Source organism: Lutjanus erythropterus, chromosome 16, assembly GCF_056507025.1.
Source record: "Lutjanus erythropterus isolate fLutEry1 chromosome 16, fLutEry1.hap2, whole genome shotgun sequence".
Lineage (NCBI taxonomy): Eukaryota > Metazoa > Chordata > Actinopteri > Lutjaniformes > Lutjanidae > Lutjanus > Lutjanus erythropterus.
The window spans coordinates 9,802,705-9,946,883 of record NC_139332.1 but is presented as its reverse complement, the minus strand read 5'-3'; the positions used below and the strand labels follow the sequence as shown (position 1 = coordinate 9,946,883).

Here is a 144,179-nt window from a genome sequence, read left to right as displayed (position 1 = left end):
CAGGATAACATTGTTACCAATTACATTTCATTTATATTAAACTAAAATAAAACCCTAAATTAATAAATTCCTGACCCCATACTATGAGGTTGTCAAGGAGCAGTATTTTGCATTTAGGTAGCGCAAATAATTCTAATTAAGTTAAATCAGGAGAGACTTCATTCAAAATACATTTATTTGATGTGCACAATTGAGAGAAAAAAAAGTTAAGCCATGATTAGTCAAGGAAACCCCCGATGGAATCTTGACACTGGTTTTGGTGGGATGGCTGAAGATCTGGATGTGATGAGGACTGGACTTCTGATGAGCTCAACCTGGACTCTGGATTAGAAGAACTGGAGGAGAATGAGGTGGAGGAAAATCATAACAATTCTGTGCAGAAATGAGAGCTGAAAGCGGCAGAGAGGAGAACAGATTTAAAGTTTTGATGCAACAATATGATTGGCTGATGGCGACTGTGGCTAAATCAAAAACATTGTTGATTTGAAAGCAATCGGATTATTAAATACATCTGACTTAAAGCAGTTGTGTTTATCTTACCTGTTAATTTGATTTGAAAACATATTTCATTTGTGTTAGTAGTTAGTTTAATGGTCTAATACCACAATTCAGAACTCAGTCTTTTTACATTTTCAGCAACTAGTTTCTTATCCGTGTAATTTCTTTTTCTCCTTTACAACATATTGTACAATTTATTTTCAGAATCAGAAAGATCTTTATTGTCATTATACTCAGGTACAATGAAATTATGAATGGCTTTGCTCCATGAATCAGAAAAATATTCACATATAAAAAATATAAAACATTAATAGAAAAGGTACAGAGCCGAGCCGCTGTGTCTGCATGCGCCACCGCCATCTTGCTGCATTTCATTTTGTGCTTTGTATTTGTGTCCAACTCATGAACAGACCTCATCATCACCCACAACAGGTGGACTGTCACGGCCAAAACTCAGATCATGCGCCGCAGACTCTGCTGGCTCAGGGACACGGCAACATCAAACAGGGCTCACAGCCCATTTGATATGTCAAACCATGGCCTCTCCCGCCTCTCTTTGCTGAATAGTGTCTAGAAAGCACAAATACTATCAATAATCTCTGAAACCAATAGAGGATTTAGGACTTGGTTTTAGGCTCTGGTAATTAGAAATGCATTTAGGCCTTCAAAGGCCGACTGCAGAGGGAGATCAGAGGCTTTTCTTAGCCGTTAAAGCTCTGTAAAGAAATGTCAGGAGTGCTGAGATATTTTCCCTCTCTTCACCTGCTTTCTGCCTTCAGGGCATTTATAAAAATACAGCCGTAACTCATCCCACATTCAGTTTTTAATGATTGTAAATGATATACCTCTCTTCATAGTGCTGCTTCAAAGCCGCTATTCTTTTAAGGTAAAATAGAAGGGTAAAGGAGAGAAGAGAAATCCTGCCTTTGAGCTTCTTTTCAGGGTTCCCTTTGATCGAGGTCTATGTATGTGTGGCTGTGTGCGTGCATACACATATACTGTATGTGTGTGCGTGTGCGCATGTGTTCATGTAAACAGTAAACAAAAACACCATGTTCCCAAGAGCCAAAGATGTGTGATCAAGTACAGCCCTCTGAGGTATGTGAGAGCGCGTGTGTGTTTGTGTGCACGTCTTTGGAAATGAGAGGTTTTGGCTCTTCCCAGCTAATGACAAGACGCCCCAGACGCAACTTTGAATGCAAAACGAGAAAAAAGAAAAAGTGCCGCCACAGTCACCCAACTTTCCTTGCATCATTACCCCTTGCTTTGAATGTTTCATGCACGCAATGAATGCAGAGAAATGCAATTTATCACCTCTCCGCTCCACATATCGCTAAAAATTATTCACGGGAATTCGTAATTATGTCGGGGAGACATTTTCCTGTTCATTCCCCAAGAACAATATTCATGTTCTGACTCAGCTTTCTGCAGCCGTCTACAGTAAAGAAGAACGGCTGACATTTGGCTCACCCTTTGCAAATTAAAGGGATAGTTCTGATTATTTGAAGTGGGGTTGTATAATGTACTTATCCATAGTCACCATACTGACTACAGTAGATTGCGGTCGATAAGGCCCCTGTTTGAAGAAGCAGAGAGAAATGCCAGCACAGAAGCTAAGCAATGTACTGTTGTAAACAGGATCAGCAGCAAAACATAGTTTAGCCACTTAAAACTGTAATATGTAACATTTCCACAGGAGACATGTTACATATTTTGTTGAGTTGTGTACTTATCATCCTAAATCCTTTCAACAAATTTCAAATGAAGAGAGATCTGTAATTTATTCAAGGTAACAGTGTATTTCCTGCCAGCTGCTGCTAGCTTGTTGCTATAACTTCCGGGAAAACACAGAATACACCAGATGCATCAGAGAGTGAGGATGGAAGTCAGTACATATGACCAAATGTAACATTATATTACCTCATCCATAAACATGATTTCTGCCTGAGTCATGTCAGATACAGTGTTTTTTTAAAGTGAGGATAACAACTTCCATGATCCCACGCTACTTCATAATATCATCAAATCATCATCACATATGGATTTTAAACATTCACAATCTTGTTGCCCTATTGATTAAATAAATGATTTGGCTAAATAAAGCCTTGAAGTTCTAAAATTGAGCTTTACTGTTTGGTCCCTAATATTAGTTCACAACTCAACAAAATATGTGTAATGTTTTTATAAATTTTTACATATTATAGCTTTAAATTCATTGATTTATTTTAGGTAGGTCTTTGTTTTTAGGTGTCTAAAATACATTTTGCCGCTGACCCTCTTCACAGCAGCACATTGCTTAGCTTTCAACACCAGTAATCCTGCTTCTTCTCCAAAGAGGGGGTATACTAACAGCATCTAATGTAGATAATACACTGACTATGGATAAGTACCTCATAAAACCCCACTTCAAATAGTCTGAATTATCTCTTTAATATTTTTGTATTGTTCGTGGTCCACATCAGCCATAATGTTCTGTTTATCTTTGCACAGCTGCTTGGTGGGGCTGAAGCTGTGTGTTAACTGTATAATATGTACATGCTGTTTTGCATTCAGCCCATCGACCAACCAACCCCACGGATGAAAATCATGTCACACCTGCTAATTTAAAACACAATGTTATTTTCTCACCTCACTGCTCTGCTTACCAGCCATGCATTAACAAAATCATCATGCGCCATATGATTTTTTTGCGTTGAGTATGGCTTACATGGACAACAAAGAAGCCATCAATCAAGCCCTCAGGGAGTTTTTTGGTCTTTTCACGTATCAGGAAGCCCGCCTCTTTCCTGTTGTTTTGGGTAAACTGATTGTTTGGCAGGCTCGCCCCCCTCCTCATGTTGAGGTTATGAGGTCCTTCTTGAGTGTCAAGTCAGATTTGTCTGCTTTGGCCTTTAGTAAAAGCACGCACACACATACACACACACAACGCAAACAACGTGCTACACGCCTGAACAAAAACACTCGCACACAAGCCGTGGGTGAGGCCTCTCGACTCAGACAACACCTGGATCCAGACAGCTGGCCTGATGAGGTCTGATGTGGCCTCGGGCGTCTGAAACTCTGCATTCTCAATGGACTCGTGTTTCCTACAGTACTGAGGTCAGGCAGACCAGCCAACCTCAGCAGTCAAGGCCGTACCTTAGATGAATTTTAAAGAATGATTTTTTTTTTTGTTGCTTTGCTCTGGTGATGTTCTGTGGAGCTGTGAGCTTTAAATCCCCTCACCTGCTTCCTTCAGTCAGGGATGACAGTTCAGTAAAGCCTACAGTACTGGAGGGATCTCAAACCACAACTACTTTCCTCACTTTTGGTGACAGAGTGGAACAACTACAGATGTAGAACAAATACAAAAGTTTTACTTGGTCTATATAAGAAGTGATTCAACCTATGATACATCACCACACAAATGAGTCAAATCAGTTTAAACGAACATGGCCCTGAATGCCCCCTTCAGTTCTGCTCATTACATACAGTACGCAGCCTACACTTCAAATAACATTTTAAGTGCTGCAGTTGGCTTATTCATATTGTTTTAGGCACTTGCCTCTATTTTTACCTTGTTTAACAACCACATCATAATTTCAGTGTTGCCAACATGGCAACTTTTCAGACCGTTGCACCTTTTTTTCTAAAGGCGAAATTTAGTGACTTATTCAGACCATTGGGGAAAAGGTAACAAATATATTCAAAGATATTATATTGTAATTCATTACCATGCATCCTGCTTAGAATAATGTTGCCCATGGCTCTTAACAGCAGCGGAGGCTCTCTCTTTCCTGCAGTGCTGGGTGCAGACAGTCACTGGATCTTCTCACTCCCTTTGTGGATTTTTTTTAGAAACTTTTTGTTAAAATATATGATGTCCATGTAGCAAGTGCGTGATGATTTGGCTTAAGATTTCGCTCCCTTTTATATGGCTCAAGGTGATCTCTACACCGCTGCGACTAACACAACCACTCGTTACAGCAGATTGCTTTCAGCGTTTTCATCTGCCAGCCTTCAGATTTATCAGCCATTGTTCAAAAGATTTCAGTCAATGATGGAAAATATTTGGTTAAAGCGACTTCTGTTCAGCGCATACAATACAGTGCCTACGTGGTAAATTGCATTTAAATGGTTTCGTCTCTTCAACTGAAGCTTCTATGGTTTCAGCCTTCACATTTATGTGATATTTTAAATGCTTTCAGCTCTTACACATCAATTGACACTTCGAGTGGTCAGCTCTTATTCATCCTCTGTCTCTTCTATGTATGTGCTCTTAAGCCCAGATTACATTTTCAAAATTTAGAACCAAATGGACTGTACTGACCAGCCTTACATATCAGTAAACCTGTGTATGAAAACCTGTTGTACAAAGACAACTGTGTCTGCTGTCTGTGTGCATTTTGGACTATATTCTTTCCTTTGTACCAAACACTGGAATTCCTTTTTTTGACTTTACTTCAGCTTACTTTAGTGCTTACACCTAAATGGACACTTCTATTAGCACTCAAGCTAAAGCTGAAACTTCAACTCTATTCAATGCTTTTATTGCTCTCGACAGAGGTGGGACACTTGTGTTACATGTCAGACACAGACTTGCTTGTGAATTTCAGGTAAAGACCTGAAACTCACACGTTAAGACTTGAGACTTGCTTGTGACTCGAAGGTTAAGACTTGAGACTTGCTTGTGACTTGAAGGTTAAGATTTGAGACTTGCTTGTGACTTAAAAGTTAGGACTTGAGACTCATTTGAGACTTTAAGGTTAAGACTTGAGACTTGCTCAACACTCGAAGGTTAAGACTTGAGACTTGCTTGTGACTTGAAGGTTAAGCCCTGAGACTTGCTCTCGACTCAAAGGTTAAGACTTGCTTGAGACTCGAGGGTTAAGACTTGAGACTTGCTTGATACTTTAGGTTAGACTTGAGACTTGTTTGTGACTTGAAGGTTAAGACTCAAGTCTTGCTTGTGACTTGAAGGTTAAGACTTGAGACTTACTTGTGACTTGTACATGTGTGACTCACTCCCACCTCTGGCTTTCAGATTTTAAACCTAAATGCAACTAAAAGTGCTTTGACTGTGTTGACTTTGACTGACATCTTAACTCCTTCCAGTGTTTCAACCTCTGCTGGCTCTTCAGCTACTGAAAGTGCTTTTTCATATGCAAAGAATTACTATTGTAATCTGTGTTTACAGCTGAACTAACCTGTTCCCTACCAGATGAAATGCATAAAATAACACAGCTACAAATAGTTGAATTGTCTTAATCTGACCATGGCCTCCATATAGTTTTCCTGACCACTTTATGCTCTGTCTTCACTCTTATTTAAACTGCAAGATCTAGTTTGTCCTCACTTATAAGCTAAGATATGGCAGCTGCCCACACTTGGCCATACCCAATTGACCCTCATGCATATATACCTGCCAGAAACACAGCACACTCAATCAAGCGATTCAGTGATTCAGTCACCTTTAACACTTCTTCCTTCTGCCATCAGGCCCAACGCTGCAAGTTAAAGCCGAGTGAATTCCATTAAGATATTCCACCCCCACCAATTTCTCCTTGTGGTTTTGATTATGATATGAGCTGAGGAGTTAATAAGCGTATTAATTACCTGTGTAGGAGACAAACCAGCTCCCAGAGCGAGCCCACAAATCCCCCCCCCCACCAACTACCGCCTCTCTTCCTCCCACACACCAACCGAGGACCGTCACCATTGCGTTTAAATGAGCCATCATCGTCCGACTGTCTCCAAGGTCAGCCAAGGCTCTGCTGTTGGCACAGTACCTGCTAGGGGAAGTCTCTAAAGTCACGCAGTAATGAGAATAATTAGAATAATACAAGGTCAAGCAGGACGACAGGGTAATGGACAGAGGTACACAGAAAGAGAGAGGGAAAGGAGACCGAATAAAGAAGGAGACGAGGAGAGGGCTGTAATCTTTTCCAGAGAGTGAATGTGATCACAGCTCGATACTTAAGTTTCTAATTATCTTTCCTTGTCAGAGAGTGAGGTTTCTTGGACAGTGCACAAGACTTCACACACACATGTATGAATACACTTGTGTTACTTCACTGACATCATGTTTTCCTCAGGACCCTAAGCTAAAGGCTCATTTATGCCCACTTTATGTCCAAAAATAGATACGTCCATTTGAAACAATCAGTTGCTCAGAGTCAAAAGTTACCCAAAAGAGGAAGTAGTTTCAAAAGTTTCTGACAACAGCCAACATGACAGCACTGGTTGTAATCATGGGCAGTGTAGTAGATGGAAGTGGTCTGAGTGGCCATTGACTACATTGTGACATGTGGATGCAGAATTCTGTTCATTAACTAATCAGGGACATTCTGTCCAACAGTGAACCAAAGTTGGTGGACCAACATGGGATCTTGCTGTGGAAAAACACAGTCAACTGGTGAGAGATTAATAATTTTTTGATCGTCTTTAATTGTGCCATGAAGATAATTTCACAAGACAAGAAAATCACTGTTTGTCTTAAAACTGTTTAAATATTAAAGTATAGGGACAAGTAATTCAAAGACTACACACCCAGAAGTCATGTAAGTGATGTCATGACTTTTTTCCTCTTATGTTAGCCACTGAAGCTACGATGCCTGTGTGTTTTTTTGTACAAGAATATAGTCACGCAAGCAACATGCCTTGCCTGCTCTTTTGCTTACCAGCTGATAAAAGGATGAGTTGCTGGATAAAACACTTCAGGTAAGATAACATTGCAACAGACACCAGTATCTGTGTTGATGACATATATTGTGGGAAACAAGAGATGTAGTTCACTAAGTGGTTTCACACAAAACTAAACTTACCTATGACAAACTTATGACAAATTGCAACATTCTTGACTTCTAAACAACAATTTAATTCATACAGGAAGGGGAGGGACTTCACCTCTCTATATGTTTGTATTTTTAATTTGTTTTTCTAGTGTCCTGTGGTATTTTCTTGCTTCAATTATTGGCTACACTTCTCCCAAGACTACCTGAGGTACTGCTCTGTTTCATCTGTATCCATAAGCTTTCAGAAAATGTGCAGAAATGCTTACAAAAGGAACATTGACTATGGACAGAAAGCTCTGTTCGTGTGTATGTACATCTAACGATTACAACCTAAAACTAATTCTGACCCTAACCAGCGTTTTGGTCCCCACAAAACAATTTGGACCTCACATGTATGGTGACCTCCCAGCTTTTGGATCCCACAAATATAGTTACACAAGCCCACACACACACATTGACAGACGGCACCCGCAGCATGACAGATCTTCAACCTGCCCGGACATCTCTGGAAAAAAAAAAAACTGTCAAACATCATACTCTAGATTCACCTGATGTGACGATTCGTCCGACACTCTCACCCACACACTCTCTGAGCAGCAACACTGTGATATCTTCTCTACATTTCAACATAGATCTGGCACTCTGGGCATGCCGGGGCATAGGTGCCTCCTCACAGCGAGCTCCGGTGGAAGAAGCCAAAAGCACCGTCAGAAAAGAAGAGCATCAGCTCAGTGTGTACAGCGCATACAGCCAGAGTTCAGTACGGGTCAGCACACAGGAGTAGCCCACAGCCCAAATAACAAGCAGAACAAACAGCAGGATTTCATTTCTCAGCTGCAGACTTTCTCCTCAGAATGCTTACAGGGATTGCTATACACCAGTGCTGTCATAATAGAAGTACTTTGACATTCATAGGCTGCCACAGTCAAGGTTTTTATGTTTAACCCTTTGTTAATAATATAAAACTTTATCCAATCCATACTGTGTAGATGCACTTCAAAGCTTTTGGGCGGCACTCAAATAATTAGTCCTTATGTCTGTTCACAGAGAATTAGTTGACATCCACCTTTGTTGAAAGTAGAAGTCAAAGTCTGTTTGCTGGTTTTGAGGAATACCACTGCACAGTTAGGTCTGAATGTCTACAAGTTTGAAAATTAAATGAAGGTCTCGGAGTGTGGAGTGAGAAAGAAGTGAGCTTACCAGATATCTGTAGTCGCTGCTCATCTCTGCTTGAGGGTAGGGGCTTGAGGCTACATTCACCACTTCTCCAGCGGTTCTCAAAGGTTTGATGACTGAATGCCAGTTTAGGCAGGGCCCCACAGGAAAATCCATGAACTTGTTTTAGAATTTATGATTGGACTTCTTGGAGTTCTTGAACACTGATTCCCCTGTTTGCAGATGCAGATTGCAGCTTTACCTGTCCATTGAGTCATTTGCTAGGTAGTTATCTGGTGCTCTGTAGCAAAGCTCTAGCTGATTAGCTAGTCTACACCACATATATATACACATACATATACATATATATATAGATATATATGGGGTAAAGAGAGGGTTTATTTTGTTTTGTAGCTTTGGTATTTAATTATTTAGTAATTTTTTGGTTTCTTCACTTATAGCATGCTTCCAGTGCAGCCTGCTGACTGGTGTGCCACCCCCCACCCCCCTGCACCGAGATATTCTACTTTTTACCCTTTGGTAATTGATGTTGTCATAAAATAGCCTGTTATGGCATTTTGACCCACCCTGATTGTTGGCTTCATTATTGAAGTTCACCTGTATGCATTTGTAGAGCTTAGCTGGGTGTCACACTACCACATGGCATATCTAAGTACAGGAAACGGAAAAGGAAAAGGATAAAGTTGATCGAGATTCCAAAAGGGAAAGACAGCCAGAGCCCAGGCCAGAGCTTCACAATGGCTCATCAGAAACAGTCTATGGCTTTGGCAAGGAAAAGTAATGTGTTTAGTTAAAAAAGACAATATCTCTAGTTCTGCTGCAGTTTTGATCATTTTTTAAAGAAATCCTAAATGCTAAAATGTTAGAGGAGTGCAACGCTAAATCGAAAGAGAGCTCATTTATTCATTCTGGTCTGGTCTGGCCCAGCTTGAACTTTTTGAGTGGCAGCAGCTAATGCACAGATCCAGACAGCCAGCCTGGTCTCTGGATCTCAGTGCTTCACTTAACTCCTCTGCCTCTTCCTATAATATATATATCAGTTCTCCATCAATATTAGTTATGTCCACTATACTCTTCTCTAAAGGTTATGTCATGAAGAGCTCAAATGCTGATTTTATAAACCTTATATAAACCTCACGGTGGATACTGGCAGTGTGCCTTGCCCTTGATATGGTAATGGTGATCATCAGCATGACCAACTTTAGATTTCCATTGCCCCTCATCTTTTTTTAATACTGTAGCTGCATTCACACTCAGATGAGATGGGAGTGAATAAGAAGCTGTTGAGTTTTCTTTATCTGAACACAATCTGTATCGATAACGTGACACTTTGGCCCTGCAACACATTCTGTTTACATTACTGTTGTAGTCCAGGATTACAGAGAGTGTTAACGGCCTCGTGATTCTCCTTCCCTACCCCTCCATGTACACTTGTAGACAGATGGACACACAAGGGATCAAACCAGCATCTCACCTTTCACTTTAAAAAAAAAATAGATACAGTATCACACCTCCCCTATCAGGTACAGATTCTGCCATGAGACATCTTAACCAAGAATTTAATCTGATTTTTGACACCGATCACGTCAGTTATCTACAACATCTTTGTACAGGCTGTACAGACCTTTAACACAAACTCAGTAACCAATAAATCAAAGTCTAGAAGTCAAAATGCCCCATATTAGCAATTTTATATACAAAATTACACATAATTATCCAATTTTTGTAAGTAGGCAGTAGGACCCAGAATGAGGAAAAGTCATATCATTTGAAATAATAAAGAGGTGAAATTTTTTTTCGGAAACTCAAAAGCTCAAATTGGTCAACTTAACTGACGAATTAATGGGAATTTAGATTTTTTTTTTAAACTGGCCCGGCTCTGTAAAAATGTGACAAAATCCTCCTGCCTGAACCTCTAAAGCTCACTAAACTAAAGACATTATATCAAATTTCTTTAATCTTTACAAAATACAGAAGTCAGGAAGTAACTACACCCAGTCAAGAAGCCTATCACGCAACCCGTCATAACATCACAGGCTTGCAAGCAAATGAGACGGTGTCCAGCAGCCCATTATTCTGAAACCCCAGCAGTCTAAAAAATGACCCACTGGACTGAAAGCCCATGTTGTCTGACAGCTCGTTGTCCCAAAAACACATGCTCACTGCTCTGAAGGCCCATTTGTTGGTGGCGTTAACTGAGCTACAGATGTTTTTGTATGGGTTGGAAATGTCTAAAACATTGACATATAAAGATAGACGCCGCAGCTTCACTTCCTCCAACTGAAGCCAAAATATCCCAGATACGAGCGCTGCCATCTTGTGCTGCTGAAGTCACTTGGGGCCAGAGTCTGCGCAATAGAGACCAGGGTTGGAGCTGCACTTCCAAGCTCCATCTGACTCGCTCAGCTGTCAATCATAATGTGTAACCTCCTTTTTATGGCATCACATAACCAATTTTGGTAAATTTTATTTGATGTGCACTTTGATGTTTAAATTTGTCTGAAGTCCTACCTACTATCATTGAGGAGGCAGGGTTTATGACCTATACTGCATCCTGCCATCAGGGGGCGATCGTGGTGCTTTGGCTTCACTTTTGAAGTGCTGTCATGTTAAAAAATGTAACTTGGCTAGACTGTATGACTACTCTATAAATATACTCACATATAAGGAAAAAGGACAGAAAGATATGGAGCAAATAAATACAGACAGCAAAAATATACAGCCAAATATGAAAATATATGAAAAGTAAATCTTTATTTTTTTATGTTAGGCCTATTTATCAGTTTGAACACACCTTTACGGTGGAGGGTTGGGTGTATAAAGTGGCACTTCTACTTACAATCAACACGACCATGGTCTTTCCCCTAACTTTGACCAAGTATGTTTAGATGCCTGGAATTAACCAAACCTTAATCATTGTAAAAAAAACAACATATGATTTTTTACCACAACGCTCCTATGGGTAGTTTTTGAAGGACACAACAAACTGTTTTTACTGTTCAGTGTTGGAGGACTTGTTGGACTCAAAACCTGACAAAAGCAATCTGCCTAATCTGTAGATATCTCAACATTTAGACACTTTGTATTACGACGGCATCCACAGACACTGGCTTACCAGACGGCACCGCCTCATGTGATTTCATGTTCCAGCCGCCCCGCTGTTTCATAAGGGTTTAGGCTTACTGGCAGAGGACACACAAGATGAAGCACCTGAGTGTGCTGAGCTTCAGAGAGTGCTGCTCTGCCCCGCGATAGATAAGACTCCGTCTCTGCCAGCCTCCTTCACCACACGCTCATCCCTCAGTGAAAAAGATTGAAAGGGAAGATTTCCTGGAAAATTTCAAAGCAGCAAACAGGATCAACAGCTTAGACGGCTTTTTCACTTCTCAGCAACTTCCTCGTGCCTAATGTTTATGCTTTTTTTAGATGGATGTTGCTGTGTGTGTGTGTGTGTGTGTGTGTGTGTGTGTGTGTGGCGGGAAGGGTGGTCTTATGAGGGAATTTATTCTCCTGTGTATTGGAGTGTAAAAGATGCCAGAATGCTGTCTTTCACTTCACTGATGATGTGCAGCAGCCACATGAAGCAGGAAAGTAAACCACACACACACACACACACACACACACACACACACACACACACACACACACACACACACAGTCATGTTTCCATCACTTCAGAGAACATTACACTGACTTACACTCATTTTCTAGAGACAAGCCCTAACCCTGCCCATGATGACTACTCACCCAACTCTATCCCTTGTCTTCACCTGCACAACATGCCATAAGTTGTACACACTGGAGACGAAGAATATGATTTCTCTGCAAATCAAAAAACACAAAAACATAATGATAGAGGACGGGGAAGAACAGTTCTGCATTTTAACTCCACGGCCAACACAACATGCAAAGCATGGGCCTGGAAACCAACAGAGAATGGATGCAGAACAACAGAAAAAAACACACAAAAAAAAAAAAATTCAAAAATTTTGAAATATTTTACTTACACGGTCAGGGCTCCTGTGATTCTCCTTCAAAGGGTGTTTTTTAAAAATGGCGAGCTGGGCCTTCACCTGTGACACAACAAAAATCCCCACTTATAGAATTCCAGTTCGCTTTTTTAAATTGTATTGAGAGTACTTCTTGTTCCTGTGCAAATTTTAGCATGTCCAGTTTTGTTTTCAACCCCAACTTTTCACATTTGCACAGAGATAATTAATAGTCTCATTTTTTCTTTTTCTTCTTCTTTTAAAAGCCACTACTCACCTGCAGGTGATGGCTCGTTTTAACCAAATCTAGTTAATCAAAAATATTCTGGGTTTTATGACCAGCCTTCCTTTGTAAATATTCTTCTTTGGTTACTTTGCAGTGTTTTATTTTATTCATAATTAAGCACTTAATGAGACGTGTTTACTAATCCATGTATGTTGTGATGATTTTTAACTGTTCTGAACAAAAATATATTAGTATATTTATATCACAGAGATATTCATTATTTATTCCAAAAACTTTATTTATCTTTCTACATTCTCTCTTTACTTTTTATTTATCCAGGTTGCCATTTTAAATCCACTCAGTTTTATTAACGGCTCGACCTGTGAGTGAACCACGGGGAGCTCAACATTTTAATTAATGACTGTTCCTTCCCCTTTGCCAGCTGAGCTTTAGGTATCAGTCTCTATATTATATTATATTTTTTAATACCTACCAGGTCCTCTTTCACCCATGCCCCTGTAGCACCTATTAAAAGTGCTACGTCCCTACCAAACCTAACAACAGTCTTCACCCCAAAATTTATGATTTACATTATGGGGACTTCCATTTGGTCCCCATAAGGAAGGTAAGTCCCCACAACATGAATAATACACACACACACTGTAACTCTTGCACTTTTACCACCACACACTTTGTGACATCCGTATAAATATACCCACTCAGTACAATATTACTTTAAAAAAGGCCATTATATTACACTCCCACCTATGTCACTTTTATGGCCGCTGCTCAGTTGCTTGAATGCAAATGAGACCTGAGAATGTGCGGGGACGCGGCAGATGCACAAAAACCAACAACCTGGAGGTAAAAGCTCGTGGCTGCCGCCGCCAAAGCCAGTGTGCATGAGCTGATTCTTTTCCCTGCCTCTAATTCCTCAGTCGCATCATTGTTTGCTCGCTGAAGTTGAAATAAAACAACAGTTCAGCAGTTCTGTGCCGTTGTAAAGGACTGAATTGGCTTCCTGGATGTTCTGTGTTTGCGCCGAATGTTTTTCTGCAAGCAGCAAATTCCACGCCGCCGCCAGAGGCCGTTGACAGATCGATTGGAAAAAGAAGAGGAGGCAGGAAGAGGATTGGGATACACAGAGCTGCATTGTGGCTGTTGACAGAGGGCTGCAGCAGTCAGGGTCAGACAGCTAAAACATGTCCTCAGCTGAATCCAAGTCCAAATAAACTGGAGGACAAAACCGAAGCCAGGGCGGGAATGGGAAACTGCTTTGCTTATAGGGCCAAGGAACACAGACACCCAACTGACATCAAAACCTCGTGCACTGTTTGATGTTTTTCTCAGCAGTTTTCGGGCAAATTTGCACTTTCTTTGCTTTGACTAGTTTTGTGTGACATCAGTATTTTCAACAGTTTGAAGGACTTAATATTCCAACAGTTACTTTAAAGTGTGTAAAGTGGCAGAAGTACACTGCAATCCTCTGAGCAGCTTTGAAATCCTCACTGTGCCCATCAAAAATTAATTTCGACAAATATTGACTCACCAGGACTCTGTTGAAGCTCTGTCCATTCATTGTGTGATTAAGATTAGCTGGAACAGTGTATATAAAGGAATATTTAAACATTTTGGCTCAGTCACTTTCTTGCCGAGAGTTAGATAAGAAGACTGTCACCACTGTCACATCGGTATGCTAAACATGAAGCTATAGCCAGCGGTCAGTTTTTGACAGTAAACTCCCGTTATACAAGCTAAATATCACTCTCCAAGCAACTCCACAAGCAAAATCAGTAATCGTACACAGGAGTTGCTTTGACTTTGGTGTTTTAAAGGGACAGTTCAGCTTCACGAGGCTTCATCGTGTCCATGTGGCCATTACAGGTGCTGATCTACTGCGTGTGTGTGGATCGCGTCCTCTAAGCGGACACCGGAAAGCAGTATAAACAAAATTAACAGGTGTCTGTGGTGTCCACAATTGTCTGTACGCATCTTTTTGGGACTATAATGGAGTGGTTAGGGCATCTAGCGGTGATCCAGCGAAATGTTTTTAACTGATGGGTATTTACCTGGTTTTATCTTGCCTTACATTACAGTTCTTTCATTTTATTTATTGATTTTTATATATATTTTTTCTCTCTGCCTTTTTTTTAATGTTTCAATTTTCTTTTCTCTCTCTCTCCCTCTCTCTCTCATGTTCAGCACTTTGTGTTGCATTTTACGCATGAATCATGCAATATAAATAAAGTTATTATTATTATTATCTTACAGACAGCAAACACCCTCCTCTTCCAAGCATGTTGCATTTTTAACAGTTTCATGTAGGAACTACCTAAGTAGAATCCACTGGAACTACTTAAGTAGAAAATAGTTCCTGCATGAAACTGCTCACAACACGGTGTGTGGATTATCTTGTGTAACCAGGTCATGATTTCTTGAAAGAGACATTACTGTTGAGTTTTTCAGATGTATCTTTTCAGCTCTTTGAGCACCGCAGGCTGAGTGCCATCTAGCCCCATTATAGTGGGGAGGAGGCAGACATATTTACAGAAGAAGTTTGCAACACATCTAGATGGATAAATAGCACAACAGGTAAGACAAAAAATATGGATTTTTGATTTTGGGGTGACCTGTCCATTCAACAAGTAACCAATGCTGGGCTTTTTCTGGCGAGTACATGAAATAAAAGAAACAAAGGTTTCACCGGGCAGATCCCGCTGTGGATGTGTGTTACTGTGTGAAAACGAAGCGGGGAATTGTTTGCAAAGAGCACACATGCTCAGCAAACGCCTTCCCCAGATGAAACGAAGAAGGTTAAAAATATATGTGTAGCTGTCATTTGTGTCTTATTTGAACATTTGACGGCTGATGCATTTGGTATTTCAGTAACCAAAAGTTGGATTTCTTTCAACATGAAAGGCTTTTTTCCCTTTTTTTTTTGAAGCTTGCAACCCTACAGGGGGGAATGATGTTGGAAAGAGCAAAGTAAAGAGAAAAAGTTACAGGGGCCAGAGAGAAAGAGAGGAGGGGGAGGGGGAGGAGGAGGAGAGGGGGGAATGAAAATGAAAACACGCATATGGCGCAGAGGAGAAGCCTCCAAAGAGTTTTGCTCATTTTATTTGAACCTGCTCGTGTTGGTATGAGGAGTTGTTAGGTGCTGCTGAGAGATGCTCTGAATTATGGGAAGAATGAGTCGGGAAGGAAGGGGAAAAGAAAAAAAAGCACGGTGAGATTGCGACAAGTCCTTTGTGGAAATTCTTATCTGACTGGAAGAAGGGGGGACCGCGGCCCTGACAGATTCAGGGCACAGCATGTCATTGTGTGTGTGAGCGTGTGTGCGTGTAGGTGTGTGTGAGTGTGTGTGTGAAAGTGTGTGTTTTTCCCCGTTGTTTGTCCTGTGAAATAGGACATGGTAAAAAGGTTCCTACTCATCTATGCTTGTGTCATCCTCTCAAGGGCAAACAAGCTATCTGGCTAGTACCAGGCTTTATTTAAAACACACACACACACACACACACACACACACACACACACACACACACACACACACACACAAAGCACTCTCAGAAATGAAAGTGCTAATAAGAACCATATAGGGTTCTTCTGCTTGCCCCATAGAAGAACCCTTTTTGGTTACTGGCCAAACCTTTTTTAGAGGTTCCACTTGGAACTCTTTTCAGAGGTTTCTACCTAGAACTATCTGTGACAGGTTCCACCCAGAACTCTCTGTCAGAGGTTCTACAGAGAATCCTCCTATAAGTGTAATGGTTCCATCCAGAATGTTTCCACCCTCTAAAGTTGCTAAGAAGAACCCACCTGGGGTATTTTACCAAGAGCCAGCCCTTTATATTCCAAGAGTTTTTAACTAGACCACACCCAGGGGGTTCTATCAAGAACCCTTTTATATTCCAACAGTTTTGTGTAGAACCCATCCAGGAGGTTCTACTGAGAATCATTTTGTTTTCCAAGAGTTTTTTTTTTAATCTAGAACCCACTTCCAACATAAGCTCTTTTATATTTCAGGGTTTCATGTAGAACCCACCCAAGGGGTTCTACCCAGAACCCTTTCATTTTCCAAAGTTTTCATGTCAAGCCCACTCAGGGGTTTTTTCAAGAAAAAAATTATATTCCAAGGATTTCTGTAGAACATACTCAGAGGGATCTAAATATATAATTTTTGAGGGTTCCCCTTACAACCCTCTTGTTCTCAGAGGGTTCTACAAAGAACCATATTATGTTCTATAGATGAGGCAAATATGATTGAAACCTGTAGACTGTATATTGTGGTCATCCCCCATTTTAACAATCTATGTTACAGTTACTGTTGTTTTAATAGAGAAAACAACTTTTTACACTCTTTCATCCAAAAAGAGTTCTTTGGGTGACTGCAACCCTTCAGGAAGAACCGTTTTTTCGAAGCCTTACTTTTAAGAGTGTGTATGCACACATGCTGTAAAATCAGAGCGCAGAGTTTTCTCTCACATTCACACAAATCCTCCAGTCTGCTGCCAGTCTGAAGGTAACCTTTCCCTTCCTCCCTTTATCTTCTTCTGTGTAACACCTTCTCCCCACTTCGTTTCTCACCTCCTTTCTCTCGCCGCACAAAAGGACACCTCACTAAAAGGTGAGCCTGCAATAAGATGGAATTTAATCAGACAACGGGGGACATTTAATAGATGTCCAACGGGAAGGGAAAAAAACACCTTTTCTCTGCTTTTGAAAACTGTTCAACTGACAGCCAACTCGACAGAAAATGCCCGTAATCAAAACATAACTGTAACTGTCCGCGCCACAAAGTAATAACCACTGACAAATTGAATCGCATACTTTTCATGCCACTTGTGTCATCAAGTGTTTTGTGAGGCAACTAAAATAGCGGGGAAATCGTTTACCAAGGCAGCGGATGGTCTGTGCAGTCAGCAAAAAAGGTGACGGGTCATGAATTCTGTTTTCCACAGGGAAAAAGAGGATGAAAAACACTTCTGAGGGAATGAATGATAGAAGAGCCACGTTGGTCTCAAAGCCTGACGCGGCCATAACACACCGCTGCATGCTGGGGTGCGAATGTGTGTGTGTGTGTGTGTGTGTGTGTGTGTGCAACCACAATGCTAAAGCACAGTAATTAAGCCCTCTCTGCTAGTCTTTCACTGTCCTGCCTGGTCTCCCAGGGAACCGGACTGAGAAAAGTCATGTGAATCATTAAATAAGGACTAAATAGATTCAAAAGTCAAATTTTAAAGGAATACTGAAGACTTCCTTCTGAGATTTAAATGACTGACACCACTCTCATGCACATCTCTGCAAATCTGGAGCCAGGAGGTGATTAGCGTACCTTAGTTAACTAGCTCAAGCCTGAAAGCTTAAGGAAACAGCGAGCTTAATGGCTCTCTCCAAAATTTAAAAGTACGTCTGCCAGCACTTCTGTCCAAAAATTCAAGCTCAGTAATTAAGACACTGTGGGCCCTATTTAGATGATCTATAGCCCATGGTCCAAAGTGCATGGAGCAAGGGGATTTAGGGCGTGCCCAACTTCACTTTGTTATTTAAACGGTGCTAAATCTGGGTGCAAAGTAAGGTGCAATAATCCCACAAACTCCCCAGCAGGTGGCTGGGGCAGGGCCTTTCTGCGAGGAGTTTGGAGTTCTCCACGCGGGTTCTCTACGGGTACTCTGGCTTCCTCCCACAGTCCAAAGACAGGCAGGTTAATTAGGTTAAACTGGTGACTCTAAATTGCCCAGAGGTGCCCATGGTTGTCTGTCTCTGTGTGTCAGCCCTGCAATGAACTGGCGACATGTCCACGGTGGACCACGCCTCTCGCGCATTGTCAGCTGGGATAGACTCCAGCCCCCCGCGACCCTTTAAGGATAAGCAGTTAAAGACAATGAATGAATGAATGAATTTAATAAACCCACTTGCATCCTGTGCTGCCAAGACGTTCCTACAAGTGAGTGATTTATTCTGCTGTATAGAGTCATGTATATCTGCTCTATTTAGTTTATGTATATATTTGCTCTTGGCTTTTCTTTTTTTTTTCTCATCTCTATCTACTTAACTCTGTCACCTGCCAAAGACATATTCCTAGTACACCTGTAATGGTAGTTAAAGTGATTCTAATTCTAATTCTGATAGGTGTCTTGGGTGTAACATGAATGAGATCGATCAAAATGTCGTCTTCCGTTACCTTTAAGTGTCAGGAGCATCTGCATGTGGCGCATTGCCATTTAAATGATGGATTCAGCAGGTTGCGTAATTTAAAAGAGGATTTGATGATTAGAGAGGTTGTTTTCAGTTTTGTTTCCATGTACGCTGTAATGGCACTACAGAAAATATCAGTAATATTTAAACAGTTAAACTAAAATCTGTAGTTACAAACTCTGCTGCTTTACTCCAAACAATTTCACTGTATGAACTTTGACTGTGTGATCTTTTGGAGGTGTAGAAGAACACAGAACATTAATGATCAGATCCTGACCGATCACGTCGGGTCAGCTGCAATCATCTGCTATTAATCAGAATTTTTATTTTTATAACTGCAGCTCCCTAGAAGCAGAGTGTGTTGTGAACCTGTTTGTGTAGGTGCATCTCACCGTCGGAATTAAGTGTCCTTAAAACAGCAGGAAAATGCTGCATCATTGATTTTAGACCGGGTTTTTGTTGGTCAGTCGTGTTCTGCTGCCTCAATATAGTAATACTCCAACAATGCGCCTGACTACACCTCATTTTAAGACCAGTACAATCATGGGCATAAGTACACAACGTGGGCGCTGGGGGAGAAAATCACAACAGTATCTATGAGAAAATAACAATGACAGCTGCTCTGTGCTGTGCCCCGCTTTGCACCAGGAGGAAAATAGAGCCCTGCATCTTATTTGTTTAATCTATACACTAACAAAAATCTATCAACCCTAGCAACCATTCAGTGATGACAAGACATGACCCAGCTTTAAACTTCAGCTAAAAGCCCAGAGGATCATTTTTACTTTTTAGCTTTTACTTTTTGTTTATTTACAGAGACACACCATGTTGATTACTGGGCTGTGATTTCCAGTTGTATTCTACAGCGATCCTATGGAGTCCAGTTACACGCGTTAAGCGTTCTTTCTTATAATGTAGACATTATTATCACAGTCCAGACATGGCTTCCATAGTTTCTGGAATTTATTAACCAAGCCTTGAGTTGTACACCTGAGCTTTTTTAAACTTCAGTTGACCCTTTACTTCCTCAACCCAGCGAATATGCAGAGGGGAGAGATAGATTTCCATTTAAACAGAATGAGGCATTTTGCTCAAAGCAACAAGAAAGCAACAGTGTGGGCCTGGACCTGAGAGAGATTCTGAACTCTACCAAAAACTGCCAGGCTTGAGTTCAGGTCTATGGCCTTATTACACATGTATGGAAGTGATAACGTATTACAGGCATGAATGAAACCTTTCTGGCCTAGTGATGATCCAAATCAGATCAAAATGATATCTTAACACAACTATAATTTGACTAAAAAGTAGTTTGCACTGCACAAATTAAGCAAACAAATGCACATTCTGATGCAGTTTGTCTGTAGGATAGGAAGTTTGCTTCAGGCTGTTCGATGGACCAGATGGTTGGGGTTTTACTGCAACACGACTCTTCTCGGAGTGCCAGACAACAAGCCAAACATGGAGAGCTGTGCTAATTTGACTTGCAAATACGTCAGTGTGATTGCTGACACTCATCATATTGTCTTGTCCTGTAAACCAGTTTGACGAGGCGAAAAACAAATCTGAGGAGTTCTGCAAAAAACCTTTTCGCTCCGGTTTTCTCTGTTAAAGACACTTGCGAACGTAACGAAGCACGCAGGTCCGTATTTTCTCTGGGGATTTTTTTTAAAATGAAAAATTAGGAGCAGCAGGTCAGCACTGATTTTTCATCAGCTGGACACAGTATCAGCAGCTCTGTCTGATGCCACCGCTCAACAATCAGCAGTGGACAGTGTCTCCCTCGTGTGGTTTAATGAGGGAATAACAGATAAAGAAGAAATGCTTCACCCCTAAATTTAATATTCCACAGGGATACAACGAGTAAAAGGGCATGATTAATCCTTCAAGCATGCACACATATGAACACACACCCATTTCTGCAAACACAGCCAAACACACACACATTCCGGTACGCTCATTTACTAAATGGATTAAAAACATTTGGAGTGTCTCCAGATTTCAGCCTCAAGGCCAAAGTTTCAGCACATAACAGCTTTCTGAGGGATATGGGGCAAATGTGATCGCGTTGCCATCGCATTACATCAGTCAACGTGTCCACGGGCAATAAAGCGCTAATGTTTTTTTTTTTTTTTTTCTAAATGCCAATTTCCTGAGACAAGTTAATTTCACCTCTCCGCATTCTGCCAAGTGCTCCGCTCCACGCTCACAGCTCAACTGAAAATCAATTAACAAGTTGGACAACATAAATATGAGAGTGTGTAATGATTTTCTGAGCACATTTGAGGAAATATTTGTTCTGCATTTAAGCTTATGCTACATGCAGTGTGTATACTGCAGTACTACAAGTTAGGAAAATGTGGTATGGCTGTTTTGAATATGTGTCATCACTCAGATATAATGCTCTCAACTGTCACATTACAATTAATCCCATTACTCTATAGATTAGCGACATTATCACAGCTATCGTGAACATTAGTAGGCTTCCTCCATTGGAATCCTTCAGATCATCAAGTGAAAATAGACAACTTTTTTTGCTTTGACTTATTGTTATGAAGCAAATGTTGATTGCAGAGTGTAATGGCTCTGCAATAATGACACCAACCACGTTTAGATTGGTCCCTAAAAGCCTCACTTTCACCATGCAGTTGTGTCTGCCGCCGGGCATGACGATTTCCAGGAAAATGAAGGCATCTCCATTATAGACTAAATGATTGAACAAACTCAAGCTTTTTCTACTAATGTTTTCTTCTAATGTCACTCTCCCCTCCACCCCGACGCCAACTCCTGCTGTTGTAACTTGTTTGTGCAGAAAACTCAAAGTGTTATTGCTAAAATTCACATTTTTACAACAGCCTCAATCTACTCCTCAGTATTACACATAACTTTACTTAAAGGGACACAAAAAGGATAAGTTTTCACAAGGTAATGAGGGACTACTTTGTTACTACTCAGTATTATGTTTCAGAGTAAGTATTCATGAGATAATGATGAATTATTGAGTGACTCCTACATAATAACTACATTATGATGCATGACTTTACTTAAAGGGACACAAAAACAGTAGGTAATCATAAGGTATTATTGTAAAGTTTTACCTTCAGTGTAAAGTTGTGTCAGACTCTAAGCAAATGATTTAGCATCCTTCACCACGTGAATCTCTGTTCTCAGCTTTGAAATTTGACTCAGTATTCAAACAAAGTCCTGACTGAGCTATGTAAAAGTCGTTCAGTTTTATTTTGGGCACTGCACACTTAAATGTGTTTTTGAGCCTTTACCTAAATGGTGTGACTGTAATGCAATGAAACGTATTAATGCTGGAGTTAATATTGATATAAAAACAGAATTTCATGGGTTCAAAGTTAGTCCTGAGGTTTGAAAGACCAGTTCTAAGATTTTGTTTCAAATTGGTTTGAAACAATTCTGTTTTTTTAAGATTCTGTCATCTTTAATCTGTCCCATTCACAGATAATTTTTGGGTTTGATTAATCACAGTGGGCTGGATTTATAACCAAGTAATCAATATTCATTGAAAAAGAACATCCTACAACATGTATTTATCAGTATTAGTGTATATATTTGCTGGTGAATAACAATAAATAAGCTTTATCCACCAGATATCTTGGACAAGTTTTCAACTGCAAAATAAGCTGCTCAGTAAATATTCCTATTCACTCTTCTTTATTTAAGGGAACTTTATCAAAAATGCTGATGCTATTGAATTTAGGCAGGTACCTTAGATGATCTTCCTTTCCCTTCAAAGTCTGGTCTGAATCCAGCCTCGTCCTGGCTGATGGTCAGGTGGTCGTGCTCTGCACGGATGGCAGGAGATTTATTAGCAGAGGTGAGGCGAATCGGTGGAGCTGAAAGAGCAGCAGGTCTGTTTCTCTACTGGTTGCACTTTTTACAACTTTGTTTGATGTTGAATTCAATAAAAATGGACCGTATCTAACACAATGCCGTGTTCTGTGAGATGCTTTACCCTCAGTGTTGTGAGGTTCACATGAAGCTTCTTAAATAATGAATCTATTGCTATTTGTTTTGGCTAAAATGCTTCCAAACAGCCTCTCTACCAGAGCCGGGGGCACCTGGATAACTCTGTAAAACATCAGTCCATGTTCCAGATTTGAGCAGCTCCTGCATATCAAACACCATCAATCACAGATCAGGGATTCAAGACGATCTCACTGTGAAGACTGGAAACACTACAGAATGGATCGAAATGAAGGCTTGTTTGTCCAAACACACACAACACTTATCTGTGAACACACATGTTGGGAGAAATCCATCAACACCTACAGGAACCTACAGGAGAAATCACATCAAATTTGATAAGTAGTGTACATCACATGCAACACACTTAATCACTACATATAATCTATTTTAGGAGTATTAGGGCCAGGCATAAGAAAGAGGAGATTTTTTTAACATTGTATCTTGACAATTAAGTTGAAATGTCACAAGTAAAGTTGAAATGCCAAGAAGAGTCGAAATGTTGAGAATAAAGTCGAAATGTCAAAAATGAGGCTGAAATGTGGATGATGAAGTCAGAAGGCTGAGAATAAAGTCAAAATGTTGAGACTGAAGTCAAAATGTCCAGAATAAAGTTGAAACATCAACAATAAATATAAATATAATTAAGCTGAAACGTAAAGAATAAAGTCTGTATGTTGAAAATAAAGTCAAAATGTTGAGGTGAAAGTTCAGATGATGGAATAACGTCAAAATGTTGAGAATAAGGTTGAAATGTTGAGAGAAAAGTCGAAATGTCAAAAATAAAGTCAAGGTTAAGGTTGAGCTGTTGGGCATAAGATCAAAATGTCAAGAATAAAGTTGTATTGTGGAGAGTAAAGTTCAAATGTAGAGAATAAAGTCAAAATGTATAATTTAAAGAAGCCTTCCCCGTCTCTTTCTTCCCCTGAACGCGGCCCTATCCCTATCAAAATCAGATTTTCTATTTTAGGCCTGAACACGCACAGAATCATATTTCTCTCATTTTAAACTGAACAAAAGAAATCAGTGAAATCAGTGTAAAATCCACTCCACGGCCTGATACAGAATTTAAATAGCCTGAGGGAGATGGAGCTTAAAGTTTGAGCGGGTCAGACACAGTTTATGAAGTTACTTTTCAATATGAGGGACTGCGGCTCTGAGCAAACAGCCAAATCAACAGAGCAGGACTAAAAGCCACTGAATGTCTGACAAAGACAGTTTCAGCGTCGACCATTGGAACAACTTGTTAGTTCAACCTTGAAGAGTTGAAGAGAACTTGAAGCTGTTAATGAAAATAATAAGTGTGGCTGCAAAACCACAAACAGGAAAAAACTCAAGGGTTGGATATTTTTTTGAAATGTGCTTTTCATTCAAACAACATTTTTTCTGTACTTGCTTATTTTGTCTCGACCTTCTAATTCTACCTGTCAAACGGTCTCTTCCTTCACTCGGTCTGGATCGCTGCCCCGAGTACACACTCACAGGAATGTGTGTACACATATTTGACCCGGTCCTGATTGAAACGAGCTGAGGGGCCACAGTGACTGAAGAGATTTTAAGGCTGCATCATTTTTAATTCTTGCCTTTACAACCACATTTCTATGAGTGGCAGTGCTGCCATCTTGTGTTCAGAAATGACCTACAACAGCTTAGTAAAAGTGAAGAAATTTAGAGGCAATTTGTCTAAATTTCTTTGATGCTCAAGTGGTAGTCATGTGGGAATTTGTCACAGTTCAACTTTGATCTCGTAATTTTATTATTACAGAGAAAAACTGAAGGGGAACAAAGGCCTGAATTGAATTAAAGACAGGCTTCCTGTGTTTTCTGTTAGCTGATACAGTGATCTATGTCCTATAACACAACCCAAACCAGATGTCCCATATTTTATTACCCAGTAATTAAGTCAGTGTAAGAGGACAAGATGTTTTGTTTGCATATAACAGTAGCTGCTAAGACCTCAGCATACCTTGTAGCTGTTGTTCAGCTACCTCGGTTATCAGACATCATCTTGAGCGACCCTGAGCTTTTTATCCACGAGATATGATCACACAGCGTTAGCACTCTTCTTCAGATCAGCGCTGAATACATTAGAAAAGCTTTCACCACCACAACATGTTAACAAGCCATTTGTCTAGAATTAAACGCAGTGGTGTTAATGTGTAAATGTTGCTGATAATTTATTGATTGAATATTTCAGCTCTTTTTGGCGTGTGCTGACAGGGTGAGACACTAACACAGAGGTGTCAAACGTACGGCCTGCAGGCCAGAACCGGACAATCAAAGAGTCCAGTCTGGTCCACTGGATATTTTGGCACAGTGTAAAAAAAAATGCAGAGCAGTAATTAATTCAAGAACAGAATAAAACTGAAAAAGCAATGAAAACTTATTGTGGTCACATTTAAAGATATTTAACACTGTGTAAAATATTGTAAATCAACAGCTTCAAATATAAAAACAGCCACAATGCATGCTGGGAAGCCTGCTAATATGCTGATCATGATCCTAAGTTCTGAAAGTAAATACTGGAAATTTTAAGTTTCATTAAATTAAATAAGTTAACTTGTATATGTACATTACATAAATGAGAAAACATTATTGGAATACGTTAAACTCTGACTTTTTACCATGTTGTTGTTGGTTTTACAGCTCTGCCAGAACATTTGATTTGTAAATGTTTTGCGAGGTGAGGGACAACTCAACCTTCTTCCTCATCAGCTTCCACTTTAGTTAGTGATGACAGCTTCAATGCACAGGAGCGTAGATGTCTGGGAAATTAAAAGAATTTCTAGATCTCCTCAAGTTGTGTGAATAATAAAGAAGTAAAATACTGCACTGTTCAGTTTCAAAATACCTAAATGTTTTGTGTGTTTGTAGATTCACTGATCTGTACACTGAAACTGAGAAATTGTTGAAATTGCACTTCATTTGTCTTAAGACACCTCATTCAGGCCGTCCAGCTTTTTTAGTAAATGGAAAGTTTGGTCGTTTCATCCAGTGGAACCTCGATCAACTTCATCCTTTCCTGTACTTTCCTGTGTGAGCCAGGCACATAGCATGTCTAACTAAAGAAAACAGGAAATGAGAAAGCTGATCGAGGTTATGCTTGGTACTGAGCTTGCTCACCTGTTACTGGAGCAAATAGCAAAACTTGGGAAAGGTCAATTGTGGAGGCTTTCAGAATGTGTTTGTTCTCATCAGTAAAAAAGGGAAAAGAACTGGAGCGGTAATTTATGGTTCATTCTGTCGTGGTTTTTCTGCTCTGGCCCACTTCAGATCAAATTTAGTATGTGACTCATAAATCAAAATGAGTTTGACACCTCTGACCTCTGTCAACTTGTTTCAGGAATTTGTATAAACACCAGCTGAATATCCCCATTTTGTCACATCTTAAATCACTAAATAAATCAAGACATTTCACAGCCATTGTTTACAATTTTATTATTGTTATTGTTTTCTCGTCATCAGATAAAAGCAGATAGAGAGGAGCATAATAATCAGAAACGGCGTGCAGCTTTGGGGTTCCTGTCCAAAGCTGGACGAGAGAACTGTCTGAGGTTGAGTATACGTTAACAATACAGGGCAAACCCCACCGTCATAAATGCTACATAACACTGTCCATATCATAAACAGTCACAATAACGGCTGCTGTCAGCTTCGTGACAGTCAGCCTGTAACACATTCATGACACACAGTTATTCTGAGGTAAGCTAGAGTTGGCTAGTGTTGTACTGAGCAAATAAACATCTATGTACTGTATATCTATAGTGTCGTGACTGTGTCGTATATCCTGTTCCTGGGAGCACAGTTCACTCTGTCGCTCATCTCTACCTTGGCATAGCTTTGGCATTAGGAGGTAACATGGTAGCGGCCTTTAGGGGGCCATTTGAGAACAAGCGTCTTTGTCCATTTCATGAACATTTAGGGAGTGATAACTCCCGAGGCCTGGGGCCAGTAAATACAGGGGACTAAGTAATGCAGAGTTAAGTCAGCTATTCGTATTTCAAGTTTGACAAATAACAGTTTCTATGTCGTGCTAATGTGCACTCAACAAAAATATCAACGCAACACCACTGTTTTTGTTCACATTTTTCACGAGTTGAAAAAAAAAAAAAGATATAAGACTTATTCTATGCAAACAAAAGGACTATTTCTTACATTTTGTTTAAAACATTTGTCAAAATCTGTCTTAATGAGCAATTCTCCTTTGCGAAGATAATCCATCCACCTCACAGGTGCTGTGTCTGAGGATTGAGAGATGATTATGGCACAGGTGTTCCTTGGACTGGTCACAATAAAAAGTCACTTTAAAATGTGCAGTTTTCTCTTGAAGGACATTTGTTAGGCACTGACCTATGGCTATTTCAGCACTACAAATCCCTTTTTTCCCCCGAAGGGCAAAGTCTACTACTACTACTCTTCCTCTGATTGGCTGGTCCTCGTTGCCTTCGTTGGTTGGGGTGATTATGACCCTTCAAATACGGCTATTTCACATAAGACTACCGATACCAATATTTTCCGCGGAAGGACAAAGCCATGACCCTCCCAACCCTATTAGCTAGTACTTGTTGCCTTCGTTGGTTGAGTTGGGTAGGATCAGGCATGATGAGTGACTGGCTTACATTTTTATTCTTACCCTCCCCAATCAGAGGCAGTGCAGGGAGGATCATGGCTTTGCCCTACTGAGGAAAAAAACTGTATCTGAAGTCCTATGTGAAATAGTAATAGTTCAGTGCCTAATATTGTCTTTTTTCATGAAAAAAACTGCACATTTTTGGATTTTAAGATTTATTTAGAGTAGAAATTGAGATATCAAATCTGGATATTGTACAGACCAATTCAGATTATACTGACCAAGCAGTCCAAGCAGTCCACCATGAGGCAAAACTGAAAGGTTCCTGTTCATAAACAAAGAACCAAACCAATTTGAAATGTGCCAAATTTTTCCAGAAGCAAAATATTTTTGTTTCTAAATTAATTGTGATCAGTGAATTTTCATAAATGCCCGATGTATCAAATGTGATACAAACAAAATACATATAAATGATACAGAATAGCCTTTGTATTTTGTAATAAGGTCCAATAAACACTGATTACAAAAAATGTGAATTTTGCCACATTTCTGAACAGAAATAAACTCTTTATCTACATTGACAAAGTCTTTTTTTCCTTTTACTTCAACTCATGAAAAATAGGAGCAAAAACAAAAGTGTTGCATTCATATTTTTGTCAATGAAATTTGAAGGAAAGCACCCATAGACGTGTATATTCTCTGTCTTATGTACATGTCTAATGCAGGTACAGTCTGTAACTCTTTCCATTAGAGTGAGATCCACTTTGAAGTGCAGCTTTACAGTCATACAAACTTACATGAGCTTAAGCTTTAGCTTATTATTCCAATAGGAGAGAAGGTGCTTGTAGCATGTAGAACGACGCAGTACGAGCTTTGATCACATTGGTTTTAGCGTTCTTTCAAACGTTTAAAAAAAAACAACAACACAAAAATCAAACTCCGAGTAGACTTATGTGACTAGTCTAGCTTCACTGGCTGAGTTGAGGATTGAGACTGACTTTGAAATGAGGATTAGACTACAAAAATGACCAAACAGCAGCATTCAGTATAACAAAGAAGACAGATGACAAATAGATGCTATGATATATCATCCTAGGCTTGTTCTGCTAATATAAAAAGGTATAAATAACACATCCTGGTTTGGTTACGATGAAGAAAATCAAGATGAAGGAAACAGATGTTAAGACAACTCTTCACTGTCTTTATCCATCATTTTTTTGGGATTTACCTGAGATTCCAGTTGTCCCTCAGGGCTTTACAGATTTGATAGCAACAGCACTCGTTGATTGATCGACTGATTGAATCAATCGACTGATTGAGGTTATTAGAGTCTTGCGAACCAGATGGAGTCGAGAGACTTTCAAGCAAGCGTGAGGGCTTTCGTATCACCATAGACTAGATCCTTGATGCCGTACGTAATCCCCACACACCCAAACACACCTGACCTGCAGGCTCCTGTCACCACAGTCCATCAGACGACCGCTCTTTGAAAAGGCTAAAAGAAGGCGTGTAGCGAAGGACAAAGAAAAGGCGTAGCTTAAAATGGGCGAGGTATCCTTTACATGATTCTCCCTCTAAGGAATTTAGGCTTTTTAATACCATCTTGGAATGCACTATATATTGATATATATATACTGTATATTGCCGTTAATATAAGCAGGATTACTGTTGATAAATACAGTGGCCTCCTTACCATCAGAGGCACCTCAGCGAGCTTCAGCACCCTTATCCCTTTGAGTTTTGGGTGCCACAGGCCCCAAAGGCCCCTACATGGGTGGAGGAGGAGACAACTTATTCTTTTCCTATTTCATTAAAATTCAAAACGCAATGATTCCAAACTTCCACCGGCTTTGGTCACTCTTCATCCACAGTCTCCCTTTTTGAATCCTCCTCTTTCTGATCCAGGACCTGAGGGGTGGGGCTCGGCAGGGCTGCGACCTCCGTGGCGGCTAATGGGGAGGGGTCTTGTTGGTCGACAATCCTGAGGGAAGAGGTCTCTTCCTGTGGGAAAGTACGGATATATGAGCAAAACATTTAGTATTGTTGTTTGTGTTAAAATGTCAAAAAATTGTGAAAAATGTCAATCAGTGTTTCAAAAAGCCTCAGATGACGTCCTGAAATGTCTTGTAGTCCTCACAACCCAAAGATATTCAGTTTACTGTCACACAGGAGTAAAGAAAGCAAAAATATTCACATTTAAGAAGCTGAAATCAGATAATTTTGTCTTTTGTTGTGAAAAAATTACCTAAACTGATTATCAAAATAGTTGGCCATTAATTTAATAATTGATTAATCGGCGCAGCTCTAATTTCAACCTGCTGTATTTCTCATTAGTGTGGTTATTGTGGCTTTAGGGGTCGTGCAAACCTGCCAGTAACTGGCTCAGTTTTAAAGATTCAAGGACTCATGCAAAATGACATATATCAGTAATAGTGTAATAGCTATTATAGGTAACTGCATAGGGATCTACAACCATGGTGATCTAATCACCCTGCATATTCATCTGTCTGCATGTGTGAGGCTGACTTTAACTGCTGTCACAGTAGCTCTGTTTCCATCCAGATGAATCATAAAATTTAATGTGTGACTTTGGCAACCCATAAAAACACCAAAGTGTAAAAATAGGTCCGGTTTAAAAATACCAGTTACCCTTTACGGCTAGTGAGGCTGCTGACCTCACAGTGTGTTAGTGTCCTTCTTGCCCGTGTTTTTGCTGCTGCCCCAGAAACTCCCTGCTAGTTCTTCAGTGTAGCAAACTGGCTCTTATGATCACCTGCCTCTGACCTGGTTAACACACAACGGGACATGATGCCAGTGGCATCGCTGGTAGACGATTTTTCAGCTGTCAACAGAGACACACTTAAGACTACTTAGTGTTACGGCCGCTGATAGACTTTTCTCGTGCTGCAGACATTTCTGCCAATTGAACACAGGTAAGTGATTACATTTACAACTGTATTATGGCTGCATTCTATTTCTGTGTACCAGTGCTAAAGCTCAGGCATTGTTCCTAGGAATTGGCACACGTAAATAGAACAGAGCCATCATTTGTTGTTTTTAACACAATGACAAGTCAAACCTCTGCTGTGAGAACTGATGCATGAAACATCAGTCCAACACTATTTTATGGCAATTTGTTTATTTCCCTTTAAACTGCAAAGACCTGGCTAAATTAAATAAAAGAATTTGTTTTCTAAGATTTCACATTCATCTGAACGTGTGTGATTGTACTAAAATCACTTCATTGGCAGTTTTCAATCACAGTTATCAAAGCCAACAAGTTCTACTATATGTTGTTTGTTTTTTTGTCTGTTCACGCAGCTGTTCAAGTGGAACTCAGGTGACTTACTTGCTCTGAGAATCGATGATTCACCTGATCAGCAAACTCCTGCATCTCTCCCTCCTCACCATTTGAGTGGCAGCTTGGACTTGGCACCTCGATTCCATGGCTTTCCAAAATGGCAGCTTCTGGTGGTGTCAGACAGGGAAGCAGAGGTAAGAAGTGGACACGCAAGAAATATAAATGTACACATGAAAAGAAGTTTTTTCTTCACTCATGAAAAAATGCTGTTTTGCAGATACATGGACAGCAACAATATGCAGGTCATCAGGTCCTCACCGATATTCGCTCGTCTCTTCATCTCCTTCCGACGGTTGGCAAACCAGTTGTACACCTTCAATGCCGTCACACGCTCAAACTCAGACAGCTTACAGCCTGAGAGATGAAATACACAACATGTCTTATTTAGAGTGCCACAGAATAATGTGTCTGAACACACTCACAGTGGAGATCTGATCCTCAACTATACTGTCATCAAGTTAAATCAAATAAAAGTTACTTTAATTTTACAGCCATGACTTGTACATAACAACCCCGTGGTGCAGTTTTAAAAACAACTCACAAAAAGATGGTATAGATACTTCAGTTGTTGCATTTCAAGTAAAGAAAAATTGTCAAGCAACTTGTGAAACCACAAACCACAAACCACAAACAAACTCATACTAGTGAATTTTGTTCTTTGATTTGTCCATATGAATACAATTCACAACAATAAAAAAAGTTTGTTTTAATTTTTGCAGTTTGTTGAGATATAAAATAGTTATATAATAGTTTGCTTATAAAGTATTTTCAAACAAAGGGAACATATCATATCACTCCAGTCTTAGTCCACCAGAATTGATTTTAAAGTGCTTCTGCTTGTTTACAACGCACTCACGAGCCTAGGATCACCCTACATGAAAGATTCTCTCTTGTTTTATGTTCTCTCACAAACTCTCCACTGCCAGATTTCTAGATATCCAAAACCCAAACAAAAATAAAATTTGTGATGCAGCTTTTTTCAGCTATGCACCCAAATTAAGGGACAACCTATCCAAACATATCAGGGAGGCAGGCTCTGTTGTGACAGCACTTTAAAGACACACCTTTATAACTTCGCCTTCCTACAGTAGTAGAAAGGCGAAGTTAAAAAGAACAATTTAGTCTACGTCCCACAGATTGCTTTTAATTGCCCTTTTATGCCGTTTCCAGTTGGCAGTTGATGCATTTCAGTCAATCTTGTATGCAGTTTTTAAATGGCAGTTTATTGCCCTAAATGACCTTTAATACCTTTGATTTTTGACTGTTCCTTCAAATGTGTTTCATCTTAATGTTATTGCCTGATATTTAATGTGTGTATATACTCTATTTCTAATCTTTATTCCTTGTTTTTAATATGCAAATCACTTTGAGCTGCATGTTTTGTATGGAAGGTGCTATATAAATAAAGTTTATTATTAATTACACTAAATATACAATTAAATTGATACAATGATTTCTATGTTGTGAAACAAGGAAAAGTAGGAAGTCTTTATATTCACAAAGGTGGAAACAACAAATGCTTGGTGTTTTTTAAAGCCTGGCTGATATATTGGTTGGTTAAGGTTATGATTATTAGTATTAGCTAATATTGGCTTATCATATTGTTCTATATCAGTATCTACATATATACAGCGTTGTCCAATATGAACATTTAAAAAAAATGTAAGATGTATCATTTTTATATCATAATTTTTCATTTTATACAATAAAGTTTATTTTTAGAATAAAGAAAATATTTTTGTATCCATTGTATTTCTGTCACAAGTGTTTTATATGCAAAATATCTGCCAATACATAGATATTATATTTGTTTTTGTACTCCCTCAATATCAGTATTGTCCCCAAAAATCCAGTACTGTCAGGCTCTTACAGCTGCAGTTGGTAACTTTTATAAAAATAACTTTTGTCATATTTGCTGAAACTGTCACTATATTCTGGCAGTTATACATGAGACAAATATGCAGAAAAGAATCAAGTTCTGGCTCCTCCTAGTGTCCGCCTGAGCAAATACAACCAATCAGAGCCAGCTTCCAACCCAAAACGTCAGTAACGAGAACGAGACTCAACAATCAGGACATTTTCAGAAAATATGACAAAAAAAGTTACCAACTGTAGCTTTAATCTGTGATTAAAATGATCAATTATTAACATAGCCACATATTAATTACATTTCAACTGACTTATCAATCAATCAAATAATCTTTTTTGAACAGTAGGACATTAGTGAGAGGAACAGGCCTCGATAGAAAAGCCTCTCACCTGGTTTCTGAATGACAGAGTTGCAGGCGTTGGCGATCTCCTCCCTCTTGGCTTCATCGGGGTACTGGTTCTCCATGAAGAAACTGGAAGAGACAAACAACCGCAGTATTGGAAACAGTTAAATCACACTGCATCACAGACTACGTGTTTATTAGAGATGGCACCAGTCTGAGTGGTGCTAGTTACGCCCTCATTTTACACCTCATCAACTTTTGAGTCTCTGTATTGAACCGGAGGAGAGTAAGGACAATATTTATACAGTGGAGCAGCATCAGGAGAGCTCCTCACTGTACAGGAACAGATTCATGGATGCATAAAGTGGATTAATTTCTGCAATTCAAGCTTAAATATATTCCTAGGCCTATAAATAAGAAGATTCTGCGGTAAAAAGTGAAATTTATGTATCCAGGTGAAGATCAAAGAAACCATTTTTTTTCTTTTTTCTCTACAAATGTTCCTCACTTGTCGTGTCAAGCTTCTTTATATCCCCTCAAGGCTGAAAAAGAATCATTATCTCACGTTACAAAACACACAGGGATCAATTTCTTTTAGCCCTCTCTCCTCTGAGTTGCCCTATCCTGTCCACTCTGTTTCTCACACACACACACACTCCACATCATCTTCACCTCTACTGTACCGTCCTTGGGTCTAAACTAGCTCATAAGGATCAGCACTGCAGCAGAATTGCGTAATCCGGGGGCACTGCTGGTGAGTGTTGTCTGAGGGCCTGTGTGCTCTTATTACTGTGAGTGCCCAAGCAGACTGCACACTACACTTACAGCAACCATGTAATAGAGAAATCAATCGCACACAGCGGGTGGGACTGTGGAGGAATGCCTGCTCCTCTTTCTCTGCATCCTCCTGAGTTACTGAGAGGACTGTCTGGGACGAATATGTTACAGAGAAGCAGAGACATGATACGGCATAATAAACTGCACTAACAGGAGGAAGTCACAGCACCAAAGGACAGGAAGGTTATTAGCAACAATTACCTCAAGCGATGCTGCATTCCTATCATATAGAGTATGAATAACAATTCACGACTTGACGGTTGAAGCGGTGCTGACGTGTTCAAACACATCAAAGTTTTCTGCAGATCTCTGTTGCTTACCATCGGCTTTTTTACAGTTCAATTCAAAGCTCAAAGTAAGTGAGACTCGTGTTTGTCTTTTGCAGCAAACCAAACACTGAAATGTAAACAGGCAAAATCCTATTGTCGTGGCAATTTTATCACAAACTGACTGATGAAAACTGTTCACTTTAGAGCTGAAAAGACTTTATCAAAATTAAAAGTTTACAGCTCCAGTCTGGATCTGACTGACCGATCAAGGCAGCAGTAGACCAGCAACCAGTGTCCTGTGAGGTAAAATGACTGATTTCACCTATGGAGTCAGGTGGCTTTGAAGAGAGCAATAAAACATCAGTTTCTGGTTACACAAAAAGGATCTGAGGGGTCCTTTCTATAATGTTGAGAGATTCTTACAATAATAATCTGAGATGGTCAGTGGCAAAACAAGCCCTTTATTTGAAAAAACATTGACGGCTGCTTGTTGCCTCAGGTCGGATGTCAGATAATTTCAAAACTTTGAAAACTAAAGGTAATTTTTCAAGCAAAATGGCATTCACAAGTTCAAACTTTTGAGGATTTGCAGTTTTTCTTTATCTAATGTGATTATAAGCTGAGTATCTTTGGGTTTCAGGCTGCAGGTGGAACAAAAACTATTTGAGTATTTGTATTCTACATTGGCCTTTACGACATTGTGACAGTGACAAGATTCATAACCACTTTCTACTATTTTATAGACCAAAAGATTCATCAATTAATTTATAAAGTAAGCTTCACTTGCAGCCCTCGTTTAGGCTTGGGTGGTACAATGGTATTACAGAATACCAGGACATTAAGAAATCCAGATGGTAGGATTTTTTACACCGTCAAAACTACAGATGCTCCTCTTTCTATTAAGCTGATACAGAGATGCTGTATCAAGGTGAGGTATTGTAGTGTGCAGCATGAAGGAGGTCAGTCTCTCTACTGATGGACAAGGCAATGCAGCTGAGGTGAGACACTTACCATCTGGGGGAGAAAGTTACAGGACTAACTAATAACAAAGAAGAGAAATGCCTGTACCCAGGGAGTATTTTGGATTTAGTCACAGTGATAAAAGGTAAGCCAGCAAATATAGCAGGCTACTGATTGGTCAGAGCAGCATATCATAGTGAATGTGTAACTTAAACTAGCGTGAGAGAGGGCAAGTGGCAGACTAATTACTGTCTATAGTGGCAGACTGTGACACTGAATGTGTGCTGAGTGGAGGAAAAGGTGAGCAGTGAAGTTGTCAGTCTCACAGTAGGTTGAGTTTGTCAGTGAATACATGCTGCAGCTTCTCAAGACCAAGAAAAGCTCCTGAGTGTGTCGTGTCCCAACTGCAAGAATAATGTCACTGTGATGATCAGCTGTGCCTACGTTAAGAGGAGAGTTTAGCTGTTTTAATAAAAAAAAATACCGCCATAATACCACAGATCAAGGTAAATTGTCAGGAAGCTATGACGGTGTGAAAAGACAGATAATTTGCTTTACTTGACTACATTTTTCAGTTTGGGATGAGACTCGCTCACCTCTCCATGATTGATTGGCACTCCTTCCTCCAGGTGAACCGGCTTCCTCTGCGCAGCCTCAGAGGCCCGCCCACCATCCCTGCTCTGTCGCCAGCCATGATCCCTGTCCTCCAGTCGGGTTCCTCCTTCACCAAAGACCGCATTGACAAGGTCGCTCCTACAGAAGAGAGCACATGCAACAATTTAACTGCTGAGAGTTTCTGGAAACACAGTGATCGTGTTTAGACTCCAGCTGCACCGGCTGAAGAAGAGCTGGATCATAAATCAGCACTAACTGCCACATTGTAACTACGTACTTTCATTTACAAGTCACCACATGATGTGACCTACAATGGATGCTTTATTTAAAAAAGAGAAAGTAATGTGTACCATCTTACTTTAACTTGCTAACATATGATACAGTGGGTCTTTGTTATCTCAAAAAAAATAATAATAATTTATTGATTGCTTCTGTGATTTGCTATGGGAAGGGGAGGCTGTATCACACATAAATACAGACATTAATAAACAACAATAATAATAAACACATGAAAAATAGAGCAAAAAACTCCCTTCTTGGCCAAAAGTTCTGTGAAAATAAAACACCTCATCAGTTAGAAGGAACCAGATGGTGCGAGCGGCAGTTCCTGCATCAAGTGACTGCAGCATAAAATCACATTTGAATTTATCGTCTGTTCCAATTAACAGTAATTGTGCAACACAAGGCGTTCATGTCTGTTTCATCATAAATGTAAATGGTTGTAGTCTGTCACAGGAAATATGCTGCTGGTAAATATCAAAGAAAACGTTTGTCTGGCTCTTCAAACATCGCTATGGTAACAGTTAACAAGGACTGACTAACATCTGCTGGGGAGGTACACATTTTACGTTATATCCTAACACTACATTATAACTAACAAGGGTTTCTGAGGGTTTAGCAAAGTTGAATTTAAGAACTTTTTAATACAATGCAATTTTATACCAGTCTCACAGTCGTACCATGCAAAATATGAAAGTATGATGGAAAGCCAGTACAGACAATAGAGGCTAGAATGACGTATTATATCGCATTTTTTAATTACTTCCCATAAGTATATAAGAATGATTCCAAGTGATATAATTAATTATATTAATGCAACCTGAACTCTGCTACATGACAAGAAATGGATGAATGGATTAATGAACAAAAAATGATGAATTAAGATTTTCCTTGCAGGGATACTTCAGATTATTTCATGTGGGGTTGTACGAGGTAATTATCCACAGTCTGTGTATTACCTACAGAAGATGACAGTTGACAAGCTTCCAGCTTGGAGAAGCAGTGCAGTGTACTGCTGTGGACAGGGTCCACAAAAAAAAAAGTTGGAATATTTTTACCACTTTACTTTGCTGTCAGACAGCGTTCTCTGACAGGAAACCAACATTTTATAAGCCAAATATTATTCTCTCACAACTGCAAGACTCCACTGGCATTATCAGCAACTTTACCTCCCAGAACACCGGAGATGCTGTTCTACCACTGCCTTGATTCGTGTTATTGTGTGACTTCAGTTAATCCAAACTAACCCTTTGAAATATAGAACTCACATAAAATCATTATCAAACAAACAGACCGAGGCAGCAATAGACCAGCAACTCCTATGTTCTGTGAGGGAAAATGACTGATATTACCTATGGAATCTTGGTTTCAAGAGAGCGATATCTGGATCATTTAACAGCTGTTTCCCATCAGAAAAGGCTGTCTGATGGCAAAGTAAAGCAGTGAAAATCTTGTAAATATAGCATACACTTAAACTGATACTGACTCTTATTTAAGTGACTAACACATGTTTTGCTGCTGACCCTGTCCACAGCAGTGCACTGCTTGTGTTCCTACACTGTTACAACAATTATAAGATGATAAGCCTCCAAGCTGCTGTAGCTATCAGCAGTGACATTGTTTTCAGCAGGTCTGATGGTGCAAACTGAAACTTCACAAGAAGGGATTGAACAGCTTCCTGTAACACAATCCAGTGTCACAACAACCCTGCTTATAGTTTACATGTGTGTAATGTCTCTGACAGCTCACAATCGTACGCAAAAACACTGCATGCCTAAAAAAACTGCCTTCAGCAAGCAAGAGAACAGATACGTATCTGTGAGGTAAATATTCAAATTTAAGTCTTTTAAATACCTTCTTAGACCTTTTCTGAGGAAACTAAATTCAGTGCTTTTTAAGAATCTAAGACAGATACCTTGTTGTATATCACAACTCTTACACTATGTTCAAATCAAGCTTCATTTGAACAACACACAGCCGGTGCAACAGCCTGCCGATCCAATAGCAAAGACACAAAGATTTCAATAGTATCAACCCCCTGTGTCTATGAGATTGTCTGTGTCTATGGCTCTAGGTTCATTTGATCCCATATCCAAGTGACACGAAATACGTAGAAAAGGCCTGTCCAAGTGCTGTTAGTGACTCTGGGAAAGTGGGTAAAAAAAAAAATCACCAATACTGTATCTCTGAACTATCACTTTAACCAAATCAGACACATGTGGGTTATTCTGTGTGATCTCCTTTTGATGACTAATGTAATAACCAATATAACATGTTTTCACTTCCACTCTCTGAGCCTCCCCTGAAACTGCTTGGAGCGCTCCTGGTCTAGTTTATCTGCCACTTGAGACCGCAGAGATACATCCCAATCTTAGAGAGCAGCTACGGGGTAAATAGCATGCAGGTGAGCCGATGTGCAGGGGTCTCCTGTGGCAAGCTGCTGAGGCCAGGCGGGGCGGGGAGGGCGCGGTTACCTGGCTGGGCTTGGGCGGCTGCGGCGGCAGCAGTGTACCACGGCAGCAAGTGCATCAGCAGCTCTCTCTGCCTGCTCCACACTGGGTTGGGGTTGAGGTTGGTGTTGGGGTTGGGGAGGATGTTGGGGAGGCTGCCACTTGCCCCTGCTACCGTCCCGTCTCTGTCCCCTCCACCCCTGGCCCTGGGCATGGGACTCACGCTGTGCTGGCTTTCACTCCACCTCAGCCCTTCAGTCGGGACAAAACCAACGGTCAGGCAGGCCACAGCCAGGCATCAGATTATAGACACCAGTTTGGCCTAATGTCACTGGAAACTGGGAGTTAACTGAGGCACTCCTGTAGACCTGCCTGCCAGTTTGCAGTCAGAATAGATTTGAAAACAACTTTTTAGTTCCACCAATTAGAGGTCAATTTGACTGACAGCACTATTTTTTTTTATTCATGATTGGCAGGTCAATAGGAGCCTTTATCAGAAGCAAAGCATTGTGGCCACTGAGAAAATTAGTTCTTGTTAGTATCACTGTTTGTTAGCCATGTAGGAATGAAAACCAGCACCAGAGTACCTCCAGCATCAGGGCTGAGAACTACAGAGGAGCTACGGCAAAGCTTGGGTGGGTGGGAAAAGAAATAAAGGATTAAGATGAAGGGAGGCAGCAGGGTCAGCAGATGGTCCATCGGCGGCTTTGTTTATTTCACAGAACTTATGATGCAATAATGTGACTCTTTGACACCATTTATTGTGAATCATAGACTGTATAAAAGACGTGAATGTTGCCTCCAAGTCTGGAAAGTGAAGCTGATGTGGAAGTGCCTTAAACGTGTGTTCTTTCTCATGGCCAGCAGGGGCCGACTCCACTGGTTGCAAACAGAAGTCAGACAGCATGAAGTCAATGAGAAAATGACCTGACCTCTCACTTTGTTTATTACATCAGTTCACAATTTCCTAATGTTTATGGTCTCAATTGCTAGTATTAAGTCTTCTTCAATACAGCACAATGTGAATTTTGTAAATTATGGTCCCAACCTGTCCATCAGGATATAGGCGTAGCAATGTGTATCCATAGCTCTGTGTACATGTAAGTAGTCCTGATCTACAGGCAGTTTTTTCTTGACGCCATTGGGTAAAAGTTCAATAATAACTTTTAAACGTGATTCCAATGGTTTGAGAAGACTAGACTTTTGCTTCTCCTCTTGGTTTGGTTTTCAGGCTCTAGACTTTGACAGGCAACTTAGGCCAATCACAGGTCGATTAACCTGGGAATGAGACTCAACAACTACTTTCTCTGGTATTGCTTACTACACTTTTAGTATATTACAGATGCACCTTGCTAATAAAAGCAGCTAGCTATCTCAAGCATTAGCTGCTAACATAGTCTTAACCCCTTGCTCCTCCCCAGTTCCACCCTTTCGTCCAAATATGGTCACGTCTGGCTCCAAAAAAACCAAGATGGTGATGGCCAAAATGCCAAACTTGAATCTTCAAAATGATAGTCCACAAGCCAGTGGGTGACGTCTTAGTGACTACGTTCACTTCTTTTATACAGTCTGTGTTATGAACGCTATCTGACACAAACCAGTAAAATCCCTGAGCATCTTTTGAAGCAGTTACTAATTTGGCATGTTGTTTAAGACTATACCAATTTTTTTCAAGTATCTATATCGCCATATCCTAGGACATGAAGAGGTCAGCACCAACCCAAGCTGTTACTCTAGCCTGTACAGACAAACCGCATTCACCCACTAAAGTTTCATTTCCAAACCAGAAGCCTTAATATTATCGATTAGCATCTCCTGTGACAGGACTACCTTTATCATCTGTCTTTCCTCTGAAATTATAGATTTGTCTCGTGTCCTTCCTTGACCTCACAGCCCTCGAGGACCAGGATGGAGTTAGCGTGAGGGATTTAGAGGTGCGTGTGGGTTTATCATGCAGGAGGATGGGGAGTAAAGAGAAGGACAGATGGAGGGGGGTTAGCAAGCAGTGGTTCACATTCAAGAAGGAGACGAAATATTCTTTTTCTCAAATCCCACATTATCTAATCTATAATCTATTTTCATTAACCTGACATTCACCCCTGAGGCGCTGATCTACACTTTTCTCATTAGTCTTCTTCTACTTAACATCCATCACCCCTGTAATGAGCTATCATTCCACTCCTCTGCCCTGTAATAGTCAGATTCTTCACTGTACCTGTAACAAACCCTTTATATTTCCTGTCTAACCCTCCAACCCCCAACCTGCCCCACGTCTCACCTGGGTTATTCCTCTCCAGCAGGTACCAGCGGTAGAAAGCTCTGCGTTTGGAGTCACTCATTTCCAGGCCCTGCTGCAGCAACCACTGGGAGATGTAGCTCTGGCTGATGCCTGTGTGCCGGAGGCAAGCCATGTTATCTTAACACTTTAAAGACATTGATTTATTTCATGGTGCACCGGTAGCATCTGTACTACTGAGATGGGCTGCGTGCCAGCGCTGAAATACTCCTGTTAAGCTAATGAAGCCATTCCAACATCAATACTTTAATTAAGGACATGTGATCTGGTGCAGTACTTTTCAGAGAGGGAGGTGAAGAAAAAAAAAGTTTACTGATTTAAACATGCTCCCACCTGTCAAGTTCAGCATTTACTGAAATGGATGCATAAACCCTTCTCTAACTTGTAAAAAGGAGGCTGCATTACTTCTATCTCTACCCAAAAAACCTGTAGTTTTATATTTTATTCATTAAATCTAAGGGTTTTACTGTGCATTGTAGCACATGTTGTATAATGGGGCATGCTGTATGTTGTCTCATATGGCATACAGTCATTTTTGTTTTAACTTAGACTGCAACTAACATTATAATTTTACTTTTTGGATTTACAGAATTCATCTTTTAGGCTTTGAAATGTATACGGAAATTTTCCATCAGTTCTCAAGAGCCCAAAATGACTTGGGAAAAATGGTTTTAAATTACCTTTTTTGTCCAAATGCTGACATTTTCAATTCAGAAATATATAAAAGACAAGATACTTTTTCTCAAAGGTGACTTAAACTCATAAATTATCAAATTTGTTGGCTACAATTGATTTACAAATTATAAACACAGCACATTCATCTTTTGATCACGTTTTAAATTTTCATGAGTCCATAATTATCTTTGGAGGACAGAGGTGAAGCTAGGCCTGCACGATTATGGCCAAAATGATTGTGATCAATAATGAGATCGCAATTATTTAATCACGATTATTAACTGATTTTAGGAACAAAATATTCTTATTGCATTTTCACATTTAAATAAATAAAAAATAAAACAGCTTTCACTTCTACGCTATACTTTATTCCAGATAATGTACACATTTTTGTATCAAACTAAACCTGCTCCTTTTTCACAGTGCATCTCCTTGAAGCAAAATATAAATAAAATTGTACCATAACTTTTTACCCAAAATGAAATCAACAGAGTACTACTTTCACTTTCACATTGTGCTACATTAATGCGATGATACACTGAACAGCATCACTGTTATTGATACTGGACAAGGATGGGGATTCAGTTCCCTTAGAAACATTATTCTTCTTGGCCTTCACACATTCATCATACTGAAGTCTCTTGCTTCACATTTCTTGCCCTGAATATGAAATGCTTCTAAAGAACAGACGGATCTGTTTTGAGGGAATATCTTTTCACCTTCTGCCGGTATGCTCTCTGTTGTTTATTGTTCTTCTACTCTGGACTGAAGCTGTAACGTCCAGGGAATTTTACACAGGCTGCTGCAGGATGGGTGGCTGTTAGTTTAGGAAGTGCATTGATTCGCTGAGCTCTCCATGAGGAGGGAGCACAAGTTTTAAATGTCAATATTGCCTTTGATCATGTTCATTTAATTATGGGAAGCCAAAATTGAGATTGTAATTAATATTCAATTAATTGTGCAGCTCGAGGTAGAGCACTAAATCTCTGATCAGATGGGAAAGATAAGTAAAAAAAAATCTGCTCCTGTACAGAATTGTGGGTTAGGTACTGGACTGGTACTAGTATCGCTGCAGAGTGTATATTCTCTACTGTAAGTAAGAGCACAAAGGCCAACTTCTGTTTCTACAGAAGAATGGAGACACTCAGCCTGTGCTGGTCTTCAGTAAATACCACTTTGATTTCATTATTTTGTGTACTCCTACACACTTTTCTCTGCTTTTCTTCTGTTTGGTCACTGACCTTCACTACGACCAGTCAGCTTAGCAGCCAGTTATGTTACATATTGCAATTTAAGGGACTAAAAACACAGTGCACTGATCCTCAAAATAGTTCTCCTTTTACTCACTTATTGAATCAAAAATTAAATTTTATGTCCTGATTATCAAATTCTGACATCAAGACTCTGATTCGTATCAGTCAGAGGATTCTCAAAGATTAGCCCTTTAATGTCAGCACTATTCATAACAATCCTCTGTTGATATTTGACATGGACACTTGAGGCTGTTTAATAAGCTGTAAGAACTTTGTAAAACAGCAGAGTACCTGTTACTTGACCTACGATGGCCTGAGAGATCCTGCGGTTGTTGAGGAAAGTTTTGATCTCTTCTTTCACCAGGTTGCTGTCTCTCCTGTAAAAGCAACAAAAAAAAATCCCATTGTGGCATTAGAACTATTAGACGGTGGTTAAAACAGCAGCCTTTGCTCTGACTAACCTTATTCACTGGTGCTTCTCTTTTTTCAGCCGTCCCTGAACACCTGACCTGAATTAACTCCACTAAAATTCTGGAGAATAAGCCTGCACCTCTGGGGACGCTAGCTGTCATTATCTGATGTTATAATAGTCTCTCTTTGTCTCTACCATTCTTTCTTCTTTTCCAACTCATCCTCACCCGCCTGTCTGATAACACTAAGCTCCACCATCCTCCTCCCTCTTCCATGCTCACCTCATGTACTCCTCCACCTTCTCCTCCAGGTCCCACTCCTCCTCTCCCATCATGTCGTAGCTGAACGACCGCTGAACCGCCACGCTGGGAGGATAGAGGGGCGGGGGCGAGGCCTCATAGCTATTGCTGGGGGACAGGGCGGCGCCATCCAAGCCAGAGGTTTGCGTGGTGGCAGAGGCCAGGGAGAGCGAGGACGAGGAGGAGGATGAAGATGAGGACGGGGCTGGGGCGGCCGTGGTCGGGGTGTTGTTGGATGGGGCGGGTTGAGAGTCACAGTGCGACGGGCGGTGTTCGGGGTCGAGCCTCTCCAGGGACTCCAGAGCGTGGATGATCTGAGGTTTGGTCATGCCAGACAGACGCAGGCGCTGCAAGAGGTCGATCTGTTCGATGGTGTAACGCGGCTCCACCTCGCAGCACTCCATCCTGGCATCTGCATACATAATATGGGGGTGTTATGTTTTATAAAAGTAAATATGAGACAGGCATTCTGAATGAAACACAAGACCAGTTTTGTGAACATGAACCAACTGTGGCCCTATTAATACACCAAAGTTCTGCGTGATTAGGTTGATTTCTCACCAGATAAACAGCACCCCAACACTTCTGAAAGTGTTACCAGGACATATACTGCTAAATTTATCTCCACTCAGCACCTTTGATAGACCTTAAATTTAGATAACGTGTCGCAAACTTCTTCAGAACTTCCAGACAAACTGATAAAAGATGAAAAGATTATTAATAGATGAAAACCCAAATAAAAAAAGACATACAAAGCTGAATTCAAACGCTTCACTTTCTTTGATTGGGTTCATTTATCTTCATCACTTTAAATGCAGATCTGATTAAATAATTTTAGTCATGCTAATGCTGGATAACTTGACTGGTTTATAAAAGTGAACTTAGGAAAAAAACAGACTGCATTCTCCTCTGAGGAACCCTTGGGTCATTCAAAATTTTGGCACCCTTTCAAAGACTTGGCACAGACACTTGGGGCTAACCTTGCTCCATTTGTCCAGGGTGGAATTAAAGTAAGATCACCCCAGCATACATAACCTAACATCAGGTCCACCCTGCCTAGTCATATCCATCCATCCATCCATCCATCCATATTTTTACTTTCTGTCTGCCTGTCCTGTGCAGGGTCAGAAGAAACCTAGCCCTAACTTTTACCATTAAATGCAGAGGCTACAGTGTGATGAGCACATTAACCTCATTTGTAGCTATTTGACATGACCTTGCTTACTTAAAAAAAGTATACAAATGGGACAACACAGTTAATGTTTTACAAATCTGTTGAAATCATTGTTCAGGTTAGTAAAGGTATGATTTTACACATCATTACGTCCACCAAAACACACACACACACACACACACAGAGTAGCGTGCTATAACAAACAGAGCTAACTACCTTTAAAAAGTTGATGTTATCGGATATAATCTATGCCGAATTTACTAGAAAGACTCGACAATTTCTAGTATGCATCAAGCCCAGTCTTGTCAGATATGTACCTTTGCTGATAAGCAGCACAAAGTTAACTTGCCAGATTTTTCTCAAAGAATTCGGTTTCAAAATATGTGTGTTTACAGGGAACACTGGTACCAATCACAGCTCTAAAAGTGGGCTAAATATACCACACCGGCATTCTATGTACTTTCTGTGCAAAACTGAAACATTCAGAACTAACCACCAAGCTGGCTTTGTCCTTTAAAGTTAAGTTAAACCGTGCCCCGACACTGAGGTTACCTTACCTGACGGCGGGGGTGACACAGACAGGCGCCCCGGGAGTGGTTCAGTGCGAGGGGTCGCAGCGGGGACACACCACTGTCGCATGGCTCAGCGGAGTTCAGCTCGGCTGGACCTCTACAGAGACAGACAGGAGACTTGCTGCAGTGTGTTGCGGTTAAGCTGCCCCTATTAGCATGCTGGCAAACCTACAACAGTAGATGACTCGCTAGCAGGCTATGTTGGCTAAGCTAACACCGTCAACTCTGGTTGGTCGGTTCCCCTGAGCACCAGCCTCCTATCGATAGCTGCTGCTTGCTACCTTGTGTCAAGTTAGACTGTACGAGTCAATCACAGAGCGGAAAAACAGCATGCAACCTTCAGAATAAAGGCATTTTGTTTGTAGTTTTTGAAAGGCTTTTATTTACAGTTGGTGGCCTGTAAAATTCATTCACCACACAGCACCTAAATGATAAGGGTAAACTCGGCTAAAAAGTTATGTACTATATGTAGTTATAGACATATACAGTAATTAGTATTAGCAGTTATTAACTTTTAAGTTTATTGTCTCATTGTTTCAGCTCTACTGCAAGCCTCGCCAAGTTTAGCAAAAGCTATATGCAAAAAAGAAAAACATTTATAGATTTTATCACAAGATGCTACGGATGTAACGATCCCAAAAACTCAACGTATAATGCCACAGTAAAAAATCAACTAAACAATGTTTATCACAATATTGCAAAACAAAGAAAATTCATGATTTAAAAAAATGTCCTTACTTATTTTTTTGTTCGCATAAGATTATTTTCCATTTTAACTTGACGGAATTTGGCTCTCCTTCTCTAGTAAAATAAAACTGAAGTATGCAGCCATGAGCTAAGCATGTGCAAACAATGAACTGAATTATGCATTTACAATTGCCAAATGAATACAGTGCAGCACTCCTTTCATAAGATAACATAAATATTAAATAATTAATAATGTAATATCACGGTAGATGACGTCACAGTCCAATACAGCATTGAGACATTTTGTAATTATTTTATTTCTATAACTTATAACTAACTTCTATAGCTTTCCGTTTCTGAAAAATGATTCATATGGACACATTTTGCTTTTATTTTGAAGGACATGGGAAACAGTACTGTTGAGTCTGGCCAAAGACACTCCAATCTGTTTTGTCTTGGCTAACAACTTATTTAAAACTTGCACTTTCGGTGTTACACTGACAAGATTTCTGAATAGGCTGTTATGTACAAAACCTTTGCGGTTTTTACGATACATGGCAGCAAACGAACATTTGGTGTGTTAGGTCGTGGGGCTGCCTGGGACACAGCCAGTTGCTAACGAGTTAGGCTAGCTCGCTAGCTTAGCTAAGTTAGCAGAAAGCTAGCAGCGGTTTGTCCCACCGCGGAGGGAGCGCCTCTCTCTTACCTCCCGTGGCTGTGGAGAGATAGCAGCAGCCGGCTGGAAGACAGTGAAAACTGTAGACAAAGTGGTGGTCCACCCAACCCCACTAAAGAAAGTAACTCCCGGGTCCGGAGCTGTCGGCGAATTAACGAGCGGAGGGTGAACGGTGCAGGGTCATATTGTCTTTCAGCTATGCAGTGGGGAAATAGTGTATGCAAATGTGGGGAGTCTGTCTCAATTTATGACCCCTCACCCGATACTATTGTCAAGCTAGCAAGAATTATAATAATGATTTCCGGTTATACTGTACCTACTAAAAATACCATCTCTAAATTTAAACTAACATGAAAGCAAAGGTCACCTTTTAGCAAAATTAAATTAAAATACAAACAATGCCTATACATATATCTTGTTTATGAAGAATTAGCGACACTATATTTACAACAGTTTATTCTCTTATTTTGATTAGATAGAGAAAATTATGTCACTAAATTTTTCTGCCTTGACTCAGCACCACCCAACACAGAAGTGTGTTTGTCTGCAGTTATAAACTGCATGTCTCATTTGCAGTTAACAGGAAATGGAAGAAAACAACAGACAACAACAGACCTTTTTCACAGCAGCCATTTTGACAAGAAATAGTGTAAACACAGGTGTTAACAGTAACACTAATTAAGGGTCCATTCCTTTCAGATTAGACAAAGTCAGAGTGCTGCTACTATGCATGTTGGCTCACTGAAAATTCACTGCTGCACTAAATGGAATGGAAACTTAAATTAGTATCATTTGTCACACATTTGTTTACTCTACTATTTTATATCAATATGGCTGTAAAAGATCTATTATTATAACTCCAATAATGGACCTAACATCATTGTACATACAAATACATTTCTAAGGAATTTAAATTTAGGTGCTGTGGGATTCCTCAGGAGCTCCTCAAAATTTTCAGATTTTCACTAAAATGCAGTGGGCATGTTTTGTAATGGATTTGAGCAAACCTGTGGTGGAGTGTAAATAAGTAGCTACAAGAACTGTACATAAGCACAAATTCAAGGTACTTGTTCTTTTGCCACTTTCACTTTACTCCACTACAATTCAGAGGTAAATATTGTACTTTTTATTGAGCAATTATTTGACAGCTTTAGTTACTCATTGCTTTGCTGATTAAGATTTTTGCACACAAGATATATGAAAATGTACAAGTAGAACTGAAATTAAATTATTTTACAGAAAATTAATTGGCAGCTAGTGCTTTGGTCTCTGCCACACCATCACTGATGAAGCTAAATGAATGTAATCGTCTAAAGACAGCAAAGAATAGCAGCAGACTCCTCATTGTTAAAGGTTTGTCAATCCCCTCCTCAGTTAAAATGAATGGTTTTGCTCATGTAGTTCACAGCAGCTGGTTTACACTAGGTTTGCAGAGCCTTTGGGGTGGTTTATGCTGGAAATAAACTGTTTTTTATGACACTTGACCACATCAGAAATCAAACTTGGTTCTAGATGTTCCAAGCTGCAGTTCTCATTCAGCATCCTGACAGGGTAAGTGAGTGTGCTACCATAACTGACCTCAAACTGTTAAAATAAAACAAGGAAAACACTATGTAAGCCTGTAGTTTTAAAAATACAACTTTGAGCTCAAAAAATTCAAAATATTATATAATTTACTCTAATTAAACTAAATGCAGCCCACAAAGCCTAATCCAAAAATACACTGTAGGACCAATACTATTAACATTCTCCTAGTGACAGGCTAGTGTTTGACAAAGAGAAGCCTCAACCATTCACAATTTTTCCATCTATGGTGTCAAATTGAAAATGCCGTTTCCCATTACTTTTCAGATGATTTGGTGTCATGTTTATCAGTTCAGCACAGCTTGCCAGTTTTCTGCATTTTGCATTGGCATAGAGAAAAACAATAGCCTAGGTAAGTGAGAGCAACAGGGACAATGGTTCAAATTGTATTTTAGGAATGCTGCCCACTGGAGTACAAAGCATAGTCTGTTTTTTTATTTTATTTTACATATTAAACAGATTCATCAGATATTTGTTTTTTGTCAGTAGTCCAAATTTGGAATGAAAAGTGACAGCCCCGTTGTGTACTAAACCTTGGCATGTCTTCCTTTGTCTTTGCAGCTGCTGGTGGCGTCAGATGCCCTGAAAGGTAAACTCCTTCAGTCTAATATCAAGCTGGACAGTATCATGATTGATAAAACCAAGAAGACCAGCCAGTAATTGATTTTGGTGTGGCCCTCCAAGCCTCTGAAGTCCATGGTGCGATGATCATTCATCCTCTTTCTAACAGGTGGTTCCAACCTGCGCAGCTTGCCTGTTCACGTCTTTGTAGTTTTGTGATGTGATAGTGCTTCTGTCTGAATAGAATCATATCAGTTGTTTTCTTGGTCCCAAAAGCTTGCCGATGCTTCTTTTATTTGTCTCTCAGGACCCAGCTGGAGGTTCCCTTGTGCCCCCCACTCTCTGAGGCTGTAGACATGGGAGCAGTCTCGCATTATTGTACTTTGCAGACAGCCTGTGTGCTGGAGAGAGTGAATCTCAGCTGTGGAGTGTCTCATATACCTACGTTTGATTGTCTAGCTTCACACAGCCAGCCACAGACAATTTCTAAATTATATACAGTCTATATGGTGAAAACTCTAAGGAATACTTGATTCTGGCTGATACGGTTGAATGTATTCTCTTTCAAAATGATGAGTCAGGCCATGAACCACCTCCCCAATGCAGGATGATATTTTAAAAAAAGTACCAGATTTGTGAGGAAGCAAAAATGTTGAAGGTATTGTAACAGTGAGCCCCTTTACCCTCTCTGGAAACAAAATAGTTCAGACAAGAGTGGTTCCAGCCTTAATGCTAAGCTATGATGTGATTCCTGTCTGTAGCATCATATTTAAGGGACAGATATGAGAGCGATGTCGATCCTTTTTACTTAAAGGCCCATTTACATCCATTTGAAACAATTCAACCACCATGTTAAGCAGTACCGTCAGTAGAGGGCGCCAGTCAGAGTCAAAAGTTTCTGACAACAACAAACATGGCGATGCTGAAGGAGGCTGTAATAATGTACCTCTTGAGAATGAAAGAAGTGGAGGCAGTGTTGTAGACAGCATACATCACGACTGCAACATGTGAACTTCGTCGTGGGCTGCGGTCATGTCTCACTTTGCGGCTACACTGCCTCCCACGACTACTCGTAGAAATGCTCTCTTTTGCCCATATCTGTAAGCTTTCAAAGAATGTGCAGAAATTTTAACAAAACGAACGCAGAGTTTGGACAGAAGGCTCCGTCCGTATCTGTATGCATATCTAACATTCAGCATAAATGAGCCTTAATTCTAAGAAAACCAATAAGGACATTTCCCAACTAATTCTTTAAATTCTTAGGAACTTGTAGTAGAACAGCATTGATCTCATGTGTGAGTCAGTCTTTAGAATTCTCTGCCTTTCTTTCTTGCCTGCAATCAAAGTGTTTGCAATCACCAGCTCCACTAGTGACTGCAGCAGCATAATGAGCCTATGTTTGCTTTGTTCCATGTTCTTCCCGCCCCTTCAACCTGTGCCAAGAAGGCAGTAGTAATAAGTACTATATTAAAGAGTCTTTGTGCTGGACATGCACAGTTCAGTTTGTGTCCGAGCAGAGAGCCTGCCACATTTTGGGGTGTTTGGGCCTTCTTTTTCTTCAAGGTGCTCCAAACTAATATCTGAAACAGCACCATGAACTGGGCCTTCCTTGAGGGCCTCCTCAGTGGGGTAAATAAGTATTCCACTGCATTTGGTCGTATCTGGCTCGCCGTCGTTTTCATCTTCAGACTCTTGGTCTTCCTGGTGGCCTGTGAGAAGGTGTGGGGTGATGAGCAAAAAGACTTTGATTGCAACACCCGGCAGCCTGGTTGTCACAACGTCTGCTACGACCACTACTTCCCCATCTCCTACACCCGACTCTGGGCTCTCCAGCTGATCTTTGTCACCTGCCCGTCTCTTCTCGTGACGCTCCACGTGTCCTACCGGAAAGAACGCGAGCGCAAACACCGGCTGAAGCATGGGGAGAACTGTGCCCCTCTGTATGATAACACAGGGAAGAAGCGAGGGGGTCTTTGGTGGACCTACTTCCTCAGCCTGCTGTTTAAGATAATGGTGGATGCTGTGTTTGTCTTCCTGCTGTTCTACATCTACGAGGCCACATTCTTCCCACCGTTGGTGAAATGCAATGAAGAACCCTGTCCCAATGTGGTGGACTGCTACATTGCCAGGTAAGGGAGCCTCCAAAATTATAAATTGTTAAAGACTGTGGAATCTAAAAGGCTGAACTAGACCTCTGACCTCCACTTGAAAAGCTAATTTCTTTTAAGGAATCAATCTTAATCTAACTATTTGTCTCTTCTGTGATCATGTGTTCCTCAGGCCCACAGAGAAGAAAATATTCACCGTCTTCATGGTGGTGACCAGCTTTGTGTGCATCTTTCTCAGTCTTTGCGAAATCTTCTACCTGTGTGGAAAGAGGTTCTGGGAATGCTGCAGCGGAGGCCCCCGCTCAGCAAGAGAAAACTCCTTCATGATGACCAGAACCCCTCTGACTGGGAAGGCAAACTCGGCGTACAATGAGCCTGTCCTGGAGAAGGGCAAGATAGCTGACAACGGCATCGGAGAAGCTGGAATAGCGAGCTCAGCCCCAGCATACAGCATAGCAGTCTCCTGAGAGACACCTATTGAGTCTGACTTATTAATAGAACAAGGTAAAACTATGTTAGGTAGCTTCTGTACTATTGGCCAGATTTATCTGCAAAAGATTGGTAAGAAAATGTTTACAAAGGTCATATCGTAATTTTTTTTACATAGTTTTCGTCCCTTAATATTGTTGAGTTGAATGTGTATATCTTTTTGAAGACTTGTGATCTAAAATAACAAATATACTGTACACTAAAGGTTTACTGTACTTTGAGTATTTATATGATTATTTGTTGCTTGAGACTATTCTGTTATCTGTATGGCCACAAATAAAACTGCTTCAATCTGAGATGTGAGAGCTGTCGTGTTTGTACTTTAACACAAACTATAATTGAAATACTTTTATATGAGCACACACTAACCAAGATATGACAATTAGATTTAATCAAATACATCATGTGAAATTTGATTTGCCACATATTGCTCTTTTATCCCTGTACGGAAAGTTCTAGAAATCTTCTAACAAGAGCACTATCATGTGTTTCTGGCAAATATATCTTTAATGATCCTTCACAACCTGCTGGATTGACACAAATAGGTGCAGCAGTAGCGTAAACTGAGAAAATAGAGATCTAGATGGTGGATTACATAATGTTCAAAAGTAATCAGAAAAACCACAGTGTAATGTATTATATGGGTACAAAATGATCTACACGTTGTTACAGATGGGAGTAACATTATTGACAAAAGTTGATAAAATCACCACTCCCTCAGTTTCAGACCAACACGATGACAATTAACCACATCCTGCATTCCTTCAAAAGACTGAGAGTAGCTTTGTAAAGGACATTATCATAAAACTGAGTGTACTGAGGCAGTGACTGTTGCGCATTCTTACATGAGAAAATGAATAAGCAAACCCTGTTTTATCTGATTTTGCGATATTTGCACTCCATATCTCTGGTGTATTTTAGTGCCAGTAGTTCTAGAGTGCATGTGCAAACACACGTTAGGTGGTGGCCCCTTTTAATCCTGATTAATCAAAAGCTACAAATGTGATTATCTCCACATCTCAGTACCTAATGGAACTGATACCAAGTCACCTGCCAAGAAATGTGGTGATCTGATTCGACAAACACCTAAATGAGTTCCACTGAGGTCTGCTTATTGTTCATTGTATCGTATCACCTTTAATAAATTGCACAAAGTCACTCTCTAAAACCAATTTCATTGTTAAGTCAAACTGCTGAAGTGTCTTTTGTTGTTTTCTTGGACTTTTTGCTGTATTCGCCAAATCCAGCAAGGGTTCAACATCACAATAAAAACTCCCGCAGTAAAAGTGAGTTTAAACGGTCATCATTCTTGGATCTCTCTTTGCTGAGTGTCAGTTCTAAGATGAATTGATGCTGACAAGATGTAGAAAGAGGTTTAAAGGTAAATTCTGGGTAGATGCCAAAAAAGTGGCCACGCCTCTAGATTATGGCCAAGAGTTGATTCTTCTACCCAGTCAATATCAGAGACCCGCTTCAAGGGGGAGGTTGTCCAACGCCAGCAGAACGCATTCCCATAGTCTACTTCTCAGACAGGGGACATGATGGAGTGAGTGGAAGACCTGTTTTCTTATGGTAAGCTTCGAAATTTTAGTCATGGTGTTGTAATTTTATATTTTGGGTCAGTTTTAAGACTCCAATAGCAAAGAACCTGAATTAAACAGCATTTAAGTCTATGTGGACTGCTACATTGGGAGGCAGGTTGAGTAAACACGAAAAACTCTGACTTCGAGCTTCAAGTTAAACTTTCCTGAAAAAGTGTACAAGGCTGAGGACAAGTGTTCCTGTGTGCCATGGAGGGTTTTATCTGTCGAACAAGTGTTTCATCAATTATTAAAGGCATCTTTCTTCAAAGTGCCAAACTTTGTAAGTAAATGAAAATGCTTTTAACTGTGAGATACAGGAGAGGGGATTGAGGTTTCACAGCCTTCAAATAAATGGTGTGATCAGGGACGAGAACATGTATATAAAACACACTGTGAAATATTTTGAACAAATTATGGAATATTTTCTTAAATCAAAGCTGATTTGGTATATCTTATGTATTATTCCATTCATTAAAAACATTTCTCTTGATAATTTCATAATGTTGTCTCTTTGTCTTCATTGTTTTCTAGCTCCACAGTTTAAGTTTCCACCCTCCAACATATTAGACTACAACTAAAATTCTAAGGTTAAACAAAGCCAACCAAAGCTGAATCCATGGATTGGAAGTTTCTCCAGGGTCTTCTCAATGGAGTCAACAAGTACTCCACTGCCTTTGGACGTATCTGGCTGTCAGTGGTCTTCGTCTTTCGGGTGTTGGTCTTCGTGGTGGCTGCTGAGCGGGTCTGGAGTGATGACCAGGTACACTTCGACTGCAACACCCTCCAGCCAGGTTGCAAAAACATCTGCTATGATTACTACTTTCCCATCTCCCACATTCGCCTCTGGGCCCTCCAGCTCATCTTCGTCACCTGCCCTTCCTTCATGGTGGCGCTCCATGTGGCCTACAGGGAAGACCGGGAACGTAAGTACCAAGCCAAGCATGGTGAGGACACGCGGCTGTACGACAACCCAGGCCAAAAGCACGGTGGCCTGTGGTGGACTTACCTGATGAGCCTCTTCATCAAGACCGCCTTTGAGATCATTTTTCTCTACTTGCTCCACTACATCTACGACAGCTTCAAGCTGCCCAGGAAGGTCCAATGTGATATCAGTCCCTGTCCAAATTTGGTGGACTGCTACATATCCCGGCCCACTGAGAAGACCGTTTTCACCTACTTCATGGTGGGGGCGTCTGTCGTGTGTGTGGTGCTCAACATCTGTGAGATTTTCTATCTGATTGCTTCCCGGTTGGTGAATCTCAAACAGCGAGGCAGCATCCGCACCTCATCCAGAAAGGTCCACCCCAACATGGACTATGATGGCTGCAAGTCATCTCTTAAATCATAGGCAATCAATGTCTCTTCTTAAGCCTCTAATTGATTTACTATGGTGTGATCCCTTTCCCTACTGAGGGTATTTTAATTTAAAAAGCAATTTCATATGGAATTTGATATCTAATATATATGACTGCATTGTATTTTGACAGAAACAAACCTGTTATAATGATGTCAGAATTCTTTTTGTAATAAATATTTCAGCATCAAAGGGCATGAAGTAATTGATCATTATGAAGAACTGAAAGACTGCTCATAACCATTGTCATCATGACAATGATCAAAACTGGGTTTATGAATTTTTTTTTTTTTTTTGTATTTCCTAAAAAAGATTGTCAAAGCACTGAAAATAAAGGGGTTGTATGTATATATATTTGTGTATGAGACTTGCTTTCTTCTACTTTAATGGCACCATTTCTCCACCTGGTGGCACTAAAGTCATACTACATTGTCATGTGAAGGATGTGAAGCCCTTAGAAACCATGGAAATGATCCCTCTCAGAGTTCTATTTTTTGTGATTATATTATTTGTATTGCTTAGTCATTGTTTGCATTTATACAGAATTCCTAAGTATAGCATCTGTGACACAATTTTGTAACTTAATACTAACGTAACCTTGCTATGGAATCACATTAACACTGAAACAGCCTGCTCTCTGTCTGTCTATCCATCTATCTATCTATCTATCTATCTATCTATCTATCTATGATCTATTATTATTTAATATACATAACATCTATATTTGTTTAGTAATTTAATAAGCTACTTCAATATGTGTACTCTTTTGCTGAGGGATTAATGTTCATAGTTTAATCACTGAGTCATCAGGTTTAAATAAAGCACAGTTGTCTGTCGTGTTTTTCCAGGCTTTGGTCCAGGTGTTGACACGGCAGCATAATGCTTGTATTAACGCACCATATTATGCAAAATCATTCAAACAAAATCATTTTAATCCATAAAAACACTATATGAATAAAATCGGTTGACTGTAGTGTAGCGGATACTAATGTATAAGACATGCCCATAGGTTTCTCTTGTACCATGAAGGAGGAGGGAGGTGCTAACAGATGCACCTGTGCTCGTCTGCATCAAGGTTGCCGAAATATAACAGAGAACGAGCAATTAGTATCTTCGGTTTCAAAATAAAAGCATGAAATGTAGTCCCAAAGAAGAAATAACTGTTGGGTGTGTGCATAAGGACTATTTTGGGAAATTAGAGTGCATTGTAAGTGTTAATTAATGAGGCACCATTATCAACCACATATAATCTTAATTTCCAGTATACTTTAGTGAGAGATTTTTAGGTGATATTTTATTTTGAAAAAAGAGGGCAGAAGTGTCACTGTGTGTGTGTGTGTGTGTTGGTGACTGACTGGAGTTAGTTTGGAAAGAAGAGACGCTGATAAGATCAACGCACAAAACTCACCGTCAGTTTAAACGGATGGTGACCTGACAGAGATGGCTGGTTCAGGTAATAAATGGGCCTGAGAAGTTTATCTAACTGTGTGTAGAACTTAGTCAGACATTTGTTTGGTTAAAACTTTTGGACTGTTTGTCTGGGTGTGGCAATGTGGCACAGGAGTGTGGAGGTGGTGAAATCTGATGAAGCTGATATGTCTTCACCTGTATTATAGTGTTGAGTAATGATTATTTGTCCTGGTAATTAAAAACATCTGAGTGAGAATTCTAATTCCCTATTCAGTTGAGAAATTGTGGAGATGGGAGCAGTGGCCAGGTTCAAATGAAGATACTATTTTATATACAAACTCAAATAGAGGTGTATCTCAACCATTCTCATTAAAGAAGAAACTACAACAGAGCTCTTAGTTAATAAAATCTAACAAGTTTTCATATTTACTGTGTATCACAAGATGTAACATCTCATTTTCACAGGGGAGGATGACTATAATTTTATATTTTCTTTAATTTGCTACTTTTCAGATGGCATCTGCAGTGTAGATTTCAAGGGTTTTTTAGTTAGGTCTTACGGTTTAACTTAAAACTGTTTGTTCATGTTGTCTTTTTGTATTTTAGCAGCAATCGTTGATTTAGAATAATTATCCTCTTCACTCCAGGTTTGATTTTATTTCAGTTAATGTAAATGCTCTTCCATTCTTGGTTTTGTTCTTTTGTCAACTCCAGTCTATTCCAGTCTGAACAGCCTGCTCTGTAGTTATGTGTTTAGCAGCTAATCATTAATATAAGCCACATCTCTGCAGTGGTTTCGACCTGGCTCTTGTACATCTAATCAATACAAAATGAACAACATGGATTATGTAACGTTATCTAAAACCGCTGCAGCTCCCTGCATTGCTTTGTGATTCTTTACATTTGGCTGCATTGAGCGTTAACTTGTTCCTCTCCGCCCCTTCACCTCCTAAGGAGTGTGTTGTGCCAGCCTGGAGGAACCCAAGGCCCTGATGAAAATGGGTCTGAGCATGGTCCTTGTGGGTCATGTTAACTTCCTGCTGGGAGCACTGGTGCACGGCGTGGTGCTCCGACACATCAACCTCCACAAGCAGGCCCGAGCCATGGAGTACGCCATCTCCAATGTGGTCGCCCTCACCTCCGGCCTTGTAGTGAGTGGTTACACACATGAGATTCATACTGATCTTATAGCAGTTCAGCAATATTAAAGGGATTGTTCTGAGTATTTTAAGTGGGATTGTATGAGGTACTTATCCCTATTAGTTGGTATATTAGCTACTGTACATGCCGGTTGACACGTCCAAAGTGAGGAGAAGCAGACAGGATTACTAGCATTGAAGCTAAGCAATATACTCTGGTGTATAGGGGTCAGCAGCAAAACATATTTTAGCCGCCTAAGAAAAATGTCCACTTAAATAAAAAAAAATAGTATCAGTTTAAGAGTATGTTATGTTGATAATATTTTGGTTGCTTTACGTTGACATCAGACAGACTTTTCTGACAGGAAACAGCTGTTGTGTGAGCCAGATATCACGGTCTCTCTCTCAACCAAACCTCATTGGCAAGATTAGTAATTATACATCACAGAACATGGGAGCTGCTGGTCTGCTGCTGCCTTGATCAGTTAGGTGGTTTGTTTTGTGTGACTTTGGTGAATCTGAACTAACCCTTTAAAGGACTGAAGTCACACAACAAGACTAAATAACTAACCAAGTGAGGCAATGGTATGCCAGCAATTCCTGTGTTCTGCAAGGCAAAATTACTGAGTTTGCCAGTAGAGTTCGGTTGGTTTGTAGAGAGCAATATTTTGCACCAGAAAAGGCTCTCTGACAGCAGGGTAATGTGGTGAAAATACTGATTTTGATTACCCTGTCCACAGCAGTACATGGCTTAGCTTCTTACACTGGAATTCCAGACTGGAGGCATGACAACTGTCACTGACTGTGCATAACTACCTCATACAAACCCACTTCAAATAAGTGGAACTTTGCCTTTAAGAAGGGATTTTCATGACATTTATGGGGATATTATAATAAAGAGTATAAGGGAGTTTTACAGCTTATTCTTCACATGGTTTTCATTAGCCATTTCATTTTGAAATTGACAGAAGAACAAACCCCAAAGCATTTCCATTTCAGTGGTCTCTTCTCAGACTGTGTAATTTCAAGCTGTAGGATTTCCCATCAGCGCCGTGGTTGCATCTTGAAACCACAAGTTACAAATGCATCCAGTCCCTCAGAAAAAGGAGCCTATCATTGATCATTAAGTGCTGCAGAAATGTTATTAATAAAAAAAATCAATATTACAACGGAGGCCTCTTTAGGCTTGTGCCATTACAGCATCTTTATTAGGGCTGAGAAAAAACAGTTTGGAGCATTAACATGAATACATGTGTAGCTTCTTGTAGCCTCTTTAAAATCATTTAGGGGAGGGTTAATTCTTGCAAATGATTTAAGTTGGGTTGCACCAACAAGGATTTTTAACCCAATTGAATCATGGTTTATCTTAAACCTCGGTTTAGTTTTAGCTACCAACTTTATTGTCATATCTATAATCATAAGGAGAACAACCACACTAAGATTCAGTCTCTGCATTTAACCCGTCCTAGTAGCAGTGGGCAGCAGCTGTGTTAGCCAGCACCTCAGTCAGAGGTGATAACTCGAGAACTGACCCAACACCTAGCTTGACCTAGTTTTTCATGGTGGGGAAACCATATCACCCAGAGGAAACCCACACAAGCATGGGGAGAACATGCAAACTCCACACGGAAACCTTGATTAAAATTAATTCTGTTGCACATTCCTTGTAGTGACTAACTAGTCAGCAATGTACTGCTTTGTTAACTTTTTGGCTAGCTTGCAAACAATGTAACATTTTGTTAAGTGTAGTTAGCAAGCAAACTGTAACATTTTGTGAACTTTTAGTTATCTAGCAAACAATGTTACACCTTAACTTTTTGGCTAGCTAGCTAGGATACAGTTTCTAATTTTGTTAACCTTTTAGCTAGCTAGCAAACAATGTAATGTTTTGTTAACTGTAGTTAGCAAGCAAACTAACATTTTGTGAACTTTTAGTTATCTAGCAAACAGTGTTACACTTCAAATTTTTAGCTAGCTAGCACACAATTTCTAATTTTGTTAACTTTTTAGCTAGCTAGCAAACAATGTAATGTTTTGTGAACTTTTTAGCGAGCTAGCTAGTAAACTATTCAACGTTTTATTTAGCAAACAACGTAACCTTTACATCAATAAATTGGAATTTACTAAACAGAGATTAAATTGTGCAACAGAGTTCTAAATCTGGATTTAGGGCTCAATCTACTTTTGGTAAACTCTTATTAAAACTGATCTGAGATAGAATTTAATCTTTGTTGGTGTAAATCCTTCTCTGTCTAAAGTCTCAGTCAAACACTTACTTGATAAGTTACTTCAAAGAACCCTTGAAGAAAACTCTTTTTTAAATGTGCATACTGTAGAAGATACATTTAATGTAAATATATGCCCTTTAAAAATGCAGAAAACACAGCTTTATCTGATGGTATCATATTGATCATTCCAGTTAGTATGAATTAGATGTTAAGCTGAAGGGTTATTGTGTAATTTCTGTGTTTTTCCGTAGGCCTTTCAAAAACACCTTTCAAAACACACACAGAGGTAAACACATATTTGAAATGCTTGTGGTGATAGCACAGCTGAGGTGTTGAGAGATATCATCTTTTGACTATAATTTGTCGTCTTGTGATAATTCTGTATTGTATCTATCATCCCTTTCCTCTGTATGAAGGATATAGTGGATGGAAATATGAACATTCTTTAAATCTCATCTGTCTTGTCTCTGCAGGGAATTGTTGTTGGTATTCTGGCTATTATCCTGTCTAAAAACAAGAAGAGCAGAGGCCTGGTTCGTATCACTTTTCCTATAAACTATCATGTTTTTATTTGAATGTTCTCAAGAAGTGATAAAACCATTAATCACCCAGAGAGGAAATTTTTGTACAGTATGTTCTGACAGTGCTGTCAGTCCTTTCCCCTGATGTTTTCTCTCTTGATCCTACTTTGCCAGATCAGTATTTTCAAGACGCTCTCTGCTAATTTTGATCTGTCTACCAGCACCGCTTTCTCTTTGATAGTTCCCTTTTCTCTCGCACTTTATTCTCAGCTTCTGTCTGTGTCTTTCTAGTCAGGAGGACATTAAAAAGCGCCTTTGAGCTCCTGCGTGTTGCCTCAGGTGTCTGAATGTGGTCCTGCAGAGCTGAAATAGTTTCCTCTCTGGTCGACCAGCACGTCTTCTCCTCTGTTTATTCAGTCAGCTGTCGGGCTGAGCAGAATGAGTAAGCCCAGGCAAACCTGCCGTGATAAACCACTCCCCGTCTCCTTTGTTGGAGAGCAGCCGTGAACTGGGCAAGGCAGCGCTGACAAGCAGCAGTTTCACTCCCCAACCGTCTTGTTATCTTATTCAGTCATCCAGGCATCACATAGCGTGAATAATGTGTAATCTCAACACTCCTTTTTTTTTCCATGTTCTTTGTTACATATGCTGCCTACCTCAGCTCTTATCTTCTGGACAAATTGCAACAATTTCTATTGTCCTTATCAAGTTTCGCCTTAATCACTCATCTTCACAAAGTGATTTTAAAGGTCTAGACTTTCTGTACATATGTTTCACGTGCAAAGTTACATAACAAGGAGTTCACCAGAGTTCTGCATGGGTCCAGTCTTTCAAACCAGCACGTGCAAAGCTGACTACAGAATGGAACCATTACTAACTATTATACCCATGTCAAATCTGGACTGACCTGGAATCGTTAATCAAACTGATGATGTCAGAACATTAAATTTGAATTCTTCAGCTCTACAGAAGCTTGAAGGAACATTTCACCCCAAAATCAAAAATACATATTTTTCTTTTGGCCTGAAGTGCTGTTTATCCATCTAGATTTTTTTGGTGTGAGTTGCCAGGTTTTGGAGGTGTCGGCCATAGAGATGTCTGCCTTCTGCATCAAAAAATACATTTTAAAAAATCAAACCAATCAACCATGTTACTCAAAATAACCCACAGACATTGTTGTGAGCAGTTTTCATGTTTCATTCAGCATGTAGGAACTACTTTCTTTCTGCAGTAGAATGTACCGGAACTACTTTCTTTGTTATATAGTAGGTTCATTATTACCCATGCCTGTGCACACAAATATATATACTTATACTTACCAGGCTGGTGCAGATCCTAATTTATTATTGCACATAGGCAGTAGCTTTAGTGTCTGAAGCTTCTTACGGGGAGTGGAGATTAGACTGGCTTTATTCTATATTTCTCTTATCAGTAAATCCCATGAAAGGACCAAACCCAACCATGAGTTAGTCCAACTCTCAGCAACTTTTAAATATCATTAACCCTTCCTCAAGCCAATTAGTTGCTGATGGAAATGCAAATCTTTAAAGATGGGTCACGAACAGCACTGGACACCAGCGTTTAGCAAACTTCCCTCAAACAAGGGTGACAGTGCATCTGTCAGGAACTGTTAAGCTGCAGATTTGGTGAGTTACTGAGTTTTTACAGGGGAATGATGGTTCATGTTTCACTGACTCAAAATCAGAGTAGTACTTGTAGGGCTGGACTATCTTCATTATCAGTGAATCTGCTGACTATTTTATTGATTTATCATGTCGATGAAATGTCAAAAAATAGTGGACAAGATGCACATTACAAATTAACAATGTCCAAGGTGACACCTTCAAATATCTCATTTTGTTTGATGGAAAGTCCCAAACTCACTAATAGTCAGTTTACAGTTAAACAGCATGAGGAGAGGCAGCAAATCTTTCAATTTGAGAAGTTTCAACCCTGTAATATTTGGCATTTAGGTAACAATTTTACAATATGGTGCCCAAATACGTGATTGGGAACAAGTGAGAAATAAAATAGGAACCACCTGATAATTAATGGACTTTTAATAACTGCGATTCGAGGACTATGTAATAGATTATGATGAGCTACTAGAAACTTTGCTTTGGCAACACATGTAAATGTCCTGCCAGTAAAGCCCACTGAGTCTGAACTCGAGAACAGACTGGGCGATCCTGTGTTAATAAATCATTGGGTAATGATTAGCTCATAAATATCTTTGAATCCGACCACTTTCTTCATGAGCTGCTTCTGATTAACTCTGAACCAGTTGCTGGTGGCACAAACTAGTGACGACTCATGAATTACTGATGACTGGATCATTAGTTACTCTTTTTGTGCCCTGTCAAGTAAAGTGATACATCATGTTGAGTTGTTCCTAAGTAGTCCTCATTACTTCATGATGAGAGCCACTCAGCGTCTGATTCACAGTCAATCAGCAGCAACTCATGAAGAAAGTGGATTCGTAAGTCGATTTACGGATAATGATGAAGTTGTTACTTAATGATGTTAGAGCTACAACAGTTAATCAATTATTAGTTGACTATGAAATTAATCATCAGCCATTTTGCTAATCGATTAATTTAATTTTTGAGTCATTTTTTCATAAATAATGTCCAAATTCTCTGACTCCAGCTTCTCAGTTGTGAATATTTTCTGGTTTCTTAACTCCTCTGTGACATTAAACTGAATTTGAAGATGTCACTTGGGGCTTTGGGAATCACTGATCAACATTTTTCTGACATTTTGTACACCAAACAACTAATCAATTTATTGAAAAAAACACAAATTAATCATTTATGAATATTATTGTAAGTTGCAGCCCTAAATGACATTTATATTGTATTTCCCAGTCTGATCTCTAGTAACTCATCATAAATCAATTATTTAGGAATTACACATTAACAAGTCATTAATTATCATGTAGTTCATGCGTTCCTTAGTATTATATTTTTGTGTAACATATGTCTGATTCATTCTAAATTCAGAAATTTTGAATTGCACCTCCATTAGGTTGAGAGCTCACAATTGGTCAAAATTGATGGTGAAAATGTCCTGACTTTTAGACCCAAGTATTGCAAAATATCCAAAAACACAGGAACCTCCCTGCATGGTAAATGATCAGGCCTTCCAAACTCCACACACTGAGTTTGTAACACAGACAGGGGTTCAACAATAAGGACCGCCCACTTACCCAGGCCAATTAAAATGCCGTGTCGTTCTCTGTTTATTATCATATAAAGCTGAATATCTTTTTAATTTTGGACTGACAAAACAAGACGTTTACAGACCTTGGAGTTCAAAAAACTGGGATATTTTTCAGTATTTTCTGACAATTTATAGACCTTGGATCCCTAAAATAAACATGACAATTAACTATGGTCTGTGTTGTTATTTAATTACCTTTGATAAATAAAACAGTTTGTACAGGAGCAAGTAAAAATTGACTTCAGGCAAGTAGATTTCTGACCCACTTGCCCAACCTTGTGCTCCTGCAGCCAACCTGACCTTCCTTGAGTCTGGGGAGGAGGAGCCAGGGGAAACAAGACACGTCAACCTTAGACTGTATATTAGATAGGATTTCAACCTATTTAGTTTACCGTCTATGGTTGTGTCTGCTGTACTCTTCTTTTTTGGCGTTCTTCTTCAGGAACAAAGTTTAGATTTTTGGCACATTTTCATGTTTACCTGACTAATTTTTCCTTTCTGTTTTTTCATGTTTATTCTTGGTTGTACTTTCATCTATTTACTGTTGCAGATGCCCCAGTTTCCCAACTGGGAGCATTAAAGCTTCATCTCATCAGTCATCAGGTTTTTTCTCGTCTCTCTGCTCCCTCCTTAGACGTGGTCACTGTTCGCAGTCGGTCTGGCCGCAGCTCTCATGGCGGGAGCGTCAGCCATCGGACTCTCCGTGTCTGTGGTGAGGGCCATCATCCACGGCGGGCGGAGCCTCCTGACTCACTGCCGCTTCCCTGACGCCATTGGGTACTCCAGCATCACCAACGAGTGTCCTTTTGACCCCACCCGCATCTATGTGAGTGTATAAATGTGTGTGCGTGCAACAGACACAGATGAGATCAAGGCACAAACTGTGATCTTTTCTGCAGCAGCTGGCTCTTTGAACAGCTGACCACTGTCACTGCGGCATAAACACAGCAGAGCGGCGTGGCTGCACGTCACAGTGGCCGTGCCCCTTTCTGTTTGTGTGTGTGGGAGCAGGAGGGAGCGTGAGGCTGGGCGTCTGTCTTCCCTGTCACTCTGTCAGTCACACTCTGCAGCCGGTGGGCTGGTGGCAGAAACGCTGACCCGACCCTGTCGGCCGTCTTCAGGCTCTGTCCTGCTCCGGTGTTACAGATGGACTGTCAGACCTGCTCAGCCTCACAGCTGAAGCACCACATCAGCACGACTCTGGCACTTCAGCTAGTGGTCTGCAATTTGTCAGTTAAGTGACCTTTGTCTTATGCTGGATTTCCACTTGATGCAAGGGGTTAATGGCAGTCTTGCTGTAGGTACATACGGCGTAGGTTTTTATTATCGCTCAGTGTCAGATTTCACACATTAATAACACAAAGAGCTTTAGACAGATTTACAAGCCAGACAGCAATTGTGTTTACATTCTGTCACTCTTTCACTTTGTGATACAGAGCGGTGGTGGGAAGGTGTGACTTGTCTCATTATTGAATAGCCGACTGCTGTCATGCAGGCGGCGTGTTTACAGTACATTCTGTCATTTACTGTGATAGCCAGCAGCGATCACCAGGAGCTGGTTGTTATCTAGCCAGACTCTCAGATACACCGATAAATAGGTAGAACTGTACTCTCTGTCCCCATATTCAGCATTTATAAGCAGCATGAAAACCTTAATTAAAGGCTTATAATGCACTAAAATATATTTGTTATCAACTTAAACTCATCCTGTGAGGACTCAGAAGTGTGGATTGCTGTATAAAAAGATTATGAATGACAATATAGGAGGAAGCAGTTGTAAGAATATAAAATATGTCTTTGTATGAGACATTATAATTAGTCAACTACACAATTAAACATTGCAACGCTCACTAGTTGGCGCCAGAAATACTAGTCAGTTAAACTATTTATCAATATTTCATTCATGCACGATGCCAGTTAACTGTTGCCGCCCCATCAGACGCCAGCCCCTCTCATGCGTATGCCCCGATGGCCCACGCAACCCCTGATGTTTTTATCAGCAAACTTGGACAGATGACAGCTCATAAAATCAGTGTGGTTTGGCAGTGTTTTAATCTAGAAAATGGAAATAATATTGAATGTAGTCTGCGACAGAATAAACTGGTATATAACTGCTTGACTGGAGCAACATGTTACCAGATTCAGCACAGACACGGACATTAACCTGTAAAGAGAGCAGCTGCTGCTGCTAGCACTGCTAATGTTAGCCACACTGTGTAGCAGTCTGGCAGACATATTATGAGTCTGGATAAACATGGATTTAAACTGTAACTTGACTTATCAGCAGAGGCATACAACTGCAGGCCTGTAATTCTAGTTTTGCATGGAGCAAAAAAGGTGGTAGAATTACCTGTTTTGTGCTGCAATTCACCTCAGAAAAACTTAAGATCACTTAACTAACCAAACAGTCCTCAAGCTATTTTAACAAAGCGATTATGTCTGAACATGTAACCCTAACAATTTGTTATGCAAGCTTAATCTCATGTGCAGGTCACAGCATCATAAGGTGCCCAGATACTGAAGAAAATAGCTCACATTAAAGGATAATTCCTGTTTATTACAACTATGGCCTTGGTTTTGTAGTTTTGGCAATCCTTCCTATCAATAATAATAATGGTGTACTCACCAAGTCAATTGTGGAAAACACTGCAAAACTGCTAAAAAAAAAATGGCTGGACAAATAGTCAGATGATCAGGTTTTAAACAGACCCTCAGATTAACCAAGTTTACTTGGAAGAGAAAAAAATAGGTGTAAAAATGAAATATTATTGGTATTATTTTGGGTGTCCATGCAAATTCACGTGCAGACTATGTGCTTATGCATGCACCTTTGGCATTGTCAATTAGGATGGGGACAGTTATTTCAGTGCTTAGCACACCTTGTGAGCACACCTTTCAGTTCAGTTGAATCCATTGTTGCTAGCTACTTTATGAAGGAAGGAGTAAGCCTGCTAAAGCTCTTTAGAAAAGACTGACTTTGTCTGGCAGGACAGCTACCGTTAACCCTTAGCATACTGACAGGTTCTGTCAGACAGAGTCAAGCTATGACTCATATGAGTCATAAGCTAACAACAGCTTTCACAATGATTGATTGACACACAATCTGAAAAATCAGTGTTGAATGCAGACATGCAGTCCATTGTTTGCTGTGTTATTGGGGAACTGTAGTATTTAATTCTGGTGAAACTGGGATAATTTGGAAGTGAATGTTGACCAGGACATTTAAGTGTTTTACAGATATTGGTTGGGACACCCAGCTTGCAACCAGGACAGTCCTTGACAAACTATGACATCTGGTCACTGAAGACTTGTCAGACTAGCTTAAGCTCTTGGATCTTGGATCAGATAACAGCTACTTCAGTATTTTGACAGTTTACAATATAAATAATAGTACTAATAACACTGTACTCACTGAGTTAATTGCTTAGATCATTGCGACCAGGTTTGGGTCAGATTACCTTGAAATGTAGTCAGTTACTGATTACAAATTACAGTTACTGATTACAAATTACTAATTACAATTTTTTGTAATTAGTTTGATTGCAAAAAATGTAATCTAATCAGAATACTTTTGGATTACCTCAAAATTAAACATTGAAAATATTGCACCTTACACTAAACAACTGGATACAGCCTCAAAACATCCCAATGCAAGTATAATGCATTTTTCCACAGGGCTCGTTTTTGTGGAGTAGTTGTCTAAGAAGATTAAAATTGCCATATTTTAAAGATCAGAAATGTAACCATGTATCTATAATCTAATCACAAATTTTTCAAATGTAATCTGGGTTGATATATTATAGTTACATATTTTATGCAATCTGAGGACAAGCAAGTAGGACAAGTAGTTCAGAAAATCAGACAGACCCAAAGGTTAAAAAAGCCATTTTGGAAGAGAAAATCTTGAGAAGGTCTTGCAAAGCAACAATAATTGCATATTCTAGGTTTGTCACACCACAGAAACATTTGTTAACCGCCCAACCAAATTTGAAGGTCCCTTCACAACTGACTGTTAGGCAGGCAGACAGGAGGGGGAGGTGGTGTCATTCGTGTGTTGGCTCGTGGGGCTTATATAGTGTTGGGGGACTGTGGCTCCAGCACGTCACCGAGCCATTTTTCAGGTCCACCCAAAAAAATCCTGAACACAGAAATTGTGAAAAACAGTTTGTCTAACCAAAAAAAACTCCCATTTAGTTTACAGGGACTTTAAAATTGATGATAAAATTCACATCCAAACTGTTCCATTTTCCTTATTTTGGGTGTGCTCACTTTTGGTTTTACCTCCAAATCAAGTTTAAAATGATCGTCAATACTCAGGCCGAAGGAGTAATAAATCAGACTCATCCTTGAATCAGAAAAGTTCTAACTCTGAATCAGTCCAGGGGTAAATAACTTTGTTGTAGTCCACTGAGACTGCAGACCATGCTGTTCACTCAAAGTTGCCTATTAGCTAGGGACTTCCAATATGGCTGCCGGAGGGGGCATTACATCACCTGAAAGAGTGTTTTCAACGTGTGGTTCCATAGTTGCTTAGGGGCATTAAAGATAGTTATGCAAGGTTTGTTTTTTTCATGTTTCCTGCATATTTCATCACGAATTCCAAAGAAAGCTCCAAACTTGGAAACATAAACGTTGATTCTCTTTGTAGTCTGCTGCCTAACAAAAGGCAGCTCTGTTTCTGAATTCCCTCTCCGTACACTTTTACTTTGATACTTTTTGCTCCGCATATTTTATTCACAATGCCGACTCTCCTGTGAAAACTGAAATTCCCAGATCCACTGCAGTGTTTTTTTGCGGGGCTTCACAGCCATCTGAGAAAAATAAATGCTTTGTATCCCATCATTACCCACACCGCAGCCCTGGTTATGTGAAGCTCCTGCCTCAAATTGTGTTGTTTATAGTCCAGCTGGTGGTTGCCACTAACTCCACTCTTCCATCTTTCCCCAGAGTACCACTCTCATCCTCTGGGTGCCTCTGATCGTGACTTGTGTCATCCAGATGGTGTTTTCAGCGCGGTGCTCTGCAGTCTGCGTTTCATTCCTTGGCCTGCCTTGCTGCCCCAACAAGAAGAGGAGCAGAGACTATGGAAGAGCGGTGAGATTTCCACCAGAGTTATTAGAGCTTTGTATTTGTTTTTATTTTTATTTCACTTTTAAGTTTTGTTTTCCATTTAGTTTAGTTTCAGTTAGTTTCCAGAGCTTGTTTCAGTTCAGTTTTTATCAGGGCTGGTTATTGTTCAAGGTTCAAGGTTGCTTCAAGGTTGGTTCTTGAATGACACGTTTTCCGATACCAAACCATTTTAACAATAGTTTACACATTACAGTACAATTACTCACTTGAAAAGAAAGAAGCTCTTCATAGACCTGGTGGTTAAAAAACAAAACAATGACCCACAATTCTGTTCGTCTTTTCATAGCGTATGTTTTTCCTGCATGTCTCTATGACGTGCCATGTCAGACAGCCAATCACCAGCATTATTAGACCTTAGTACAAGCATGCTGCGTGCTTATTGGCTCATTAAAGTTGATGAGATTTACTCCTTTGGTATCAAAATTTGATATTGAATTACAAAGCATTTTTCAATACTCAATAGCATTGAAGCAGTTTGGTTTAAAGTATCAAAGTTCAATATCCAGCCCTGTGTAACAATGCATTGAATATTATGATAACCCAATAAAAAAAAATGTCTCAATACCGTGCCATTTTTTTTTATTAGCTATCTGCTGCATTATTTTTGTTATATAATTGTGCATGTATACGCATATATATGTATATGTACCAAAATAATTTCTGTGTTTGTGTAGATCAATGTAGTGAGGCCGATGAAGGAGGCCACTCCCGCTCACTATACTGATTCTCAAAGAAGCTACAGTGAACCTCCAGCACGCTATACTGATTCTCTGAGAAGCTATGATGAAGCTCCGGCTCGCTATACTGACCCTCCAAGAGTCAACCGAGAACCTCCCAGACGGAATACTGAACCGCCAAGACAGCAGCGCCGACCTCCTCCCCCTCCACACCATCCTCCCCCTCAGTACCGGAGTCTTCCTCCCTCGGAGAGACAGCCTCTTCGCCAGCCGTACAGAGAAAGGTCAGACAGACAAAGGCAAGAAACGAGCGTTGGCAGTCAGCAAAGGGCACCGGAACAACGCCAACTGCTGGAGAGGGGTGCGCTGGAAAGGTCCAGCTTCTGGATTTAGCCACATTTGACATATCTGAGCTTCTCGAAGACGAGCATGTACATTGTAGTTCTAGCTACAAAACCTGGATTCAAATATCATACACACAACCCTATTTTCCTGTCAGTACTTTTAAACTGTGAACTCAGAGGTGATGTTTTATTTAGCAGTGCAGTGGACCTGAACTAAAAACCCAACAGTGTGCAGTGTGTCTGTTCTTTTTACATCTGATTGTCATATTATTGATGTAAGGAGAGACAAATGAGGCAAATCCTCCAAAGTGAGGACATCTTCGCTTGTAAAGATTTAGTTAATTCAGTGTTAAAGGAACAGCTTGACCTTTTGAGAAATGCACTTCCTTGCTGAGAATCAGATAAAAAGATTGCTATCACTTTCATGTCTGAGTGTTAAGCACAGTGCTGGAATTGTGACATGGTTAGCGTAATCTAGCATAGAAACCTGAAGCAGGGGGAAAACGCTAGCTAGCTCTAATTAATATCATCAGTAACACCTGTGTTTACTCTACTGGTTAGTTCGCTGCTGTGAATAAGGTCTGTTAGCTTGGTTAGCTAATGAAGAGACAGCTTGGTTAGGTATGGTTAGTTTGATTTAGCATACGGACTTGAAGCAGGGGGAAACAGATGTTTTTTAATCTTTGGAGAGAACTAGCTATCAGCAACTCTAAAGCTCTGTTTGACTTCCATGGAACAGGACTTTAATTAGAATCATTGGTAACACCTGTGTTTACACTACTACTCTGTCAATAAAGCTGTTGTGAAAAAGGTCAATTAGCTTGGTTAGACCTGGTTAGCTTATTTTAGCATAAAGACTTGGAGCAGGTGAAAACGGCTAGCTAGCTCTCTCCAAAGTAAGAAAAAAACACATAGAGACTACTCTAAAGTAGTTTTGTGCTAGACTTTTTCTGTTGCACTTCAGTTTTTGTACAGAGTTGCCAAAAACACACCTCCAGCACCTCTGAAGCTCACTAATAGACCTTAGTCATGGCAGCCATGTTTTTATGAAATAGTGTAGACAGGTCTTACCAAAAGATATTAATTAAGGTCCCGTTCTAGTTACTGTATCAGAGCCTTTTCTGTGAATCAGCATGCACAGTAGCAGCACCCTGACTCTGTTTGACCTGAATAGAACGGAACCTTAATTAGTATAATTGTGTTTACCCTACTATTTCATGTCAAAATGGCTGCTGAGAAAAAGAGCTATTCGCTCGGTTAGCTAATTAAGAGACCGCTTGGTTAGACATGGTTAGCTTAATTAGGTCTCTCCAGAAACACACCGGACAATGACTCTAAAGCGCTCTAATTAAGCTGATATATTTTGTTTATTTAATGTGTACAGAAAGTGAAGTATAAAAACGCCACATTGTGGTTTTACTGGGGATTTTGTGCTTGTCATTTTCTTGGCTGGGAGCAGTAATAATTTTGGAAGTCATTTTTGTTCACAGTCACTAAAATATGCCTACCAGCACCTCTTAAGCTCATTAATAGCACTTTTTGTCCTGGCAGTCATATTGATTTGAAGTAGTAGGGTAAACAAAGATACTACCAATGATCCCAATGAAAGACTGTTACATTCAGTTTAGTCTAGCAGAGCCTTTCCAGTGAGACTACATGTAGAATTAGCTAGCTGATTTGTTACTTAGCTAATTAAAAGACAGCTCGATTAGACATGTGTAGCGTAATTTAGCATTAGACTTGTAGCAAGGGGAAACAGCCAGCTAACTAACTAAACTAATGCTGCAGTTAAAAAGGTCTATTAACTTGTCCCCCGTTTCATTAATTTGCCCACAAACAGAAATGTTCCAAGCATGAAATTATTGTTTAATAGGCTTGCAGCACATTAACGCCCTGTGGCACCACAACCTGTCATTTTGCTGTTAGGTATACATTTTTAAGTGGGCCAAGCTAGCTGTTTTCCTCTGCTTTCATTTTTTATGCTAAGCTAAGCTAACAATCACCTAGCTCTGGCTTCATATTTAGCACACAGACATGAGAGTGGTATCAATCCTCTCGTCTATTTCTGATCAAGAAAGTGAAGTGTATTTCATAAAATGTCAAACTCTTCTTTTATTGTTTGAGTTTACACATATAATGGAGACAGATTTGTACAGGACACAGGTTTGCTTCGTAGGGAAGCAAAGCTGAATGACCTCACTAGTGAAGCAGCACTAGTGAAGCAATACTGTGTATGGAGTGTGTGTGTTTGTCTGTGTGTGTAGAAGTGACTTGTACCTGTTTTTACATTTTTTTCTGCAGTTAGGTCAAGGAACTAGTTTCATGAGAAAACTGTTACTGCAAGTTTTTGTATTTATAGCATAAGTAAATAAAGTTTTTATTCATAATTGCGTAGCTGTTTTGTTTGTTTTGTTTGTTTTGTCTAACTGAAAACATTTCACTGTAATATGTGGTAATGCCAGCAGCTAGTGACCTGACAGGTATGACTGGTTACACTCAGACACATGTAGACATCCTGACAGGTTAGCACAAACACATTTTGTCAGGTGTGTGTTACTTAGACCTTAAAAGAGGTCACAACACTTGTAGCCTATGACAGTCATGTTCAGTTGTCGGACCAGACGTTCGCCTTGTCCGCAGTGAAATGCACCGTCCCTTTGCTTTAATAACCAGAAATGAAGAAACAGTCCACACGTGCAGTTTTGAAACACATAGGTATATTTTCGCTTTCAGGTCCAACAGAACAAACATGACATCCTCACGTGAGGTTTTCATGCAACAGAAAAAATAGGAAGGAAAGAAAGGGACTTTAGGAAGGAAGAAGGAAGAAAGAAAGACGGGTCTGTATTTATCCAACACAAGGTACCAGTTCATCAGAGGCAGTGAGAATAGAAAAGGGTTAAACTGTAGTAGATCACGGGGTAGCAACTGTTGTATCCTTATCCTACCAGCAGAAGGCAGTGACACTATAGGATCCCCTATAAGCTCCTGTGCAAATGTTTGGTACAAGTTAACCTCAGCTCAGTCCTAATGTCATGTGGAGGCAGCTGCACCAGCACAGCTCTCAGGCTCTCATTGGTAGTTCACTTTACCACAATTGTATTTAATAATTCAACAATAGACAATGTACACATTGGGCAGATATTGGCCATTTTTTAAAAATCAGACATTTAGTATGGTAGAGGTTCTTCTCAGACTAGCTTAAGAAAACCATATTTTTTTTTATCTTGGGCAGAAATCATCCATGTGTGATGGTAGTGTGCAAGAATTTTACTCCTCTTTTTCTGCAGAGCAAGTGAAGCCTGTCTTAACCTGCTTTATGGAGCTGCTAAACCACCTGAAGTAATTGCCTTCTTCTGAATTTCACTGAAGCATTTCAGCGAGCCATTTCAAACATCATAAGAATAAAACTGTGGAATGAACAGTCAGTCCTAGGGGTTAGGGAAAGGGCATGGACGTCATCAAATTTAAATATCAGCTTTGCTTCTTGGTTGAAGAATTATTCAGACCTTTTAGGCTTCTTACCACACTATGAAAAGACTCCAAGTAAAAGTCCTGCATTCAAACTTTTTACATTTAAAGTAAAATTTACTTCATTTAGAAGTATTGGCAGCAAAAATCTACTTAAAGTACCAAAACTAAAAGTGCTCATTATGCAGAATAACCTGTCAGTGTGTATATTATTATATTAATGGATTGTTATTATTGATGCATTGACATGGAAGCAGTATGGAGGACCATAAATGCTGTAACTGCCAAGTATTAATTTCTTTATTTAATCTCATTTTGTCAGTTATGGTCCTCCATTATGTTTTATTTTTTTTAAATGTAAAATTATATCTGAAATGTCACTACAAACTACAGTTATCAGCTTAAAATAATGCTGCAAAAATGACAATATTTCCCTCTGAATAGGGCTGTGAGGGAATGTATTTTTTTCAACAACTTATACCATCAGGATGGTGGTTTACTGTGATTGGTCAAATTACTATGTTTTATTTAACTTTACTGGAGGACTCTGTCATAAGTGAAGCGTAGCTCCTTTTGAGAACAGGGCAGAGATTGAGTAAGTGAGGTAGAGTGAGCAGCAGACTGAGAGTGACTCTGGTGCTGCTAGCAGAGCAGAAACTTAACCTCAGCAGTAAGTTGTCAATCTGGCAGTAAATGTACAGTATAAATTACAGCTGCAGCTTCTCAAGACCAAGAAAAGTTTACTTTGTTTTCAAACTGCTGGAAAAGTGAAGGAGTTTAGGCCCAAAGTAAGCTGAGCAGGAAAGGCTAGCGTTAAGCTAATGCTAAAACTAGCATTGTACCTTTACAACACTTCTTAACACAAAAAAACAGTTACACATTATAATTAACAATACAAGAAGTATAACAGTATTATATAACAACAATTGTCCTTCAATTCTTTTGGATGTTTTTTCAGTCAATGGACTTTTCCAGTCTGCCCAACACAGATTAACTTCTTTACAAACAGATATTTGTGTTGTGTTTAATTTCCAGAACAGAGGATGGCAATAGTGATCTGACAATGGGGGCCTTGAATTTTTAATACATGAGAGTGGTGCTGGTTTTGCTGCAAGCAGTGGTTCTGTTTACATGTGCACAGCATTTCAGACGGAGACTTTTAATCTGAAGCATGTTTTATTCAGTCAAGGCTGTGTTTTTAAATTCTAATATTCATACAGATTCAAGTCTTCTATTTAATTCAAATTGGCAATTTCAGTGTTTTATTTATTTAGTGCTCCATATATGAATTAATAATGTTATAATAGGTATCCCAAATGTTAATTTAGTGCAAATGTAAACACAGCCACTGATCTCTTACTTGCTCCTGTCTCCTGAAACATGTCCCTTCATCTAACTGCTCTGTAAGCAGACTAATCCAGGAGGTTATAAAAGCATTCAGCTAGAGAGTGATGAACGAGCCCTTAGTGAGTTCTCTGTCTGTCAGAGGAAAAGAAGAGAGAGGAGGGGGAAGAGGGTTTTTGTCCCAAAGCAAGACAAATATTTCATCATTTCTGCCTGGTACAGTGCTGAGGAGGCTGCAGAGCTACAAAAAGATACTGCTGTGCGTTAACGGTTATTGTGGATTCTGTCGTTGTCGTCTGGTTCGTAGGATCATGCAGTATAGTGACAGGTTACGACTATCTTAAGTTTACTGCTCGTTGTTTAAAGAACTTTAAAATACTTACAAATTAAGAAACAACACAACATGGTAATACTGTAAAAGTTAGCCTCAAGCATACAGTGCATATTCACATGCACACACACGCATTCAGACCAAATGCACAGCCATACTTTATAAACACATGGCGGCTCAAACAATATGTGCTACTGGTGTCATTGATCAAAATGCATTATGGGATCCCCTTATTTCACTGGACTTTCACAATCTTCCACATTGACAAAATTCCACAAATCCCAAAGAGATCTATCTTACACTCTTAGGAATAAGAGTTCTGAAAGGGTTCTTCTGGAAAGTCTGAGGTTCTACCCAGAACCCTTTGCTTGAGAATAACCCTTTTTTGAAGGAAGAGTCCATTAAGGGTTCTTTCAAGGAATAAAAGGCCTTTTCCTCCAACATGGAACCCGCATGTTTCTGTTCAAGCACCTAACTTTGAACTATTCTGAGCATTTCCACCAAAAAAACTACATTAGTGTGGAACCCAAAAAGTTGGGTCCCAGCTGGAACCAAAAAATAGCAGATTTTTCTTGGGAACCAAAGTGAGAGTTTCATATTCTACTGGTTGTAGACGCCCTCTGTTGATGACCTCCTTGATAACAATGGTTCTATTCAAAACTGGTGGTGTGGGCACTACATAGTACCAAGGTTCCACAAATCATGACAGACAAGATAAGAACAGGAGCTAATTTAGTCTTCAAGTCTTCAAATATTGTTAAAATCCTTGAAGAACTCTTTCATCAAGGGTTTTTGAAGGGTTCTTTTATAAGAGAAAAGGACTCTCAGAGGAAACCACTGGGTGGGTTCTAGATAAATCCTGTGGAGCATAAAAGGGTTGTAGGTAGAAACCCCCAGGTGGGTTCTAGACAGAACTGTTGGAATATAAAAAGGCTCTCTGTAGAACCCCCTGGGTGGGTTTTTGTTAGCACCCTTGCATTGTGGAAAGGTTGGTGGAAAGAACCCTTGGGTAGGCCTTTTCCACCAACATGGAACCGGCCCAGTTCCAGTTTCAGCACCTAATTTTGACCCATTTGGAGCAGAACCAGAAAAGTTGATTCCTACCAAGTGTGCCTAATTTTGAATTCTGAGCATTTCCACCAAAAAAAAAAAAATTGGTTTGGAACCCAAAAGGTTGGTTCCCAGCTAGAACCTTCAAAAACAGCAGGTTTTCCTTGGGAACCAAAGTGGGCAAGTCATATTCTACAGGTAGTTGTGCAGCGCCCTCTGTTGATGACATCATTGACTACAATGAAATGAGGGCAAGTTCACTAGGTAGTACCAAGGTTCAGGAACCATATCTTATCTGGTGGAAAAGAGCCCAGGTAGGCCTTTTCCACCAAAATGGAACTGGCCCAGTTCCAGTCCAAGCACCCAATTTTAAAACCTTTCTTAGTATTTCCAGCAAAAATAAAAATGAAAACAATTCAGAACCTGAAAATTTGGTTCCAAGCTAGAACCAAAGTTGGTGGATAGTACTATACTAAATAGTACCATGGTTCCAAGAATCTTGAGCAGAAACAGTTCAAGAACCACTGGACCACTTGAACTATTTTGGTGGAAAAAGGCCTCTGCAGGTTCTGGGTGCAACTATTACATAATAAATGGGTTCTCTGCAGAACTTCTGATAGGAGGTTCTGGGTGAAACCTTTCACAGATGGTTCTACTTAAACCTTTTATGTTGCCTTTAAAAGTGTTCCAAGTAGAACCCTCAGACACAATTGGGAGCCAAAAGAACCAAAAGCTGAAGAACCCTTTACAGTTCTACTTAGCACCTTTATTACTAAGAGTGTAACTCACATTTTCTCTCTCCCTCTGTCACTGTAAACTGGAATATGGTCATCTTTAACAACATATCAAAGTAAAAGCACAATAATAAGAATAAAAATGAATAAATAAATAAAACAACATGAAGAAGGAAAAACAATATGTACAAATGAAAAAAAAACACATTTAAAATTTAAAAATCAACAAAAATGCCAGTAGATATCAATAAAAACCTAATGGGATCTTAGGCCTTCTTTTTCTCAGCGAAAGATCATATAGCAGTAAAATCCCAATAACGCCCCCAACCCCACCCCCACCCACCTCCACCCCGACCGCTCGTTCAGATCAGACCAGGAAGCTACGCTACATAATACTGCCTTTCAATGCCAGAGAGTGTGCACCATACATGAAGACAAATGTACTTCATTTTATGATATACATAGACGTACAGTATATACATGATATACATGTGTGTTTGAGGACAAACTGAGCCATCCCCACCCTGCAAAAAACATCCACATTTGGTCACCAGCTCCCTGGAAACCCAAATCCAGAGAGAGAGAGAGATTAGCGGACGCCACTGATCATTAAATGTATACGTGTCCCTCCGTTTTCCCCCAAATATAAAAATGAAAGTAAAATGATAGAGATGACTTTTCTTAGCCTCCTTAAAATCGCTCCTCCATCTTTGCACACAACAACAACCCCCCAAAAAAAGATGATATGAGAGACGAGAACCATCATGCATTGATTTGAGTGACTGTTTCAATAGCAACAGAGAGGGTGAGGAAGAAAGGGTCGTAGCAGGGCGGAGGGGAGTTCAGAACTGGGAGGCCGAGCTGGGGTCGCACTGGAGTAGCCGCACGATGGAGGGGTCGCTTTTGGCACCTTTGATAAACTCCTCCAGGGACAGTTTGCCTGCAGGGTAGACAGAGAACAAGAAAACAAGAAAAAAAAACAAAACTTTATTTTGAAGCAATATGATCCTTAATCCATGCTGACTGCAAAAATGCATGTTAGATTTAAGTCAATATGATGTCAAATGGAGATGAAAACTTAAATAGGCCTAATTTATTTTAGAAATTCTTCTACTATCCATAGCCTAAGTGTCCCAGCTATATTTAGGATATTGTCCCTGCTTTACTTTATCATCAGACAGCCTTTTTTGACAGGAAACCACTACTATAAGCCAAATATTACTCAGTAACAGTAACTCCAGTGTACTGTTTTTGCCAAAGGGGTCTGGTGTCTTTGAACCCCACTTAAAAAAAATCCAAACTATCCCTTTAATGTTGGGTCACATAAGCTGAACTTTGCAGATTCATATAAATTCCCAGGCTTCTATACTGATGAACACATGAATTTCATATCTTAATGTTTAACATATACAGCTTTTGCAGGAAAATTGGTTGAAAATTAAACTTTTCTATTCTCAAAACTCTATTAAGCTCATGTGCTTCCTAATCAGCCAGAAGTTTTCAAAGTCTGATCTAAGTTGTTTTCTGTATTGAGTTTATGATTCAAGTACAGGTGAAAAAAAGTTTTGTCAGGATAATATTGCTAAGCTTTTTAATTTATTTAATTAGTCACACTGGTTGAGATTTTTTTTTTTTTCTAAGTTATGTTTTTTTTTTCCATCTGTGAAAAAATAACTCTTGGCGAATGAAAATGTCTTTTTTGTTCGTTGTTGTAATACTCATTTCGGCCACAGGAGGCTGAAGAGCATCACCCACCATGTTCTATATAGGTCTATAATCATTTGTGTTTTCTTGTGAGGTTTGATTTATTCATGCAGTTCAAACACAACATGTGTTAGTAAGTTATAGAGCTGACACAATTAGTCAATTAATCATTTAGGTGAAAAATTAGGTGCCAACTATTTTGATAATTGATTAATCGTTTCAGTCATTTTTCAAGCAAAATGTCCAAATGTCCATTTTCAGGTTGCCGCTTCTAATACTTAAGGATTTGATGCTGTTCTTTGTCGTTTATGACAGTAAATGAAGAGTATTTGAGTTTTGGACTGTTGATCGGATTTGTTCAGCGAGGCATTTTTCAATGGTATTTTACCACTTAAGATTGAAACCAGAGAGCTTGTTAAAGAAAATTAGCTCCTTTTTCAGTTTTCTATTGTCTCTTTTACTGGGAACTATCCAATATTTTGTTTATTAAGAAAAAAAAATTATTTTGTATATATAGATAATGAACACTGACTGAGTTGTCTTTTCACATATGAAACATTTAAATGAACCAATTAACTGTAGAAAACGCTTTATCAGGATCAACTTTAGATTTGTAGCATTTGTTTAATTTCTTCTGGTGTTCAGTCTGTAAGTTTTTTTTAATTATTTTACAGTATGTAGAAGTATAAATATAATGTTACAACTTGTGTTTTTTGCCAAATGTCTGTCATGACATGGAAATACAAAAGACCTTAACATAGCCAGTCCTAAATTCCCTCAGAAATTTCTTGTTTTCAGTAAAATGAGCACATTTCACAGATTATCTTCAATAAACTGTCACATTCATCCATCACTCCTCACTCACTCTCGCTCTCTTCAGCATAATCATCTCTCCATGTTGCCATTTTCTCCTCTCACCATCATTATTGAGGTCCATTTGTCTGAAGATCTTATCCGTCCTCTTCTCCGGCGTGGATTCATCCTCTGGCATCTTCATCACAGATGACACCATCTTGTAGATGGCCTGAGAGACGGGAGTGAGAGACAGAAGGAGAGAGAGACGGGGTAGGTGGGGTGGGGGCGGAAGATCAGAGAGTGAATTCGAGCCAGCAGGGACCCATTAAGGAGCCTCAGCAGGAGAGAACTAAAACACGACTGAACTGAAAAATAGAGTTGCTGTGGCTTTCAAGATGCTGATAAACACGCTTTCTTAAGTCCACATGATTCACTGACATTTGTCTCTCCTGATGGTGAGAGTTGCTCTATTCCACAAACACCCCACGCAGGGTCTGTACGCCTGTAGAACCACCATCAGTCTGCTTTCAGGGCAAAACACAGCACTGGGATTGCCCTGACTAAAGTCAACAATGACCCTCTTGTAGCCCCTGATTCTGGTTACCTCAAAATACCTGTTAGATCTCACTGTTCTTTTTGATACGCTCTGTCATAATCTTCAGCTGAAGTGGTTAGAAACACAAGCTGGTGTGACTGACACTCCATAATCCTTGTCCTACCTTGTCCTACACAGCTAGACAACAGTTTGTCTCCATCAGCAGTTTCAGGTCTCTGGCGTCCCCTCTTTTCTATGGTATCCCTCAGGGCTCAGATCTTGAACCATTACTGTTCATCATTTACTTTCTCTCCCTTGTCCATATTTTTCGCCAACACAACGTCAGCAGGGACGCATGAAGGAGCTTCAGCAGGAGAGAACTCAAAAATAAAGTTGCTGTGGCTTTCAAAATTCGCTGCTATGCTGATGACACTCAACTCTATTTATGCGCCAAGCCCTCGGATTTTACCACCACCTAATCTAATTGACTGCTTAACTGATATCAGTGCCTGCATGAAAAGCAACTATCTTAAACCTAATCAGGATAAATCTGAGGCTGTCCTCATCAAAGTCTCCCATCTAAATCTGTTCATCCCTGATTTCATTATATCCCCTGGTGCTGAGGTTAGAAATCTTGGTGCAACTCTTCTGCAATTCCATCCTCTCCTCCTCCTCCTCTACTCCTGTTTTCCAGGGCTGCCCCTGACTAAAGATTTCCTGGTCAAATTGTAGTTGTCAGTTCAGGCCATTAGTTGACAAGTGGTTACACGTTGGTAATATTAATTTAGTTATTTTAAATACATACTTTCAGGGCACAAAACTGGACATTTTGTTAACCTTGTTGCTCAAAATACAGGAATAAATAACTTTGAACTTCACAAAACAAATACTTGCAGACTTATCAGATATGATGAATGATGCATCCTCGCCTGTATGCACCATGTTTTCATCATCTCCAGAGTCCAAAGTCCAGAGTTCTGGTATTGTAACCTTATTCCTAAGTGCCAAACTGCGCCCTTCTCTGTCCCACTCTGTTGCAAAGACCCCGATTCACCTCTTTATTACATACCACCTTGATTAAAGTACCTCCCTTCTCCACAGAGTACCACCTTGGATCTTAAATAGACTACAATAAGTCCAGATTCCTGCTGCAAGAGTTCTCTGCCACAAACTTCAACAACTGTAAGGCTCCCAGTTAAATACCGCATAGGGCGCCACCCTTTCCTCCCCGTACATATACTGGTTCCCTACATTCCTTTGATTCTCATCTACTTTGTAGGCCCCTTTCCAGGCTCCATGCTATGGTTGACAGGGTACTTCGGCTGGCCCTAACTTCTTCTGTTACTTCTTTTAAATCGTAACAAAGACTCACCTTTTTAGACTAACTTTTCCTGGTGATTTTTAATGTATTTCTTGTGAGTGTGTTCTGTTCTGTTGGATAATTTTTCTTGCTATCTTTATAATGTATTGACTGTCTTGTCTGTGGTAAAGCGTCCTTGGGTATTTTGAAAGCTGCTTATAAATAAAATGTATTATTATGATTATTATTATATCACAGTGATACAGATCACATGTGTCAGCAGGGTGGGGGAGGGGTGGGGGGTTACAAGCAGAGCTTACTGTATTGATCTGATACAGCTTTATCTGTTGACTGATATGAGCACCACCCGTCCCCTGATAGCATTAAATTAACCTCTGCAAGTGAGCACAGAGACAATCAGCGTATCAGCTGGCCTACACGATCTACAATCAGCTTATGTTGCCCATTATATCTTCTCCACTGGGAGCACAGGGTGTAAAACGGACTGTAGATCAGTGTCACGGCGGCACACTCAGAAGGGAAGGTAGCTTGCAGGAAATAAGCCCGCTGTGCTTTTGGATAAGACATATCAGCTCTAAACTTTTATCTCTTGGACTATAAAATGAGAATTCATATATTTCTTCAAAAAAGGTTGAATAGCTGGCTATATATTAGGAAATAGAGTATTTTATACTCAAAGGACAGTAAGGCATTTCAAGTTGATAATATGTCTCATGTTTGATGTGACACAAAGAAACTGACTTATTTCAAAATACTTAATTAATAACTAAATGAATCACCAACTATTTTGATAATTGATTAATTGGTTTGAGTAATTTTCTGAGAAAAAAGTCAGAATTCTCAGATTTCAGCTTTTTCAGTGTGAATATTTTTTGGTTTATTTGCTCGTCCATGACAGTAAACTGAATATATCTTTGGGTTGTGAGTAAAACGAGACATTCGAGGACATCATCTCGGGCTTTGGGAAACACTGATTGATGTTTTTTCACCATTTTCTGACATTTTAAAACAAAATCTCTGAATCAATTAATTGAGAAAGTAATCGACTGATTAATTAAGTATGAAAACAATCATTATTTTCAGCCCTACTCACCCTTAAAATAGACGAAAAATAGGTAATCAGTAAACACAACACATTAACATAATCTAAAAATTCCATTATGTAATACATTATTTAAAGGAATAATTAGGGTAAAACTATGGAGGACCTCAGGTGTCACGTAAATGGTTATAAATCATTCTATTAACTAATAATTCTACAACACATATGTCAAATTAAAAATCTGTTCATAAAAACCAACAACAAATTAATAAATATATCACTGAAAACACAGTAGATTGCTCTGCCCCTTCTTAGCAAAATTCATCCTTCTTGCTAACCTGCCACTACCCCCTCTTAATCCCCTTGTAACAGACAGAGTGCAGGGGCAGAGGGGTTGTTTAGTTGAATATTTTAGTTAGTTTGCCTGATTCAGTGATCCTGAGTTTTGTGTGTAAGTTAGAATCCGTGGCCCCGACCATGGCCCTGAAATACCAGCAACATGTCTGTGTTGTGTATTGATAAATCCATGGTGCTGAAGTAGCAGACAGATTTATAACTGTGCCTTTTTCTCTCAGTCCCGCCCTTCTGTCATTTTTATCTTGGATCTATAATATTCTCTGAACTATATAATATAAACACCCAGTTCTATGCTATATTGTAGCCTATATGTTTTATAATATGACCAGATCAGGAGTGTCACCTTCATGATCAAATTGACAAGTAGCAATGTGTAAAGTGGGAGTGTGAGAGGATTATAGAGACACACTGCTGCTGGTGGTTCCTATAATATTCCTACTTTCTATGATCACTCAGTAGCATCTGTGCTGGTGAGAATACACCCCCAGACCAAACAGCTCTGTCACAAAACATTTAGTGGAGACATAACAACAAATATGTGTAACCCTGAAGTGAAGCAGGTGACGTGACTGACTGAGGATGGTGTAACGGTATGTGATGGTATGTAAATCCATGTAAATCTTACACACTGGACCTTTAAATGCTGGACAAGGAAGCCCAAAATCTAATTTCATACATTTCATTATTCCATCAAATAATTCCTCTCTCAGTCACTTTTACGAAGTAGCCAGATTAAGTCATAATTTTCTTTTAATTTATAGCAGGACAAAAATTGTTGAGCTTCTGGTTGACAAGGTTGTGGAGGGTGAAGACTTAGTCCAGATATTGTCCAGCATTGTCCAACAAACCTGACTTCCTCTGTCTTGACAATCTGTCTCTCTCTCCCTCGGTGTACAATGACACAATGAGCTCCTCCTCCCTCATCCAACGGTGCGTAACCTCAATGAGTTTGAGGATAATCCCAGTATTCTGCACACTCAGGGATAAACCCTGGGTAAATTTAACTCACTAATCCATGAGAACACACACATATTGCGAACACACACACACACACACACACACACACACACACACACACACACACACACACACACACACACAGGACGTGCAGCACATTCCTCATATCTCAACATATGAGTTTCTCTATTTCTTCTCTTCAACAGTGCCAGGATTACATGCAGCAGTCATGTGGTTCTGTTTTTAACGTCATCATGCAAACTGTTGCCTGTGCCAATATTGCAGTCAGCATATCAAGCGTACCAACTATCAGTTCTTAAGCCTCCTTGCACACGTCTTAACTTACATAATGAAAGTGAGCATTCATCATAAGCACTCTGACTATTCCTGTCAATGCAAAAGTCTATATGATGGTTTGGTCCAAATAAAATGTACAGCAGTGGGCTTCTGGGAAATGTGAAGGTGCGGTGACAAGAAGGAAAAACAGCATATTCAGCTATTCAGTTAAGTTTGGTGGCTAAGAGATTTGTGACATTATTTTGGGGTCTTCTGTCACAACACATATGTCATGTCTTGAGATAATTTTCGCTGTGATTCCGGCCTTATTTATTGAGCTAAAACAAAATCCAATCATCTTCACAGATGTTACACGCAAAAGTCAGTTTATGTGCAATGAGGAGTATGACTCATGAGAAAACATTTGTAATTCCATCTGTGGCTCTGGAAGAGTCCACTAAAGTCTGAGAAAATAACTCTGATGATGTCATCAAGATTGTCTCAGCCAGGGCTCGGGAACTAAATATTTATAACAGTAAGTCTGTGCTACAAGCTCGGGGCATGGAGCTCCAAAGACAGGGACATTTACCAAGCAGGATGAGTTTAACAAAAATATGTGATTGTTGGTGCTTGACATACTGGGACTAAAAGTCAGGCTATTGGAGCCTCTGCTGCTTCGATTTTGACCATTTTTCAGTCATGCTAGTGGTGTGGTCCTCTGACTTTTCACCATTAGGTCAGCAGGCATAAAGGAGGGATATGTAAGTGTTCAAAAATGAGTACTGCTGTCCAAATGGCGAGTTGTTTCCTCCTGCTCCCTTCCCCCCACACTAAACGTTTAGGAAAGTTGCCTGAGGACTGCAGGGACACTTGGACAAACAACGACAAGTCCTACACTGTAAGTTGATCAACTGTTTATAATTGCTAATTGTCTGTCAATGAAAAGCTCAGCCCATTATCCTGAAAACAAAAGCCTATAAATCTGAAAATACATACTGCTTGTAACTTTGAGTTAAGTGATTTCTTGCCTTACTGCCTTCCAAACTCCATTAACATATTGCTCAATTTAGCCGTTATAAACATTTACTCCTTCTGAAAGATTCTGAATGATTTCTTACTGCTAATAAAGAGATGCTAATTCACCCAGAGAACATTCGGCATTCATTTGAACTCTAATAAATGTGAAACAGGCAGATGAAAACAGATGTTCTGGACGAGAATTAAAATTTCAAAGGAGAGCATGCTGGCTGTAGCATTGCTGTCAGAGAGGCCAGCATCTCAACTTGTCTCCTCAATCTCTGATTGCATGCCATGGTCATTTTATAATTTAATACAGTAAATATATTACATATTTCTCCTTTAATTTGTCCGATATTTGGTTATAAACCAACTACCTGCAAAGTTAATGGGAATGTCATTAACTAATTAGTTTATGGATGAATTTTAGCAAGTCAACATGTGGTTAACATGGTAAACATCTGCATGTTAGCACTGTCATTTTTATGTTAGCATTTAGCTTGATGCCCAGCTCTGTTTACAGCTTCAATAAGCTGTTAGCATAGCTGTAGACTCTTTGTTCTGTTAGCAGAAGTGTGGATTTTGAAAGACGTGTGAGTATTCGTCTTTTCACTTCTGTTTCTTGTGAATCCTCAAACTTTATGGGGAATTTACAAGAGAGACAAGTGCAATACTTGCCAAGAGCAATACTACATTGGTAAAGCGGCCTTTTAAAAATGTCTTGCAAACGCTGTTTCAAAAAGGGTCTAAACTACTTTCAGTGTGATTGGCACCTAAGGGCAGAAGATTTAACAGCCACAGCAAAAAACTTTTTAAAAAATGAAAAATACCTGACATCCTTTTCATAGTCCAAGTGCCTCAATTCATCTTTTGCCCCCAACCAAACTTCATTACCCAGTGTCCTTTGCTCACCTGTACAATCTCCAGCATCTCCTCGCGGCTGATGTACCCGTTTCCGTCCAGGTCGTACATGCTGAACGCCCATTTCAGCTTCTGCTCCAGCTTGCCACGTGACGTCACGCTCAGGGCGATGATGAACTCCCGGAAGTCTATCGTCCCGTCGCCGTTGGTGTCGAAAGTTCGGAAGACATGCTCAGCGAACTTGGAGGCATCACCGTAGGGGAAGAAGTTGGCGTAGATTTTCTTGAACTCCTCCACATTCAGGGTTCCGCTGGGGCAATCCTTCAAGAAACCCTGAGGAGGAGAAGACATAAAGGTGAAAATAAATCCTGTGACACTCTCTTTCAGCCTCCAGGACAATGAAAGACATCGACATGGTGCAAATTTTACATCAGCAGATCCAAATAAAATCTTCACAAAGCCTGTGAGCCATCAACGCACACAGCATCTTTCAAACATGCAGTCAGATCAGCAGGATGCAGCACTGCAGACCACCCCAGGAGGGGAGGAAGTGAGCGGATAGGAGCCATGCTAACCCAGCTTGGACTGTCTGGTAGCAAAACCTCAACTAGTGAATGTGTCATTCATGTGTTGTTTCATTCTAACAGACTGAAGAAGTATGTTCTGATAAGGAGCTTAGTCTTCGATTGTTGAGAGCAGTTCTAGCTTCTTTTCGAGGAGACACATTTGATAAAGCAGCATTGTGCCTGAGAAGAAAAGGGAAGTTAAAGTCCTGTCAGTCTCGGCCTTTGTTCAACAGAAATGAAGTTCTTTTTTTACAGAGGCCTTTAAGATAGAGGCAGTGAGGTGACAAAGTCATTGTCCTGATTTGAAGGCTGGAATTAGTTTTTGATCATCATTTCAAATATTCTCATAAGGTGGAAAGTCAACACATTTCTGTCCCTAATAAAAAAAATTTCCATAGCCAGTGCCGTTTTCTGTACGAGAGCGTCACAACTTTCAGGGCGGTTGGATTTATTGCCAATAAATCCCCGAAAAAGACAAGCTGGATAAATTCTCAGAGAGTTCAGGCACCTTTACATCCTGTGGAATATACCATGCAGTTTGTGTGACACATCCAGCGTCCTGGAGCTGTTAATCTGCCGAGAGTGAACACCATCATGACCAATGTCGGTGAGAAGAGACCCGGGGGTCAGCGAGGCTTACGCCACGGCTCAGCGGGGTGACGGTTTAACATGTACAGCTGTTATTCAGGACAGCTCACACAGCTGTTCCATAGGTCTAATCCAGGCACGAAGCCATATAGCCATTACACAAACGCACATCCATGCACAGCAGATAGGATAAATCATGCAGTCGAGTCAATGTGGCACTTCATTATGTCAAGTCTGAACAGACGGGAAGCTGGTGGTGATCAGGCGTAGACAGAGACATTGAGAACATTGACACATTTAAGGCTTCTACTGAAACATGAAAGAAGAAGAAATTCTCTTTTTGTGTGTTTTGGAAATTCTGGATATAGTATATTATAGTGCTTTTAAAAAAAACAAAAAAAACAAAACGTAACTGTATTATGTGACTTAATATAACTCAAAATAATAATTTGCATTTACTTCATTTAAGTTGTTACTAAGTTTTGATCTATGTTGACAGGTGTGGACCAAAGTGCTATTTGTCCTAGCTTAGCAGTGACTGAAGTTTCAGATTATCTAAAATGTATGTAAATGTAGCATCACTATTGACTTTTAAACTCAATTAAAGGCACAGTATGTAATTTCTGCCACTAGGGGTCTCGCCTTAAAACAATAAAAAAGATGACGTTGTAAAGTAGAGTGGGATCATGGAAGTTGTTTTTTTCATTGTTTAACAACCATCATTGCCAACGATATTGTAACACTATTCAGGCAGAAATCATATTTCCGGTCGCGGTACTATATTAAAGTTTTAATTAGGTCATGTTTAGTCACTAGGCTAGTCAGGGCCGCACTGTTACCTTGAATAAATTATGGATTGGGTTTCACCATTGTTGGAAACATTTGAGGTGATTAAAGTGAACACCTCAACAAAATATATAAGGGTTTTATACAGACACATTGATATTATCCTGAAACTGACACAATAACTTTGTTCTGTGACATTTTCCAGTAAACTCAACTCTAATATCAAAAGGTGAGAATTAAAGGAAAAACTTGGTTTTGGCTAGTAGCCTATTTTAGCTCACTGTTTTGTTTTTATGGCCCACAACTTTAATATTCTGGTTCACTCTCAGTGCTCTCTTTTAACATCCTTTCCTACCACAGCTGTTTCTATCAAACAAACACAAGACTTTAACCTGGGGTTTGTGCACACCGTCTGCGTACCTTGTACCACTCCTGCAGCTCGTGGTCGGAGAACTCAGTATTCTCCCGGAGGTCCTGCAGCATCTCTGGCCGCAGCTTGCTGTTCTGTTTCCCCATGGCAACGGGACAGGACTCTTGGTTTCCTTGACAACAACAGTGACTATAGCACTAGCCAGGCCGCTCTTCACACCTGTCAATCAGAGACAGAGAAACAGGAGGTCAGCAACAATTAAGCGGACAGGAGGATGACCTCCTATGACAAATGAGAAGTGAAAATACAGTTTGTCTGCAGACAGCGGTACGTCACTTGGCAACAAATAAAAAATATGAGGGATTAGAAAGCAGGATTTATTAAGCAAAACCAGATACCAGGGAAAGTAGAAGATGGTTGAAAAAGATGTTTTATCTACTAACCAGCTGTAAAACAGAAATTATGTTGGTGAAAATTCAATCACCAAGCAAATAAAAAATGACATAAGACTGCTCCCCACAACATGCTGACAAACTGACATCTTGACTTTGTCCTCTCACACAATCACTCTCTGAATTTTTAAATGAAATCAAAGTGAGCCATGTCACAGTGATGTGTCCCAATTCCCTTTACACGAGATGTTATGCAACGCCACCAGTCTTTAAACTGCTGCATCACATTCTCAAAACATTAAATAATCCCAAACACACCCCTGTGACGTCAAGCGCTAGCCCACTGATCACATTTCTGGGTTTATCTGGCCAGCTGTGTGTTTGTGTGTCAAATCAGCTGTGGTGTGTGTGTGTGTGTGTGTGTGTGTGTGTGTGTGTGTGTGTGTGTGTGTGTGTGTGTGTGATTGTGTGTGTGTGCAGATCTCCTAATCTTCATCTCAGCTCAACCTGCCTGACAAAACACGATTTTAGTGATGCAACTGCCTAATGAAACCATCACTATGAAACCAAATCACTTCATTTTTAACCCTAAAATTCCATTAATAAAGGTGTCAATAAGGTAGTTATAATTGTTTAATTTACTTGGGATAATTAATTGTAATATATTGATGTATTTTTAATGCATTATCATGACAACCATCCCTTAATTTATACTTTAATGGGGAAAATTCAGGGATAGTTTTCATATGTTTTGGTCTATTTTAATTTTCCCATTTAAAATGATAGAACCTGGGTATAAAATAGGATTTTAAGGTGATACTTAATGAAAAGTAGTGTATTAAGTTGTTTTCAATGGATTATATGTTTAAGGGGTTATTAAGGTTTAATAAAACACACACACTTTATATGGCTTCTACCCCTAAAAAACATCTTAAAGTAAGACTAAGTGTGTTTTGCTGAACTGTGGCCGATAAACATTTCAGTGGTTTCACTTTTATGATAAAAACCACTGGAATATTTATCTGCCACATGCCAAAGTGTAGTTTAAAAACTAATTAACAAGTAATTAGAGCACAAATCAAGAAGTCAGAGAACTGACAGTCATATTAGTTAGACAGCACAGTTTAGATTTGCTAACATTAGCAGAGTATTAGGAAATCTAAGCTATTGGACATACCAGACCACGTACTGCTGCAACAGTTTACTGAACTGAGTAAGAGCGTGTTTTATTGCCTATAGATTCAACTTTTCACTTTGTAAGAGAGAGAATGTGTTACTTTTTTTTTCACAGTTTCTTGAAGCCATCCTTGCACATTAATCTACACAAAATTTTAGATGTAAATGCCTGAATGCTCTTTGGAATACAAATCCCTTATAAACATGGGTCTTCAGCAACGGGTCCTCAGAATTGTAGGTGAATTTGTGTCACACTCTGTGGCTTTGTGGCTTTTGTGCTTTCATTTAGACTATTAATTAATATGACACTATGACTAATATATACTGACATGACACTGATGTATCCTGGAACAACTTTGTATTAAAAACAGCAACAAACTTGTGCTTGTTAAGTTTACTATTGTGTACTAGATGGCCAATTAGCCTGTACTCCACCATCAAACCATTTGCTTCTGTGTGTGTGTGTGTGTGTGTGTGTTTGGTGATTTAAATTACAGTATCACTGGGGCTTGCACACCTCCGATGAGACTTGGCCGACCTTCCTGACCTCCAGTCTCTCCACAGTCATGCCAGGTAATTACGCCAACAACTTTGTGTGTATGTGCGTGTGTGTGTGTGTGTGTGTGTGTGTGTGTGTGTGTGTGTGTGTGTGAAAGTGAGAGCGAGCGCAGGCCTGTTTGTGTTTACATGAACTTGAGAAAGTCAAACGGGGTGCGTGATGCATATGAGGTGGACGGCGTGGGTGTTGCAGGTCTTTATCGCTGTCTGGCGAGAGCTTCAAACAAAACCCACACGTCCAATCGTCTCTTCACTCAGCTAATAAAATTAGACTCATATTAAGTCCCTCATCCTGACTAAGGCGTGAGACTAAATGCTTGGACACTGACAGTAATGCTTGCAGCCAATTCCCAGGCGTCTGTGGGGAGAACTGTTGCCGTCAATTAAGATTTCCTCCTCTCTGTTTGGGGACCAGTGAATGCAGCACACTCCATGGATTAGCAAACAATACAATGACCCTTCGCCATGTGGCATAAAATTGCAGCTTACATCCAGACTGTGTGTAGGTATGATTCACTGGACTGGTCGTAAGAGAAAAGCTCAAATTTCTTGTTGTCTTGAAACTAAATAAAAACAGAATGCAATTATTTGTGAATCCTTTTCGACCTATATTTAGTTGAATACAGTACAAAGACCAGATATTAAATGCTCAAAGGACACAGACAAGGACAAAAACCAACAGTGGACGTCCGTGACCTGCGATCCCTCAGGCAGCACTGCATTAAAAACCAGCATAATTGTATAAAGGATACTACAACATGGGTTTGGGAACAAACTGCGTCAGTAAACACAGTTCGCCACTGCATCTACAAACGCCAGCTAAGACGAGCGAAAGCCACATATCAACATTCAGAGAGACTTTCCTGGACTCAAGCTCATCTGAGATGGACTGACAGAAAGTGGGAAAGTGTTTTGTTGTCTGACAAGTCCACAATTCAAATTGTTTTCAGAAAAAGTGTACAGGGAGACTAAAGAGGGAAAAGGACCGTCCAGATCGCTTCCAGCACCAAGTTCAAACGCCAGCATCTGTGATGGTACGGGGGTGTGTTAGTGCTCATCTCAACAAATTATTTAAGCCGAGAGTTTGGGTACTGGACCGGCCATTCTCCAGTCCACGCCTGTCTCCCATTGAAAATGCAAAGCACAAAATACAATAACAGAGACTGCAGACTGCTGAACACCTGAAGTCGTATATCAAGCAAGAATGAGAAAGAATTTCACTTTCAAAACTTAAACAATTAGTTTTCTCAGTTCCCAAATGCTTACTGAGTGTTGTTAAAAGAAAAGGTGATGTATCACGGTGGTAAACATGTTCGTGTGCCAACTTTTTTTGGAACATGTTGCAGGCATGGAATTTAGAATATGTCTAAATTTACAAAAAAAACAATTAAGTTTATCAGTTTGAACATTAATGATCTTGTCTTTGTACTGTACTCAGTTGAATATAGGTTGAGAAGGATTTGCAAATCATTGCATTCTGTTTATATTTATGTTTTACGCAGAGCTCCAACTTTTTGGGAATCAAGGTTCACGCTCATGTGACAGATATGTGTTTTGTGTGAAATGTGTATTTTTGTGTCTGCATGTGAAACATGGACATGTTGTTAATGAAACACAGTTGGCTCAAGAATTCGCACTTTTAATGCCTGTCAGGTTTCTCTGTTTTTCCCGAAACACCATTAAGCCACCCCACACAGCTCAGTGAATCTTTAGCCCTACACACAATCTACGGACAACGCCTCACGCAAATTAAATTCTCCTCGAGGGGTAATTGAGTGGCATCTGCAGAGCTGAAAGCTATATGAGAAAACAGTAGGTTTCGCTATGAACCAGTAATCTGTGTGTTTTAGTTGAGCGGGCAGAGAACAGACTGAGTGCAACGCTGTGTCTCAGACAAGTGTTTGCAAAACACACACCTGTCACGCATGCTCTGACGCACACACTCTTTAGTACCTGTAGAAATTAATAACAGCTGCCCACGCCGTCCAATTGTCATTCGGAGAACACAGCAACAAAACAAACAGTCTGTACCTCTGAGTGTGTGAGTGGGTGGGCGGGTGGGTTGGTGGTGTAAAGGAAGAAAAGCATGGAGCAGAGGATATGAGATTTAATTGGAGAGATGAAGATTCTCCAATTAAAGCAACTTCCCGATGACATATAGACATACGCAGCAAAGCATCACCTTAATTGGCTTGTAGTAAAAGATAATAAAGTGAATGAATAAAAAGGAAAATATTTCATCCACAAACAATGCAATAGGTTCTCTCAACAAGAAATATGCAGCGCAAGAAACACACACATTTCCAGTTTATCAAACATTATAATTTCAGTATTCTTAAAATAAATATATGAGTAAATCTGAATAGAAATGTTAAGTGTGACATTTTAGTTAGTCATTTTGAGTGAACTTAAGTACATGAGTAGATCAAGAAGGGGGTGTGGCATCTAAATTTCAGCTGTCATGTAATATAAAGGCATTAAAGCCCCCACCCCACCCCCAAAATTTGAGTGAACTTAAGGATATGAGTATATCTGAATAATAATGTTAAGTTTGACTGACTTAAAAAGGCTTTACAGCTGGTTGCTTTACTCTTTGTAAGTCTTCTCATTTTCACTCTATGACACATTTAATACCAGTTTTAACATGTTGCTGATGTTGCTATTTGGTGTGAGATCAAGAAGCATACGAAACTTGTGCCAAAACACAGTGAAGTGAAAATGAATCCCCTTCATTCATGCAGCAAATAAAGGCTTTGTGGTAACATCACAAACCTATTGTGATTACAGCTCACATCAGCTGATTTTATCCATTTAAATTACCTGTAAATCTTTATCTATCTTTGGTTAAGGAAGGTTCTATTTGTAAATGTTGTGACCTTTGCTGTAAAATATATGTATATTATATATTTTTCTTTACTAACAAACAAAGCTTATATGTGGCACCAATAATACTCACCAACCTTAATAATTACACTGTTGTTTTATACTTTAATCCATGCTTAAGTGTCATTCTCTCCTCAGCGCCCATCTGACCCAAGTGAAACAATATCTGCAAGTGGTAATCCAGTGATTAAGCATTGTGCTTCCATAAAGCTGATGACATCATCAGGGCTTTTTTTTTCTCAGATTTAACAAAACTCCTCCGGAGCCACAGACGACATCATACAACTGTTTTCACAGGCTGAGTAGTACTAAGCACGACGAGCGAACTGACCTTTATGTGTAAAATTGGTCGACTGCATGGTGGTTTGAAAGAGATTTCAAATGTCATATAATATATGACATGTTATAAATGAGGCGTTTCCTACTGCGACAGTCTGATGTGCCGGTCTTTCAGCCAGGTAATATGATAATTGCTTCCTTAAAGGGCGACTCCATCTGCGTTCCTTCCGCAGGCTTTCAAATGGAAACTCCCACTCAGCCGTTAGTAAAGAGCAGTGACATAGGTGAGGGCGCTGATGCCCGGCCCTCCCTCAACCTACTGTACGAGCAACATCATCGTGTGGACACATGTATCAGGTCACATGATGGTTTTTAGGAGGGCTGGGGGAAATAGTATTTTGCCACTAAAATGTATGTTCAGTACTTCAACCAAAACTTGAATGTTTGGATCTGAGTACATGAGGAAAACTACTGGGAAGCTACAGAATGATATACAAACCTCAATAAAACAAAAAGTAATAGACCTGCCCATTAGGTTGCTATGTTATAGTATCTTGCAATTATGGGGAAAAGCAAACAGTTCAGTTCAGTAGTCTGGTTGGTAACTTGAGCCAAGAAAGATAATTAAACTATAGTGGTAACAATGCGAGCATCAAATAGTGCTGTGTATTGACAAGAATCTGGCGATACATATCATGATACAAGGGTCACGGTTCAATATATTGCCATACTGTACAAAAAGTGATGTTGCTATTTTTTTAATCCAGTTTCAGGAAAACTGTCATAGTGTAAAGACAATGCACACTCATATGCATGAAATGTAAAAACTTTACTTTTTTATGCAATCAGAACAGTAAAGATAGATAAGAACACTGTTAGCCTATCTAGTGAATGAGGATTTTAACACAACACAAAATGAGTAATTGTGACAAACCTTTACATGTATCACAATATCATGATACAGTGTTTTTGAAAAACAATACAGTATCACAAAGCATCACAGTGTATCGATACTTTCTTATACCCCTCGCATCCAAACTGACTAGTGTACTATAACATTCTGATAACAGTGATGCCAAGAACTGCTGTACACTGAACCGAAAACCAAAAAGAAAACCAAAACGTTAGCTAGAACGTTCTTGCGTCGATAGTGGTGCCAGCTTTAACCATGGATTTTGGAATTTTATGTAGAGAACAGGCCTGTTTGGCTGAGAAACCAACACTGATGTGAATTACCACTGCTAATGCTAATTTAGCCCATAGCCATAGGGACACTCACACTGCCTGCTGTTGTGCTTGGCATGGGGTCACATTAGCAGCAGCATGGTGCTCCCCTCTGCTTCCAAGTGTGTCCCATGTGTTGGCAGATGTTTCCCCCCTTTACACGCAGTTATTTTTAAACCCTCGTTGCACATTCAGCCAGCCCTTTTGAATGAAATACAGCCACACTATAGACCATTTAGCTTGGCGTTTTAACCATGTTTGAGGTAGCTACTAACGTTACCTGCTGCCAGATCCATGTAGAGGTGCATCTGTAATGTTGGCCTCAGAGGGCAGCTATTTCAATTGACAGGTAAGGTGTGTGATGCCGAAATGGGGCACTGTAAACTGGATGCTCAACCCTAATCAACAGATACAAAAAAAAAAACTAAACCATGCATATTCAATGCTTCCATGTTATTTGATTAAAAACAGAAGTAGATTCTCTGGGTTATGGACCTCTAGTATGGCTGCCAGAGGACGCCATCTACAGGTTTGACAAAGGTCTTGGAGACCAGATCAGAAAAAGTGAGTCTAAATTGACAGGCACGCTGCCGGCATCCTTAACTTGCTACAACTACAACACAAATCCTATTCTATCACGCTGACCTTTTCACTGCACTCGCCACTCTCTCCCTCCACTCTGGTTTTTTTTTCTTTCTTTAACCCAGCTGTGACCTGTGAAAGCTCTCTGCATGCCTCCCCGTTGGTCTGAGAATCACAGAATAGCAAAAGTGTTTCTGTCCTCGCAGCCACAGTTGTTTTAATCCCCCTGTGGCCCCCCAAACCCAAACCCCACTTCCAATCCCTCTATCGTTCATCCCTCCATCCCGACGCATAAATCACTAATCCATCTCTCCAGTCTAAGTGCCTAGCGCTTGTTAGTTGTTGTCGTCCAGCCCCATCGTAAGTCGACACAAACACACATGCCGAACACACACATATACACTGACTCTGCCCCTTGAACATCTGTTCCAAAGCCACTAAGCAGGTCACCAACCTCTGGGTTGATTGTCCTCGCACAGAGGAGAAAGGAGGGAAAGACAGAGGAAGGAGAGAGACAAAGACACGCAGGAAAATGATGTAACGGCAAAGACGGAATCAGATAAAGGCAGCTAAGGTGAGAGAAAATCACATCCAAGGACGAGAGGTGCTTCCAGAGACAAAGGACATTATTATGGTAGACAGACTTTTGGAAATGATAAGACACTTGTATGAAGGATTTCCACGTCTGAGTACCTACCAGCTTCAGTTTGTGTGTCTCGGTATCATCGCCACATTAAATATCACATATTGGTTGATGTCAGGTTGATGTCACTTTTGTCTGCCTGCGTTCAATAAACAGACAGGTCCAAGATGTGTTAGCTTAGCGCAGGGGTGGCAGGTACCTCAGTGTAAAAAATCATTCAATACATCTGGTTAGGGCTGCAATTAATGATTATGTTCATAGTTGAATAATATGTTGATTGTTTTCTCAGTCAATCGATTAGTTGTTAGAAAACAGTAAAAACTGTTGATCAGATCACATCCTCAAATACACCTCAAAATAGCTGGCAATTGATTTAATAATTGATTAATAATTGATTAATTGTTGCAGCTCTACATCCGGCTCAGCCCTACTAGGAGATATCTCACCTCTTGCTACCATGGTTCGATTAGGAAATAAAATCACACATTGGGAAATGTGATAAAATTCCTTTTTATCACGCAGCACATGGGATATTTTCACCCCCGATGAAGTTTTTGATGACTGTAGAAATCTCTCCAAAAACGTCTATAAATCTGCTGCGCTGTTAAATCTGACTTGTGGGTTTATCTTTCAGGAAACAGACGCTCGGGTCTGTGACTGGAATGTAATGTGAGAGGCACAAACTGGAGCTAAGAATGGCAAAAAACCTTTGAAGGCTTCTGAATTTATTTTTCATTTAAGCTGCCTGTAGCTGATATTTTGTGCCAACATTATAATTGGATTTTTTTTTTTATATATGGCCATTTTATTGCCCAGAAACCCCTCAGAAGCACCTTATAGCACATCAGCGGACACTAAAAGTAATTTAATTCTTTGAGTTGTGTTAGCCGCTCCTTAAGGAGGATTGAAGCAGGTGTCACTGCAGGTTTTACAGACTGTTGAGTGAAATCCTCCCACACCAGGTTGCAGTGATTTCCCTGGGCATTAAAAATATTAAAAGCATATTGACTAGCTGCGGTCAGGGAGGCACCGTCATCATCACAGAGGTAGATAACACTGGTGACACTGGCTGGCCACTATCAAGTTTTTAATAAAAGGCCTGTTACAGAACGTCAGCCCGAGTTTAACTGCAATAAATTGAAGGAGAAAGAAAGCGGTGGGGAACAGATTGAGATGGAGGGGAGGAAAGTGGAAAAAGGGCGGGGGGGGGGGGGGTGAGAAAAAGAGAAAGTCAGAGAGAGTTAGAGAGGAGATAAGTCCAAAGTCCAATTTAACATTTTAGAGAGCCGGTCTTTTTCTCGACTGTTTAATGTGCTTATAAGACGAGAAAATGCCGCCTTCATATCGCCTGCCAACGGTTCAGTCATTAGGGAGGAAGAGGGATGGAGAGGAGGGGAAAGAAAGGGAGAGGACTGGAGAGAAGGGGAGATAGACAACGCTGGGAGGGGCTGTTGAAGTGGTATGCAGCACTAGAATAAAGCAGACAGAGCTGGTGCCATGTGAAAAAAGCAGCAGATCAAGAAATCTGACAGGCACCATTGATTTTTTTTCCCTCTTCACTCGAGTGTTTTCAGCCTCCCGTTGCCTCTTCTCAAAGCGCAGCAATCTGAGAGGCCACCTGAGACGCCGGGCAGCTCATACCTTTTATCCATATTTTTTTTCTTTCTTTTTCTCCCCCTCTCTGCTCTACATGTTTTTATCTCCCCGAACAATTTCCCATAAATTCTGCCCAACAATTTGCTTTTCTTCTCCTGGAACTTCGGCCCTGGTGATCTGTCGCCTCTCTCTGTCATGACGCAGAGACGTGATAGCCCTGCATTGTCTGCCTTCTCTATCTCAGATGCGGCTGAAGATTTGTAATCTCATTCTTTCCTCTTTTTTTTTGTCACTTACGATGATGACTATAAATGCTGATGCTGAAGACGCAGTGTGAGATGCATTGTGCAGGAGACAGCTTACGATATGATAATGTGGTACTGTTCCCAGAAGTAATGATTATGAAAAACATTCTTTGTGGCTGCATTCAGGGACAAGCAGGAATCTCCGACATTAGTCTCAGAACCCATCAGGTATTGTTTGACGCTGATAGCCTCTACAGGCAATGGCCAATGATTGCCTTCCAGTGTAGCCAGCAGATAATGGATAACGGACCAAGAGGTTCTCTTCTCTGCGCCGTCATTGTTTACAGTCCGATTAGCGACTCAAGGTGTAAGAATGGAGTTAGAAGCTAATCTCTATAAATTAAAAGGTATCTGAGTGCAGATGAAAGTGTAGATGAAAAGCTAAGTCAGCATCAGATCATAGCCAGTGGGTTCCCAGATTGCATTGCCTGTTTTGCTCTCCACATAGAGTTTTTGCCTGCATGCAACCAACTGTGATTGGTCATTACAAACGGATAACAAACAAAGACCAGAATGCTTCTGATACAACATCTTGTCCCTTTCCTAGATCTGTCGCCATAACCACAAGTATCCTGCTGCTGACAAGGCAACCGCAGAGGACAGCTAGCAAACGTAACAACCGATATGTTCATGTGTTAAATGAATGAATCAATGCTTCAAAACATTCGATAAGCCATATGAGGGCCAGTAAGGCTCACGGATGGAAAAGACTTCAAACTTGGAAGCTGTAAGTTTTGCCGAGTTTTATGCTGTTTTAGTTTTTACTTTGTAGGTTAACTTGTTCAACTCTGTGTTAGCATGCTGCACAGCTAATGTGGCTATTCCCACAGGTTGGAGTGATGTTGGACTATTGTTGTAATATTGGGGGACGCTCAAGAGAAACTGCATCAATGTTAAAAGCCTCAGTTGAAGTCAACCTCAATAATGAGAGTAGTAGTTTGGGTGCTGATTTTTAATGCAGCTTTTTGTGCAAGTTTAAACTGCAGCAACTGTAACAGAAGCCAGCTACAGGTAAATTTACTTGATGGACATGTCCTGCAGGTAACGATACAGTTGCATGTGAAAAAGAAATGGTCAAACTGCAGGAATTCATTTGCAACTAAGACTAGCACCCAGCAGCTAGCTTGATCAGACCTTAAAACTGCTGCTGGGCAATGATCCACTGATAATGTCACTGTTAGTGTTCCTGCACAAAATTACTTCAATGATCATAAATGAAGTATTTTGCATACACACATAAATCACGTGATCCACTGTTAATACTAAAAATATTGATTATAGCTACAAAAAAACTGGCCTAAAACTCACTTTTCAAACTTGTAAAACTGTTCTTCAAAGTATAATGGATTACAGCTTGGTAATGAAAGACTATTTTTCCCATCAACCCTGTTCTTGCATTCCCTGCTCGCTCCATATTGTGCCCTTAGTGCCACTGCTATATCAATACCAACTCATCAAGTCTAAAATCTGTGTTTCCATCTTTGGAGGCAGCGAGAAAAAAGAGACACCAAGGGAGAGGAGGGAGAAGAGAGGAAGGATTGATGAAGACACAGAGAGTTATTGAAGGAAAAGACATTAATGGAGTGGTTAAAAATAAGAATGAGGACTGGTCCTCGGTGTGGAGCTCTCTCTCTCTCTCTCTCCTGCTGCACTCAGAGTTTTCAGAGCATGTCCAAATCCCGATAATAACTCTCTGTCAAAGAGGGAGCACACTTACACAAGTATTTACACATGTATGCACACACTCCATGGTCCTCTATGGTCTTCCTTCTTTCATGTAAAATGACTTATGTATAAAACGTACAGCTGCTGATGACGTGGAGGGAGTGGAGAGCGAGGAGAAGAGAGGAGAATGTGATGGAAGTAACATTTAAGGTCACATAAGTGCAGAAGGCAAAGGCTTAAAAGGCTTATGTGGTATTCACTTCAGAGAGGGGATGAGGGACAGGCGGGAAAGCAGACAGACGGACAGATAGAAAGGAGGTGGGGAAATAACTACTAATGGGAAAGATCATACTACTTTACCATAAATCAGGGAAAGAAATTTCAAATTCAGAGAATGGCAAAAGGATTTTTCTTTCCCATTCGCCTTTACACTTTCCATATTTTTTACTTGAGAATGAAAAGGCTCAAAAAGTTATGTCACATTCATAAGGGCTGCAACTGCTGATTATTTTAATTGTCAATGCATCTGCTTATTATTTTCTTGATCCATTGTTATGTCTCTAAAACATCAGAAAAGTCATCACAATTATTTCATATCACAAGGTAATGTCTTGTTTTATCCAACCAACTGTCCAAAACTCAGAGATATTCAAATACATGGATACAGTATCTAGGCACCTCAATTCGTGTCAGGTTTTATTCATGGACGTTTTAATACTTGCTACACTCATACTTCTCCAACAGAACTTCTTCTGTTGCTCTGGGGAAACCCTGCTTCTGCAGCAGCTCAGTTCAGTATGGTGTCCCTCAAGGCTCTGTTCTTGGTCTGTTTTCTATATGCATGCTGCATCTTGGCCAGCAGCAAGTCCCAAAATGTCCTTAAAGTTTATGATGATAAGTCTGAGGTCATTCTGTTTGGTCCCCCAAATTCCATTAGCTCTTTTGATGCTTATCTTGGTGGTTTGTCAAATAATGTTAAGCAGAGTGGCAGGAATGTAGAAGCAAATATTTGATGCTAACCTGTGTTTTTATGATCAAGTCAAAAATGGTGTACAGTCATGTTTCTTCCAACTCAAGACAATTTCCAAAATTTGGTCATTTTCATCATTTGGTGACCTAAAAAAAGAAGTACATGCTTTAATCCATTCCTGGCTTGATTATTGTGATGAGCTTTACATGGGTCTGAGCCACGGCTCCCTCCACCGTCTTCAGTTGGTACAGAACGCTGCTGCTCGACTCATTACTGGGACAAACGAGGCATGATTACATCACCCCTGTGCTTGCCTCCCTTCACTGGCTCCCTGTTCGATTTTGTATTGATTTTAACATTTTATCGCTCTCTTTTAAAGCCTTAAACACTGAATACATTTCCAACTTATTAACCTGGTATGTGTTCTCTTGACTGTTGAGATCCACGGATTAAACTCTGATGGTTACTCCCGGTTTATGACAAAGGGTGACTGTGCTGTGTTGCGGGTGGCGCCATCCCCCTGACACCCTACACCCACTCTCTGGACCACCCGTCCTTCATACAACATGCAGACAGGGTCAACAAATAGGTCCAAGCAAATAAGCACATTTTAAAAGCAGTACACCAATCACTCATAAAGTCAGTCCTCACATTCAACATTGCATCTTGGTACAACATTCTCACAAAGTAAAGCAAGAAAAAAGAAACTCACCGGCACCAATCAAAGCCAACTCTCAGACATTTACAATCAGGCAGTAAAAAGAAAGACTCTTCACACCCTCTTCATCACTCCTTTCAGCTACTCACATCAGGTAGCTGCTTCAAAGCACCTCCAGCCAAAAAGAGATCTTACAAAATGCCTTCAGTCTCACTGATATATCATGTCTAACAGACAATAAAGTTTTCTGAATCTTTACTCTTCATCATGAACCAAAAAATAAACTGTCACATTTCAAATATTTCACATAAAAAAATATTCTTATATAATTAATAGATAATTGATAATTGATACTACCGTAATTTCCGGACTATAAGCCGCGACTTTTGTCACACGCTTTCAAGCCTGCGGCTTATGTAATGATGCGGCTAATTTATGCATTTTTTTCTAACGGCCGCCAGGGGCGCTCGAGCAGAAAAGGTAAGAGTGAGACAGGTGGAATATATGTGTCGAGGAAGACGCAAGTTTAATGTAACTTCGCTGTGCTACCGTGTTGCTGCTATGTTACTGCCGCGTCTCAGTGACTTTTACCGGTATGTTTTTTTAACCAGCCCTTTTAGTGCTGTGTTACTACCGTATTGCTGCTGTGTTACTGCCGCGTCACAGGCACTGTTTGGAAAGAAAAGCTAAGGTATATTATTAAAACTTTGAAAACTCTTTCTGTGTACCGTCTTTCTTTGTAAATATCTCATGTTTCAATGTGGGCACATGCGGCTTATAGACAGGTGCGGCTTATGTATGTACAAAATGGTTTTTCCTTTAAAAATGTACTGGATGAGGCTTATAATCAGGTGCGCTCTATAGTCCAGAAATTACGGTAATTGTTGTAGCTTAAAGTACATTATTTACATACTGTGAGCACAAGCAAAGACTAAGGGAGTATCACTTCACATTTAATTAAAATAGTACTTATTATGAAGTTTATTTGCTTTGGAAACTGGTGGAACCATCCCAGTCAATTTGCATACTTTGTCAGACAGTCATAGCTAAATACCAGACATTTAGCTAAAAATACACCCTAAAAGGACTGGTGATACTGGGAGAGAGTCAACAGTAAGACTTTATTTGAAGGAGTGTGCACAAGACTGACATGACACATTTTTTAAAGAGTGTATTTTGGGCTTTTTTTGGCTTTTAGTTGACAGAGACAGCTGAAGGTAGGAGTCCAACCAGCAGAGGACTGACAGTCTCTGTATATGGGGTGCATGCTCTATCAACTGAGCTACAGGGGCACACATTGTTTGAGATGTCTTTGTTATGACAGCTTGACACTGATCAAGCTAACAATGTCTAACTGAGCTAGCTAGCTAGTGCCAGCTACAGGACAATACATAAGTTCTGCTGCTGGGGGTCTCTTTCACATTAAAAAAACAACAAAATATGTAGTTTGATGACGTTGTGAAGTAGCATGGGATCCCAGAAGTTAAAGCAGCTAGCTAGCAATGGCTAGCACAGAAATGCACAGTTACTTTGAATAAATGACAGATTTCCCTGTGTTTGGCCACTATTGGAAACATTTTGGTGATGTAAGTACACAACTCAACAAAATATGTAACATATGTTGAGCATTTTTAGACTTTTTAATGTGGAAATGTTACATACACAGCAGATAGTAGCTAGACTACTTTAGTAACATGTAAACTAGCTATCTGTCCATCAGATCACTCTCTGTGAATCACTGCTGTACTGTGCTCTTTTGTCAAACTGGTACAATTTTAGTTGAGATTAAGGCAGTTATTTATGACTTATAATACTTAATGAAATCTTTATGACAAGTCCAAAATGTATCACTGTCGATGAGATCAAGTCCCTTGATGGTTAGTGTCAAAACCAACCACATATGACAGTTTCATGTAAGACATGATGCTAGACAGTTTCTGTAAGTTGTATCATGTCAAATTGGCACTGGTGTCATGACATGTCATGTCAGTCTTATGCACACCCCTTAAAATAAAGTCTTACTGAGTCAATGTATGCCATCTGCTGGTTGTACTTCCAGTGCCAAATATGAAATGGACTTTCTAATATCATATAAAGCACTGATAGAATTTTACAGCATTGTGTATGTGCCTCTTCATGGTACCACCAACATGGCAAATTTTCTGAGTCTTAACACACACATGCTCTCGGCCTCGCAGGACAACAGCAACAGACCTCTTTTCAGGATCTCAGACCTCCATCTGTGAGCAGGCTGACCTCATTTATAACACGTCCATTGGAGGGCAACGCTATTTCCATCTGGGTCACAAAGACAAGAAATAATGTCCTCCATCAACAAGTAACAATCCGTTTACGTGACTGAAAACTTCAAGCGACCTGAAAGCCTCCATGTATCTATTACTTGGGTTCTAAGCGAGAAAACCCAGATCAATTTTCTGCTATGAAATCTGGGACTATTTAAGGCCTCGTAAGTCATGCAAGCAAACCTATTCCTAAAACTCCACAGAGAATAAGGCGATTTGTGATAAAAGCCTTCTTGGCGCTGGACAGCGATTTCATTTCCCCGAAACATTCACACCCTCATTCCTGTTCCTATTCAATAAGAAGTCTCTTTCTTGCCCAACTGGTAGTTTGTGAATCTGGCTCTTCAAACACAGCATCACTGCTTTCCAATCATCCAAAGCATACAACTTTCCTCCCAGTGTCTTCTTCTAATGATGTCCTCTACCACAAAAGCCTCTCCGGCTGTTCAATTTTTAATCAGAAAGAGAAGAAAATCAAACACGCACATGCACAAATATGTCAGCATTCGGGAGTGCAAGCTGCACACGTATTCTTTACTCTTTCATTGCAGGGTAGAGGCATAAACCAGTTGATACCACAAGGAAGGAGAAGATGTTCATTTATATAATATTTATATAATATTTTTCAAGAAGCAGGGCTTGTGGAGAGCCTCCGCACAGCCATTCCTTATGAAATATTTACACTGGGAAGCTCATCTTCACAGTTGGTACCGGCACACATTTATTAAGAGTCTTCTAGCAGCTCTACTGTTCCCCCTCTCCACACGTATGAGACATTATTACATATAAAAGCTAAATTATCTTACACAATTGCATATAATAATAGCAAATGCACACCATGCACTCCAACGTGAGCAAGATTTGTCCTGCTGAGTCAAAGACAAAAGCAATATGGCTTCAAGACTGTGCTGGAACCACCGATTTTAACACATTTTCCTGCCCACTTGGCAGTTGTACATAAAACACAGTCCTTTAAATGCACTTTCCTCCATTTACAACAGCAAATTCATGCATACAAATAAATAAAGTGCACAGTAATAGAGTGAGGTGACAATTTACAAAGAATGAAGTGTGGGCAACTATTACAGCCTTTTTGTTTATTTTGGTTAATGGCTAAGACGCTGCAGCTTTTTAAAGGGAGACTTTGGATTATTAGTCGGTGTATCAGCTACAGGAGGTGGTGGTCGTCACGCCACAGTTAAGCAATGTACTCCTGTGGACAGGGTCAGCGACAAAACCTATTTCAGCCACTTAAAAAAATTCCACCTAAACAGATCAATATCATGTTAGGTTAGTTATCCAGTTCGGGATTTTAATGATTAATCTTAATTACCATTAAGAATTTAACTGATTAAAAATGTATTACTCAATAACTAATCAATAAAGAAAAAATGGCAGAAATTTTGCCTTATTTAACCTCACTTTGTCTGGCAGAGACATTTCTTGACAAAGGAAACTTGAAAATCAGGAAAAAAGATGAGGAAAAACATGTTTTGTATCTTATTAATTAGTAACAATTAATCTATTACTCAACTGTTAGCATTTTCAACAATCAGTTAAGAACCAATGCACAAAATTTGCAATCCTAAACAATATATTTAGAATATTTTCACTGATTTACTTTGCTATTTCTTAAGGGAAACTGCCGCTATAAAAAGCCAAATATTGTTCTCTTCAAACCAACCAAACTCCATAGCAAAAATTAGTAATTTCACCTTACAGACAACAACAGCTGCTGGTCTACTGCTGCCTATATCTGTTAAGTTTGTTTGTGTTATTGTGTGACTACGGTGAATCAAAACTATTGTTTTAAAACACCAAAGTCACACAAAAACAGATAAACTAATATATTGTGCCAGCAGTGGATCAGAAACACCTGTGTTCCGTGATGTAAAATGACTGATTTTGCCTATGGAGTTTGGTTGGTCGGGAGAGAGCAATATTTGTCATATACAAAGGTGGTTTCCTATCAGAAAGGGCAATGAAAATATTATAAATATGCACACATTTAAACTGATTTTGTTTTCTTTTAGGTAGCCCTTTTTAAGTGGCTAAAATACCTGTTGCTGCAAATCGTGTCCACAGCAGTACATTGCTTAGCTTCCATGCTGGTACTCCTCCGTGCTTCTCAAAACCGTGGGCGTGTACACCGACTATCATCAAGTATCTTAAACAACCCCACTATAAATAATCCAAACTCCAAACTATCCCTTTAAGTTACATCATGTTTGATGGAGGCAGTAAACGAAGCATTTGGTCTGGTGCTATGAACACTGAAAGCTGTTGCTTTGAGAAAGCCTCGTGTTCGCCAGCATACGGCTCAGGTCAGCGCTGCATCTGTCCGTGTATACACAGCAGTGGAGGGAGCTTTATAGCTGGCTTACCAACTGTAGCGCACCATGTGTTTGTGTGGGAAGGGCCAGGTTCGAGGAGGCGACGAGCTGAGCGTCTGCACAGTTGGTGCATCAAAGGGAGTCAAGCTATAACATTTGTTGATTACACAATATGCGAGTCTAAGAGAGGATACGGGTGGGAAATGTTTGCTGCATTTAGCGAAAGGTGGAGGCCTAAGAGAGAGAAGAGAAAGGGAACAGGAGAGCAGATTAAAAAAAGATTAAACAAAACTAGAGGAACACTGATGGATAATTAATGACACTTTTTCTCTTCCTGCCTCCGTCTGTTTTTGTCTCAGTATCTGCTCCGTGTGGAGCTATGACCTTTAGCGAGTGTGTAATTCTAGCACAGGGGCCTGAGCAAAACAATATATGAAAATCCATAGTGTCTGCTGCACAGTGAGCACACTGAAGACAGCAGGCTCGACTGCTGACAGGCCGAATCATGGCCCTCCACCCAGACAGCTTATTATATGAGCGCAGCAGCACCCTCGCTCCCATGAGGGGAGGATACAGCCACAAGTTAGCTCGTCTCCCTCTCCGAGACAACCTGGCCTCAGCAGCTGAGCTAGTCAGAGTTCAGGAGCCAGGTTCCAGTTCTTCAAGAGCACATTGGTATTTTTAGACAGAATTTGAGACATCTGAATCGCTCTCTCCTCTAAGATAATCCAAGTGACTGTCAGGAAACTGTGACAGACATTCACGCTCTAATGCAACATGCACTAATGTAAAAATCCATTCAAAGAAGAGGGAGGCCTTTTAAGACAAACATCTTCCATCTATCATAGCTGTCAGTTGTCATGGTTTTGGATTTTACTTAAGTTATTTCCTGTTTCAATTTGGTAAAAATCATTGCTCTTGTGTCTGTTTATTTTACTCCCTGTCTGTCTTTTTTCTGCCTTTTTTGATTACTAATTGGTTGCACTTGTCCCTCTTGTATCTTATTCTTTTTACTTTACTTCCTGTTTTTGGCCTTCGTCCCACCTTTTTGATTGCTGATTAGTTTCACCTGCCCCTCTTGTGTCTTTTTTACTTCCTGTCTTTGTCTTTTTCCCTGCCTTTTTTGATTGCTAATTAGTTTCGCCTACCCCCTTTTGTGTCTTTGTTCACTGTACTTCCTGTCTGTCTTTTTTCCTGCTTTACTGATTCCTGATTAGTTTCACCTGCCCCTGATAAGTGTCCCTGTGAATTAAGTCTGTACATTACCCTCCTTTTGTTGCAAATTTGTCTTTGTCCTTTATGTGTCCTATTTGCCCTGATTGGACATCTATGTTTTCTTAGACTTAGCCTGTTTTATTTGGACTTTGGGTTTTTGCCCCCTTCATTCAGATGTGTTTGCCTTGAGACATATTTACCAGTGACCCACCAACTCTCTATAAGCCTTTGTATTTTGGGTTTTAATGCAATAAATCTTTTGAACTGCGTAGCTCTTCCGTCGGAGTGGGCCTACTGTCTCATATTTTTTCTATCTTGCTTGATACACCACAACATCAGTATTGACTCTAAGGCCTTAAACTAGACTTTTTCTCCATCATTGTACTGTACTCACAGTTTTTTTTTTTCAAAAAAGAACATGTAAAAATGTTCGCTAGTATGCTTTAATATAGTGAGAGGCCCTTTCATTCAACAAAGCAATGACTTTTCAAAGATACGGTAACCAAACATGTCCAATCAGGACACACGTTTTTTTCTAAATCAACCTGAGATCAGAACTCTTTAGTCCCGTGCTAACATGCTAAAGTATAACAGCCATACAGCTAACAGGGTAATCCTGTGGATGAATTCAGGATTATAAACAGATTATTGGAGCAGTTCTCACCAATGATATAACATAAGTACAAACAAGCACATACTGTACATGAAGCAGATGTGGAATCACTTTGCTGATTCAAATTGGTTCATTCGGTTCAAACATTCACCATCACTGACAACTGTTTTTTATACTCACTCTTCATGCCACCATTAACACCTGTAAATTCTGTTCGAGACTGTCTGTAACTTCATTTCTTTCCTTCAGTTCAGTTCAGTATGAGGGTAGACCTATATGGACACTGTTTATAAGGCTAACAGCTTAGCAACCACCTATCTGCAAAGGAGTTAGCCTTGAGCATCATGATTGTATCTGAGAATTGGCATAATGTTCTTAGTAAACCTTTAACCACAACATGGTGCACATACAGCTAAGTTTACAATGGGGTCTTCAGTCATCAATGAGGGGAACTACAGTTGCAAAAATTAAGAATTTAAAGGCCCTGAAAACCTTTGAAAACACTGTGAATGATTTAATATATCTCATAGCATCAACAGTTTCGATGATTTCGCATGAGAAATGTCTATTCTTGTGTTTTCATTGGTATTTTCATTGGTTGATCAATGGTTGGTCAGGATGGGACTCACTGGAAATAGGGAATGTCACATACTACAGTGCACCAATCAGAGTTTAGCAACATTCAAAATTGACAACAGTTGTAGGGATTTGTCAAACCACAGTCATTCATTAGCCAGAGTTTCAAACAAATGCACCAGTTCAACTTAACTGGCAAAGAAAAAGCGAATGAATCCTTGTTTCCATCCTGTATTCTTATGTTATTACTAGGAGTTGGTTTATAGAGATAAGTAGGTGGCGCCAATTCTCCAGTCAGAAAACCATACATTTGTCTTTTTCTCTTGTAATAATTTGAGGAAGTTTACATCAAATCTGTGTGATCATGGATGTATTATAGAGTCATGGCAGGGATGAGAACTGTCAGAGTGGAAACAGCTCATCAGTCATGTTAGGTCAAGTTTTCATATTGCCAAATAAATAAAGGTATAGACCATAGTCTTATAATACTATTTACAGTGACCCAAGAGTTCCCACCAAGAGCAAGCACTAAGGCGACAGCAGCTAGGAAAAACTTCCTTTTAACAGACAGGAACCTCGAGTGGAACCAGACTCTATGGTGGGCCATCCACCATGACTACGTATTCAATATTCAATATATTAGAACTTGTTTGGAAAAAGTGTCTTTTCTAAAAAAAGGCAAAAGCCACCTCAAATGAGCGTTCAATGCGACACTTCAAGATACACATAAAAATGTGTTGATGGACACACAGCTTCTGTGTGATCAAACCACAACCATACAGTGAATGTCAAAAATGTTTTTTCAACCTTTAACTTTGGTTGTTGCTAATTTAGTCATGAATATTTACTGTTATATATATAAAACTTATCATTTGAAACCTAGTTTTCAGTAGCTTTAAGAAGAGGCCTACAAAGGCCCTTGTTTTGCACCAGAAGGTCTGCTGGTACATAATATAAATATAATAATTTATGTTATTGATAATAACATTACTAGATTTCCATCGAAGATATAATTGACATTATGTCTATCAGACTGACCCCTAAACCAATCTATATCATGCACAGATTCCCCTCAGGGGTCACAAGTGTAGCTATTCTGCTGCTGAGGTGAAGGAGAATCCTGATATAGTTCTATCCTTAGCTGCAATCGATCTGCTGACAAACAACACCTGTCTTCCCTATCCTCTCATTTAGCCTCTCCTTTTTCTTGTCCTCTTTCCTCCATCTATCTGCCTTCTCCTCCAAACCATCTCCAATGTCAGTTTGTCGTTTTTTAACAGCCCTTGATCTTTGCTAAATGCCTTGGGCCTAGCTCGCTGCTGTCTGAGCTCCCCTGGTATCGCTGCTCTAGATCTCTCCGTCCCGCTCCTGCCAACGCAAAACTGGCAACGAGACCGCTAGAACCCGGCCTTCTGGCCTTTCTCCTTGTTACTAAACTGCCCAAAAGTGGGTTCAGATGCGTCATGTCGTGCTGGGATTCATGAGTGCTGTCGCCGTGTCCTGGTTTAGCTGCCTCGCTGAATGGACAAGACACAGGAGGAGTAATGGAGGCTGAGAGCGGTCCGTCTCTAACCTTTGCACACTTGACAAGCACTCAGGTTTAATGAGGTTGTAGCATGCATAATCATTAACTACAATGCAATCATTCAAAAAAAGATCATGTCAGTACAAACCTGCATGCATCAGGAGAGAAATGTTACTCCTGTAGTGTCCATTCAGCAGCGTGGACAATTGAAAAGCTTGTGGTTAGGTTTGGTTGTAGCTCCGGTGTAAATGATAGTGTAAGGGCAAGTTAAATAGGACACTGAATCAAACCTCTCTCCTTACAACCTGCCAACAGTATCACATTGCCTGGGAGGTGAATTGTCCCACATGCACGTAGATCTTAAAGGGTTACTGTGCTGTTTCTCCGGCTCTCCAAGGGCTCTGAAAAAGGGGACATCCCTTACCGAGAGAGGCCTCCAGGGTGAAGGGCTTTCGAGGCAGCGAAGTATATTTTAACTCATGTCCCTGAGCGGCACGCTGCACCGGCACGGCACCAAGAGCCCAAAAGACACACTCCCAGCCACGTGCGGGAATCGCACGCAGCCATCTGCATGCAGTCACAAAACCACACACTGCAGGGACACACACACACACACACACACTTCCCAGGATGAAGATGGTAATCATTCTCCCAGCATCAGCTTCCTTCCTCCTTAGTTGCTCGGGGCAATTATACACTTATTCAGGTCAAGGATTGAGATGAGAGATCAGTGATATAAAAAAAGATATCCATATACAGGTAACTAGGATTTGGCAAGCTATGGCGCATCCTATGGTTTGACTTTAAAATGTAGCATAATAGCACTTCCAGTTCCCTCGTCACAAATGGGGTTTTTGTTAGATGCGATTTTCACATTCCTAACCTTCACATTCACAACCCTAACCCTAACCCGCTCTATGACATAAAATATGTCAGCAAATACCCCCCTCATGAATTAAAGCTTTTATCTGTCTTAAGAATGGCAGTTGCTAACAAGTGGCTAACTGAGACTACAGTAGTTGCTGACAGACATTAAACCTCATCACACTGAACACCAGTCACAATTGCATTTACTCTTTAAAAATCATAAAAGTGATGTTCGTTTGTAAAGATTATCTTGCTGAACAAAAGGTGTAGGTATCATAGACTTTTCTTTGCTAAAGAGTTTATTTTCTGAGCTTAATTGAAAATCCAGTGGAAAAATCCCACTGGCTTTTTGTGGAGGGAACCAGAACGATGTCAACTTGCAGGCTGGACCACAAAAATATGACAACCCTGCAGCTCTCTTTTATCAAGAGCAGCTGCTAGACAAGTTCAAACTTAGGTTATGACAGAGGCGTTACATTATAATTGATTACACAACACATACTACTTCTTATACAGAGAGTAGTAGTGGTAGAATTAACACACTCTAATATTTAGTTGGAGCGCCTTTAGCTTATGATTAGATTACGGCACACATTCTCCATGGCATCATTTCAATAAGCTTATGCAATGTCACAACATCTGTTTCTGTCCAGAGTTGTATTCATTTTTTGCCAGGATTTTGTTTTGATGACGGGAGAGTTGGACCACTGCGTAAAGTCTTCTCCGGCAGATTCTCAGTGGGGTTAAGTTCTGGACTCTATGGTGGACAATCCGTATGTGAAAATGACGTCTCATGCTCCCTGAACCACTCGTTCACAATTTGAGCCCCATGAATCCTGGCGTTGTCATTTTGGAATATGCCCGTGCCATCAGGGAAGGAAAAAATATCAACTGATGGAAAAACCTGCTCATTCAGTATATTCAGGTAGTGAGATGACCTCATTTTTTGGGCGCATAACGTTGCTGAACCTCGACCTGAGCAACTGAAGCAACCCCAGATCATAACACTGCCCCCACAGGCTTGTACGGTAGGCATGCTGGGTGCATCACTTCATCCGCCTCTCCTCTTACCCTGATGCCCACATCACTCTGGAACAGGATAAATCTGGACTCTTTGCTCCAGAGTCCAATCTTTATGGAACATGCTCAACAAATTTGACCTGACACTTCAAAATGATGAAAACGCTGTGTTGTAAACTGGAAGATTTTACAAAAATAACACATAATAAGACATTTCTCACATTTTAATGGTGCAAACCAAAAATGTCATAAAATAAAGTAAGCCACTAGCTAATGCGTTACTTAGGTAGGACTTTACACACAAACTCAGTAATGGATTTACGAATAGCTAGTGCAACCGATCCAGGACCTGGACCCCCTCTAAGCTGACATAGGTTTTCATCATTCATCATTCTTTCTTTTGCGTTGTTCCCAGAAACGTTATCAGATGCATGAGTTTATCTACCTAACACAAGGTAACATCAGTTGTTATTCTAGGCCAAGCAGGACTCAAGAGACTCAAGAGAGTGTTGGCAGTGAGGAAGACCCATGCAAAAGACAAGGGCAAAAAAAATCAGAAAAAAGGTGATATATAGCAGAAGAAAGTCGTGTTACGGTGAGAAAAACAATAGAGGAAGCTCTGATCATGTGGAGCTCAGGAGAGTCGGGGGTGTGAAAGGCAGATGGGAGAGGCAGCAGCATCAGTCTCTTCCAGCTGCTCGCTGGCACACACACTGACGACAAGGTTACAACCCCTCTGGCTTTCATTTTTTGTCTTCCCTTCTCCATCTTTCCACTTCATTTCAAAACACCCCCTTTCTCCATATCTCACTCTCTTTTTCATCACATTTCTCCCGCAGACATCCGATGCACGGCGCTGTATGACAGTTTGTAATCAGCCGGTGAAAAACACCAGCACAGGCAGCTTTCAATCCCCATCCCCCCCCTTTTACTCCTCGACTCGTGACGTTCCATCTCACATCAAACACATGGCGATCACGCACCCTTGGAAATGTGTGACTCATATAACAAATGTATTGAATGAATCTATAAAAATAACTACAATTTTGGCAGCGTTTGTATTTACAGATCGTATATATGTAGGTGAACTGTGGGTGTGCGGTTGCCATATTGCTTCATCTCCAAGACTTACGCACGTTGAATAAAGATGTGCTCATAGCTGCTCTTTTGCTCCATCTACATGAAATCCTGTTATCTTTACATAATGCAAAAAATGTCCTGAGAAGATCCACAAATCCCCTCGGTGTGTTACACTTGGCGATTACGTTGATTGGGGATCTGATGTGTTGCCTATCCCTCGAGTAGAACTGTTGTGTGTGGTTAGAAAAAAAACAGGAAAAGTGAGGGGCGGGGGTGAGGCCAGGGAGCTCTTGCCTAAAAGTCATCACATTAATATAAGGCAAAGGACATTGCTCTCTAATATACTTACATAAAGAGGATTTAGCCTCCACTTCGTGTTCTCACAACCATAATCTAACTCTCACTCAGCCTTGCTTATTTCGTGCAACTTCTCTCTATCCTCGGAAGATTTGATCAAACGCAGTGGATGACACATCTCTGCATAATGCAGCGGGTGTTCAGTTCAAAAGGACGCTTGAAAATGTTCAACCCAGTCTAGAAAATAAGAAAAAAAGGTAAATCAAATGCTTTGAATGTATTTTAAAGGGACAGCTCACCACAAATTTATATTCCTGTATATACATATTTTTACTCTGGTCTGTAGTGCCATTTATCCATCTAGATTGTTTTGGTGTGAGTTGCAGATACTGGAGACAACGGCTGCAGAGATAAGATGGAAATAGGTCGCACTCAGCTTGTGATGCTCAAAGCACCAAGAACACATTTGAAAAACTCAACAGTAATGTCTCTTTCTAGAAATCATGACCAGGTTATTCAATATAATCTATGGCTGTGTATTGGCAAGAATCTGACGATACGATAATTATCATGATACAGGGGTTACCATTTAATATACGATACTGTTCACAAGGTGATATATTGGTACTTGTTGAAAATAATATCTTGGGGGCAGATCCTGGGGTGACAGAGGGTAGTTTCCCCTAACTAAAAACATGAAGTTTCCCCCCCCCCCCCCCCCCAAAAGAAATCCTTAAAATGATCTAAGTAACTGAGTAACTGACATGTGTGGCGATTGTGCCTGTAGATAAAGGTGAATCAGGACACAGTCTTAGCGATGGCTAACTCAGATCAAATCAGAGCAGACCTTCTACACAGCATAACATAATATAGGAAGTGCTTGTAGTAAAAGTTTATCTATTAAAATTAATGGGCTAATGTTGTAATATTGAGGGACAGTCAAGAGAGACAGTGTGAACATTAAACCTCATTTTAAGTTCACTAAGTAATGAGAGAAGTAGGTCTGATTCTTTTAACTGTTTGTCATGTTGCTGCATAGCTGCATTAGCTTTGTTGTTGTACGGTTCTGCTCCTTCATCCTCATCGCAGGTGTGTACATGCGTAGGTGTTGTTGCTGTCTGTAAATCTACTTGATAGACATGCCCTGAAGGTAACAATATAGGTATGTGTTAAAAAAAAATGGTCAAACTGCAGGAATTCATTAGCATTACATAACTATGACTAGCACACAGCAGCTAGCTTGCCCACACCATATATTTGCCCACTGCTGGGCAGTGAGGTTACTTTATTTATCATAAGTGTTTTGCCAAAACAAACAAAAGCATGGCGCCTACGCCGCATACTGTGCTTATGAGTCAACCTAAATACCTTAAGGTGAAATTCCATCAACGTGACAGTACTAGAGGATGCCATTAATGTGTGCGTCCTACACTGTCACAGATACAAGCCTCTCATCCATGAGTAGATGCGTGCCTCATTCTGCACAGTAATATGTTTGGGAGACAGTGGAAATAAAATAGTTCCTGCATGAAACTGATCACAACAAGGTCTATTGATTGTCTTGAGTAACCGGGCCATGATTTTTGAAAAGAGACATTGCTGTTGATGCTTTTTTCTTTTTCACTATATTTGATGGACGGCAGAGAGCTCTATGGCTAAAATCTCCAAAACTCACACCAAAAAAATTGAAATGCATGAATAGCACTTGAAGTAAGAGGAAAATCAAAAATTTTCGATTTTTGGGATGAACTGTCCCTTTAACTGTGGAACTAGAGTAATGTTACATCAGGAAACACAATGTGTAGAACATCTGTGTGTGACTCAAAGGACCCTAAATTTCCAAATAAGGCAGAGGCATGCAGCATAATATGCAGAGATGTAGGGGAAGTTTGGGAAACAACCTAAATGTCATGCTTCAGTGAGGGGGGTGTACGAGGGGTCACTGGAAAACTATGCTATCCCGCCTCGCCACATTATAGCCGTCTCACTTTCACATTTCCTGCGCTGGTCATGAAAAAAGAGAAAAAATTACCTAAAAATACCAGCAGGCCCTTACAAACAGCCAGCTCAGCGAGAATTTCCCCTTCACAAGCGATCACATCACTCCGACAGAGACCCACGAGCTGCATGATGGAGATAATCCCACAATGCAGTGCAGCGACTTGGCTCGCAGGGGCTCACCCCGGGGTCAGATGGAAAAGATCACACGTTCAGACAACTCCTCGTCTCTGCTCGCAGACTCTCTTTATGCTCCCGCTCTGCATCCGCCCTCCTCGTCTCCCGCAGGCTCGGCTGTGAAGTTCACACTTCAGTCTGCCGATGCCGAGCAAAGATTCACATCCTCGCTGCGACTGTAAGGTGGCGGCTCCCCCAGTTTTCTCATTTTTACCACCAAGTTGTGGATTACAACTGCCAGAAGTGTGACTCTTTACTACACCTAGGTGATGAGAAATTCTTCACCAAGAAAATCAACACCGCTTCTTATGTTAAAGCTGCATAATTAATCAGTTCTGCATTTAAATTAGAAGATCCTTTAGAAAGTCAAACATGATAAAATGGTGTACAAGGAATCCATATTCCACGTGATGTGATGCTGAATCTATAAAAATAATTTAATGATGTGTTATTGTACATCCTAATGTGTTATTATTTATTCATTTAAATGGATTCCCATTAGCCATCACCAGCTACATCTACTCTTTCTACAGCAATGCAGCAGTTTAATTGAAGACAAATACTTAATTAAATCTTACTTGAATCAATCTTAACAAGACTGCAAATGTTAGTGTTTTAGTGCGTATCCCCAGTGAAGGTTTCCCTTGAGAAAAGACTAGCAGGCATCTTAATTTCCGATGTTAATGAACAGTTCAGGAGCAGACATTCTGCTTACTTCTTCTGCAGTGTAAGATTGTTTCCATCATCTTTTAATCTGCAGATGAAGTATTTTGTCTATAAGAATCAAAAATACATATTTTTCCTCTGGCCTGTGGTGCTATTTTTCCCCAGATAGTTTTGGTGTGAGTTGCAGAGTTTTGGAGATATTGGCTGTAGAGGTGCCTGCCTTCATTTAAATATAATGGGACTACATGGCACAAGTCCTGTGTTGCTCCAAGCACCAAAAAAAAAAAAAATCATTTGAAAAAATCTAAACCAGTGTCTCGCTCCAAAAATCATGACCCGGTTCTTCAAGATATTCCACAGACCTTTGTTGTGAGCAGTTTTACGCTACTTTCTTTCTCCTGTAGAATCTACTGGAACTACTTTCTAAGAGAAAGAAAATAGTTCCTATGTGAAAATGCTCACAACACGGTCTGCGAATTCTCTTGAGTAATTCTATGAGGAGATGAATGTCTGAAAATATGTGAGTTTTGGGCGATTTTATCTCAAATGTTACCTCTCCACCAAAAGGTCGTGATTTTGGGAATGCAGAAAAGTAAACAATCCTTCCTTGATATGTGACTATTGTAAGCAAGAGGTCTGATTTCCCTGTCTTGGAAAAACACTACCAGACCTCAAACAGGTCAGTGGTTGAGAGAAATGTCCTGTTGTCTTTCAATGAAAAAGATCATCTGTGTTAGTGAGGGTAAAACATGACCTTTTCTAAGCAATCTGGGGCTCTTTTACCTATTTTATTGAAAAAAAAAAAAGTGATTTGAAAGACGTTGTTGTTCTGGTAGAAGAGATACAGGATGGCTAGAAGGACTGTAAGAAGCTTCTTTATGTGTTCCTTCATTAGATTCATGTAATGAGTCTCATTAAGAATGACACTGGCAGTGTTGATGGACCACTAGATTAGGGATTTCAATTAACTGATAAATAGTTGTTTGTGTTACAATGTCAGAAAATGGTGAAAAATGTTAATCGGTGTTTCCAAAAGCCCAAGACAATGTCCTCAAATGTTGTTTTACTCACAACTCAAATACATTCAGTTCAGAGAGAAGTACAGAAGCAAAAATTTATTCATGTTTCAGAAGCTGGATTCAGAGAATTTTCACATTCCTTTCTTAGAAAATTCCCAAACCGATTAATCAATTATCAAAATAGTTGGTGATTAATTTCACACTCAATTAATAATTGATTAATCAGTTAATTGTTGCAGCTCTACAATAGAGAAACACACATTGGCTGTGGGCCGTGTTTTTGTTTGTTTGTTTGTTTTTTGATATCACTTTTCCTTTTCTACTTTCATATTTCTTATATAAACTACCACTAATTGTAGACATTATTGGATAGATGAAGGTGGGAGATGGGTGTTGGGAATTATGGGAAGCTATAGAATGATGCACATGTGACCTGTGTTATTATGTCATTGTACTGCTACTGTAACTTTTAGTTTAAAAAAAATGCAATAAAAATATTAGTAGAACACATTTGTGGATGGACAGTTAAACTAAAGAGAGCTGCATTTTCAGATGATAATTCTCCATAGATTCATCACTACAAGTGACCACTTTAATATTGTTACATTATTTTCTGTGTCACTTGAAGGATTGTAAAAATATTGATTATAATCACTTTGAAAGAAGCTATAAAATGAAGTTTAACATCAACATCAGACTTACAGCTAATGTCCGTATGACTGTAATAACACATCAATAAGCGATCAATAATCCCATTATATTTACCATAGAGGAAATGAAGGCACTAGTGAGAACGACTGTTTCTGAAATTACATACATCTGAGCTCTCAGCTGTGGCTCTCCACGTCTCTCACACCTTCTGCCTCCTTCACTTCCTCCTCTTATCTCGACCTGCTTCCTTCTCTCGTCCTTCTCGTTCTCCACCCCTCTCTCATTCTCCATTAACGTGTGAGTGAAAACACGGATACATCTCACATCTCCACCGTGGAGAATAACAGCTTACACAGCAGCGCGGCGCTCTGATCGCTGACGGCCGTGTAAGCTTCAGTGCAGATCGTGTCACAGGCTTTTCATTTAAGACATCTCTATTGTGATGCACTCTGAGTATTCTGCTACAGATCTGCTTAATGTGAAGGACAGAGGCTGCTCTATTTACAGCTGATGATTTCTGTCTTGTTTGTATATCCTTTATCTACACACAAGTATGCAGTGACGTATTACACGTTCATGTTTCCACTAATTAGCAGCTGGTAGCAGTAAAAGAAAGGTAGCAAAGCCTCAGTGAATGTAAGGATGAAGACAAACATGGATGCAAACAGTGCAGGATGTAAACTAATCAAAGCCTCTGGTAATCTGGCTTGAAATCTGAAAATATATATATGATATCAAAGTTGGGACTCATTAAGCATCCACAAGAACCTGACTGAAAATAAACCTTTATCACTATAAATAACGTAGAAGAAAACAGCTCATTTTGCCCTTTGGATCATTTCTCAAGACTGCGTGTGGATGGCAGATCCAGTTTTGATCCCTGATTTGATCTCCCTCAGGAGCACTGTCACAGAAGCTGTGGACAGGCTCAGCAGTAAAATATATTTTAGCCACCTAAAAAAAATCTATATCAGTTTGTTTGTTTGTAATTAGAAAGTTTTCACAGCTTTACTTTGTCGTCAGACACTTTTCTGATGGTGAGTGAAGCTGCTGTCTACGCTCTCTTCAAAGCCACCAGACTCCTTCGATAAAAACAGCCGTTTTACCTCACAGAACACGGGGGGTTGCTGCCCTCCTGCTGCCTTGATCCATTAGTTTTTTATATTATTGAGTGACTTTGGTGTTTTGATGCATCAGTTCAGATTCAAACTAACCTTAATTGCTGCTGATTGAGGTAGACCAGAAATTCCAGTGTTCTATGAGGTAAAATTACTGTTTTTTTCAGAGGAGTCTGGAGTGATATAATGACAATTTCAGGCTCAAATTGGGAGGAAAGTGGGATTAATTGTGTACTTTAAATAATAAATGTTGCAGCATATGATGCCCCATTTCAACCTGATTTCAGGAAACTGACACTGATTTCAAACACTTTTTTTAGATGCTTACTATATAAACATGACCTTAAATTACATAATAGGAAGACTATTGTGGATGTGGCTTTCCAGTGGCTTTAAAAAAAAATCGAGTTTGCAAATGTTTTATCAAGAAGAAAATGCATTCAACATGTGTGACCTCACAAGAAGACACCTTTGAGTATCATTTAATGCTTTGAATTGCGTATAGGGCCGTGATGAGAACCATATTATTGCAGTACCACAGTCATGTGACGCCTACCGTCATCATATTTTATTTAAAGGGTCATTCCATTGTGTAATGTGTTTGAGATCAGAGCTGTCACATACTACATGTCAGGAACATAGCCTCTGATTTGTCCACAGACTCAACCCAAGGCATCATGGGAAGAATCCTGTACTGTACATTTACTGCCGCAGTGACAGGTTTGCTAGTTTTAAGTCTTTGTCCTGGCAGCAGCACCATCATTCTCAGCCTGCTGCTCAACCACAGGCTGCACACTCCCCTATTCCTCAAAGGAGAGGGGTGTCACAACTCTTCAAATCCATGACTAAGTATGACTTTCGGTTATCAAGTCACAATTCGATTAGATTTTTTTGATGTAACACTCAAAATTTCTATTCATACATTCAACTTCTTTAAAAAGATATCAAACTAAGTTGTGTGCTCGTTGAAGTGTAGTTTTTTTTTTTTGTAGGATACAGACCAAATAGATGAGGATTGACAGCAGTGTTGGGCAAGTTATTTATTCCTTTGAAAGTATTGGTATCAAAAGCAATCAGTTGCATTACTTGTATATTACTATATTACTTTTGTACCTTGTTGGCAGCTTTGTTATACTACTTGTTAACAAACCAGAAAGCTTTTGTTGTCAGCTGTCAAGATGTCAGCTGCAGTGGAAACAAAGTCGACCCCTCTGAGTGTGGCCTTCAAATTTGATTCCATCACCGCATATTTTCTCTTGAGGAGCCAAACAATCTCAAAATAATGACCCACCTGTGAAAAGTATGCCTCTCTCTCTCTCTCTCTCTCTCTCTTCCTCCATCCTTTGTTTAGTTCCTTAGCTCACAGCTGACACGACCTGCCCTGACCTGCCGCATGTACATGTCATCATAAGAGCCTACAGAGGTCAAAAAGTAACTTAGTTACATGGTTATTACTGTTTTACTGTTTACATATAACTGGAGAAAGTACTAATACTGCAGTAATATATTACTGCCCAACACTGGTTGAGAGAAAAACAAATACTGGGAGAAAGGAGCAATGCTACTCTCATAACAGAATCTTTCAACAGTCAAAAATCCCACAAAATGTAATTATTTGGGCAGTTGCGGTAAACCATGAATAAGTTTCCTTTTCACTGCAGTCAGAAAAAATCCATACCATCACAACCCTCACTGATTATTTTTCCATTGACCCACTGCTAATTAGTAAAGTCAAAGATCTGACTGCCTGCTCCACCACTATCATCTACCACCACGCGTGTTTCCCATCATTACTTCTCATTAGAGACTTGTTTGGCCTCATGAGACTTCTTCATCACCACTGATCAACAACATGCAACCTGCAAAAAAACAGACAATATCTATAATATCTGGCATGTTCTGGTGTCCAGCCCTGGCCCCAGTGAATCACCAATTTAGCACAACAGCAGCAGCAACAATAAAAAAAAAAAACTGGTGCAAGAAAATTACTGATGATGGTAAAAAGTATCTCCACAAACAAACATCAAAGAAGGAGCTATGAGCCTTATAGCGGCAGCTCGCATTATGAGAGTATCACGCTGTGCCCTGAGAGGCAGGCAGCACATTTAATTGAACAGACTCTACAGAATAATACCACTCTTTTGCTCACAGCTCCACAGAGAAAGGTTGCTATGTGATTGCACCAGCAGCTGAAGAAATGAGTCTGCAGTCATTACGGCTGCTTGTAAATGCATCCAAGCCAGCCGGCGCCAGATCGATTTTTCTATTTCTGATTGGCCCTCTGTTATTGCCCTGAGAGGCCTGCGAGGGGCTGGCTGGGGGGAAAACGCTGAGCTTAATTGATGCTGTCATGGTATGAAACAGGTTATAATTTTTCACCTGGAACATTTTATCTCACTCCTCTCGCTATCGCAAGACTGCTTGGCTCTCGTATAAAACAAAAATACAGGTACAACATCCACTACTGTGTTTATATTTATGTGGCTGACGGGAAGACACAGCTGGTGGTTATTCTTCCATAAAATTCCCCACATTCTGCTCAGGCGTAGAGTAGAGTAGAGCTTTAATGTCCCAGAGGGGCAATTTGCTTTACAGACAGCAGTCAATAATAGTAAATAAAAAAAGAATACAAGACTATCTTCAACCTCTCTCTGTCTTTGAAGCAAACTGGAGGTGGTCCAGTCTGTCGTGTGTCAGGGCTAATATCTTCTTTTTTACCAATTTATTGAAAAGTTTTCACTGCGTGGGAGCTAACCCGCAATTTCAACCAGGCACGCCTGGGCCGCGTTACAGCCATGCCGCGGCAGTTGGAGAGATTCTAGATATTGTAAGATATCGACATTGAATGGGCAGGAAGTCAGACACAGAAAAAGCAGTGAGAATCCAGTTAATTTTCAAAATAAAAGACCCTGTGCAGACACGCGATCATAAAGACAGACAGAAAATAAACTATTTAACCACGTAGCCTGCTTATCCATGGTAGAAACACAAAGAGCAAGGAAAGAGGACCTGATCAACAAATTCTGAGCACGTAAACATGATTAGCCAAAACACTCTGCTGCTGAAATGCTTCTGAAACTCTGCTGGTGGGTGCTGCAGCTGTGCAGAGGACGGATCAGAACCGTGGCACAGACATGACACACCTGGTAGAATTTCTGGGTAAAAGCCATGGGGCAATAATAATTTCGTGACTTGGGTGAGGTGACGTTGCTGCCCTCCAAAGCCTGGGTATCTTCTGCTGTTCCAAAGAGGACTGAAAGTTATGCATAAATATGACACTAGTACAGCCTTTCAGTGTGGTCACTTTCACTCAGGACCACAGGTCTCATAAAAATATACTTGTATGTGTTTCTTCTGTACTTAAACTCAGTGTTAAGATCATTTCTGAGTGTGCGCGATTCATAAAAGGTACTGAGCACATGCTAAGGGAAGTATTATTCAAAGGACAAAATTATGGGTTGACAAACAAAACCAAAATGTTGTGACTTTATCTAAATCAGAAGAGGATTCAGGAAAAACTCCTGGTTTGCACATTCAAAAAAATAGTTTAGTCTCTGAAAAGAGGACTCAGACCACAACATGTCCTTGCACTCTGTTTTTTGTCTCTTCAGAGTCAACTGGAACTAAACAGTATTATGATCAGAGGTGCCTAGTGGAGCTTTGCAATAAGATTTTAAGCTTCCCTGATGGTTCCATAAAAAAGGTCCAGCACCACACCGTGTACAAAAGCTAGGGGACTTGTCCACAGAGTGGTGTGTAAAATCCCCCTTAATAAGGCTGGGTGCACTGGGAGATGCTCTGCAGTTCTCTCGGCAGATAAAAAGACAAACAGTTAATAACTCATTATCGCAGCTGCACACTGTTTCAACCAGTTTTACACCAGCGAGTATTTACAGATAAGCACACACCCCCTCCCTGGTGTGCTTATGAAAGTCTAGATCCAATGTCAAGGAATATTCATAACCTTTAATTTCAAGCTAAAAGTTTTTTGGTTTTTTTAGCCAATATGCAGGCGTTCCTGTACTTTATCAGAGAGTTTGCTCTCCATCTGTGCTTACACTGCACATTAGCGAGCATCATAGAGGTGAGGGATATGCAGTATGGTTGGACTAGGGTTGGATTAAAGTTTTGCCTCCGGCCACTGTCAGCCCAACAACCAGCGAGTGATGAGTACTGATGTATTCACGCAGGTGTATGATGTAACGCATACGTACATTCGCTGCGTCCAATAAATAGTCAACATTATTTTATTATTACCTATTTTCCTTATTAAACAGAAAAACACACACCTCCTGAATTAAAGTGTCTCTCTTTTACTAAGATGAGTTTAATTGCCTTGTTAACTTCTCATCATAAAGCACAATTCATTCAAAGTCAGCAGAAACAAAATAACATTAAAACTCACCAAAACCATTTTATTAGTCGTTCCACCGTTCCATCAATCACCATCGCTGGTTTGGTCAAAATCAGTCCTTAATTTACTGAGTTAGACGTGAAAATATTCTGCCTCTACGGGCAGTTTTCTGCTCACTTGTTCTTTTGCCCAGTGGGTGTGTACTGTGGCACTTATTCTTCAGAGAAACACCATCAAATCAAACAAGCAACAGAGGACTCTCTGTGTACCCCTCCTGACCATCTGAACAGTTCTGGTTCTGGTGGGCAGGGGCATTTCTAGAGTGGGCATGATGAAGTATGATGTGTTATCTGTCACGTGAAAGGCGGGACCTTAGTTTGAACTGTTTGATGAATATTTTTAAATGTGCATTGTTTTCTTTTGTATGCAGCCTACTTTTATTCTTTTACAAGGTTAATTACTGAAGTAATAAGGCATGAAAAATAAAAGTACTTACAATTTCACTTTGCGGACATGAAGAATAAAGTATGGAAGCACTACATCTTTGTGGTGCCACTCAGGTGTGTTGTGATTGGCTTTTAAGTACAAAATTTAAACACCTGAAAATTTAAGATAGTGTAATTTTAGTAATTAAAGTAGGTATGAGAAATGGTATATGCATGCACGTACTTCATGCCACCTCTGCATAAGTGACTTGGGCCACCCCAACCAAAAAAGTCTGGATACGCCCCTGTTGGTGGGGAGCATCCCATGGCCTTCATATCAAATCATATAACAGTGGCTGGTTCCATTAGTCTGTGAGTTCTGTTCGTACTCCTGCAGGCCAAACATGGACGCAAAAAAAAAGACCAATATGACAAGAAAAAAGGTTACAACTGCCAGCATAGTAGGATAACAATGGATCAGGCAACAGGCTGAACAAATCTCCCCTTCTCCAGGCAGGGAAACAAACAGAAAAGCAACATATCAAACAAAAGACACTGTTGCTGCAGGTCACCACAGGTGCAGGTGTCTTGTTTGGACGGGCTAAGAGAGGCTTCTAAATCAAGACAGAACCCCTTGAGGAGCCGAGTCAGGGGAGAGCTGAGAGAAAAGAAAATATTTTTGTTAAGCCTACTGTACAGCTCCTCAGTCTAAAGGGACTAATTAAACTACTAGCTCCTTTAGACTGAATCTACATGCAACAGAGAGAGGAGATGAATTAAAATGTACTGAAATAAGATGAAAGGGTAATTGAAGATTGGCAGGAAGACATCTAATGATTGAGTGGGAGAGAAAAAAAATCTGATGTCAAAAAGTGAAATGGGTAAAGACAAATATTCTTGTGGTGTGGGAGAGGAGTGAGGAGGAGGACAGATAGAGGCAAAGAGGACACGAGGAGGATACGATCTCAACCAGAGGTATCAGTTGAGCGCGTGGCGAGTGTGTGTTCTCCACCGCGCATTATCAGTTGAGAGCCGCTGGCCCTTTTATGCTAAAGAACACACACGTACACACTTGCTCGCACACTTTTCTCCCCCCTGACTTCATTAGCCAAACCGCATGCAGAGCTCTGGGAGTAATTGGCTGCCCTTTCAGCCTCCTAATGGCTACTGGAGAGGAAAGGAGAGGAGAGAACAGGAGGTGAACTCGCAGAATTACTGTCATTTATTACAAATCTCTGCTCCAAACTTCTCCTCTTACTTCCTTTGATGAGATTTTTTTTATCCTGTCTCATTAGCTACTTTATTGTTTTAACCCACTGCACTTTTGTGGTTCTTTCCTCTTCCTACTTAATTTATTTTTATGCCCCTATTAGAAGACAAAAGGAGGGGCCACTTACCAGAGCTGTCAAATTATTCCAGATCAGTTTGATTGGACTCACTGGAGACAGCGTAGTGAGATCTCCCTATAACCAGGGATTTGAATTGCATAAAGAGTGCAAGACTCAGGGGTCTCTATTGGCAGAAAATGGCAGAAATGTAATATATTATTCATAAGCAATTTTAATTAGTGTGTAATCACCTGAAAACAAGAATGCACCCATCCTAAGCCCTGCCCCTTTTTGGTATGTGCTCCAAATACAATTGAGCAAGCTTGGTGCCTTGGTTAACTTTCTCCTTTCCTGTTTCCTGCACTTGGATATATTATGTGCTAAGCTCATATATGTTGAGAAGAAAACCAACTTTTGAATATGGTTGATGTTGCTGTGGGATCTGTAAAAATGATATATATTCAGCTCTTACATTAGCTAATGTTAGCAAAAGACTAGCCAGCTAATCTGCATCAATTGTTGGCTAGCCAATTAGCTAGTGTTTTGCAAAAATAGTCCCTACAACTTAAGATGTGACCCTATATGTCATTTTGTACAGGAAAAGGACAATGCCCACTGAGGCAGCATCAATTGTTGTGTTTTTTGTTACCTCAGAATGAGCCCTTTGTATCTACAGATGGAGTGGGCTCCCATGTTGCACTGCTATCTTTCTATATATACCACTAGACTACTACCACACTTCACTGTAGTGTGTAGTTAAAACTAGCTCCAATAACTGCTACTTGTGCATTGATTCATCGGTATAACTAATAATATATTATAATAATAATAATATAATGTAAATTATTTACAGAACAAGTACTTTTACTTTTGGTATATATTGATGATGTAACACTTCTGTACTTAAGTAAGAGTTTGAATTAATGACTCTGACTTGTAGTGGTGTATTTTGTGGTATTGGTATGTTTACTAAGTAAAAGACCTGAGAAATTCTTCCATCACTGGATTTATTCATAATACATAACAAAAGCCAAACTGAGGTTGATTCATACAGTAAGGATGCTCTAACAGGGACCAAACCCCTCACCGGCTGTGCTCTAAGCTACATGGAGCGTCACACTTAGGTTGATGGGTAGCATCTTTGCTGTTGGGCCGCGCTGTGTTTTGCTCTGAGCCATTTACCTCCAACTGAGCAGCTGCTCTCTCGGCCTTATCGCGGGCTTTATCAGACTGGATCTCTGACGGGCAGGAGACGCCCCTCCCAGTAGGATCAGGGCAGATTACAGGGCCGGCAGCACACATGGGAAACACAGACCTCGTGTCAACCTGTGCAGGCCACATCCCACTCATCCTACTCCCCTACATATAAAAACACAGCTACACAGAGAGAAGCATTACACAGCATGAAAACATCGTGTTGCAAGTCTTCTCTGATTCTCACTAGCTTCATGGTAAAGATGCAACATGCAGCAGTTTACAAACCTTCTCATCCAAAATGTGGATACTGACTTTTTTTCTTCTGCACTGCCTCTAAGGTACAAGAATTATGGTTGCTGCACTCCACTTATTTTACACACACTCAACCTGTGAAAACAGTTTCATAATGTCTTCTTTGACTCTGACGGAGCTTGTTCCAAGTCTCAGAAATGACCTCACTATGATGTCATCGGGGTTATTTCAGCTCATGCTTGAGACTGAAAAATTGCATTACAAGTGGAGGTGTGAGGTTTGAAAGAAGATGGCATTCAGGGGGGCAGAAAAGGTCCAATGCAAGATGCTACTGAGTTTACAGAGCATTATGGGAATTATAGGATGCATTGTTTTTAAAGGGTCTCTGTTGCTTTCTTCTCTTAATTTAATCTTTCTCTTGAGTTTCTTAAATTTTGAGAAAGTGCAACACTAAAGCACTTGAGCACCAATTTAATGTGTTTTCAGTTTTTTAAAAACACCATTAGTCGGAAATGTCAGCTTCAAAATGGGTGTAATGCCTCATAGTGCTCAAAACAAATAAAACTGGAATAGGAAGAATTCACACAGGTGGTGGTTGCTTTTCTTGGCCAGACTGTTTGAATATAGTCATTAAGCAGCAAACAGTGAAATGCCTTTTGCACATAAAAAGAAGATACAGACACCACACCTGTTTGCACCACAAAAAGTTTTCACACTCAAACAACAAAGTTTGGTGTGTTTAGGCAATTACAACTACCTGGTTATAATAAGGAAACCATTGTGGTCATGTTAAAGACCCTGAAAACCCATTTTCTCTGTCAGATTCCTGTTATGAGTAATGTGGTCCTACAGGAACACAACATTGTTTGTCAAAATTTGAACTATTTCCTGTAAGAGTTTTTGAGATTTCTGTATTTCTGTTGTTGTCATTGCTTTTGTCATTGATGTGAAGTGGGAGGGACTAATTTGGAACAAAGTGATGTCATACATTTCTGCGCCCCAATGCGTTTATATACACAACATGTGACAACAGTTATGGGGGTGTCTGCTTATGCTGTGAGCACTGTCAGTCAAATCTGATCAAATCACACTGACAAAGTCCTAATATCCACAGTATTTGTTTTTCAAGTGTTAAAATCTTACTTTTTTTCTGAACTTTAATTTTATTTGTTTAATTTGGTAGGACCAATTGCAATGTTGGTTTACAATACCATCGTGTACATACAATTTAATGACAGCAACATGTTTAACGTTTTTCTGTGATGCTATTTGAAAGAGTGATGTTTTATATTTTAATATCAGATTACTATTACTACATTACTAACACATTAATAACACTTTCACTAACATTAGTTTGAAAACCTGGTTCATCTGTTAGGCCACAGACTAAAGAAAATCTTGAGTTTACCTCAAACTAGCAGTTAGATGCTAGCCAAGCTACACTGTTGCTTTACTAGCTAGGCACAGCAGGAGCATCAGCTAGGTCAGACCACCTAGTTCAACTATATACATTACCGTTATGGCTGAAAATGACATGCATGTTTGCTGATTTTATATCTCTGCAATTCAAATCAACTGCCAGTTGTCTACCTGAATTGTTGTTAGCACAACGTGACAGTGAGTTGGACTATTTTCCCATTAAATATGTGGGATAAGAAAGTGAAGTGGTATAGTATAGTTCTCTAGTTTTGGTACTAAAGCACAAAGAAACAAATGCATACATATCTGTGCAGTAATACATGGCAAGCTAGCAACTTAGCTAGCCAGCTAGCACTTAGCGAGTCTAATTTCCTACCAGGCTAACATTAATTACTACATCTTAATAGCAGGTCTTCTGCACCTGTAACAATTCGATAAATAGACTAAACACAGCAGAGAGGATGAACGGAAAGATAAGGAAGTGGTGACAAAAACCTTTCAAAATAAAAGTCTTTGAACATAAATGCATCTGAATGTGAAGAATTCACAACATAACTACATGCAAATACAATGTAATATAAATACAAAGCGCAGCAGAGGGAGGCGGAGGGTCCCATTCCCGGGAACACTGGCAATCATGGTGATAATGGTTCATGGGAAAGTGGTATTTGCTAATAACACCAGAGTACTTAGGACAAAATGTAACATAACTCTCATAGAGGATAAACAGAACAATTTCCTTCCCATTACTGTGTTATACCACCAGACCACAGAACCATTTTACACTCAGCCTTTACTTCCATCTTGTTATTATTCTCTTAATGACTATTCACTATTTCTTTTTCCCATAAAGCCCTCAGAGTTCTCCTCTGAGAAAATTCCACTGGCCTTCCACATCCATCATGCTGCCAGAAGATGTACAAACAGCATGCCTCTGTGGGGGGAAGTTAACCCGACCCAAGGCCCAGAGGCCACTCCAGCTCCGGCTCCACCAAGGTCTCCAAGCATCGGGAGCATTCAAAGGTTTTACTTGTCTCCTTGGAAGAAAGGGAGAGCTCCAAGACGCTGATGTTTCTACCCTGTGATCCACCACTGACCTACGTTCACGTGAAAAGACAGAAACCTTAATTCAAAGTGACTTTCAGGCCGAGTACTTATATATTCCATGCATACATGCAGTCAGGGGCATCTTGTCAAGAATTTCTAGCAGTGTCACATGAGAGCAAGGTCACCTACATAAGCAACACTCCACTGTTCCTGTGAAAGCCTGCAGTACAGAGTATAGAAATAATACTTTGCACACAGAGAGCCATTGAAGGGACTAAGAGGTGATACTGAAACCATTTCCCTGCAAATCACCTGCCTCATTGAAACACACCTTGACTACAACATCTATCACTCTCTAGGTGCTTATTGCCTCAGGGTTAAAACCTCTGATGTGTATACAGAGGCTCTTAGAAATAAGGGTTCCAAAAGGGTTCTTCAGTAAGGGCTGAGGTTCAGTTTGCTTCTAAAGAATCCTTTTTTGCAGAAAGGGTTTGTCAAGGGTTCTTTGTAAGACTAGGGGTTCCATTAAGATCCCCTTTCATCCAAATAACCCTTTTGGGAAGAAAGGGCTCTTCGAGGTTTGTTCAAAGCAATGTAGACATCTGTAGAATACAATGTGGTTCTTTGTAGAACCCATGGAAGACAAGAGAAATGTAGAGAAACCTTTATCAAATGTAATCAAATTTTTACATTCCTCTAGGTGGGTTCTAAATGAAAACCTTGGAATATAAAAGAGGTCTTGGCAAAACAACCAAGAGTGGGTTCTTGTTTGTACCCTTAGAAGCTGGGAAGGTTCTAAATAGAACCACCAGAGAGGGTTCTGTGTGGAACCGTTACATCATAGAAGGGTTCTCTGTAGAACTTTTCATAAGGGCTTGTGGGTGTAACCTTTTGCAAATGGTTCTAGTTATAATCCTTTATGATGGGTTATAGGCAGGACCCTCTGAGAGGGTTACAGATGGAACATTTATAAAAGGTTCTACCAGGAACTAAAAAGGGCTCTTCTACACTAGAAATTAAGGTTTCAAAAGGGTTATTACTGACTGACAGCGGTTCTACCCAGAGCCATTTGCTTCTGAAGAGCCCGCTTTTGAAGAAAGGGTTTGTCAAGGTTGTATAACTAAGGGTTCCATTAAGAACCTTTTCCATCCAAGAACCCTAAAAGAGTTTCCAAAGAAAGAGTTCTTAAAGGATTGTTTAAATCTGAGAATTCTTTTCCCAAGAGTCCTTTGTACCATAATACAAAAGGTAGAACTCCCCTGAGTGGATTCTAGATAAAACCCTCAGGGGTCCTGGGTGAAATTTTTCACAGATGGTTCTAGGTATAACTCTTTCTGTTGGGTTCTAGATAGAACTCTGTAAAAAGGTTTGAAGTGGGACATTAAAGGTTTCGACTAGGAACCAAAAAGGGGACAAGCTGAAGAACCCTTTATGGTTCTAGTTAGCACTTGTATTTCTAAGAGTGTATACAAGTTATGAGAGTGTGTGTGCAGGCGAGTGTGTTTAGGAGCCGGGGTGACTGAGCGAGAGGTGCTCCAGCACACATTTATCTTCTTATGTAACAACTAGTCTAGCATTAGCACATGCAGGCTAAACGCTGCCTCTACACAACCAAACACCAGCAGCAGGACTCTGCCCGTTTCACAACCTGCCCAGATTGAGCCGAGCAGCTTTCCTTAGGACACGATGCCCAAATACAAATCAATTAGTCGAGACGGCTCCTCCACCACGTTCTCATTAACCTGGGGGCAGACCCAGTGATGGCCACATTATCGGACCCTTCATCATTCTTTTCATTATTAGCCTTCCTGAATGGCAACTGCAGAACGACCACAGTGCCTTCCGACCCGATAACTGCCACTCACGTGACTCCCTTGAATGTTCCCTAGGCGACTTTCTGCACAAGATCTCGCTGCTTGGTGCCCGATGCCAAGTCTGATGGGAACCGGTTAAATCTGAAAGGATTATACCGAAAGCGTGCAACAGCTGGGTGGCATTTGGGAGAGAAAACGTAGAGGCAAATGTATCATATCAGTGTGGCACGGCAGGGCCGGAATCAGGCACAAACAGGCTTGTTATCTCGGGGAAAAGGAGAGCAGCGGGCCGGAACACCTAAGTGACAGATGATAATTAAAGATGGCATGTTATATAGGCTACACCCTGAGGGCCACCGGGCCCCTGTTTCTTATTTTATTTATTTAGACCACAACACTGCTGTCAGTGAACAAGACAACCTCTACTCTGTCTCCGATATGGATAAAATTATAAATCACATGTTTTATATGATACACGAGAGAGATAGTCCTGGGCATGATATTGTTAATAATTTGGGCTGTAATCACTAAATGGGAAGAGACAAATAACAAAACAGCTAGAACAGCCTGGTAAGCTCAGAAAATTCCATCATGGGACTCTGTGTGCAATCTCTGTAAAACACAGAAGGGGAGGACATTTTCTTAAATGAATTTTTAATGAAGAAATTCAGATGCTGGTGAGCTTGAATAACATCCAATATTTTTTTTTTTTTATCTTGAACCAGTTGTCTCTAACACAGTAAGCAGGTCTATATTCTAACATCAAACAGTAAAGGTTTAGGGTGAAACCTCCCCATGGATCTCCGCATTCTTTTCAGTGCATAAGAACGCCACTTCTGGGTCACTGTCAACCAAAGTAAGCCTTGAGTTTCATCCTATATTTGTGACTTTCCTTTGCATTTTTTGCATCAAAAAATGACACAATGTTTTGTTGCTGTTTCATACCAGCATAGGAACCATCTATGGCGGTTTTATGCCCCCTCAGAGTTAAAGATGTGGGTGCAATGCCCCCCCAAATCCTGAGGCTAAGCAGCAAAAATTCAGCTGTAAAATTGCCAGACTAATAAATTTCATTATAGTTTTAAAGGACCACAAATAAGGTTGGAGCTTAGGCTGTCATATTTTTTCATATTCAATTTATATGATGAGGTGGAGTGCGTGTTTTGTTGCTCTTATGTGAGACTCCTTGTTACATATACTGTTGCCTGAAATACAGCCAATGCGTTTTGACAGTAAAGCTGAAATTATACCTAAAAAACAAGTGCATTTCCCAGGATAGCATCTGTTCCCAGGATAGGAAAGGTCTCATTTGCAGGGAAAAATATCAATCCCTCCTCCTCACCACAACACATCATCTAATATTACATTCCTGGTATTCACTTTTGATAGCTAGCGAATGTAAATACTTAGCTTGTAACTGTTGTTTATGGTAAAACCCCTTAAGCCCTGTCGAGTACAGTCAAGCATTTCTCAAACTGATGGAAGTTCATTTTGAAATTTGAATGAAATATATCTAAAAGATGCACAGATTTAATATTTCCTATTGTTTAAATGGTGTTGCTATAAAACCGATAGCTTCAATTAAAGGTTTAATTTTTGGGAAATACATTTCCTTGCTAAGAAGCTAAGCGGACATTATAGATACTACTCTCATGTCTGTGGGGTGAATATGAAGCTAGCAGCCACCAGCTGCTGGTTAGTTTAGCTTGGCACAAAAACTGGAAATAGAAATAACTAGCTGGCTTTGTCCAAAGTTTTCACTCTTAGGTTTTTGTATGGATTAAACAAACAAGATGTTAACTTTGCAAATGCTCTTACCTTTGGACTGTTTTCCCTGTTTCCAGTATTCACTTTAGGCTAAGCTAGCTGGCTGCTGGCGCTAGCCTACTGCGGGACATGACATCTTCTTATCTTTCAAGTAGTTTATATGTATTTTTTACTTGAAAGTTAGCCATTGTCATCACTGTAACATGTAAGAGTCTGTTCCATGACGGACAAAAAATGAACAGTGGCAGATATCAAAAGCGGCACTTCGTGTCCTAACTTTACTGTAATACAGCCTTTAAAACCAGGAAAAGACAGCATGTATGCCATATCATGATATCCAAAATCTATAACGATATCTAACCTCATACCAGGATTAAGGCTGCAACTAACAATTATTTTCATTACTGATTAATTTATTGATTAATCTGTTGATCCTATTCTCGAAAAATCCATTAGTTGTTTGGTCTGTAAAATGTCAGAATCCCTTGATCCCTGTTTCCTTAAAGCCTAAGGTGATGTCCTCAAACATCTTGTTTTGTCCACAACCCAAATATATTCAGTTTATTGTAACAGACAACTAATGAAACCAGAAAAAATTCACATTTAACAACATAAAATCTAAGAATTTGGACATTTTTTCTTTAGAAAATGACTCAAAGTGATTCATTGATATTCAAAATAGTTGGTGATTAATTTAATTGATTAAGTATTGTTGTAGCCCTTATCAGAATATCAATATTAACATAGATATATTGCCCATCCCTGTGCAGGGACAGCAGCTATAAGAGGGTGCAGACTAACTGAGCAGACCACAAGCTGCATTATAACCATACTGATTGGTTAGAAAGGCTGTTATGAGCCTATTACAAGGTAGGAAGATAGTCTAATTAGCAAAATCCCCAACCTGAGACTCACTAATGGAGAAAAGGACTTGGATCAATCAGCTAATGTTGTTGTAGGCTAATCCTACAATTCTGTGGGTAAAGAAATTCAACAACAAAGAATATTGCTATTAAAATACTGCACAATAAAAGGAAAATATTTGATTAAAATCCATCTACACCTACTACTGGAAGGAAAAAATACACTTTTCCATGCCTATTTTGGAATTTTGGTCAAGATTTTTGCCATATACTGTACCAAAATACTGTTAAGTGCTGGGACATATACTCAGCAGTCTCAACGGGAATATTACTAGAATGTTACTAGAATATTATTAGGATTAAAGCAACAAATACGAGGATGCAGATTACCCTTTTACCTCCTGTCTGCCTCTTTCTGGGAGCTGGGACATGAATGCACCACATGGGTCTAACATAAAGGAGGAGAGCTGGAAGATCCAGAGCACCACCGTGCGCATCCATCCTCGTCCCGCGTTAGGATCATTCATAAAAATGGCAGCTATCATCCTATTGGCTGCACAAAACAGCTTTATCGTCCTTTTATTTGAGTGTTAAACTGGATTAAAGCAGCCCGAAGGTGATCAACATGAGAGGAACGCACAAAAAACATAACACATCTGTCTTAATGCGATCATACAAACTGCAGGGGGGGTACACGGGAATGTGTTCACATCGCATACTGTTGGCTCTGCTTCACTCGGCGGCTCATTGTCACCGCACAGCCGAGATACGCACCGTGTCCGTGGGTAAACAAAAGCGTCTGCGCCGCTTTTCCAAAAGCCGAATTCATCCTAGCAGCGACAGCATCACATTAAACATTCATTTGTGAGGCAGGCTACACATCTGCGGCGTGTGGTAATGTCCTTACCCGATGAAGCCGAGGTAGTGTCAGCGGAGGGGAGGAGGAGGAGGAGGAGGGTGTCCCTGCTCCGGATCAGCCGGGTAGAGATGCAGGATGCTCGGCCAGGCTCGGCTCCGTCCTCCGGTGCTCCTTGATGACCGAGCGAGATCTCCGTCCGTCTGCTTTACAGTGCTGCTGCTGCTCACTGCACACTCACACACATCCACACACACCGAGTGACTGACTGGTTGAGTGACTGACTAAGTGGCCCCTGGCTACAGCAGCCGAGTCCTGCAAACCATGTTACGTGCGGGCTGGAGGCAGCAGTGACGGTGCTGCGGTGCGGAGCTGCTGGTTCCTCTCCTCCAGAGGCCGGGTGTTGGACTGCGGGTCTGCGGGTCTGCGGGTCTGGGACGGGACAGCAGCAGCGGAGGACAGTGTGTTCAAGTGGCGAGCGCCGCTGGAGTGGATTTAAACGGGGGGATGGTTTGGTTGGGATTACGTGGTGGGGGTTTAATTAGACAGCGCAGCGCCTATTGGCACCGACGATGCGCACATCCCTCCTCCTACTCTCCTCCCCTCTGTGTGTGTGTCTCTCTCTACCCCTCTCTCTCAGTGTGTGTGTGTGTGTGTGTGTGTGTGTGTGTGTGTGAAAACAGAATCATGGCGCACCATGCTGTGTGTAAGATAATACAGTTCACCATATTTTCTTTTGATGTAAATGAGGACTATATAGAAACAGCTTTTCCCTGCAAAGTGACGTATCATTTGTGACGTTGTAACTGTTACGGTTAGTACGGTGCTGTTACGTTGTTGAAACTGTAAGGCTGAACAATTAATACTTTTTTTTTACGAAATCGCAATATCTGTAATATTTGTTAAAGACTGAATGTACCAAAACACAATTTTAAATTCAATTAATTTAATTTATTAATTTTAATTGAATTGAATTATTGTTGTTCTGCAGTGATGTTCTGGCCTATGCACCATATTCTACAGAATTTAGAAAACATCTTTGTTTGGTACAGATCTCTGCAAAAATCACGCCATAACCATTTTATTTATTTATTTATTTTTAAATAAAAATTACATTATTATTATACTTTCTGTTATTGCAAATCATATTGCAGTTGCAATGTCTGTCCAAATAATCACAAGTGGATATGTTTTCAAAATCGTTCTGCCATAGTTGAAATATAACAATGGAGTGGATATTGATAGAGACAGAGTGCAATGTGTGTCATACTCGATCAATATGAAACAAAGTGCTAACAAGCTAACAAAGTGACTGTTGCTTGCTAGAAACATTAGGTTTCAGCAGGATTATTTTAGCACCCTAAATCTACCAGAGGTAAAGTTAATTTCACAAACTTTTTCCCAGTAAATCTCAGTGTCCCTTCTCCTCTTGCTTTTCTGTGCCACTAAAGGTGAAATACTTTAATATGAACAACTATTTGATCGTGTCACCTGGCAAGATCACTTAACCCATCAAAGATCAAAATCAGGCTTTTGTATGTAATGACATCTCTGCAACATTGCTAAAATGTCACATCTTGTCACATTTTTCTTCCATAAAAAACACCAAATATGAAGCAAAAATGAAATGATTTGAAGAAAAATCTCCTCCAGCTTCTTTTTAACTGGCTAACATAATTTTCCAAAACACAGATACACACTTGTTTCATCTGATTTCAGGGACTGAGTAGCAGGCAGTAAGAATAACTATGCAGTAACACACACTCTTCTCGTGGATAGTCTCTTTAACTTATGTAGGTCATATAAAGGCATCAGTAAAACAATGACACTGTTTCATAACCACTTAAAACCTTCTTGCAGTAGCTTTAAGATCAGTCAGCTGTGCACATTTTTTGAGTGGTTCCAAAAACAGGGATGGATGTATGTGCCCAGTGGACAACTTCATCTTTAAAAACATCTAGTTCTCCGTAAAGGACCGTTGTGTGGGATGTAGTGGCTTCAAGCAGCTTGTTTGAGCAAGGTTACACTCTCCTCATCGCTCCACATAGATCTGATGTTTTCATCCACCATTTTTTGTCTCCTCAATGTGGTGAAAGCCACAAAAGCCAGAAGTAACTTGCTTCATGTATGTCATGATTTATTCAAAGTCTGTTTCCGTGGTACTTTAGCACATTTTGTTTTTATCAATACACCAACTTCTCCACCTTAGCCAAGAAAAAATTTTTTTTTTGCAATATTTCTTTATCCCCTCTCCAAGTTCTGTTGTTTTTTTCCACAAATAATTTGTGAAAACACAAAAAACAGTTAGCTGGAAATACTCTTACTGCTCTTTACTTTTGACAGCATCTCTGTTTTTCATGTGGAAGCACACACACACACACACACACACACACACACACACACACACACACACACACACACACACACACACACACACACACACACATACGGATACATTAGAAAAAGAAGCTTCAGATCTGAGTCAGACATCGGACAGTCTGTGGACATTAGCGTTGATGGGACCAGTCGGGTACCAGCCCTCACACACACACACACACACACACACACACACACACACACACACACATACTCTGGGGTTTGCCATCTGAGCCAGACATCAGCCGTACTTTGTCACACCTCACAGAACTTGAGAGAGCTGTGGGAAGGTTTTTTTATTAACTCAAAGGTTGAAGATGACTCACAGCCGGTGGTCTCTCCGGACTAAGTTTGGTTGCTCATTGAAGAGACAGCTGGCCTGCGTAACCAGCACTACTCCAACAGGAACATCAAAAATGACGCATTTCAAAAGGGAGCGCGTACTGTAAGCGCTGGGAGCAGCAACAATTTCCTGAGACAATCTGTGCCATGATGGATTTTAGACAACGAACGCGAAGCACAGAGGTTTCAAGGATGGTCAGCTTCCTAATCAGCCACTGTAGCGTGTGATGATCATGTCTCATTAGCCTTTAGTCATTTAGGTAACATGCATCCTGTTGATGTGGCTGGAGTGCACTCTCTGCTACGTGATGAATTCCTCTTACAGTCAAGCTCCAGATTGATTCTGGTTAACACAGCCCCTATTTCACAATGTGATCACAATATCAGTCAATTTTCCAGCTTTTCAAAGGCACAGAGCGGAGGCTGCTGCAAATATAAGGTTGAAAATTATGTGTCTAATTAAAGGGAATAATTTATAGATGAATGTTATTGCCAAGATATCATACGCTGGCATATAAATGAAGGAGAGGGGAAGGAATCGCAGCGGGGTTGGACAAATCAAATGCAAAATGAGATGCAACTGAAGGATGGCAAGAGTGGAATGACAATTTCCATGCACAGCATGAGCATGTTTGATGGAGATGGTGCACTTATGACTCCTGGGATGTCCAGGGAAAGGATGCTGTTATAAGTATGACTGAAAGATACAGAAAGATAGATTTGGTCTGACAAAAACTGAAAATACAATTTTCAACTCTTGACTTTGCTTCTGTTCTTGGTGACCTCCTTTGTAAACAGTAAGATTGGAGACATACTTGCTTTTTAACCATGCATTTGTGTAGACCAGTGGTTCCCAACCTTTTTTCCTAGGAGCCCGCCCTTCTTCAGACTATGAAAAGCTGAGCCTCCCAGCCCATGCACATGTATACATATGGCAAAAGACTAAGTGAATATTTCCAAGTGTAACTCTCTGGGTTATTTTGTTCTCAAAACCCTAGGTTATTTCCTTGTTTATTAGCTTAGCCGTATAATGGGCAATGAAGTCTTGTAATTTACTACGACAGTGAAAGCCCCATAAAAGTTTGTTTGCAAGGTTGTGTTTGCGCGTGGTGAGGCGTTTAAATGCAACTTGCTAATTTGCATCGTGTCTGTTTGAGTCTACTTCTGTTTAGTCAGTTAGGAGGCGACATCATGTTCCTGGGTTTCTGATTGGTTAGGAGGCGGGACAACAACATAACTGTATGGGCAGGGTTGTGTGAGGGCGGATTGTTTTTGCCTGTCGCCGCCTGGCCGTCTTCCTCGGGAAGTGATCCGAAAAAAGCTCCAGATATTCAACTCGTTTTCACAAACAGTATTGCTGTCTATAAACTTTAATAAGAGTCATATTGGAGTTATGACACAGTGGCAGTTGCTGCTTTTATGAGTCAAATGCAGTGTATTCAGACTGTCAAAGTTTAGTGTAAGACTATAGCTAACGTTAAGCTAACAGGAACGCTAAAGTCGAGCTAGCGCATTAAGGCTTTGGACTTCATTAGCATTAATGCTAACAGCCACGAGAGCGCGTACGGTCTGTGAACGTTATTAGCATAGGTGCTACGCATCAGCCAGCATCCTGGAGGAAATCAGCTTGATGAAGGACGTGAGGAAACCAGACAGCGCACTGGGTGACCAGGTAAAGCCCAGCTGCACCTCTGGCGACGGGGCAGGAGAAACTTTTCTTACCATGGCGAATGACTGGTGTGAGGAGCCGCTTCTTTCACTGGAGTAAGGACCGCTGTGGAGCCGCTTTTTGGAGGCTCAAACACGGAAGTAAACGGGACCCCGGAGGGTGAGTAACCCGCTTCACGGTCACATTCAGCGGCCGTCATCTTATCGGTGGTCTAGCGCACACCATCAATAATCAGACCTGCTTTGGATTTAATAAACCTTTTATTTTCGATACTTTAAAACTTTAACAGTGTTTCTTGGTTATTAGTTTTCATTATTCAGAGATTTAAAGATACAGGGATTACTTCTAATTAAGTTAAAGGTACTTATATATTAAAGGTGCTAACAGAGAATTTAAAAGTGCTCATAAGGAGAGTAAAGGTAATCTTAACATGTTTAAAGGTACGTTCTAACTGAGACCACAAAACAGTTTGAGTCTTTATTCTTTGTCTCAATACACATCAGAGTCATAAATTAAATTAGTGTTACTCTACTGAGTGTAGGTTAACGAATCTAGAGCGTTGTTCATTAGGCCAGTAGACCACAACAGTGTTACACAAGCTCTAACGTTCAGTTATAATGTTTACATTCCTCCAGCCCTTATCTTTGGTAAATGTCTTTTTTCTAACTTTTTTTTTTGAACAACCCGACAGAGTAAACTTACACAAACTCACAATGATTTGTTATCACAGAAAATTAATGTGTGCAAATCTAATTTTGACAACCTTGGAACAGAGAAAGCCTTGATCTTGATATTTGGCGTGCAGGGGTTGTCCTGGGAATCAGTGGCATAGACAACTGGCTGAGACATGACTGTTAATGTTCTTACACTTGCCTATCTACTACGGGTGTTCCTGGAGGATTAAAATAGAGGGAACACCACAAGACTCTGACTGCATGAGTTTAATAAAACACCCTTACTTACGTATACTTGTGTGGTATTTTGTGGAAAATTGTTCTCAGTGGATAAAATTGCTTCGACAGCTCATGTGTCTGATGATTGGTGAAACAACAAGCCATCAGCAGCGGCCATATTTTCCACCCTGTATGGACATAATGGTCTCCTACTTGTTACCTTTTAACTTGTCTTCAAAACTTTATCCCATTGTTGTCCCTGCTGACATGTTGACTGACCCCTGACCCTGTACTGCTGCAACTTTTCATGTATGGATTATGTCTTGTGTATGTCTCCAACCTGCTCTCCAAGTGGATGCGAGATAAATGAGGAAGCCATCATGAAACCTTGAGACCCAAAGTGAAACCTGAACTTCAAGGTACTGTTGCAGAATGACGAAGAATCCAACTCTATAATGTTACCATAGGTATCATTTATTTTATTTCTGTGGTGGCCAAATGAAGTGGCTACTCCGAGATCTGTGATGGTACTCACCTGTCACTCAGAGAGGGCCACCTGTAATTAAGCATAACTTTAAGCCTTAATATTATTTAAATGGGCGACTTCTATAAAGGTTCACCCCCTGTGGAGATGTCATGAACCAGGATATTAGCTATAGAGACCAAAACTGTGTTTGTACCAGGCTGTAAACATTTTTATTTCTGCTGTAAAGTTGGACATCTTAATATAGGAGTCTGTGGGGATTGATTCACTTTTTGAGCCTACCACAAGTGGCCACTCAAAGGACTACAGTTTTGGGCACTGGTTGCTGCTTACTTGAACGAGCTGGGCATTGGCCAAAACAGTGATGTGACATATACTGACTCAATGTGATTGACTGTTGGTGTTGATGCTCCATTTCTAAGCTAATGTTGTTAGCTATTGTTGTTTGGTTTTGGGGCTGTAAGGGAGCTAAAGAGATGCAAGGCATTCAGGAGTGTGCATAAACATTACATTTTCACAGAAAAAAAGACATCCTTTTTATAGATACTACTCCTCAGGCCATTTCAGGCAACAGAAAAAGTCAGGGAAGATCTCATATTTTCTGTTAAATTACAATCCATTCATACATTGGTGATACAAAGCGATCAATACATGTAAATTGCTTCACATAGTATTTTGAAGTCAAAAACTCAACTGATCAACTTCATCAAGACTGTGACAGAACAGCCCACATAAACAAATAACCCAACAAACTGTCCTTACATTTTGATTCAAATATCGTTCTGATGCAAATACTATTTGTGACGTCACTCTTTTCGACTTGACTGCACTGGGCTGTACAGTTACTTCAGTGTAACTCCATCCACAGCTGTGTGAGACCCACTGGGTTTTCAATGTAGGATGAAGAGGGTGAAGTTCGCAGCTGGGGGAGGTGGGGTTGATGGATGGCTCATAAAAGCACGTGACTTTCAGCCAGGAGACCGGGACGGGACCCATTACATACATGTGACTTTCGTCTTGTGAGTTGCTTCAGTGACATCATGTGATGTACATAACATCACATAGTTATTGTGACCCCAAATATACATATAAAGGCTGTCTGGCAGCGTTTCATACAACTGCTAAAGAGTTCTTTGTGCATCAGTTTGAGACTCTGGAAGAAGGTGACAGAGCGTTGGCATGTTATGAGTTGGTTTGAGAAAGGGTTGAAGGAGCTGCCTGAGATCACGAGCTTAACCTGGGAGAACCTTTCACATCGCAAGGTTCAAATAGGACATTCACTGGATAGTAAGCCCAATGGACAAATTGAACTTTATTAGAAAGACTGACGAAAGAAACCCTCAGTGAGAGATTATGTTGATCTCTCTATGGAGCCGAGTATAATAATTTCATAACTTTTCAGAAGTAAGTTGATAGTGTTGTTAACATTCTTTTAAAGGGTCGAGCAGTATAAAAAATAATTTATTTCATGTTTTCTCTAAAGAATTTTGAAAATGTATTCAGTTTGGAGCACGCCTCTCCAAATCACTTTATGTAATATGACCAGATGAAATTTTCAGTATATGAATCCCCTTACTTTCTTGCCATAGATTTGGCGTCCAGGTGTCAGTTTTATCGTGGATGAAGCAGCCCATAGCCCAAGGAATTATGTTCATAGTTGACAAATATGAACATAATTTACATCCAGTTCTAAAGTTCATTTTTGTTGATGCAAGAAGTTTTTGCTATGTGGCAAAGTGGAAAGAAATGGTGTGGAAATAATGTGACGACTTTCATGGAGGAGGCTGTTATTCATGTGCTCTCACAGGCCTACAATTTACATATGCTGAGTTTTTCAATCTTGCTAGTGGTGGTATGTCACTTTCTCAATCCATTGCATTGGGTCTGACTGACAACTAGCTCCAGACTACTAGGTTTCAGTGAAATGTCTTAACAGCTGTTGCAGGGATTGCTATGGTACGTATTTTCATGTTCCCCTTAGAAAATGTGATCCACTGGCATTAAATCAAGTGCAGTGTTTCTCAATCCTGGTCCTCAGGGACCACTGCCGTGCATGTTTTAGATGATTCACAGCTCCAACACACCTGATGTAAATGAACATGATGATCAGCTCTTCATCACGCCTCTGCAGAAGCCTAAGAACAACGTGTTCATTTGAATCAGGTGTGTTGGAGCAGGGAAACATCTAAAACATGCACGGCAGTGGTCCCTGAGGACTAGGATTGAGAAACACTGATCTAATGCTAGGGTTAAATTTCAGTTTGACCAACACTTTGGTTTATGATTAGATACCCACAAAACCACTGACATTCTCATCAACCTCAGCTTTACTTTGTCGTTAGTGCTAATTAGCCAATGTTACAATCATAACATGAAAACTAATATGGTGACATGGTAAATATGCACCTGTTAAACATTAGAATGTTAGCATTGCCATTCTGAAAATATTAGCATGCTGACATTAGCATGTAGCTCGAGGCACCACTGTGCCCATGCACAGCCACACAAAGCAGCTTGCTGACTATAGACTCCTAAGCTACATCTGAAATCACATACTATGCGCTATGTACGCAATGCTCTGAGTGCTACTGTTCACTGTGATTTTTGTCTGAATAAACAGTGGTATGTATCTTTTTGGACACACTGCTCAGAGCAATCCACATTCACTTCCTGAAAGTGAGGAGATGTGTCACTGTTGTTGGCAACCAACAGTGCCAACAATGAGCTAATTCTTACATTTAAATTTATGCTTTGTTGATGTTATGCCAGCTCTGCTTTGGTTGCTGTCCGCCATCATCTGTTATGTTGTTGTTGTTGGTACTGTATTGCAATATGGGATATTATACATGGCAGTTTTATTCATTATTTTACAACACGGCTGTATAACAAGACTTCGATGTTGTCCCTTATTTGACTAATTTATTGTAATTGGCTGAAGAGATCAATTAAAATACTGATTTATATGGAGGAGTGCTGAAGATGAATTAAGCAGTCTCACAGCCAGAAGGAAGAAAATGCTCTTCAGTTTGGTGGATACATCTGTATCTCATGCCTGATTGTTTGCTGTCAGTTTGTGATGTTTCCAGCCAGGATGTTTCCTATTGCCCCTCTGCAGAAGGTGACAAGAACATGGCATGGAAATTTTGCCTTCTCCCCCCAGGCAAACGGATAGGTAGCGAGACCAAGACACCCCATCTGCCCCACTGCTCCATCTGCCTCAGTTGCGGCACCACACAGTCTATTAATGGGGTCACTGGTTTCCCCCTTGGCAAAACCAACTCGCTTGTGTGGTGTTGCCCTGGCAAACATTATTTTTCTCAAACTACTAGGGTCCCAGCTCCTGCTGGTTAGCTAGTCCTTCCTCAAATTGGAAATCATACTACTAACCTGGGGGGAAGATCATGGAAGTGGAAGAGGATGATAGGGAGCACAGCCTGAATGTTTGAGGCTTTGAGAGTTGTGTGTTTAATGCTTGTGGGCGTGTGTGTGATCATGCATGTACTCCTCAGCTCAAAGGGATCAGGGCTGCATGAGAAGTTGCGTGGTGGAGTTTTTCTTACCCATGACCTTTTGACCTGAAGGGATGGAGGAGTTACTGTAACAAAGAACAAGCTCTGTCTTTGTGTGTCCTGGTATTTTCTCTGCCCACACCTTCATCCTTGTCTCACCTCTCTGTTGTTTCACCGAGAGTGAGACGGGGACAAATATCTGACTCAGCTTTTGCTTATTTCATTAGTTGTTCATAACTCCGGCTCTCTGTCTCTCTGTCCTGTGAATGAGGACGCTGATGTGATTGAATTACTCTCTCCTCCTCTGGATCCCTCTCTTTTCCGTGTCTCTCTCTCTCTTGTGTTTTGTGTACTGTTGGCACTTTCTCTCCTCTGAGCCAGGGTTCAATGCTGTTGTTGCACTTTCCCCGGTCTTGCGTAACCGTTGCAGCGGTCGTGTTGCGTTGCATCCTCCATCTCCTCTTCCCCAGGCGGGATGGTCACTGTGGGAAACAGCGGCCCAGAAAACTGACCTTCATTTCAGTATTCCAGAAAGACTTCTCACTGTGTGCGGAGCTCGACTCCCCAAAGGAGAGCGTCATTAGACCTGCCCGACCTTTGTTGAAGTAGGATGAAGCATTGGGATATGTTTTAGACAAAGGCTCAAACTCTTAAATGAGAGGAGCCACAATCAGTTTATTTCATTATTTATTGATGGAAATGTTTCAGCTTTCTGCTGTTCTCAATGTCATTCACCACTGAGGGACACTCTGGGGCTTAAATACAGAAATTCACAGGGTGGTAAGAATGTTTCTAACCCTCTGTAATCACTGGCATTTTGATTAGGGTTAGCTCATTTTAACTACATTATATACTGTTGGGTTGTTTACTCTACAGTATTCATATTCCACAAGATCATCATTTGTAGTGTTTTTGTCTTGTGAGAATCACATGTCTAAAAAGTCAACTTTTTTAGAGGAAAAACAGCCTTTCTCAGCTTTGTGAAGATATATTTTTCAGCTTATCCAAGAGGGTTTTAAATAGTTTATTAGTTTGAGAAGGAGAGGTTTCTTAACATATAAAGGAACACTCCATCTTTCAGTTTATCACAAAGATTCAAAATCACCACATATGGAAACATTTTTTACTGCATATGAACGGTTTTGTTGAAGCAGGATGAAGCGTTGGGATCTGTTTTTAACAAAGACTCAACATGTTAAATGAGAGGAGCCACAATTACTTTATTTCATTGTTTATTGATGGGAGTGTTTCAGCTTTCTGCTGTCCTCAATGTCAGTCACCACCGAGGGACAGTCTGGGGTTTAAATACAGGGAATTACAGGGTGGTAAGAATGCAAGGAGTCTCTGCAATTAAAATAAATCCAATGAAAACACAGCCCTGTCTGAGAAATATAGCCTAAAAGAATGTATATAAAATGCTTTTTACTCATCAACAACATTTGTGGACTTGAAGCCTCTGTACAAGAACAACCCTGCCTTTGCTTATCCACACAATTATTCTCTGTACATACTCACTGAAATAGAAAATGCAACTTGTGATCATACAAGGCCTCCCGGCTCTGACCAGACATCTGCTGGGAACTCTCAGTGTTTGAGAGCAGCAACAAGGATTCTGCTGGGAGAAGTAATCCCCCCTCAACAACACACACACAGATATGAGATCTTAGTGAAACAGACAATACCAAAACTATAGGACATGAGTAGGGAGCAGCAGCAGCAAACAACGTTGGCATGAGCTTATCAGCAGAGTGAGAACGCAGCACGCTGAGCACTTGTATGAATATGACTAGATGTTACTCATCAGCTAATAGGCACACAGCTGTGAATGATCTAGTGATGGTGCAGCATGAATGAAATGGCTGCTGCCAGCCAGGTAGTACACGCACAACTTTACTTCTCCGTCTGAACTAAGACTAAAAAGAAACCTGAAGTTTAGCGGTAACATCACAGCTACATTTTGAAACATATAACACAAAACTTATAACATAAGTCTAGTAGTCTAATCTATGATAGAATGTGTTTTAAGGCAAGAAGTCAAGACAGTGACAACTAATTCAGCATTTTAAATGAACATAATAGTAGTGTCTGGTAATAGGGCAATATGACAATGTAATTATTTAAGTAGCTCAATTCACAATTTAAAAAAAAATACAGTAAGAATAACAGTTAAATATGAATATTTACTGAAACAACCTATTATTATTATTTACCTTATTTTTAATCCTGTTGAAAAAGTGTGTATCACATATGATACAGCAGGTAGATAAGATCATTTATCTGTGAATCATTATTCTAT

General features: G+C 40.1%; 5 protein-coding genes and 1 long non-coding RNA gene across 6 annotated transcripts; 4 read left to right on the top strand and 2 right to left on the bottom strand.

The window, feature by feature from the left end:
• Positions 1-28,175: 28,175 nt before the first annotated feature.
• Positions 28,176-46,666, bottom strand: LOC146312730 (homeobox-containing protein 1). Its single transcript, XM_084738480.1, has 11 exons — positions 46,475-46,666; positions 45,067-45,178; positions 43,318-43,747; positions 42,917-43,002; positions 40,680-40,790; positions 38,426-38,653; positions 35,654-35,810; positions 33,038-33,120; positions 31,037-31,132; positions 30,767-30,885; positions 28,176-29,418 (listed from the first exon to the last, which is right to left on the bottom strand). Exons 2-11 carry the CDS (start codon positions 45,146-45,148, stop codon positions 29,272-29,274), a joined length of 1,539 nt encoding a protein of 512 aa, XP_084594606.1. The 5' UTR covers positions 45,149-45,178; positions 46,475-46,666; the 3' UTR covers positions 28,176-29,271.
• LOC146312731 (uncharacterized) lies at positions 30,093-31,134 on the top strand. Its single transcript, XR_014772013.1, has 3 exons — positions 30,093-30,350; positions 30,739-30,912; positions 30,996-31,134. It is a non-coding gene; the product is annotated as an uncharacterized LOC146312731 (long non-coding RNA).
• Positions 46,667-49,588: 2,922 nt separating the features above from the next.
• Positions 49,589-51,482, top strand: LOC146312729 (gap junction beta-4 protein-like). The gene is made up of 2 exons (XM_084738479.1): positions 49,589-50,718; positions 50,870-51,482. Exons 1-2 carry the CDS (start codon positions 50,183-50,185, stop codon positions 51,162-51,164), a joined length of 831 nt encoding a protein of 276 aa, XP_084594605.1. The 5' UTR covers positions 49,589-50,182; the 3' UTR covers positions 51,165-51,482.
• A 1,437-nt stretch (positions 51,483-52,919) lies between these two features.
• LOC146312728 (gap junction beta-3 protein-like) lies at positions 52,920-54,117 on the top strand. The gene has a single exon (XM_084738658.1). It carries the CDS (start codon positions 53,386-53,388, stop codon positions 54,115-54,117), a length of 732 nt encoding a protein of 243 aa, XP_084594784.1. The 5' UTR covers positions 52,920-53,385.
• A 1,339-nt stretch (positions 54,118-55,456) lies between these two features.
• On the top strand, positions 55,457-69,352 carry tmem54b (transmembrane protein 54b). Its single transcript, XM_084738657.1, has 6 exons — positions 55,457-55,576; positions 56,488-56,684; positions 59,374-59,433; positions 63,278-63,469; positions 67,591-67,737; positions 68,448-69,352. Exons 1-6 carry the CDS (start codon positions 55,564-55,566, stop codon positions 68,841-68,843), a joined length of 1,005 nt encoding a protein of 334 aa, XP_084594783.1. The 5' UTR covers positions 55,457-55,563; the 3' UTR covers positions 68,844-69,352.
• Positions 69,353-76,083: 6,731 nt separating this feature from the next.
• On the bottom strand, positions 76,084-133,031 carry LOC146312726 (hippocalcin-like protein 1). The gene is made up of 5 exons (XM_084738429.1): positions 132,662-133,031; positions 86,950-87,118; positions 84,641-84,922; positions 78,347-78,452; positions 76,084-76,664 (listed from the first exon to the last, which is right to left on the bottom strand). Exons 2-5 carry the CDS (start codon positions 87,043-87,045, stop codon positions 76,567-76,569), a joined length of 582 nt encoding a protein of 193 aa, XP_084594555.1. The 5' UTR covers positions 87,046-87,118; positions 132,662-133,031; the 3' UTR covers positions 76,084-76,566.
• Positions 133,032-144,179: the final 11,148 nt, after the last annotated feature.

Excerpts from the sequence above, each read along its gene's own strand:
- LOC146312730 (XM_084738480.1), bottom strand. The coding sequence starts at position 45,148 with ATGCGACAGTGGTGTGTCCCCGCTGCGACCCCTCGCACTGAACCACTC. Across the intron at positions 43,003-43,317 it reads AAGGTGGAGGAGTACATGAG|GAGAGACAGCAACCTGGTGA; the intron begins GTGAGCATGGAA and ends TTGCTTTTACAG. Across the intron at positions 38,654-40,679 it reads GCTGGAGAGGAATAACCCAG|GGCTGAGGTGGAGTGAAAGC; the intron begins GTGAGACGTGGG and ends TCCCGACTGAAG.
- LOC146312729 (XM_084738479.1), top strand. The coding sequence starts at position 50,183 with ATGAACTGGGCCTTCCTTGAGGGCCTCCTCAGTGGGGTAAATAAGTAT. Across the intron at positions 50,719-50,869 it reads GTGGACTGCTACATTGCCAG|GCCCACAGAGAAGAAAATAT; the intron begins GTAAGGGAGCCT and ends TGTGTTCCTCAG.
- LOC146312728 (XM_084738658.1), top strand. The coding sequence starts at position 53,386 with ATGGATTGGAAGTTTCTCCAGGGTCTTCTCAATGGAGTCAACAAGTAC.
- tmem54b (XM_084738657.1), top strand. Across the intron at positions 59,434-63,277 it reads ACAAGAAGAGCAGAGGCCTG|ACGTGGTCACTGTTCGCAGT; the intron begins GTTCGTATCACT and ends CTCCCTCCTTAG. Across the intron at positions 63,470-67,590 it reads TTGACCCCACCCGCATCTAT|AGTACCACTCTCATCCTCTG; the intron begins GTGAGTGTATAA and ends ATCTTTCCCCAG.
- LOC146312726 (XM_084738429.1), bottom strand. The coding sequence starts at position 87,045 with ATGGGGAAACAGAACAGCAAGCTGCGGCCAGAGATGCTGCAGGACCTC. Across the intron at positions 84,923-86,949 it reads AGCTGCAGGAGTGGTACAAG|GGTTTCTTGAAGGATTGCCC; the intron begins GTACGCAGACGG and ends TCTCCTCCTCAG. Across the intron at positions 78,453-84,640 it reads AGATGCTGGAGATTGTACAG|GCCATCTACAAGATGGTGTC; the intron begins GTGAGCAAAGGA and ends CCCGTCTCTCAG.